Source organism: Gymnogyps californianus, chromosome 10 (genome assembly GCF_018139145.2).
Source record: "Gymnogyps californianus isolate 813 chromosome 10, ASM1813914v2, whole genome shotgun sequence".
Classification (NCBI taxonomy): Eukaryota; Metazoa; Chordata; class Aves; order Accipitriformes; family Cathartidae; genus Gymnogyps; species Gymnogyps californianus.
The window spans coordinates 1,128,477-1,260,000 of NC_059480.1; the positions used below are offsets into that span (position 1 = coordinate 1,128,477).

At 50.2% G+C, this 131,524-nt stretch overlaps 7 protein-coding genes and 1 long non-coding RNA gene across 14 annotated transcripts; 5 read left to right on the top strand and 3 right to left on the bottom strand.

Annotated features, from left to right (window-relative positions):
- Positions 1-6,232: 6,232 nt before the first annotated feature.
- TRA2B (transformer 2 beta homolog) lies at positions 6,233-27,611 on the bottom strand. Of its 2 annotated transcripts, XM_050902275.1 has the most exons (9): positions 27,566-27,611; positions 20,310-20,443; positions 16,049-16,211; positions 15,012-15,200; positions 13,605-13,720; positions 12,305-12,388; positions 8,428-8,490; positions 7,597-7,670; positions 6,233-6,653 (listed from the first exon to the last, which is right to left on the bottom strand). In XM_050902275.1, exons 1-9 carry the CDS (start codon positions 27,599-27,601, stop codon positions 6,643-6,645), a joined length of 870 nt encoding a protein of 289 aa, XP_050758232.1. In that variant the 5' UTR covers positions 27,602-27,611; the 3' UTR covers positions 6,233-6,642. The 2 variants fall into 2 exon arrangements, with proteins under 2 accessions (XP_050758232.1, XP_050758233.1); XM_050902276.1 differs by lacking the exon at positions 6,233-6,653 and having other exon boundaries at positions 7,589-7,670.
- Positions 27,612-36,995: 9,384 nt separating this feature from the next.
- Positions 36,996-43,001, top strand: CFAP410 (cilia and flagella associated protein 410). The gene is made up of 7 exons (XM_050902435.1): positions 36,996-37,072; positions 37,414-37,432; positions 38,168-38,214; positions 39,000-39,229; positions 39,869-40,040; positions 40,706-40,799; positions 41,907-43,001. Exons 1-7 carry the CDS (start codon positions 36,996-36,998, stop codon positions 42,030-42,032), a joined length of 765 nt encoding a protein of 254 aa, XP_050758392.1. The 3' UTR covers positions 42,033-43,001.
- Positions 43,002-45,860: 2,859 nt separating this feature from the next.
- Positions 45,861-55,391, bottom strand: PFKL (phosphofructokinase, liver type). 5 transcript variants are annotated; one of them, XM_050902310.1, is made up of 23 exons: positions 55,344-55,391; positions 52,578-52,647; positions 51,961-52,034; positions 51,784-51,861; positions 51,496-51,685; positions 51,115-51,280; positions 50,988-51,032; positions 50,786-50,894; positions 50,351-50,446; positions 50,178-50,270; positions 49,668-49,793; positions 49,487-49,551; positions 49,249-49,300; positions 49,008-49,172; positions 48,825-48,895; positions 48,620-48,707; positions 48,322-48,474; positions 47,978-48,142; positions 47,704-47,765; positions 47,228-47,339; positions 47,047-47,146; positions 46,811-46,916; positions 45,861-46,702 (listed from the first exon to the last, which is right to left on the bottom strand). In XM_050902310.1, exons 1-23 carry the CDS (start codon positions 55,389-55,391, stop codon positions 46,555-46,557), a joined length of 2,382 nt encoding a protein of 793 aa, XP_050758267.1. In that variant the 3' UTR covers positions 45,861-46,554. The 5 variants fall into 5 exon arrangements, with proteins under 5 accessions (XP_050758267.1, XP_050758269.1, XP_050758266.1 ...); XM_050902312.1 differs by lacking the exon at positions 48,322-48,474; XM_050902309.1 differs by lacking the exon at positions 55,344-55,391 and having other exon boundaries at positions 49,008-49,154; positions 49,237-49,300; positions 52,578-52,662.
- On the top strand, positions 53,592-56,213 carry PROCR (protein C receptor). Its single transcript, XM_050902314.1, has 4 exons — positions 53,592-53,661; positions 53,777-54,013; positions 55,285-55,551; positions 55,647-56,213. The coding sequence occupies exons 1-4, from the start codon at positions 53,592-53,594 to the stop codon at positions 55,757-55,759; spliced, it is 687 nt and encodes a 228-aa protein (XP_050758271.1). The 3' UTR covers positions 55,760-56,213.
- A 7,203-nt stretch (positions 56,214-63,416) lies between these two features.
- Positions 63,417-77,165, bottom strand: DNAJB11 (DnaJ heat shock protein family (Hsp40) member B11). The gene is made up of 10 exons (XM_050902322.1): positions 77,058-77,165; positions 76,735-76,891; positions 73,020-73,117; positions 71,763-71,895; positions 70,669-70,811; positions 70,030-70,112; positions 69,368-69,425; positions 68,681-68,792; positions 68,108-68,267; positions 63,417-63,820 (listed from the first exon to the last, which is right to left on the bottom strand). Exons 1-10 carry the CDS (start codon positions 77,123-77,125, stop codon positions 63,756-63,758), a joined length of 1,077 nt encoding a protein of 358 aa, XP_050758279.1. The 5' UTR covers positions 77,126-77,165; the 3' UTR covers positions 63,417-63,755.
- Positions 77,166-77,680: 515 nt separating this feature from the next.
- On the top strand, positions 77,681-86,613 carry TBCCD1 (TBCC domain containing 1). The gene is made up of 7 exons (XM_050902321.1): positions 77,681-78,028; positions 78,110-78,259; positions 79,990-80,356; positions 81,345-81,531; positions 81,682-82,179; positions 85,305-85,468; positions 86,078-86,613. Exons 1-6 carry the CDS (start codon positions 77,681-77,683, stop codon positions 85,432-85,434), a joined length of 1,680 nt encoding a protein of 559 aa, XP_050758278.1. The 3' UTR covers positions 85,435-85,468; positions 86,078-86,613.
- A 1,829-nt stretch (positions 86,614-88,442) lies between these two features.
- Positions 88,443-95,654, top strand: CRYGS (crystallin gamma S). Its single transcript, XM_050902749.1, is given in 4 exon segments — positions 88,443-88,463; positions 93,098-93,155; positions 93,158-93,339; positions 95,382-95,654. Coding segments are annotated over 4 exon segments (534 nt in total).
- Positions 95,655-116,865: 21,211 nt separating this feature from the next.
- Positions 116,866-118,634, top strand: LOC127020250 (uncharacterized). 2 transcript variants are annotated; one of them, XR_007767038.1, is made up of 3 exons: positions 116,866-116,934; positions 117,101-117,203; positions 117,510-118,634. It is a non-coding gene; the product is annotated as an uncharacterized LOC127020250 (long non-coding RNA). The 2 variants fall into 2 exon arrangements; XR_007767039.1 differs by lacking the exon at positions 117,101-117,203.
- Positions 118,635-131,524: the final 12,890 nt, after the last annotated feature.

The window sequence follows — 131,524 nt, forward strand, 5'->3', positions numbered from 1 at the left end:
TCGCTCAAGTCTTCTGCAGGAGCTGGATGTAACGTAGGAAGTCTCCTGCAATTACCTGCGTGATCTCATCCCTCCCGTCCCTGATTTTTGGCTTTGCAGAAGGAGCTCAACAACCTTCTTCAGATGTTTTCCCAACCCTATGGAGCTGGTACTTTCTTTCCCAGAGTTTTGGTGGACCGGTCTTGGTCCGGATGAGATGGTCGAGGGAAGTATGTGCTTTGGGGAGGAAGATTTAAGAGCACTGCTACAAAATAGCTGGCGAGGCAGCAACCACACAGGCAAAGCTCGGGTAAATGGTCCTAAAGGTGGTGTAGGACCCAGCAGGAAAGGGGAGTCTTCTTCTAAGGGCAGCCCTGCAGGTGGGATGTGCAGCAAGATCATTCCTCTCTGAAAAGAGACGCTGACGTGGAACGAGTCCGGGAGGTGGCGGCGAGACTGACAAAAAGAGCAAAAAATCGTGAGAGCGAGGGGAGGTTGAAGGAGGGTTTGTTGCGTCTGGAGGAGGACGAGCTACCGGGCTTGCGTGTGTGAAGGGCTGCCTTGAAAAGCCAGGAGGAATTAGGAAAAAAAAACCTGAGTGTGTGGTTGATCAGACACGGGAAGAGAAGGAGGTGGTGCCGTTCCTCGGCTGGAGGTTTTGGGAGGAGGTGGGACAATCCTCTGGGACTGCCGCATCCACCCTGGGGCTGGGGCTGGCCCGAGGGATTCCCGAGTCCTCTCCAAGCTCGGGATAAACGGGTTGGCCCACAACTCTCTTTTATCCTGAGCCTTTGGTAAGCCTGTCTTGGAGCAGGCGGGTTGAGATCAATGAGGATTCATCACCCTTTTCTGATGGACTGGTCTTACTGGGACCTGCGGTCAGGGCCACTGGTTGGGCTCCTCTTAACGGATGCTTTTTGGGGGGGGCTGGCTGGGGCTGCGTTGGGGCATCTGTGCGGGATCCTGCAGCTGGAGCATCCATCTCCGGAGGGTGTTGGGAACAGGACAGAGAAAGGGACAGCGCGGGGAGGGAGGATCCTGCCTCCAGCCAGCGGGAAGGACGTGGTGAAGCCATCACATTTCCATCACTAGAGGGGCTGTGGTGTGCTTGGCAGGGCTGGCAGCAAGGTGGACTTGGGGATGATCCCAAGGGAAATGTCCTCCATGAGCCGTCCCCCACTGTCACCAGGGATCAGAGAAGCGCGGGCATCCCCGCGGCTGGAGGGGATGCGAAAGCATCGGTGGGCGAGCGTAACATCTGGCTGTGGTCTGGCCAGATGTCTTGGTCAAACCCAGGTGGGCGAAGAGCGTGGCTTTTCTGCCAGCAAAGAAAATCACACGCCTGCTTTTTGCAGCCGAATACAGCAGGGTTATAGCTGCGGGTGCGTGCCTCAGGGGGTGGATAAACGGGCTACGCGGTGGGAGGAAAATTGGCTGGACCACCAACTCGCCGTGCTCCCCAGGGGCTGCATTAATCCGGCAGAAAAAGCCCAGCTACCTGGCTCAGGAGGAACCTGCCTCGTCTCTCAGACCTGCCCATTTCCCCTGAATCCTTAAGGATATTTTTCACTCATTCGTCACACAGGAGAAATCTCAGCAGAGCTTCGTCCCATCCCTGCCCCATCGGTTTCGGGGGCAAGATGGGATACAGCCGCTCGTCACTGCGCGGGCACGCACCTCTCACTGCAGAGGAGACTTTACAGGGCTCCCAAAAAAGCCCCAAATAAACCCTCCCCTACAAATTAACTCATGTCCTTTACAAAAGGACTTATTTTTTTTGTTTCTAACCCAGTTGCAGAGGTGACTTCGTGTGCCACAACGCGCTGCAGAGAGGGATCGGCGTGCGCTGGTGGAGCGGCTCTCGCCTGCCCTCCACCACCGCGTGCCAGGGACGAGGCACCACGAGACTGGAGCAGACCCGGAATTTAATTCTAACAGAGCGTTGATGAACTTTCTTGCACGTATCTTTTGGCTTTCAGAAACCTCCTGGCGATAAAACCGAGCAGCTGCTACGGAGATGAGGGAAGAGCGTCACGGAACTGGCTGCAGTCAGCAGTGCCGAGGACTAAAGCAGCCCACCTCGGTAGGGTGAGGTTATCCATCGGGAACGGCATAGTTGAGAAAATAAGGCGGAATTTGGCTGAAAAACGCTTCTGTACTTTTCAAGCCACGGGGGAATCGTTTTGCTCACCGTTTGCTAGGACACGAGTGAGAATCTACTAACTACTAACAGAATTTCAGAAGCTTTCAGGTCATCAGCCCTCAAGACTTGGGGATGCTGAGGTGCAAGGCATCTCTCACGGCAGGGTAATTGAATTAATAACTGGGTCTCTGTTAATTACACCTGTACAGGGGCCGAGCATGACTGGACAGAGACTGTCAGCGGTGATGTACCACGATAGCTCCTTCCCAACAGGCGAAACGTTTTGCTGACTCTCCTAAAGGTGATCTTGAAGGTGTGGATGTCTAGGACCAAGGTGATCGAGCACAGGCCAGGTGCCAGGGATGGGCACCCAAGAGAGCCCTACGGAGCTGTACCCATCGTACTGCAGCAGGAAAAAAGAGAGGGTCAGCCTCTCTCGGCTCTGAAAGCAGCTCTGTTGGGTCGGGAGTACCTGCCTTTTGTGCGATTGATTTGCTGGAGCCGAAAGGGGAACCACAAAATAAATTGCTTGAACTCAAATGAAGGAGTTGCTAGGGAAAAGAGGATTTTTAGGAACTCGGGAAGTTCAGCGGAGAGCTGAAAGCTGCTGCATTGCTTGTGCACGGGGTGCCAGGAGGGTCACAGCTCTCCATCCCCCGTGTTCAGCGCCGCACTGGACCCAGATGCTCTTAAGACCCAGTTTCAAGTTAATTTGTATTTGTAAGCCACCTTACAAGTTGATTTTAATAACGTTTTTCTGAATATACTAAAACCATGACTACCCCTGATGTATCAACCCTTGCGTGACGACACTCAGCAGCTCCCCTCGAGCTACGCCACCCCCCATGGGGACCCTCCTCGTGCCCAGGGGACCGGGGAGATGCTGCGGGGTTGGGCAGGGACCGGAGCATCTCTCGTGTCGGGAGATGCACGAACCGACCCAGAGGAAACTCCACCTGCACACACAGTGGGGAGAGACCAACGGCACAAAAATTGCCTGGTTTCCTTCCCCCCGCTCCGTGGTTTTAAAGTTTTCTGTTTGTCCTCCTCTCGACGAGCAAGCAGGTCACAGGAAAGGGCACGGCATTTCACATCCAGCCCAGCAGATGTTGCTTTCGCCGAGGATGCTTCCCTACCGCTGGTGGGATTTCTGCCGAAGTTCAGGGTACGCTTCTCTCCCCTCCCTCCCCCCCCCCAATGAATTTCTGCGTTACACGCTGGCAGAGCATCAGGACACCCAGCAGTGATTCAGCCGTGGTTTCGAAGACGTATCGCATACCACAGCAATCCGTCATTCCCGCGTAACAGGGCAACATTACACACGCCGGGGAGCATCTGACCGGGGGCTCTTTCTGGCCTGACCGAGCAGCTGGAGTGATTCAGCGGCAGGAAACACCCAGACAAAAGGCTCGCCCCGCTGCAAGGCTACGGCAGCGCCGGAGCTGCTATGTTCCCAAACCCTAGAAACAGCTTTAAAAGGGATTTTAGGGTGCACCTCGGCACGCTGCCTCCCACCGCCGCAACACCCTCCCTTTTCCTTTTGTACCCTTCGTGAAGGAAAAAGATTGCTTTCATCCGGGCCAGAGCACGGCTCCGCAGCTGATCCGAGCCTTACCAGAAGTACCAGGTATCGCCGTGCGGGGAAGGGGTGGGAGGATGCTCTTCTGGCAGCAACAAGCCATCAGATGAACTCAGCTGCCAGGAACTGCACCTCCAGTTGCGAAATCCTCATTTTATTAAAAATAGAGCAGCTTACCGGAGGACACACGTTCTTGACTCCGCGTTTGTCAGCTGCCGAGCGATTCAAAGGAAGGGTTAAGACCGCGACTAAGAAAACGCGGTCAAAAGAACGAAGAGACGGCCCGCTCTGCGAAGGAGAGAGGTCAGCTCCGGCTGGTGGGACTCCACCTGCCCAGGGAACACTCCTGCACCCGTCTGAACCACAGCCCCACCGAAACGCTCACACCGGGCAGGGAGCTGGCGCAGGGATTCGGGATGCTCTCGGCACAGGAGAGGCACTGCACGCTCCGGCGGAGGCATAAATGGGGGTACCAGCTCCGCCCTGCATGGGATGTTACTGCTGATGCAGTTAAAAATAATTACCGCTGAAATGCTCTTGGCCATTCCGGACAGTAAAAACAGATACGGATTTAAAAAAGATATTTAAAAACCTTCCTAAGATGCCTGGCGTACTGCTGTTAGCCATCATCCTCTCCAGGCAGCTGCAGCAGGTAGGGCTTTTTTTCTTCAGTCTCTTGCTTCGTGCGATTGCACAGAATTTGTCAAACTGCTTCCGAGAGCAAAAGGGGAAAGCGTTTGCTTCCCTCCATCAGTAGGGAACGTAATTTTTTTGAGTCCAGAAATGAGTATACCAGTATTTCTACACAAAACATATCCTCACTGTAAACGAACCTGGAAAGCTGAATGCATCTCTTCCAACACAAGATTAAAAAAATAATTAGATCATAGACCTAACTGCGTAGATTTACTGTGCAGTACGACAGAGATGCTACGTAGCATTTGCCCAAGAACTTTTAAATCCAATAATAGCTGAAAACCAAAATGAACGATTCTGTGCCGATTTTAAAAATGAGAAATGGACTTCAGCAGCACTTAACGAAGAACCTTAAGTGCAATTTCGCCTTCGTGGGACAGCAAGTCAGTGGTGGTTCCCAAAAGGAATGGGATGGAGCTCAAACAGCATGCGAGTGCCTGCCCTGGGATTAACCTCCGTTTTTTTTGTTAGGCTGACAGGACTATTAAGGTAGTTCCCACTGAATAAAAATTTGGGGGTAAACCAGGCTTATCACTTAAATCCCAACCTGCGACGGCTCTGGTGGCACTTCTCTTTATAGCCAAGCGCCATCACAGCGGCTCGCACAGCCTTATTTTAAAGTCTCTAACAGAAGGAACACCACAGGGACAGGCTCCTGATCGTTCCTCCTCCGGTGCGAGCTCTCGGAAGTCGCTGTACAAAAACCTTCGGCTCAGTAGCGCTTCAGAGAACCAAACCACGACAAGTGGGAGATGGCGCTCGGAAAGAAATCAACGTTATCTTACCGCATAAACCCACAGTTCCTAAACCTGCGGAATACTGTGCGCCATCCTGGTCCTTCCTTCCACCCCCCCTCCGAAAGAACAGACCAAGTTACTGAGAACTTCCACACAAAGATCCAACTTGATCTGAAAACCACAGCAAGACAAGAAATGACGGAGGCCGCCCATCAGAAACGGCGCAGAAATGGCTGGAGAGCCGCTGTCCGTTCCATTCCCATATGGGAACAGGGGAAACGGTCAAATAAAGGTCAAGAGGCTGCAGGTCCACAGGGTCCCGTCCCTGGAAAAAAAAAAAAAAAAAGTGCGGGAATTGCTATGCAGGGAAAAAAAAAAAAGTAGAGGAACTTCAAAAGCCGAGAGAACGGTGGCAGATGTAGCCTAGCATCTCGCTGCTCTTGTTTTCTAGTTCCTCCATGCTTGGTCACCGTTGGAGCTACGATACAAGGCTGAGGGAAGTTCCAGTCTGACAAAAAAGTGTTTTCAAATCTTGCACAGAATGTTCCTGTAAGTCCATGAATCTGAGTAGGCAGAATGGTACTATACTGGTAGGAAAGCATCATTTGAGAGTTATATTGCATTTTAACCGCACGTGCGGATCAAGATGTACTCTTTAAAAAGCAAGACAATCATCAGTGAAGAAATAAGAAAAATCAAAGTAGTCTAAATGTTATTTCAGTGCCTTCTCTACGTGTGTGGTTACCTACCTCCGCTGAAGCCCTCTCCTTACGTAAAGGTCTCCGTGTTACAGGCGGTAATCTGCTAACAGCTCGCCCGCCTCAAAGCTCAACAGCATTACCAAGAGTTTATTACAAGTCTTGCTCCGCGCGTACAGTGCTGCTGAATGACGTTTCTCGCTCCTGCTGCCGTACAATTTGCACGCGGACTTCTCTACGCGCTGGGTTTGCGTACCCGAAGGTATTACGTTTAGAGACCCAACTACCCAGCAACACAGAATTAGGGTGAATTTTACTTCTGGGCTTTAAACATTATTCCAGAATACATAGCGTAAGCGTCGTAGTCCCTTTTCAACCCAGAACTTATACTTGGCAAAAGTAAGTAGGAAAAGAAAAACCAAACTTCTTTTTATTTTATTTTTTCACTTTTTGAAAGCGTTTTACACAGGTTTTGATCTTCAGAATACCTTGGAATCAGTAGAAAAAACTAACTGAACAGTTTTGTCTTTACAATAGAAACCTTTCAGGAGTCAAAATTGAGACTAAAAAAATACATGCAAAACATACTCCTTTCAAAACACAACTGGAAACAAAGCACCAAACTACACAAATATGCAGAATGAAACAGCATTTAACATCACAGAAGTAGTCTTCATAAAAGGTGTAAAAGTCACCTATTCACTAGGCACTGTTCACTTGTTTAAACAGAAGAGACAATAAAAATATTGTCCACAAACTTGCAATTTCAACTCAAAGGCTGTAGCTAGAAATTCCTCTACACGTCATGCTTTAATAGCGACCTGAAAGAGAAAACAAAATATATACGCTATTAAGACTTCCAAGGATTGACAGATTTTTAAGAGTCCTGCCTACATTCACTGCCACCCCTCAAATCTGCGTCGAATTCGAGAGCCTTATGACTTGTCTGTGACAAAGCCCAGCAGTCAGTACCGTTCTGCCACCGAGTTCCTTTGTGCAGAAAACCCCCCAATTCCTGTCACATGCCCAGGGCTGACGTTTCAGCGCACAATGAGAATTCACGCTGTCCCCGTCCCCTCGGTGGCCAGCTTCCCTATGTATCAGTAAAGAGCAGCTACGCTTGTTTTCGTTCGGACACAAAGGGTAAACATGAGAACACAACTTACTCATTCACTCTGTATCCATTACAAAGGGAGTATGCTAGGAATGCTGTTGTGTTTTATTAACTTTCGGCCATCAAAATGCAGCTTTCTCTTCCATGCAAATAAGTAATTCGGGGAGGGGAAAAAAAAAAGCAGCACTGTCTGGACCCTCGGATGAAGTTAACCTCCTCTTTAACAAGTTATGTTGGGAAATTGAGTTTCAGTGTTAGAACATGCCGAGGCTTGGGAATTCTAAGTTACATTGGGAAATCTAGTTTCAGTGTTAGAACGTGCCGAGGCTTGGGAATTGGGCCTTGCTATCCTAGAGGTAACCAAACTGTCAACGTACTCCAAACTCCTGTTTTAACAGAGTTTCGGAGAAAGAAACGGTACCTCAAACTTTCTAACAAGTGGTATTATCTAGTTTATTTTTTTGCAAATTCAATATTTGCTCTGTCCTCAAGGTTGCCAGTTGCTCAATGAAACATTAAAGGGAACTGTGGTTCAAAAAAAAAAAAACCACACTGAAGTCAAACAGTCTTTACAGACACAAAAGCTCGAAAGAAGAAGTTCAGGCAAAGTGGAAATTTGCCTTCGACATGCGAGCTCTGAGACTACTTACGAGGTGAATAGGATCGAGATCTGGATCGAGACCTGTAGCCCCCTCGGCTGTAATACGGGGATGGGGACCTCCTCCTGTGAAAGAGGGCGAGAGAAACAATCCCTTCGTTAGAACCTGTGGCAGATGAGTGGCAGCAGCTTTTAGGTGGATACCAGGATGGGGTTAGAGGTATCAAGAGTGTACTTGGGAAAGCTAACGAGCACAGAAATAGCTGATCAACATTTCTACCAGATAACAAAGCAAAGATTTGAATTTTCTTAATACTCTTTTTATTACTGGGTCAGAGTAATATTACTTTGGACTAACAGAAAACAATATAAGCTCTCTTGCATTCACAATTTGACTACAAGCGATTTTAGTGTTTCAAGCCAGAAGCATCCCAAACAAGCAGTGTAAGCCAAATCACACCTTAACTTTTAATCTAAATTATTTGTTCTGAGATTAAGAGTTTATTTGACTAGCAGTCACTGGTAAAACCAACCCCACCCCCAAACCCCTCCAATCCAGGCACTCCCAAGTTTTGCATTTCCTTGCCTAGTTCCACTAATTTCCTAATTTAAAAAAAAAAATAAATGCCCAAACATGCAGGACATTAACTTCTTGGCATAAATCACAAGTTTTTCCTGCGCAAAGCTGCACTAACCTGTCCCTCTACTAACCTTTGAAATGAACTGCACTGCTCACTGAAGAGCTGCAAGTACTCAGCATCCACCCAGTTTCTGTTAATGTGTTTAAAGATATCCTAGGCTTGACTCATAGAATACTCAAAAAAAAATCCTGTATAAGAATATTTCCACTGTTGACCAGACACCGAAAGCTTTCCTATCATACCTGTAAAACTGATCCCTGTCTTGAACAGCTCTCCATCCTCCTCCACCACCGCCGCCACCTCCTCTGTGAATACAAAAGCAGAACGACTTTTGAAAATTGTAAAAATAAACAAAAAGTTCATTGTACAGGCAAAAAGCATCATCAAGCACAAGAAAACGATGTGAAGACAAGAACACATTGGTTCCTACACTGGATAATGCTGAATTACTTCATTATGTTCATTTTTATGTATTCCTGGAATGAGTTGGCTAAACTCGGTGTCAAGGAGCAGTTACAAAAGGACTCATGTTCCAGCTGACCAATACTGTATTTTACGATGTCATACTCTCCAACGAGCAGCAATTTAAGATCAGTACACAGCCTTCGCTTCTAAGACCATTTCTATTCTCAGATGCTTACCCACTCGAGGCAAGCAATTTTATATATTTTTTTTTTTTTTTTTTAAAGTAGCAAGATCAATTCACTGTCCTTAGGAAAAAGTTGATTCCAAGGTGGAGGCAGGGAAAAAACCCACACCCTTACATTTTAACACTTCACAATCATGTTTAAACAAGGGCATTTAAGAACTGTGGTACAACTTCTCCTTACATAGAAGCTGCCTAGAACTCAATACATTATAGCATTTAACAATATTAAGTGGTTGGGCTGGTACCTCCACAGATTTAGATACAGTGAAGCATTACCAGGAGGAGACTAAATCAAGTTTGGGTTATGGAACAGTCACTGCCACAGATGTCTCACAGCAGCTCAAAAAGGCTGTAAATCATACGAAGGACAAAGAACCCCCAAAACACCACACTTTCCACCAGCAGGTCTCATTTGTTAAGTCTTCTCCATTTGGTAGATAGCCAGTGTGCAAGTTGGGTTTTTTTTAAGGTTATTCTTCAGTTCACAGATACTTTTCCAGACAAGATCAAGCATCCCACAGCAATGAGGAGAAATTAAAGTTTTAACATGACAATTCCCATCTGAAATTTTATTTCCCTTAAAGCTTCATTGCACAGAGGGCAAGGAAGGGAAAAATGCAAAGTAATTGTTACCAATTGATTTTCTAAGGGTGGAGTACTAGTATGCAATGCTGTACTGCATCTTTAACAATTCTAACTTTCCCTTCCTCAAGGAAGCACTCCCAACGTACACAACGCTGTTGTTCTCTCCCCCTCAAGCGACCAATATCTGCAGGATGAGAAAGGAGGTATCTAACCTGGGCAGACCCTGGTATTTTTAAAGTAGCTACACACAAGCCATTTGTGGCTTACTTTCGCTCTTTCAATATCTGCTACGGAAAGACATGATAAAGGTACTGCAGTGAGCTTTAAAACATTGGGATGTGGGGTTTTTTTGTTGGGTTTTTTCTCCCCTTTTTTTTCTTTTAAAGATAGGAAATGGAAATCATCCTTGCTGGAACTCTCAATATTCTGAGTATTTCCACCCCAAAAGCTGTAGTTCACAACAGACACAGGATGGGAGAGCGCGTCAGAAGGTCAGAACATCGCCCAGCACGTGACTGCCTCAAAGAGCTGGACCGAAGCATGGCCATGAATTCCAATATGCTACACTCAGAGTAGTACACTAACTGAAGCAGTCCATCTTCTCACATCGCTTCTCACTAGTCTGCTCTTCCTCATCTAATGCATGTACTCTTCTTTACGGTCAGTCACTATCACAGTCTGCAACTATTCTCACTAGCACGCACCCAGAACTGACGTAATTACAACTTCTGATAACGTTTTACAAACGTCTGAGCCACTGCTCACTATCAGGAATGAAAGAGGTAACACTTAAGCACTGAAGACTTGGGATCATGCCATAATCTAAACAAGGAATAAATTACCTTTTAAGAACACACAAGCAACAAACAACAAATTTCAAGGACAACCAGTACACCCTGACTGACCCTTTATGAAAGAATAAGGAAATCTGTACTATGAAGAAGTTCAAGAAGACAGACCAATAGTGTAAAACTCTTACCAAAGACTGCATAGCCCCACATCTTTTACCAGTCTTTAGGCGCCTTTGCCATTTTGATAGGTTTACATCAGAACCCCATACAAAAAAATGGAAAGTAGGAGAAGCAAGCTAGAAGCACCACCTAACAGACTGCTTAGCAGGCTATGTTGCAAGCCTTTTCTGTTCCCCAACACTTTGGCGAGCTGCTTCAGTTAATTTACCCACTAGGTTTCAGTTAATTACTTTTAGTACATTACGCGAGACGAGGCTACGTTAACTATCCCAAGCAAGGTTTTGTACGTTGTGCTCTGAAACAAACTGGAAGTTTGGTCAAAGAGCCGTCTACCACATATGAAAGCGTACATACAAGTGCTGGCAAAGTGAAACCCAACACGTCTTGGTTCTTGTATGCCCAGTATCAACTTCAGATTTTAGCTGCTGCAGTTCTCCATAATGTTCAAACCACTGATGTTTCAAGAAAATGGACTGTTAGAGGCAGAGAAGTACCCTAATGACTGCTTCCCAGAAACGTGAGCAGGACACTTGTGTCTCCTGTGTTCACTGGGACGACGCAGAGCACCTTGATCCTCTCCCTGTCCCCAGCAGCACTGAAGTGTGCTAATTTAAGCACTGATTTAAGTGGCAACAGCAAGGCAGGGATGGGAGAAACAGACTGGAAGCAATGCCAACAGCCTGGGAAGGAGAAAAAGTGGCTGAAAGTAAGAGGAGGGGAAGGAGGAAATAGCTGCCCTCAGTCACTGACAATGACCGTACAGCTATCAATACAAGTATAAAGATATTTTCTTCTACGCCTAGAAAGCAACAGAAGAGTACACCGAAAGCTAAGATCACAGAATTTATTATTTCCTTTGTCTTAAGCTATAATGCGATAATGCAATTTGAATTCATGTATTTCCATGAATACACGGTTGCCATCAGGGAACAATCATAAATCCACCCATTGCGGATGCATTTAAGCTTTGCAAACCACTTAGGAAGTGCTACCATAGAATTCTGCAAATACAGGAACATTTGGTAACTGCAGACAGAAAAAATGAACTCTTATCTTTGCGTCCAACTTAATAGTGTCCCAGAAATTGTGAGGATTTCACAGGGGACAAGTCTTGTTGGCAGTCTTAATGGAAAACGCAGAAGACAAACTTGCTCTGTCACCAAAACCAATTACATACCAACCATGTTTTCAACAGATTTTGTATCAACTTTACTAGCCCTCTGACAATGTATATTGTCACCTGAATATTCACCTCTTTCAGCTAACTACTATGCTGTCGAACACAGAAGTTTAGACTGAAGACAGACAGAAATAGGAGGTGTGAGTCCTTCAAGTAAAACACACACATCCAACCCCACGGAGCGCGTTAAAAAAGCTTTTTTATGCAAATGTCCAATACAGAACAGGCGATGGTTCCAATCCCCAATTCCTTATTTTTGGTAACATTTGAGGTGCCATAATTATTAGTAGGGGGATACTGGTGACCACTGAAATTTCCCACTTTTTGTCTACTACACTATGCTCAAAAAGTAAGTTGGCACTGTAATACCAACTCAAATATTAGATCTGCACCTGTATTCCCACCATTTCAATGCTAACAGATGAACCAACAAAAGATTCTTTTAAAATGAGAGTACAGAGAACATACTTTGTTTTTCAAAACTTAATGCAGATTAAAAAAAATTATGCACTAACTCATGCCACAGGTTAAACATCACAAAATATTTCTCAATCTGATTTGTACTCAGCAGTCATTTTGGTAAAGATTTCATAGTAAGATTCCAGAATGACAGTGAGTGCAAAAATATTTTGGCATACATGTGTAGGATGAACTGCTTAACACTTATATAGGTAAATATGTAGATGAGAAAGCACAGTTTAAAAAGCAGTCGAATATTACAAATATTGCCTCACCTGTATGATCTGCTGTAATAGTCACGATCATCATACCCTCTATCATACCCTCTGTCATAGTAATCTCGCCGTCGTGAGCTGCCACTACAAGTAGTGAAAGAGAATTACATTTAATAAAATTAAACACATTAATATTGTTTGCAGTGCTTTTCAGCAGGCATACAGTCAGTTAAGTATACACCATTTTAACTGGGTTATATTATTACCTCAAGTCCTCACAATTGAGATGATTGTGAGCACTCCCTACTTTCCCAGTGCAGATGGGAACAGAACTACTTAAATAATTGCTTTTTGAAATGCTTGAACTTTAAGACAGCTACTTTCCTCCTTGGTCTGAAACCTCTTAACCTTTTGATATCACAGGCACATGAGGAATTCCATTCTGTGACAACTCTTCATTCACTTTTAACTCTCAGAAAGCCCCTTCTGGAAGAACTTTCCAATTCAAAAAAATAACCTGCAGTCTCAACACAACATCAACTACATAACCACCAGTACCATAAGTTGAAAGTCTTGGGGAAAACAACTGGGAAATGACTTGGGAAAACAATTTACATTCTTGGCAACTTTAAGTCAAAAGCGTACTCCGTGCATAGGGCAAACTGTGCCACACAGCTGCTCAATTAGTATTTGTTAATTCACTCTTGAAAACTTGAGCTTGCAAAAGACATTAGTATTTGAAGGTACATAGGACAACAACTTAAGATAATTTAGAAACTGTAAAAAAAAAATCTTACTGTAGACTTATTTAAATGTTTCGATAGCTCATGTCTGGGCTGCATAACTAAGGAACACAGGTTCCTGCTCACTGTAATCCAGGCTGACCCTAGATCAGTCACTGACAAGTGCTATATAAATTAACCCCTCCTATCTCAAATGCTGGAAAGATATGCATTAGTACTGATGGCTGTCCACATGCAGGTTTTGTTTTTTTTTTAAATTCTGAAGAGCCTCCTTTATCAGTTGAGTTTTTTAGTTTTCAGAAGCTTTACCAGATAACCACATCAGTGTTAGCACAGCTCTTAAGGAGATTTAAAAAAAAAACCCCAAAACCAAAACGTAATTAGGCATCAACAGTGATTTTTGTATTTCAGTTTCTAGGACTGAAACATCCACATAACGTACAGCACACAAGTCATAAGCAAGGAAACAGCTTTCAGAACAGTCCATTAATGCAAAAACCTGATGAAATAGGAAAAACACACAGACTCAGGTCTCTTAGAGGGGATACAGAATAAAACACAAGACAATTAATCCTATCCTGTACTGGTTTGGAAAAAAACCCACACAGGTAACTTACTAAGTGGGTCTTCCCATATAGATTCCAGGGGTAGGTGTGTGAGGTCTTTTTGTTATGGAGAAGTCTACCCGGATCCTTCTTCCATCCAGCTCCATTCCATTGGCACGTTCCTTTGCCTAAACAGAGTGATAAAATAGAATTAGCTGTAGGTATGAACTTTATTACCAACACAAGTTTCTAACCACTGCCTCAAGTATTAAAGAAGTCCTAAAATGGCTCAGTTAGGATGTACGTCTAAGTTTCACTTACGCCTTACACTTAACACCGAACACAAACTGTAAGACATTCTAGGCCACCTGGATATAAGCTTTAGTAACCACTTAAAATGCGACTTATATTGCATAAAAAGCCTGAAAGGAACATCATTTAACAATTGTTTCAGTACCTCTGTTTCTAACACGATTAAGAGGAACCTTTGAACATGCTTACGTAGGGAGATGTAACTACTCCAACATGCAACATGAAGCAAAGCATTTAGAAGTTAACAAAAGAGCACTGTTAAGTTTTTTTTCCTCCGATACACCCTCAAAACCTACCATAACCTTGAATATAGTAATATCTGAGTCATAAGTAAATCTGAAGTAAAAAAATCAAAACCATTGGTTTTTTTCTGCCAAGTAGCAGGACCTACATCCAAAGCTCCAACCTAACATGGAAGCCTTCATGCCAAATTTGGAAAAGACACTAGAGACTTTACGTAGTGGAATCTGTGCAGAATATAAGCCTAGTTACAGCCCATAAGCACACTGCTCTCCAAGGGCTGGCCTGAGTGTGGAATTCTATACCTGGCAAGTACAGAATTCCCTGTTCATTCTGTAGCGCTTGTAAACACAAATCCTGTAATTTGTTATATGGTATTGACACTGCTTCAGTTTACTGAATCCCTTAGGGTTTCCCATGGACATTTGCAGGCACCAGCAAGCCACGTACAGCCTGGCCTTTTATTTTCAGAAAAGATTCCCCCCCCACCACCCCTTTCAGACTGAAGCACTAGAAGTCAGCAGAATGCATGTTAGTGCTCCTACAGAGCGCTCTGAAATGGCCGTCTGGTCCACTCTGAACATGCCTGTTATTAAATACAGGATCACATGTGGAGTTAGGAAGGAACTCTCATCTCATAATTAAAACAGAGAGCCTGTGTTTCTTTTTCCTTGCTGGCATAGTTTGCGCTATGGCAAGCCTGAAGTTTCCTTTTGTGAATTACACAACAGCTCAGCCTGCACAGGGACCAGTATTCATGCCTCTCCACTCTCTCCTCTGGTACACAGTAGATATCTTTTGAACTAAGACTCTGACATTTATTATGAAGTGCCAAGTATTTTTTAGGCCCTGAGTTTCCCCAGGCTATATCCTGTTACAGAATATACATCCCAGCAACTATGCCATACATTCTATGCCCCAACCTACTTCCTTAGCATCCTCAACGTTTTCGAAGTACACAAATGCAAATCCTCTTGAACGCCGAGACTGCTGATCATAAACAATGGAAACATCAGCAATTGGACCATACTTGGAGAAAACTTCTCTCAGATCTCTTTCTGTGGTGTACAGACTCAATCCAAACACGCCAAGACAACAATTTGGGTCAGGATTTGCCTAAAGGAAGGGACAGATAGATATTAGAATAAAATTGCTTGTATTTGCAGTACAAGGTATTTCACAAGTTGTGACGGTCACAGCTTCAAGACAAAACACCAGAAAAAAGATACTGCCGAGATTCAGGTTGGGTTAACTTGCTAATAGACACTATGACAATCAAACCTACAGATACACAAGCCTCCTTTCACAAAAATATTTTGGATTGCTCGAGGTACTGTACAAACTACAGTTACAGCACATAATAGGTACTGAAGTTTTCCCTCCAAAGGCTAGCTGATGACCGTTGAATGTGGAGAGATATATACACACACAGAGGCCTGGATTACATCTTCATTTGTGGTAGTTATCTCTTTTTCCCCCTACTTTAGCACGAATCACACTGCGCTCAGCCACCTGAGCCTGTACAGCAGCTAAAAGCAAGCCAGTTTGCACGCTCGTTTAATAAAGACACCTCAAAACAGCTTTTAATGAAATGTTTTATTCTCCCAGGCTTTCTAATCAAGAAAAACACAAATGTTTCTCCCTCCTAATTCTAGCCCCATCCTTCGCTGCATACATTCGCTCATTTATTACAGCAGGTATACTGACAACAGCCTGCACTGGTAGCACTTCTAAAAGCATCTGTTAAAAAACAAACAAGACACCCCCACCCCACAATCCTAAGCAAACTTATGGAGAGCCATGGTTTATCAAAAGCCACATGACAGTTAACCTCAACAGTATCTTTTAAACAGACCTGAGCGGGAAGCAGAATGTTTTTCTGGAAAACTCCAATGAATTAATTCAGTGATTTCAGGATGTATTCAGGACTATGTATGAGTCATCTACTTCTATAACAGACATACCCTGTTTCCAATATGACGTCTGCGAGTAGACATGGGTGAATGGCTGTGACTGTGTCGTCGCCGATAATCCCGACTGTAAGACCTACTTCTGGATCTCCTATGAGAGCGGGAACGAGAGCGTGATCTTGTGTAGTGTCTACGGGAACTCCTCCTTGATCTAGATCTGAGGGAAAAAAAAAAAAAGAGGTACAGTGTTGGGTTTGTTTGGGTTTTTTAACTTTTCAAAAATATGTCAGATATTCACAAACAAAAAGCCCAAAGAGCCATTTTCTGAAAACCTGCAGGACCACACAATTCAGCTATAATCAATTTAGTCACTACTCTCAAGGACTGTGCACTAGATCTTTACAATTAGATTACTGTAGATGCTCTCAGAGCATTTCTACTGCAGAGCAGGAACCTCAACTTTCATTTTAGTTAGCTTTTAACTTTCTCTAACAAGGCTATCTTGGTTTGACACAGTATATGCTTAGAATATTCACAACATTTACAGTAGCATTTAAGTAAAAATAGCTGGGGTGGCTTTCTTTTAAAGACTTAACAGAAAAAGGGAACAGGAGTAAATATGACTTAACATAAAGAATGCACGATTGCAGAGGTGCACACTTCTGCTTATTCTAGCACTCAGAATAGCACTGCTTTCAGTGACACTGAAAAACAAATACACTTTTTTCACAGTGCATAATTACAAGCACAGAAGTCTGGCAAACGCCCCTGAAACAGAGCTTAACACAACTGAAGAAATTAAGCACTAGTAGGCTTATTTACCTTCTGTATTTCAACAGTTATTTAACATTAGCTGTTCATGAATGTTTACATGTTCACACTTCAAGTGTATTTAGGCAAAGGTGCAACTGCTCACTTAATTTCAGCCCAGGCCTCGTCAGAACAGGTCCAGAAATGTTTTCCGACAGCACTAGGTCTGTGGAGATGAGGTTCTGAAATACTTCAATTCCTTCTACTAAACCCTCAGCCCTCCCAACACAGACAATCTTAGCTGAAAAGCTGGGCAGACACTTAACTGGAATATTATGCCTGAGCTTGGCCTGCTCATGGCAATCACTGAATAATCTGCATTCCACACAATTACAAAGAAAATCGCTGCAAGGCTAAGAAGTGTCATAAACAGTTTAATATTCAAAGGCTCTTAGCCATAAATTGCTAATCTTCAGACTCTTGTTCGTGTCTTCAATGTCCTTCCTCTAGTTTGTGGAAGCCAAGGTAGTAAGTACTGACCGAGACCATAAGCTACGACCATCACTGCACAGCCGTGTTTCACAGTAACACCACCACTACACTGGCATGAATGAAGCTCTTAGCCTGAACCCGTTTTTACTCCTGAGCATTTAACAGCTTCTTCCACAGTCAGGATTTCTCACTAGGCAAGTGTCACCAGACAGCCAAACTGCACGATATACACACTGTACGTTACAGGCCTCCTTAAAGAAAATGCCTTCAACCTCATCAGAAGTGAGTCAGCTAAGTTCTGTCTTCCTCAACTTGAAACATGTATACATGTCCAGGAGAAATGACTTCAGCATGTCCCCTTACAGTACTTCTAACTATGTTTATAAAAAGAATAAATTATTTTTTGTAACAGAAAGTAAAAAAAAAAAAAGAGAGAACTTCCCTGAGGTGGGGAAGACAGTAAAGAAAGACAGAAATAATAATAAAACCCCAGAACTTCAACACATGCATACAGCCACATTTCAACTGCTGACATAGAAAAAAAAACTGAAGGCAAACACAGAACTGATGGTTCCAGGTAACAGAATGCACCCATTACACTGAACACGAGCTGGACACTTCTAAACCAGGCAATCCATTATGTGAAAGAACAAGGCTTATTTTAAATAGGCACTGCTTATATTGCTGCCTTAAGTGTCATACTGCCATTATTCTCCTTTGCTGCAAAGCCACCACAGCTGAAAATTCTATTCCTTCATTAAGAATTGTTTAGACTTCACAGAGTCAGCCAAAGATAACAAGCTTGCTATGCTGCTGCTGCAAACTTCAATAAAAGCAGATTTTTAAATCAAGTATATCCGCACCCCAACTGATAAATACACCAGGACACAAATTTGTTCCCAAATCAAAGTTTAATTTATAAAGCTGGTAACTCAAAAATACATTTGCAACAGAAACTATCAAGAAAGATGAAAAGTTCTCACAAGGTTATTTCTCTGTTAAGAGCCAGAGTTAGATGACCTGCTCATGATCACATCCAAACATGTGACGGCACTGAAGAGAGATGCAAGTATGTTTGTTCTAAATATGTGCCTTGACACAATTCTGCTAATGAACGCACTGACTCTGCAATATACTTCCAGTATTTCCAGCCATAGGCGTTTTCAAGACAGCTGTTAAATGCTCAGGAAGCCGTGGTAGTCGTAAGCTTCTGCTTTTGTTCATCAAAAAGTAAGTCAGTTGTCAGGGTATTATTTAAAGGGTGATTTCTTGTAAGAGTGAACGATTTGCCAGGTTTCTCGTAAATTCTAGATCTTCTATTTGCTTCTTCCAGCATTTTATACAATTTGTGATTGCATTCTTACACAGTATTATGGTTATTCTGCAAGTGAGAAACACGGTGCTTTAAAGAGTATGGAATCCCTAGGGGTTATGAATTAAGGTGCAGAAGGACACGCTGGGCTGGGTCCTGACTTGCTTGTTATTTTAAAATTAAAAGGTTCCCCAAAGGTGTTGTGCAGTCTCCATCCTCTGAGGTTTTCAAAACCCAACTGGATAAAGCCCTGAGAACGTGGTCTGAGCCCAGAGCTGACTCTGCCTTGAGCAGGATTTTGGACTGGACCCTTCCTGAGCTGTCCTGTGAATCTCTCACTACTAGCAATTCCAGAGGTCACTCTGATTTCATACTATATAAAGCGATATTACTCTACCAAGTATTTATTAATTTAATTTGACATATTTGCTTTTGCACTACAGGGACTGCCAAGTGCATGATTTGACACTTGTGACTATGCCTGAAGTACAGAGAAAAGACAAGCCCACTCCTCTGCTGTCAAAATTTCCCATGTATTTTCCTTCTCACAAAAGCCTTTCAAACTGATCACTTTGATCTTGCAAGGAGATCTAAACACAGTATTTGATAGTGTCTTCCATCATGGGTGATTGCTAACAGCACAGTATCTTCTAGTGTTGTCATCCTTCCTCCAGCCTGACCCCCAGGCTTTGGCAAGCCTAATTCATTGCTTATACACATAAGAAGCATATTGTGAACAGCTCAACTGGAAACCCCACTGCCAAAACCCACTTTTTTTTTTTAACCTGAATGCTTACGGATGAGTAAAGAAATTATCAACACATTCATTTCTGTAGTCAGCACTCAGCTGTCTAGACTGTTTAGAAAATTACATCATTCACCCATTTACAGGTTTTGTTGCCTCTATTCATTCTTTACTAAATATGTATCTCTTACAGGACACACCTGGTAAAGCCAATGTAAAGTGGCTAGCAGTGACATTTACAGTCTTATTTCTAGACTATCAGCATATTTTATGTCTCAGTTATGCCTGTTAACAGTTTCAAGAGGAATTCTGTCACTGCGCACAGCTTGTTTAGCAGACGAGTATAAGGATAGGTAATACAGTGCAAAAGGCATTTTCATAGCGTACATTTGTATTGCCACATAACAAATACAATAAGCAAGCTACTTTCTCCACAACTTTTTTTTGAGAGCTTGGAAAGCTGTCTAATCTTTAAAGCTTTCCAGCATGTTAATTTTCAAGTTAAATTAATATATATTTAAACAGTCAGACAGATGTCTGTTGAAATTCACATTTATCTCTGCTGCTTCTTTTTCACGGACTATACCGTTAACTACTCCAGAAACATCATTGCTTCCAGTGAGAAAACATAATACATTAATGTGACCTAAAATGGAAAATCTGCTGATGCACTTATTTCTTTTAATGCACAGAAAAACTAAGATCTAGAGTTCCTAATGCTTCACGCTCAGAAACTAGCCATTATCCTATGACTTAAAAGGCAGGCCACCTCCAAACTGTATCAGCAGAGATACAAGCCTACGTAGCCGACTACCTTTTAGAAAAAGCTGCAAAAAGATCTGACTTGATAGTTTAGCTTTTCAAATCCTGAAACCACACATGCCCCTTTGGATTCAATGTCCACAGATCACCAATTATCTCTGGAAACAGAACTGGGCTAAACTGGATTTTAGTTCACCTCTGACATAATCATCTGACTTGTGAAGAGGAGGAAGAGGTAAAAGAAGTAAACTCACCTGGATTCAGACCTGGATCTAGATTTTGACCTGGAACGCCTGGAATCCTCCTTAGATCGAGATCTTGCAGGGGTGTGCCTCCCCGACTTGCCAGACCCATGAGCACTTCCGCTTCTGGAAGCAGAACGGGATTCCTGCACGCAGATATTGAAAGCCTAATTTGTACACAATTTCTCGTTTACCTAAGGTCTGTAAACAAGCTCCAGTGAAATAAATGGTAAAAATTCATATCTATGTGTCCGGGCAGTTGGCATTAGAACTGCCTAGATTTTTAAGAAGGTTTTTTTTTTTTTTTTTCCCTGGTAGACACTTCTTTACCCTGCATATACTTTTGCTATTAAACAGATAATGCATGCATGTTTAGCAAAATATACAGGGACACATAAACAGACTAGTAATTACTTAGCGTAGTGCTTTCAGATTCCAGATTACTTCTTATCTTAACTTCATTTTTATTCCTTTTCTTCATTCTTCCGTTTCAAATTCTGACTTCTTTCATCTTCCCCACTTCACACAAATTGCTCAATATTCTACAAGTGGGACTTCTGGTCTGATAATTAGCATGCATTCACTTTCTTTTTTTTCAAATTTCAGCTTCACTTATTCCTGAGCTTCAAATAATTCTCATTTATAAAACTTGTCAAATGGCGACTTCCGCATTTTCCTTCTTCAACATTAACCTTAATAGAAAAAGAACAGGATGAAGAATATTTAAAAACTCCAGGATAAAATCTAGTGCCAAAACTGAAACTAGAAAAAAAAAATCTTTTGTGGACTTTTACTATATATGCAGTTCAAGAATTGAATCTACCAAATGCCCTACTATTTTATAAACAGATTCAGTCAATTCAGTTTAACTTAGTACTAAGTAACTGAATTCGCTATTTATGCCTGTATTTAATAGCAAATGCACAGTGGATCAACTGAGTATCTACTAATGAATTCTAGCATTAGGAAACTCAAAATACTTTGCACTGTCAGCCACATACTTAGACAAAATCAACAAGAAGTGACTTAAGTAAGGTCCCTACTGCGGCCAGAGACGACTAACTGATGTGCTTTTCGAATGCAGAAAGCACAATGCGGTTGGTCTCTCAATGACTTACAATTATGTTACTTTTGGGGACATTCTCGCAGCTTAGGCGGCCTAGTTTGAAGGTTTATGAGCACGCTCACACCTACTCTGCCCGCACAAGTGTGATTACATATGCGGGCTTCGTGCTTCCAAGTAAATCACCATTTTCCACCAACCGAAAATGCAATTCTGTGCAACACACTCAAACACCGTTCTGGAATAATACCCCATCTACTCTATTATTTACTTGTAATGTTCTTTGGTAATGACATAACCTAATTAGCATTTTCAACTTTTATATATACTTTTTTTTATCAGTATAATGCTTAATTTCAGTCACATGGCTTCAACACTTGGTTTGAACACACTAGAAAGTATTCTTTATTTCAAGATACTAGAGAAAATTTAAAATTCAGCAGCAGAATTCTATCTTTTCCTAAAAACGAACAATTCTAAATTTTGTGTCAATTCTGATCAAGAATGCTCACTAACAACACTGGAGTACCAGATTTTTCTCAAAAATCACTTGTTTTATCTTTGTAACATCTCTTAAACCTGAACATTCAACTTAATGGGCATTCTGTACTAAGCATTCAGAAATTCATTTGCTAACCCAAAATTTAATCGTACTTAAACCACTTCCATACAACTTAAAACAAAGTTTACCTATTTACAATTGCCTACCGAACAATACAGGGGGACGGGGGAAACGACGATGACGGGGGGGGGGGATGATGACACACAACTTGCAGGATAAAGCAGATTTTCAATTAATACCAAGAGCAACAGAAATAACGCAAAGTTGGTCAAGGCCATATTCTTCTCTGTCAAAATGTTTAAGGAGGTGTTTTAAACTACAGCCACCTCATATACTAACCCTGCAAAGGGCAGTGCAAATATTGAGAACTAATTTAAGTTCCAAATAACAAATTTAACCTAAACCCATTACTACCTTCAAAAGAAAGCAATCCATGGAGATGAGTTCTGAGTTAATGTATTAATTTAGCCATAAGAAGTCTTCAACTCTTTTTAAAAGAGTTAGACAAAGCAAGATTGAAGAAGGGCTAAAAACCAAAACTAAGGCTGTTCTTCAGTTGAGGAAAAATACTCCCATTCACAAAACATAACTCTCTTGACAGACTCAGGCTAGACAGAAGGAGCCATGTCCAAATCCAGGCGGTCTAATACAGAAAAGGACACAAGAAATGCACGATGGGAGGGAAGCAGCAGGGAGGGTCTTGCTCGTAAACATACCCCATACCCTTTTTAGAGTTTTTAGAAGTCAATAAGCTTTGAAGAAATCAGTAGAGAAATGGTATTAGCATAAGCAAATGACTGAAGTCTTCATCTACTTGATATATTTTTTTGGACGATCTTTGCTATATTATGTTAAGATTGATGTGGAAACTGGACACCTAGGATCTGAGAAGAAACTTAGGAAGAAAAAACCTTAAGACAACTGTATATCTAAATCAGAAAATTAAACAGCTGGCTTATTTTCATCCAGCTCCTTCGGACTTTACAGTATTTTCCAGTTTTTAAACATCCACATTTTGTTTCCAGATCATCCTTCTTCGAAACCTTTATCTTCAATCTACCACATTTTTACAGGATTATGCCACTTCTTTATTACTTCCAGCCTCAAAGGAATTCATTGCACCCCACCTGCTCCGGATATTACCAAGACTGGTAATAACCCCTAAAATTCCAAAGTTGTTACCCTCCCCACCCCAAGCCCCAGGAAATCCTCCCTACCCAAAATTTCGAGCACCAGGAGCCTACAGCACTCCAAACTTAGTTTATGCCCCATTATACTGACACCCATTGAGGATTCACACAAGCCACTCCCACAACTCACTTAAACTGGACAGTTTCTACTATCTGGTTTTGTTGTTCTTAATACATTTTCTTTTTCTACTTGTTGCTCTTTCGCTTTGTGAATTTTAAGGGTTTTTTTTAAATGCCAAAGCAGGCTCCTGCCATGACATGTGGAAGAAGAGAGAAGAAGAAACCACCTTCTTTATCCTACCTATATTCAAACAATGCTGGTAAGAAGATCAAGACTGGTGTTCACTATTAAATAACCATTTTTTTTCTAACCTTGAGTTCGTGAAGTGTGGATTTTAAAACCCACCAGATCCCTTGATCTTTACCAACAGTTCTTCCCCTTCATCAGGCATTACTGGAATTCAGGTAGAAGCCCTGAAGTCCAGGCTTGTGGTTTCCACATTATTCTTTCCATACTTTAAGCATATTAAAAACAATGTGTAATATTGTAGGGATGATATTTTTAACACCTCTAAGCACATTCATAAAGATGTATTACAGCCATCTACTCTATAAGCAGGGAATGTCACAACAGCAGGATCATTTTGGGGGCAGTAGATAGAAAAGGTTTCCACGGACAGAAGCGGCTATAAGGTACGTAAGTGAGGACCACGTGTTCTTCGCACTTCTGAGACCCAGTTTTTCCTCACGGGAATACAAGTTACAGATTTCAGTTAATAATGTAAGATACAGGCAAATAAAATTATTAGTATTTTTAAAATCCTAAATCCCTATAAACTTATGTATTTCCACTTGTTTTCCTAAAGAAAGGTGCAGCCTCACATTACACATTATCGAATCTGCAGTCAGATTTATTCAAGGTGTAATTGTGCTAACTTCCCATTCCTTCAACCTCTCTACTACTGAATTTAGCAATTGATCCAACAGAAAAATAACAGCTTTTGCCTCTCTTCCCCCTGAAGCACACAATCACCAGATCAGATCACTGCTGGGAGGGTGGGGGCGGCTGGGAATCCACTCAGAGGGAAAGCAGAATAACCCCCTTCCAAAACTGTTTCCAAACTCCACCAAAAAAAAGACAAGAATGTGTTTTGAAAAATCAAGCTAACAGATCATGAGCACAGAAGCCCAGCTTCCTCCCACCACCTCTGCCACTCACGCTGACCCTGTGGGCTCATTCAGTGCACCAAGCTGGCAGGAAGCTAACCCAGCAGCAAAAAGCAAACTATTTTCTGATAGCTTAGGGTACTGAATCAGCCCACCAAGAAGTCAGATCAAGTGCCAGCTGATGAAGGAGGAACACAGAGAATGACCTATCCTTTTGGTGGCATCAAGCTATCAGATTGTTTCTAACCTTCTCAAACGGCTTCCTTAGACCTTCTTCCACAACTTCATAATAAAATCAGCATTTTTGAAAATATATTTGTTAAGTACCTTGTACGTAGAGCTATAAATTGAGCAGTTATACCATTCAAGTTACTCTGAGAAAAAAACCAAACAAAAAAACCTGACTACCACCACATTAAACAGTTTCTGATCAGACAAATATCAAGTAATCAGTATTAACTCATTCACAGGATGAGACTCATTTTTTCCTTTAACTAGTCTTCTTTCCAACCCTTCCATGCCTGAATCACATGCACTTCAGTGAGCACAATTTCAATGAATGAAAACAAAATAAAAGTGACTTGGAAAAATGTGGCAACTATTACAGCATACTAACAGTATTTGAAGTATATTCCAGTATTTGAAATATTGGTAGCATTTAATAATTTATAGTCTCTTCAGTTAAAAAAGGTTTCCATTAATTCCACTATGGAGCATAAGCCATAAAAGAGAATTTGCCTGGGGATTTTTTTCTTTTTCTTTTTTTCGTTTTAAACTGTGACATAAGCCAGTTTAAGTTTGTGTTGCTGCTGAAACAGCAAGTCCCATTACTTGCGAAAACACCTGGTATTTCTTCTTCATCCCCAATGCTGACATTAGGACTCGTGGCTACACAATCAAGTCAAGCCTGCAAACCAATGCAGCTGGAAATGGAATCAGAAAAAAAAAAATTTCAGCTGATTTAATTCCCAGATCTGACTGACTATACAAACACTAGTACAAGGGAGAAAGCAGGAACACATTTTCAGGACCACAATTCTTGTTGGCAGCATGGACTTGGAACAGCTTAACAGACAGTTGTAAAGTCATATCCTAGATTATTTATCCAAACACTGTTTCTACTCTGCAGAGACTTTAGCACTTCCAGCTTGAAAAAGTAGAAAGCCATTGACTCCGTAAAATATAAGCCTTAAGTAATCAAACAAATATCATAAATAACACTGGCAATAGCATTACAAAAACCACTCCCTAATCTAGTCTGAAATAGCAGGCTTGTAGCTCTATGGTTTTATCTTTTAGTTTTACAAACACGTACATTGCATACAACTTACCTATTTACGATTAACAAAAGTTCACACATAACTCATTTAAAGCCTTGCTGAAGACTGCCTGGCACATGATTTGTATTTTTTTAACAAAAGTATAGAAAAGATAAAATAGAAAAGCGGGTGGGGCAGCTGTCCTATCATACCCTGCACAATTATGTTTCAAAAAGACTTTGCTATAAAGGTTTTAACATTTCCACTCATCCTGATTGAAAATACAATGTAGGTTATCCTGGCAAACTTTAATAAAGTTAGGCCATCATCTTAAACTGGTTTTCAGTCTGACTTGCACAATAGCAGTTAAATCAACTTTTTAAAAAACTAACACACAGAAATCCACCTTGAGCAAGTCAGAAGTAATACTCCCTTACTAAAAATATACCAGTTGTAAGAGTGACATGAAGACATGAATGAAAAGATAATACTGGGGGTGGTACAGGTCTATTCTTTAATCCCTGTCTTTCAGTGTTCATTTCCATCTAGCATTTTTAGCTTCCTGGAGACTGAATTTTTCTAACCTAACCTACCTTGAAGTAGAAACACTCACACTATTAAAGCTTATTATAGTGAATCTGAATAAGAAAAGGCCACATTCAAAGACAGACACTGCAACACGTTGCAATTTTGTGCTCAGAATTATGACATTCTCTAATTTTTTTTGCCACCTCCAGTGGAGGTTTAAAATTTAAACTACTTATCACCCCCACAACTCCCTCTGATGCTGCAATAAGTTAAAAAGTTACAGACTGGAAAAAAAAAAACTCAAAACACAATACTGACCCCTGCGCTGCACTTGTCTGTTGCAGTAAAAATTAAAGACCTCAACGGAGAACAAGAGTCATTCACTAAAGAAAAACCAACTATAGGTAATTGTATTGCAGATGTACATTACAAACGTGAAGCTTAGCAAGTCATCTACTGCGATATTAGTAAAATTCCATCCAGACACTAACGTCTTGCAGTAACTATGCAGTTTAAGAGAACATCTACTGCAGGTTTCACAAAGCAAGGATATTGCCTTAGCACTGCGAGCGTTCAGTATGAGGTTTAACCCTTCGCCTATTGCAATCACGTTTAAATTAAAAGACCAAGCCACCCGGATGCAAGGCTGCAACTACATCAAGAAGCAGAGTTAAGATTTTACAAGCAAGCGCGAGGAGCAGCAAATAAGAGCTCAAATTAGAAAATAATTCACCAAAAGTGAATTGCAATGCAGCTTTGGAGAGAGTGTAACAAAGGCTCAGACTACTACCGGCTCGGGATTTTCCTTCCCTACCCAGACGTTACTTAACAGGGCTGGGGGATGGAGGACGAGGTACCACGGCACCAGCCGAGACCGCCGCAGCCCGGCTGCGAGCTCGGAGGGGCCTGAAAGGCTGTGCGCTGCCAGCGCTGCTGCGGGAGGCACGGAGGAGCGGAGCCGGCCGCCCCCTGCCCGCCGGCGCCGCGGTGAGAGCTGGCAGCGGCCGCCCGGCTCCGCCACAGTCCGTGCCCCACCACGCTCCGGGCAGGGACGAGGGGGCCCCGCCACGGAGAGACACGCCGGCGGGGGCGCAGCGGCAGGGCCCGGGACACGCAGCCCCGCCGCCCTCGGCCATTTTGTCCCTCTCCGGCGCGCCCGGTCACCAGCCCAAGATGGCGCCGGGCAGACTCACCATGGAGCGCGCCGGCGGGCGGGCAGCTAGAGCGTCCCCGCCGCGCGCCCCCACCGCCTTCCCGTCCGGGCCAGCCGCCGTCTTCCCCCCCCCACGCCAAGCCCCGGCCCCGCCGGGCCTCCCGCGCGTCCGCCGGGGCCTCCTCACCCGCCGCGCCGCGGCGGCCCCTCCCGCGGCGTCTCCGCCACCCGCTCCGCCCAGGCCGCAGGACGGGGACACGGGGATGGCTGCGCCGCCCGGAGAGGGGCGGAGGGGGGGTGGGGGTGGGGGCCCGGCCGGGCAGCGCACTCAGGCTCCGTGTATTACCCGCTCGCCGTAGTTCTGCTCCCCGCTGTCGCTCATCGTCCCGCCGCACCGCTCCCCGCCGACCCGACCCGACCGTCCCCGGCGCCAGCGCTCCCCGCAGAGGAAGTGACGCGGCCCGCGCGCTCCCGCCAGGCCCCGCCCCCGCGCTGCCGGCCGTGAGGCGCCAGGCCCCGCCCCCTCCGCCCGGGAGGTGAAGGCCCCGCCCCCCGCCGCCGGCCCTGAGGTGAGGCCCCGGCCTCCGCCGCCGTGAGGTGGGAGGCCGTGGCTTTTGGCGGCGGTCGCCGATGGTCGCCGCCCCGGCTTGCCCCGGGCTCGGGAGCTGCTCGGTCCCGGGGGGTCACGGCCTGACGAGTGACCCCCTTCAGAGCCAGCTCCAATGGCGGGTGGAGATGGTGCTGCCCGCCCGGCCAGGGGAGGCTGCGGCCATGGCCAGGATCTCCTCTTTCCCCCCGGCCTCACCCTCCACAGGCCGCGCGGGTCGTGGAAACGGTTTATAAAAAATCACTGTGATTGCAAGGGTCTTTCTTGGAGGAGATGCCCAAGAGTTTTAAAGCATTAGTTTTGTGCAGGTCGGGATTGAAGACTGGGATATTTCTAAAATACCCACGTGAGGGCAGCATAGCATCACTGAACAGTCATTTTTGCTCAGTCCTTGAATAGTCATTTTTGGTCAGCCCTTGAATTCTTTCTTCATGAAACACGTACCACTGCGTCTGCGAGGAGCGACGCAAACACCTTTTTCTCCATCACAGGCACTCCGGCTGTCACTGACGGTTAGTCACATTTGTTTTATTTCACCCTGGCAAGACAAGCAGCACGAGAAAAGCACCGTGGTCTCCAAAGGGTCAACGTGGCTCCGACTGTGCAGGTATTAAACAAGGACACCCAAAGGGAACGGACCGCCATGACTTAAAATACGCCCCTTCCTTTTAAGCAAAATACCGACTTATTCAGTGCTCTTGAAACCACGGCACTGCGTGAGGGCTGAAGTCTGGAGACAGAAGGAGTCATCAAACCCGGTCGGCACATCCCAGTGCACCGGTTACCCCGCACACTGCCGCTGAAGGATGCAATCCCACTCCATGACAGCTCCCATAACCATCTGACACGCCAGCAGCAATTATTTTTCTTCCCTTAAATGCATTTTCTGTATAATGAGAGTTGGGACAATGCTCTGCACACCCCTGCGTTTGTGCTGTTGAACGAGTGGCGAGGCAGAGAGCGGAACAGCTCAGTACCTCTTTTAACTGTGGACTTTTTGCTGCCGAGGTTATTCCCAGCGCCATTTGCTACACAGAGTTAAGAGGTGGCAGCAATGTGCTCGAGCAGTAAAACTGAAAACGCCAGACAGCAAGCTGCCTGCAAACTGCAAAGCAAAGACAGCAATTTGACTGACAGCTTTAAACGTCGGCGAGCTCTGCTGTGTGGCGAGCGGCTCCAGCACTGCAGATTTCCAGGTGATGACTCCTGAAACGCCCAGGGGGGACTCCAGCTCCGTTTCTATTAGCTTTGACACTCATGAGAAGAGACAAGCTGGAGGCTGCTTGGCTGCCTTCCTTCTCCCTCCCAGCCCCAGAACACAAAGATGAATTTATCAACCAAAGAGGAAGATGAACAGTATTTTTGCAGCTTTCGCTGATTTAAAGATACCGCAGCTTTTTTTAATGCCGCTTTTCAGTGGTTTCATCTCAATGCTTTGCTGGCATTATAGCACAGTTAGTGATACACTGCACTGTACAAAGTCATAAACAAGGGTGGAAGGATGTAGTCACAGAAGGCACCACCATGTTTATTGAATCACTGAGAGTTCAAGCTCAGAAAAATCAGTTTTCCCTATATGCTGCTTGGAACAGAAGGGGGAGAAGGAGCATCCTGTACTGAAGGGGCAGGGAGAGACATCTGACACGAGCTGTCAAAGCTGGTTAATATTCAGGAGCATGACATCGAAGTTCTGGATAGTCTTTAGAAACCGTAACACTCACCTAAAATGTGCGGCAGAGAGTTTTGACTGAAAGCACCTGAACTCCTTTGGTTCGCTTTTGTTGCACAAAGTTTAACGGCCATTTGTTTTCCAGCCCTTGGTCTATATTTATAAAGTCAGGCAGTCCTCGACCCCTCTGAGAGGGTCCTGCGACTGTAAAAGCCAAATCTCTGCCCACAACACTCGCTGCAGAAGCAGGCATTGACCCGCAGGGTCTGCCCACCCCTCCTCAAGCTCTTCCCCTTCACCAGCGGGACCGAGGAGACACCACTGAGGATAAACCGGCTGGAGTTTGCTAGGAGCGAGGGCCTCTCGCAGCTCCCCTGTCCCGGTGGCGGCAGGCCCCCCGATGCTCCCGAAAATGCTCTGAGCAGGAGAACAGGGCGCGAAGGAAAAGGGACAGACGATCAGAGAGCGCTCTGATCCTTTCTATTCACATTTAAACTTGGCCAACCAAGAGCTACCGAAGCAAACCCACCTTGCGGCAAACGTCTGAGCCCGCTGTTCTTGGCCTCTGCGACAGTGACGCAGATGTGTGAGATGATCCCAAGGAGATTATCTCCCCGCTCCCAGAGGCACCCAGAGACGCAGCCCTTCCTTTCCCTTTGCGCGGGGAGCGCAACTGGATTTAAGAGATGTTTTCTGGTTTGCTTGGGCTGTTTCCAGCTTGCATTTCTACGACGTGAATATGCATTTGTGGGACACCTGACCGTGTTCTCCACAGCCGTATTCCTGTCAGATTTTATAAAAACCACTTGTGCAGTTAAAGTAGCAGTCTCACACATGCTATGTCATCTTCAGGTGCAACTCATGCCTCAGAAGAGGTGCCTCAAAATCTACAAAGAGCTCAGGTTGTGCACTCCAGTTTCAGAGCATGCTTAGACGTGACTCAGGTTCGAGCAGTGACTGTCCTCTCTGCGCTCATTTCCATCTGCTCTTTCAGCAGCCAGGTGAGCCGGTGCTCAGGGAAAAAGGTTATTATTCTTAGCAGGATCGGTTCTCCGATCCCCTCCCAGCGAAGAGCTGCACAAGTGCTTGGTCTGGCACGTTACTGGGTAGCACACAGCCAGGAAGAAGGGGCGCAGCAAGATGGTGGCGGGAGCTCACACCCACGCTGCCGCTGAAAAGCTGGTTGAGAAACTGGACCGTCGCCCTTGGCAGCAGAGCCGTCTAACGCCAGTTCACTAATTATCTGCGAGCTGGCTCGCTCCCTCATGTGGTTTCTGTGTGCTCTGGTAAGCATGTTGGCGTCCTGTGCAGGGCGGTGCGGGGGCAAGAAGAGGCGGAGGGGGAGCAGGGAGCTGTCAAGTTGCCTCTGCAGCTGCAGACATGTTGGAATCCGAGTGCGCCACTGAAACAAACATCTTTTCATAACTTTCAGAAGTGCGGATTTTTTCATAGGCTGCAATTCAGTAAGCAAATGCCAAAGAATTAGCAACCCCCGAGTGAGCATCGCTATGTGCCTTTTACATCATAAAGATCTATTTGTCAAAATAATAAGTTTTCCTCATCTCGCATTACTCATGGGAGTGGATTTTTCCTTTACTCAAATTACATATGATATCTGTTAGTCATTCGGAGCTGATCATAGGCGGTTCATCGTTCTTGCTCAGCAGCCTTAAACGGCACAGGATAAAAACCTTTCATTTTTCGACATGTTTTACAAGAGCTATTGCATTTGTACCGTGCCCAGCGTGTACAAATTCCATTAGCATGTAATTTGCTAATTTGATATGACAGCTGACCAGGAACAGAAAAATACTGAGAAAAACGTACCAAATATATCAGGTGGCTTTCATTCCATCAATCCTGAAAAGAAACTATGCTGGTGGATTTATTAAAAAATATTCAAATGCACTTGAAATCAGGAATTTAAGGAACTTCCACCTTTGTTTTTTCATTTTTTCCTTTGGTCTATTATCTGTTGAAAAAAAAATCTGAAAAATTAACACCAAAAGGTCGATCTTGATTAGCACGGATATGGCTAATGCAAACAGCGGCAGTCCAAACAACGCTGAGTCCACCTTACTGCAGCAGCAGTGGGACCTATGGATGGACTTTAGTACTTTGCCCAGCTGGGGAACAGCCGAAAGGTTACCAAGAGATGATTTTGAAGCAGCAAGAGCAGCCCAGTCTGCTCCAGAGACCCGAGCAGTGTTGGCATGAGCCACTCTGCTCCACTTGGGATCAATTTTGGGGATTATACGTAACTCCTGCTGCTGGACAGAGTGACAGTGCTGTTCTGGGAGCTATTACAGTAGCTCCTTGCCACAAAATGGTGTTTTCCGCTCAGGACTTTTCACTTACTCTTTGTTCCTAATCTTTAATCTGCACTTAAATGTTCTTAATCTTCACTTAAATGTTCTTAATCTTCACTTAATCTTTGTTCTTCCGTGACACTGACCTCCTAATGGGGGATGTGAGGAAGGAGCGGGATTGAGAGGTAAAACAACTGAGCTGCAAGGGACATTTCCCCTGCAAAGTGATGCCGTCCTTGCCAGATCTGGGTGGAGAAGACTGCTGGTTAAACTCCTTTTACCTCCTTGTACCTCCTTGTGCTCTTTTCAGATCCTTTTTAAAATGTAATTTAAAAAACTACCAGATTTGCCTCTTGGTTGTGACTTCAAAATGTAGAGTATTATGTGTGGCTGTAGTGCTGGTGCTGTAATCCACCCCCGTCTGCAATGATCCATAAACCCTTTTGGAGGATTTCTCTGCTTTTTTCCCTTTTCTCTCTTCCCCAATACCCGTTATTTTATTCACCCCCCTTGCAGAAAGTTGCCTGCAGTCAGTTCACTACAGCTCCTGCTGTGTTTTAGCTCCCTTTGCTCTGCTTCACTAATTCTGTGGGGTTTTTTCTTCAGAAAGGAGGAAGGCAAGAGGGAGCTTTCTGACCCACCTTGAGTCCAATGTTCTGCCCTTTTTGCATGGCTTTTTGCTCCCTTTATAAGGGAGGGACCTATCACCTTGCTCCCTTCAGGCTCCTTCCCATGAATCTCACAGCATCGCACGCTCTGCAGAAAGAAGCGTAATATTTTACTTTGATTATACGCAAATCAGCAAGATCCTAATTCCCATGTAAATGTATTCACGCGATGTGTACTATTGACAAAAGGAACTGATAATAACGGTCTCTGCAGAGCACTGTGAGCAGTGGAAATTGCTCCTTATTTTGGCAGTTCAGCTGTAACCAGTGACTAGCTCTGTCGACACGGCAGAGCACTAAAATCCGGACTGCAACAGCGCGGCGATGCTGCTGTGCCATTTCTATCGTGGTATAATGACAGCGTATAAAACAAAGGAAGTAAAGCCAACAGAGCTCCTGTGCAGGAGTGAAGAAGAGTCTGAAGAAAGAAGTCTTCCACGTACCTGGTGGCCTTTGCCTCTTCACACTTAATTTTGTAGTCTGCACAGTAAAGTGAATATTTGTTCTATGCAATTGGCTATGAGGACAGCAAGCTGCTCCGATGAGATTAGCTTTTAATAATATAGCAATTTGCTATATAAATAACTTGCAAGTTCTCGATTTAATGCTTTCTATGTTTTAGCTTGACATGATAGGGATGTAATTTTAAGCTATTGTTTATTGAAGCGGCCCAGTTTGATTTCCTTTTACTGTGGATGGCTGTGTTGAGAATTCATACTTGTTGGGATAGACGGGTCTTGGCTGTCGTGACATCCCTCATCCTGGCCCGATGACTGGACCTATGCGATGTCCCAAGGTGGCTTCAGGAGCGCTTGCTGTGGTGTCCATACAGCTCTCCAGTGAAACAGTGCTAGTGCTGGTGTGATCATATGGGAAAATCTCTGCAGGTAGAGATTGTAGGTAGCAGGAGCTTTCCTGGAAGTCCTCTCCAAAGCTCTTTTCCAGAATTTCTGCAGAAGCCCTTCTGTCAGCTTGGCACAGAGTGCCCCAGGGGTGCTCATCTCCTTCACTGCCTCTGGCAGTGTCTTGTAGACACTGGTGTTCCTCTTGGCTGGCTCTTCAGAGGGGCTGAAGAAGATGCTTCCCAAAGAGAAAACCGAGCCTCTGATGGAGCCTGCCTAGGTCTATGGTGACACTCCTGTCTCCATGATGACAAGATTTTTTTTATTAGCTCTGACCAAACCACGGTATTTCCTGCCAACATCTAAACAGTGATCCTATCTGGTGTTGCTGAGCCCGGAGCAGTGACAGTTGCACAGAGGGAATGTCCTGTGGGTGGAATAGCTGCTGGAGGGCTGCCATTAGGAGAGCATCCTCTGAACCACAACGTGGTCAAGCTTGCCGTGACGCTAAGTTACGTTGGAGCAGTTACAGGAACAACTTGCTGCCCAGAGACGGCTGCCAAGACATTTTCAAACAAGTGGGGCTTTCCCGAGCACACTCCCAGGAGCTGCCTTTCCCTGCCACGCACCATGCGGGAGGGGAGGGAGCAGAGCCCATCGCCAGGAGGGCTGACCACCTCTCTGGTGATACCAGGAGGATAAACCAGGTTCTCCGAATGCCTCCCCCAAATCCGTCCTGCTCCTTCTACGCCATTTAACAGCTCTTGCTAACCAGGAGGGTGCTTAATAGGGATCAGCTTCTGGGCTACATAAAAGTGGTGTCAGCAGATATCACTGTTGCAAGTGGGGTAGCACCAAGAGAGGTGGCTCTGGTTGCCCTCCCAGCTGCAGCAGTGAGGCTGCTTACTGCCAAAACTCAAGAGGAGGGTGTCCGTACGGGCACTGCCATCGGCGCAGGGATGTTAGCGAGTACCACCGTGGCCAACGGAGGAAGTAACCGCTGATAACCGTGACGGCAGACACCCTATGGGTGATGGTGGTGACGAGCATGAAAAGCGGTGTGGAGGTGCGACTGCTACCGGGGGCAGGTGCTGATCCTGACAGCAACGATGACACTCAGGATTACTACCAGCAGCACTTCTTGTCATCATCATCAGTGGCAGCTCCCAGCTCCTTCAAATTCCCTTTGCCGTGACTCACACACCGACAGCAATCCCATAGCACGTCCAGGAAAGGTTCGGTTTAGCAGCCAGGATGCTCAGGGGTTCAAAACACCTCTTTCTGAAGCTGCTGTGGGCATTGCGAGTAAGCCGTGAGACCCCGCGTGGAGGAATCACGGCTCACAGCAAAAGCTACTGAACAGAAATGAGAGCTTTTCTGAAATGAGAAAATACACATTTTCTGTATTGGATTACGTGAAAGAAATAGCTTTCCTGGACCTTCCACAAAGCAATTAAACAAGCGATAATAGGTTCATTATATAAAACACTGATATAGAGCTGGGAAGAGAACGTGTGGCTACCATGTAGTGCAGACCAAACTGAAGATACTCTAGATACGAGCCCAAGCGTATGAAGAGCTTTTTGCTCTCTTGCTCACATGGAGCTGAGAAGCGAGCACGACCCACCACCAGGAATTAATGGGCGAGTCGGACTTCATCACGGCTGAGTATGAGACAAGCTGAGAGCCTGGGGAGCTCGCGGTGGGGAGATTCAACCTCTGCACCGGAGCCTTGAAAGATCTGTTTGGTGACACTGCAGGGCTGCGAGCGGGAGGCGGACATGCCAGGGGTTGTAGGTGACTCTACGCAGCCTGACCGAGGCCATGTGGTCCCAGACCTCAGTGGTTCTTTTGTTCTTCTCTCCAGGCTGCTACCTTAATGCACTTTAGAAGCCTATATGCATTATTTAAGCTCTCTCCTTTTTAAAAGACCGGGGAGGAGGTTTGCCTGAGATTATTATTGATACTACTTGCAGTGTTAAACTGGGGATTAAAATCGATTTTATTTAATTAACCTGAATGAAACAATCTTTCGTGCACGTTTCCGTCGCAGGAGAGGTGTCAGAGTAGACAGAGGAGGATGTGTATGTTTAGACTGACTGAACTGTACTTTTGTCAGCGAGATGAGTATGAAAATCTCTCTGTGGCACCTAGAGAAGATTCCTTAATCTACTTAGCCTGTTTCAGGGACAGGCTTCAATGCTGACGGTGCAGCAAGGCATGGCTAGGGCTGGGATTGCGCAGCCAGGCAGTTGAAAGCGTGCTCGGGTGTTTCCATAGTCCACTGGAAGTGAAAGCAGCCTGGGATTTGGAGAACGAAAATACCGCAAAGCTGTGTACGTTGCTGTTCCTCTCGTGATGCTGAGGATTCGGATCCTGCAGCTGCCTTCACCGACACATGGCCCAAGCGGCCAAATCCCGTGTCTCAGCAGCCACCTCACGCCAGCTGGCCTGTGAACAGCTGCACACAGAGAAGTCAAGAACTCCAAAAATTGCTTCAACTGCCTCCAAGTGCTTGTAAATCCAGCCCGAGGTCCCGGCTAGCTGTCCATGGGTGTGACGGCAGCCCAGTGCTGAGAGACGGAAAGAAGAAAATGCAGAGGGATGATCTGCCTAACCTGCTTATCCCCCATTGTTCCTGAAAAGCGCAAGCCCATCGATCCCAATAAATGCATCTCTCGGCCCTTCGCTTATCCAGAAGTGTGGGAACAAGAAAGGTAGGGAGCTCGGTGCCACCCGTCTCCTCTCTCCGGCACAAGGCCATCACCACCACCACAACCGAGGGTTCAGTTCCAACGTATTTGAACCGCTGCACCAAAACACCAGCGTAGACAACTAAATAACCGCCAGCCTCCATCCTGCAGTTGTTTCTGTTGCTGAATAAGACAGAAACGTGCAGAAAAACATTGGGAAACTCTGCCTTAACCCCTTATTTTGGACTGTAAGTCTTTGCTAACCACACCGCTTCTCCAGGCCTTTTCGTTTCAGCTATCCCCGTTCAACCACGGAAGCCCCTCAAGGTACAAAATGGAGGCACATCACAGAAGTTCTACCCCAAGACGTGATGGAGGAGGACTGGCCTTGGGGTTCCTGGTGTCAGTGCAGTCAGCAGGGTTCCTGGTGTCAGTGCAGTCAGCAGTGCTACCTATATTTCTACATACAAGGCGGTGTAGAAATATGTATAAATATATATTTTATTTATGCACACTTCACATATATAGAGAGAGATATAGGGGTATATATACTCACGTGTAAAGTTAGATATATATCCATAAAGGTGTAGCTATATGTACGAAATTCTCTAATAAGATGTAATGAAATGAATAATAAATTTTACACGTAAATGTGAAGTAATTAAATAAAACTGCACCTCAGGGAGCTTCAGGGCACCCAGCCTGCTGCAGGCAAGACAGCTAAATTCAGGGTGGGCACAGCCCGAGCGGGAGACCCGGGGGGGCGGATGGCTGCTGCCGCCGGTCCCCGCCTCACGGCCTGCCCTCCCCGGGCGCCCTCCCGCCGAGTCCCCGGAGGCAGGCTGGGGAGATGAAGACCGGGGAATACCCCGTGGAGCTCCGGTGCCTGGGCCCGGCCCGGCCCGCCCCGGCCGGGAGGAGCCTGCGCGACCGGCGGGTCCCGCCCCTGGCGACGGCGGCGGCGGCGGCGCCGCGGCCCGGCCCGGCCATGAGGCTGACGCGGGCGGCCGTGCTAGCGAGGGCCAAGGCCGCCGCGCTCGATGGCGTCCGCCGCCTTAACTGCTGGTGGGCGCCGCGGGGAACGGCCCGGGCCCGGCGGGAGGTGGGGCGGGCGGCCGGGCTTGGGCAGGGGGGGGGGACGGGACGGGCAGGCCTGGGGCAGAGGCAGGGCTGAGGAGGGAGGGGGGGGGACGACGACTGGCGGGCCTGGGGCAGGGGGGGAGCAGGCAGGGATGGGGTACGGGGGAGCAGGCAGGCTTGGGAGCGGGGGACCGAGGAGGCCCGCGGTGGGCCGTGTCAGAGCAGCTTGCGTGGGCTGTGGAGGCCGGGCGTGGGGGCAGCGGGTGGGCGGCTGGGCCCTGCCGTGCTCCCAGTGACACCCCCCCCCTCCCGCTCTCCTCCCGCAGGGGCAGCCACCTGACGGATGTAAGTACGGCACAGCTCGCTCCCATCCTGCTCCCATCCATCTTGCCAGGACAAGCCAGCCAGGAGGGGCCCCGCAGCTCCCGGCTGCCATCGTCAAGTCCTAGCCTGCACATCCCGCAGTGCTGCCGGAGGGAAGCCTTAGCCTGGGCCGGCAACCGGAGCTGGGAGGGGATGGGGTTGACGGGGGCGATGAGGAAAGCGCAGGCCTGGGTTTGGGCTGGCCCGGTGCCAGCGAGCTGCAGTGCTTTTCAGGATTGATTAGCATCTCATACCAAAAAAAAAAAAAAGAGGTTGATGTTGTTTCCAGAGAGCGCTTGGAAAATTCCTCTCTGAGGCCCTGCATGGACCCCCGGAGAGCAGGACGCGGAGTCCTGCCTCATCTATTTAGGACTTAGGATGACATAGTCTCGTTAGGAGAGGGCTGTCTGGGGTAAGAGGGATCCTTTCCTGCGTGCGGTGGCTGGAAACTGGCACGGAGACTGCAGAGTTGCTGGAGCAGAAGAGTGACATGATGCTGGCTGGTGTCTGCGCTTCCACTCCTGGGCGGAGAGGGCCGAGGAGCTGCTGACTCTGCACTGACTGTGGCAGCACATCTCTCTGGTGGTGTTAAGCTTGGGTTAGACTGAAGCAAACCTAAATTCCTGTTCTTGCTTTTATCTTGCTTGTTTGTGATTTTATTTATTTATTTTTTTTTCTGGGAGTGCCAACTTGCTGTTTCTGTCTCTTCCTGCCCAGATATCGATATGCCGGGATTTGCCCAACATCGAGGTGATCACGTTCAGGTGAATGTCAGACTGCTGGCCTTGGAGAGGGCAGGGGAAATCGCCTCACGGGGCTGTGGCTTGGCCCTTGGTTTCTTACCACCTTTCTGTGGTTGTGTGTCTGAGCTGCCTTGCCTGATTTCTCAAGCGGCAGACATGCAGAAATGACTATTCTTCTGCTCGCTCCTCTGCACCTTTCCCTTTGCTACTTGAGAAAATAATCCCTGTTTTGAGAAGCGTTAAAACCTCTTAGGATTGTTGCTCCCTAAGTCCTATCCCACAGTTTGGATGCGGGTCTTCTGGGCCTCTGCCTGCGGCCAGTTTGCAGAATGCTTGTTGAAATGCTTCATGGATCTCACAGAGCTTTTCATTTTCATAAGCCTCCCCCTAAGACCCCCATCTTTCACCTGTCCTGGGGATCCTGCGGAGCCAATGCTGTCTGCAAATTTGAGCTTTTTAGCTTGGAAATCTTAGGTGGGTTCTCCTTCAGTGGGTCTAAGGAACTGCTACAGAAAAGGGTGCAAGCGTGACAGGTGCTTAGGGGAAGCAGAGGCTGTTTGTCGTCTTCAGCGGAGAGGAGAGCCTGCTTTTTTAATTCTTTCCTCTGCTTAAAAAGATGAAATGCTATAAGCCATGGGCCACTGAATGTCCCGTGCCGTGCTGTGCCGGGGTGAGGCTCCTCAGTGGAGCTGTTGCAGGAAAGGGGGCTGGAAAGCCGCTGTGCTACAGGAGCTGTGCTCCCACCTGAACGGTACGGCGAGGGAGGGATGGGCTCGCTGATCTCTGATCCTACGATCTCTCTTCAGTGTGAACGGCATCTCGGACCTCGAGCCGCTGAATCAGTGCCAGAATCTGAGTGAACTCTATCTGAGGAAGAACAACATTACAAGCCTAAATGAGCTCTTCTACCTCAAAAACCTACCCCGGCTGAGGGTGCTGTGGCTGTCTGAAAATCCCTGTTGTGGGTCGGACCCCCACCGCTACCGAATGACGGTGCTGCGTAACCTACCCGGCCTGCAGAAGCTTGATAACCAAGGTGGGTGTTCGCAGGTAAACGAACAGCCCCAAGCCATGAGCAGGGTGAACTGGAAACCAGTGACGTGTTGGTTCCTCTCTTTAAGGTGTCCTTTGACTCTTCCTTGAGTCGGGATGTGCTGGAGGTTGAGCGTCCCCTCTGCAAGATCCACTGCTTCTAAACTGTTTCCTCCTTTCCCTTTCCTGCATTTCCAGAGTTAACACTGAGAGCGCCTCATTATAGCTGAGATGGTACCACTAATTAGTGGTTTTTTAGAGCTCTCTCCTTTGCTGTGGCAAAACAAAGATTCTGTAATTGGATCTGCTGTCGTAAAAAAAAAAAAAAAGAGCAGCTTTTCCGTCCGGTAGCAGTAATTTGGTGGCTTTTGGAGCCTTCTCCAGAGACAAGAAATGGCAAAGCGTGTTTGCATCCCTCCCTGATATCTTTCCCACTTTGAGAGACTGGTGGCAGCTGCCGGCATTCTCCTGTGTGGGTTTTAGTGCAGGAGGAGGATGAAAGCAAAAGGCCAGTACGAAGGACAATTTTTGGACCAAACCCCTGCGGTATAGCTCTGCAGGAGCAGTATATGCCCTGTTACAGATGCTGTCTTCCTGGGCTGCTGGAGTTCATTGCAGCAGGCTTTTGTTTTGGCTTTTGCAGCTGTGACAGAGGAAGAACTGTCCCAGGCCCTGGTTGATGGCGAGGAGATCACGGCCCCACCAGCTAGGAGGAACGTGGAGAACGGCTGCCCCGAGTCCACTGAATCCAGTGCTGCTGAATCCACAACAGAGACCGAGAGTGAGCTGCTGAACTTCAGTCTGGAGGAGACAAAGTGAGGGCTTACTTGTGAGCTGTTAGGATTTCTGGGCTGAACTCGCGTGTAGCATGAAAGGACCCTGCCAGCCAACCCTGATATTCCATGGGCCAGGCCTGCAGCTGGTGCAGATTCCCGTTGTTCCAGTTACCGTGGTGGAGCTGTGCTGGTGTAATAGCACTTGTGGGTCTGGTTCTGTATCTGCAAAACAGGCTCTTCTGTAGGTGGGTACTTCCTCTCAAGCGTGTCAGCTGCATGTGCAGACAGAGATGGATCCTCTCTGAAGTGTGAGCTCCAATCCATTCCTGCTTAGCTCTGCTTCTGCGACACGCTTTGGCGCATGTCAGCGCTGCGGCACGTGGCGTTCAAGTGCAGTGTTACACGGTCTGCAGTCCCAGCTAGCGTCGGGCGTGGGAATCTGTCGTCCCAGGTGGGGCTGCGAGCAGATTCCTTGTGGCAGAGTGCTCGTGTACATTTTATAGCTGTGAGGCTCTTGCTACAGGTGGGAGTTTTGCTTGGGGTGTTGTGGTCTGTAGGCAGTGGTGGTGTGTGAATAGATGTGCCTTGAGTCCTTCAGCTAGATACTTCTTGCATGGTTGCCCACGATTAGAAAGGATTGGCCTGGCAGAGTAAGTTTCTCCCACCTGGTTGTAATAACATTTGCTCTTCCTCCCCTTCTTTAGCAAAATTCGAGAGGAGCTTGGTATGAAGCCTCTTCCCAGGGATAAGTTTTCCTCCTTTTCACTTCGAGAGACAGACTGCAACCGAAAGAAGAGAGTGAGTATCTTTAAAGACCAAATTGCTTTTCATCTTTAAGACGTCATGCAATGTAAAGAAAGCCCGATGGAGTTTGCCCTCTCGATCTGTCTGCACACGAGCTCATGTGTGTCTCTTCACTGTGGTTGTGCTAAGAACAAGTGGTAGTTGGGCAGCGGCTGAAATGCAGCCGGCAGGCTGTTGGCCTGGCGGAAAGGAGACTGCTGAATTGAAAGCTTAGGTGGTTCCTCAGCGCCCTCCATGGTGTAGCCTTGGCTGAACCTCATGGATCTTGGCTGTTCAGCTGAGAATTGCCGTCTGCTGGGCTCAGTGCCATCGCTTCAGTCGGCACGGAGAGGCCAGAGTGAGGTCTAGACCACGTTCTGCCTCATTCTGATATTAGTTGCCTGCGGTCTCTCTTTTGTTCATGTTTTAAGCATACTTGAGTGTATTGCTTTGCAGCAGCATGAGTACTGCCTGGCGTTCGGGAAAAGAAAACATTAAAGAAGGGGAAATGGCCACAGATTGCAGCTGGGGAGGTTCAGGTTGGATGTTAGGAAAAAGATTTTCCCTAGGAGGACAGTTATTTCGAGAGGCTGTGGAATCTCTCCGTGGAGTTTTTCAAGACATGGTTTGACACAGCCATGGCGTGGTGTTGGCAGTAGACCTGCGTCAGTGGGAGGGTTGGGCTGGGGACCTTCGAGGGTTCCTTCCAGCTCGTACTTTCGCAATTCTACCAGCTCTTCTTATTCCTCAGATCAGAGGGTTCCTGTCCTTTCCCATCCTACCCGTGGCCACGCTGGAGAGAGAGGGCAGCTGCTCTTGAATGCGCCTTTCCTTACAGAAGCCAGATGGGAGGGTGGCCAGGAGCCAGAGGCGTGTGGGCAGTCTGTGCGGGACTGGGTGAACGGGTTTGTCCTGCGTTCTGGTTAGCCATCTGCAGTCTCTGCCCATGTTTGCCCCGAGGGATTGGTGGTTCTGTCCCTGTAGCTGCAGGTGGCTGTTGCAAACCGCTGCCGGTGGTGGTGGTGGAGTTCCTAGAAAGAGCAGTTCTTTGAAAATGAAGTGTCCTTTTCCGGGCTGGCTTTAACATGCTTGCATAAAGCAGTGTCTGTTTCATCCCGACAGAACAATGTCCTGAATGCCATCCTGCTTCTCATGAAGGAACTGGATGCGGAGGGTCTGGAGATCATCCAGCAGACGGTGGGGAGGAGGCTCCAGGCCTTTCGGAAGAAGGAGCTGCAGGAGGAGTGACATGCCCATGACAAACCTCCCTGGAGCACCAGCCAGCCCCGGACCCGCAGCGCCGTTCTGCCCTCACACGCCTGGCCGCAGCCAAAGCCTCGACGTTTCCTGCTGTGCTTCCCCTGCGGAGGGGCTGGGACGGGGTGCTGCTGGCTGCCCCTGTAGCTCCTGACATCGCTCCTGGCTGTGCACATCACGCTGGGGCTGGCAGCGCCTGACCTGGCTCTCGGGAGCTTTCCTGCTTGCGTAGCAGGCTCCTTTAACGTTTGTATCTCGTGTCGCTGGGGCTGTTTGATGGGAGCTGCAGGCGAATCAGCAAAGCAAAAGTGAGCAGGGCTGCAGCGAGAGGTGCTGCTGGGCTGTGCGATCGAAGGGGGCTGGCAAAGCCTGGTGACGGCTAGAAAGGTCACTGCTTGTCGGTGGCTCGCTGTCAGACTAACCCTCGGCTAGCCTCTGTTTGCGCATAGCAGGCTCTGAAGGCAGTTTCTACCACAAAGATTTGTTTTTGTGAAGTCTGTCGGGGAGATGCTGCCTGCAATGATCACCAAGAACTGGCTGGTGCCGATTGTGAAGGTCAATGTCAAATTCTTAATTTATCTTCAGCTCCTGACTTCTTCGGGTCCTCGTTAGCGCATGCAACATCTGACTTGGCGGTCAGGCGGCCCAAAGAAAAGCTCGGTGCAGCCTAGGTGAAACAGAAATTATTCTCTCCCAGATCCTGAACGCTCAGCTGTACTCTCACCCCCACATGCCCCTGCAGGCATTAGAGCAGCTTAAGAAAACTTAACGTCAGAGTAAAAAGCCCCTGTGCGTTTTGCAGTTAGGAGAAAACAAGCCAAGCGTTACTGTCTGGTTTGCACAGGCATCGGGGAGGCGTTTCTCTTTAACTGAAAAAGCCACATTTACTGAGATTTTACAGAGCCGTTAAATACGAACTAAAACGTTGTGACATACCAAATAAAACCAACTATCCCTCTAGGACGTGTAAGTTGTGGCTGGGGTTCAGCAAACATAGCGAGAACAACTGACTCTGGGCATTGCTCCATTACATCTGGTTCACGGCTTGCATTGTTAGCCCTGCGGAGCAGGAGGAGGGCTGTGGGCCCCTGCGCCTTCCCGCTTCACTGGACCCGTGAAATGGCTCACCCATCTCTGACGCCGGTTGATAACTGCACCGAGCTGCTGCAGGGGCTGCTTTTCAAAGGCACTTGGCTATTTGGGAACCTTCTTGCAGCCACAAGTCCACACCGAGCGCAGGAAGCCAAAGGGATGGTGAGCAAAGCTCGCTTGCTTGTGCGGAGGTGCGCAGCCTGCCCGGGCAGGAGGATGGCCCCTGAGACACAGGACACGAGCGCTCCGTGCTGCTCAGCTGCAGACCCTGGCGCCGCACAGGGCAGCGTGGCCTTTCCATGTCCCCCCCCTCCCTGTTTGTACGGGTGTCCGAGCCCTCGCATGCCAGGTCGTGCTGCCGGCGTGGAACACTCCTCGGGAATGGTGACGGCCTTGTGTCTACAACCTTTACTTGACCTTGGTGGGAGGGGGCACGCTTTGACCCTCATCGTTTGGGTGAAGATTGCTGATGCCTTTAACTCCTCAAATGACCTAGTTCTTGCCTTTTGCATTAAACCCAGCTGCATTTAAATGGCCAGCGTGATTTATAATGTACGCAGACTTCCCCTGACAGCCAGGGCCCGAGAGACTTACCCATCTCCTTGTTTGCATCTTGCCCTTGCGCTGAGGGCAAGTCCTCTCCCAGGCTGTCTCCGCAGCCTGCTCGGTGGCAGAAGTCGCTCCTGTCCACGTCGCGTGGGTGGGAATGGGAGCTGCCGTTTGGGCGGGCCAGACCCTCCAGCTTTGCTGGGAGGCGAGCGATCAAAGCAAGCGTCATCGTTTGTCATCGGGGCTCAGTTTGTGGTGAAGGTGGTTAATGGAGTGATCGCCTTGGCCTGAGGCTGCTCTGGCACGGTTCCTCCCCTCTCCGCTGGAGAAGTTGGGCTGTTAATCCCTGACGGCACGACCGTCCCCGAGCAGAGCTTGCCGCCTACGTGCCGCGCTTGTCATACTTGGCCGGTGCCGGTGTTCCCGCTGCCAGGCAAGCTGCCCTTGATGTTCCCGGCTACTCTTTGCAGGGTGACCCCACAGCATCCTGCTCGCTCTCGGCACAGCCCCGGAGGGGGAGGCTGGCCCCTTCGGCTCATGCCTCTTCACTCCAGGGACCTGGCAGCTTGCCTTTTCGCTGGAAGATGCTGGCTGCTTTTTGCTCTGCCCTCTCTTTGGGGACAGGGGGGGAGAAGCCGGGGCTGGGCTGGATGTGCCGGGGAGCCTGGCTGCACAGTCACTGCGTCCCCCTCCTGCTCATCCTGGCAGGGCACGGCGTGCTTGCCCGCCACAGGCTCTGCCTGTCCGTCGGAATTTGGCACTCCAGGCTTTTTTTTTGGGGGTGGAAATGAGGTGTTAGGGCTGCGGTGTCCCCGTGTCCCCAAGTGCATCCAAATGTGCAGCTGGGACACCCCCTTCCCCATTCACACCCCAAAACCCGGCTGCTGGAGGACTGCGGTGCTGTGCCAGCCCCTCCGCCCCGGTGCCCTGCCTGCTGCCAAGCGCACCAGGCTGGAGAAAACGCGTGCTGGAGAGGAGCCGAACGCCCCGGGCCTGCCAGCTGCGCCCGGGCACGAGGCTCCACCTGGGCTACGGCACAACCGCGGGGCTTTTCGGCGTGACCCGCTTTCGCCCTGACCTGCCTCAGCGCGGATATCGAGCGGCGAGGGCAGACATTTCCCGGTCATGGAAAACGCCAGCGGCTGCCTGCCCGCCGGCGCGGATCCAGTGCGACTCGCGTTCGAAGCATCCTCCTCGGGGACTCTCGGAGGCCGACGGTGAGTCGGGCGTGCGGGACCCCCCGCAACGTGGGGGTCCGTGGCTGATGGGGTGGGTCTCGCTTGGGAGCTTGTTGGGGATCCTCGAAAGCGGCACGTGGGACGGTGGAAGAGCCTGTTTCCCCCCACCACCACCACTGCCGCCTTCCCAGTGTTGGGATGAGCAGGCAGGTCTCTGCCTGGGGGTCCCCAGAGCAGATCCTCGCTCAGGACGAACAGCGATGCTGCCTCCAGCAGCAAGGAAAACATTATTTCTCCGTGCGTCCAGCTCTGGCAGGGAAGATACAATAATTACCATCTTCCTCCAGAGCCTAAAACAAGTAACGTGGCCAGCTAGGGGAAAAGCACTGAAATCAAGGGGGACTTGTCACTTGGGGGACAACTCCACGGGGAGGAAAAAAAATAACTGCGTGTTTGACCCAAAAGACCGTGATGCGTCCTCGTGCTGGCGACATCCCGGAGGCTGGAGCCGTCAGCCGAAGGCCCCAGGAGGAAAGCGGCCTGGGAAAGGGGCTACGCGCAGCCGTCTGGCATCAGCCGAGCGTGGCAGAGCTCAGCCAAGCCCGAGCGCTGCGGGTGGGAGCCGGCACGCTTGGCAGCCGCCCTGAGAAACTGCCTTAACAAACAAACACGTCGCCTCGATAAATCACTTCTGCGCTTTCTTTGAAGGTGGGAACCAAAACAAGGGAGGAGCAATTTTCCTTCGGGATTGCAAAGTCTGCCCGCAGAAGGATGCTGACCTTGTACCCACCGTGGCCCGGCCAGGGAGGGGCCGCCCGCAATCCCACTCTCCCAGGTTTTGAGGACGCCCAAAGCAGGGAAACATCCTGGCATGGCATTAATCCGGCTCCGGCAAACCGTCTGACTTTGCACATCGCCATCCTAACCCCAGGTCTGCCCCCCCATTCCTCCCCGCGGGGACTCGGCACGCAATGATCACTCTCTGGCGAGGCAGGTTTGGCTCCAGCAGGTTTTATCTCTAGAGGAGAGCAGCGCCGCAAACGGTAAAAGATTTGGGGGGGGTCACAGAGCAGCGGTGAGATGACAGGCACAGCCCCGTCGGCGGCACCCGGGGCCGCGCGGTGACGGTCGCAGCCAAGCGTCATGCAAGGTGGCCGGGGAAGAGGGGCTTGCCAGGACCGGTGCTCTGCGCTGAGCCCTCGAGACATCCCACCGGGCAAATGCCACGGGAGGACGGAGCTTTACCAGGGCTCACGGGGCAGCCGAAAGCCCCCGGGACCAGCCCCTACCCGCTCCGCAACGGCACCGCATCCTCCTCAGCTCCCTTCACGCACGCAGGGCGGGCGACTAAAAGCAGCAGTTGGCTCAGGCGGTCAAGCCACTAAATAAGGAATCAAGATTCCCATCATTAAATAATAGGAATAAACTATTAAGGGATGATTAAAGGTCTGGGCTTTGCAGCTGGGCTCTAGCAACACCTCTTTGCTGCATCTGCACAGGGACCAGACCCTGGACCAGCGATTTGAGGCAGGATTGTGCTGTTTTGGGAGCCGGGACCAGGCTCTGCCTGCTTTAAGGGGTCGGTGGCAAAGCTCCAGGGCTACTGAGAACAGGAGGGGCCCGGTGCTCCCCGAGCAGCGCGTGGGGATGGAGAGGACGCGGAGGCGGGAGGGCTACGGCTCGGGCTGGCGGGACTAGAAGCCCTTCTCGATGCTGAGCGTGCGGCGGGTGACGTGCTCCATCTTCCCCGAGATATACTCGGTCAGGCTGATCTGGTAGTTGGCGAGCATCTTCAGCATCAGCCGTAGGTTCAGCCACCACTGCTCCTGGGGCAACCTGTGCCTGTGCAGGGGGGGGACGGACGTGGCTCTCAAGCGACCCTGGGGATGACCCGGGAAGGTCCCCTCCTGGGACCTGGTGAACCGCTGGGGCACGGGGACAGGGACTTACTCAAAATCAGTGACTTTCTTGAGCTCCGTCACAGGGCTGAAGGCCACCACCTTCTTCCTGAGCCCGATCACGCAGGCAGAGTCGCCCGAGTTAGCAAACACGCGCCCTGGGAGGGGGACACAGCTGACCATGGCCACCTCGCTGGGGGCTGAGTGGCCAAGCCCGGAGCAGCAGGGGCTGCCCGGTGCCACCAGCCTCCCCCCACCCCACCACGGGACCCCCAGCCCTCGGCTCACCCTTGCGGTAGACCTCCTGCAGCTTCTCCGACATCCACAGCACTGCCTTCACTCCCAGCTTGGTCCCGTAGTTGCGGTCAAAGGGGGTCGGGGCTCCCCCCTGGGGACAGAGTAATGGCGATTTTCAAGCCCGCCCGGCTCTTGGGGACAACGGTGGCCCATGTGGCCCTGTCCCCTGTACCTGCTGGAGGTGGCCCAGGACATTAATCCTGCAGTCAAAGATGCCTTTGCCCTCGGAGGAGTAGAGGTTGTAGAGGAACTCGGTGGTGTAGTGTTCGTGGCACTTCTCGTTGCTGGGGAAGCAGAGGGAAGGGAGTCGGGGGGCTGCTCCTTAATCTGGCATCCCCACGGCGTCCCCTCCATGCTCCCCTAAACACCTTTTTTTTGCTGTTTTCTTCTCCCTGAGGCCCAGAGCCCCAGCCCATCTCCCCAGCAGGACCCCGAGGCCGGGGTGGGGATGACAGCGGAGGCATCCAGCGCCCAACCGTCCCCCTAGCCGAGCGCGGCATCCCCGGGCAGGATGCCCTGCGCCCACCGTGCCGAACCCCGCTGTGCCCGGGGACCCTCTGCGGCCACGGGAAGGGCTCAGCTCCGGCCTTCGCTCCCTGCCACGGGCCTGGGCTTTTCAGCGAGCGGCCCCAGGGGTCCCCAACTCACCGCAGCACCAGCCCTCTCTGGATATCCGTCTTCATTTTGTCGGTCAAGTGCTCCACATTGGCCTGCAAGATGAACGTCAGGATGCCGGCAGCCATCCTGGGTCCCTCTGGTCCTCTCGTTCAGACCCAAGCGCCACTAACATCAACCCAGCGGCTTCATGGGGCTTGGCCGTGTTCCTCCAAATCCTGCCCTGCCCCGGAGCCCTCCCTTTCCCGGTTTTCCTTCTTATTTTACCCAAACGATGCTGCCAGAAAGCAGCTCCTGCCCCGCTCACCTTCAGGTCGTGGATGGTGAAGGGATCTTCGTAGACGTAGGCGGCGTCGGCACCCACCGCGATGCCGGTGACGGTCGACAGGTACCCGCAGTAGCCCCCCATCGTCTCCACGATGAAGACGCGGCGCTTGGTGCCCGAGGCCGACTGCTTGATGCGGTCACAACTCTGCGCCGGGAGAAGGGGGAAGAGGGGATCACACCAGGAAAACCCATCACACCAGGAAAACCCATCTTCGCTGCCCGGGATGGGATGCTGGGTCATTCCCACACGTTATCCCCAAAACACGATGGGACCTGGCGGAGCGGGATGACCCCGTGAGCTGGCCCCACCGTCCTGTCCCTCACCTCCATGGCCGCGTTGACGGCCGTGTCTGAGCCCAGGCTGAAGTCAGTCCCGGGCACGTTGTTGCTGATGGTGGCGGGGATGACGCACATGATGATGCAGAGCTCCTCGTACTGCCCGCGGGCCTCCACCAGCTGCAGCACCCCCTCGTACGCCTGCAAACGACCGAAGGCTGGGGAGATGCCGGCCCTGGGGCTGGATCCGCATCCCAAAAGGGATGGTCCAGGGTGCCGGCACCGCCTGGGATGCCAACAGCCCACCCTGGCCCCCACCGAAACAGGGCTGAGGGTTCCCTCGCACCTCAAACCCCCCGATGACCAGCAGCCCCTGGATGTTGAATTTCCGCACGTTCTCCACAATCTTTTCCATGCAGGTCTTGGGCAGCGTCCTGCGGTGGGGAAGGGGAGAAGAGACCACGGGGTGAGGACAGGGGGTCCCTGCAATCCCCGGGGACAGCGGCATCCCCTCCGCTACATCCCTCGCCCACCCCCAGGGCTGTGCTTACCTCTTGGTGCCCAGCATGGACCCACCGCGTCCCAGCCAGCCCGCCACGTCGTGCCAGCCCACCTCGCGGATCTGCAAGCAGCAGCGCTCGGTTTTGGGGTGGGGGAGCACCCCACTACCCCCTCCAAGCCCAAACCCATCCCCCTGGGAAACCCACGGCACCCAGGCTCACCGTCCCCCTTACCTGCCCCTTGGACAAGCCCTCGAAGCCGTCGCTCACCACGTAGACGGTATGTCCCTGGCAGATGCCGATCCGCACGGCCGACCGGACGGCAGCGTTCATGCCGGCGGCGGGGGCACCCACATTCAGGATGGCCAGGCTGAAGGGGCTCTGCGGGGATGGGGACGGCTCATCGGTGCGTGTCCCCAAGGCGGGAAGACGGTGTCCCCTGCCGCTCCCCATCCCTCCTCACCTTCTCCTGCGCCGGCTTCTGGTGCGCCAGCAGCTTGTAGATGTTCCAGTTGTTCTCAAAGCTCCTGCAAGGACAAGGCGGCGTGGCCCCGAGGCGCGCCTGGACCCCAGGGTTGGGGGGGACGGGGGGGGAATGCCCTCCCTGGCTGCAGGAGCCGCTGGTTTCCCCCGGGGAGAAGCCCCCATCCCAGCACATCCTTTTGGCCACTCCATAGGGATGTCTCCCCCCATCCCGGTCCCCGGCTCCTCACCTCCCACGGAGCTGGATGGCCTCCTCAAACCTCTTCTCATCCATGGCCTTCTGCACATCCTTTGTCTTGACGGGGGGAGAGACGCAGCACCGTGACACCCACGCTTGCGGGGAGGGGAGCGGGACCCCCACCCAGCGGGCTGGCGTGCCCGATTCCCCCCCCCCCCCACCTCGGTACTCACCACCTGGACGCACTCCATGAGCGGCAGCCGCACCGACTGGTTCCCCGAGAGGCTCACCACGCAGGCGGGGGTGTCCGGCGTGGCCTCCAGCAGCGCCATCACCGCCTCCATCCCCATCTTGCTGCTCTGCAAAGGGAAAGGGGCACCCACCGCCCCCCTGACACCGGGGCCACCCGTGCCAACCGGGCGGGATGCTCCCCTGGGCTCGCACGGGGATGCTCCCCACGGGCTTGGAAACCACGCGGCTCCTTGCACGCCTGATTTACAGCCAGAGAGCCGCTGGTTTTCTTTAAAAACCCGTGAAATTGGCAGCAAACGAAGGGAAACGGGCGCATCGCTCTGCCCGGCACTGCGGGGCCGAGCCCGCGGGGACCGTCTGAGCCTCATCCCAGCTGGCAAGTCCTTTGCAACGGGCAGAGGGAAGGCAGGAGCGGGGTTCCCCAGCTGCCTGCTCCTCTCTGCAGGGTGACACCCTCCGCCCCCGGCCCCGGCCCCCCCCTCAAGACCTACCAGCACGCGGTCAAAGGCCGACGGGGTCCCTCCGCGCTGCACGTGGCCGAGGACGGTGACCCGCGTGTCGAAGCCCAAGCGTTGCACCACCAGCTGCAAAGAAGAGAGGACGTCACGCCGGGGACCCGCCGGCTACCGCGGGTGCCGGAGCGAGCGCCAGAGCGAGCGCTTACGTCCTTCACGTAGTTGGAGGAGATGGGTTTGCCGCTGCGGTCGATGGCACCCTCGGCGATGATGATGATGTTGAGCCGCGACCCTCTGCTCCGCGTCTGGCACGAGGGGAGGAAAAGAGCCGCTGTTTTGGCTTAGCCAAAACTCACCGGCGGCCAAGTCCGAGCATCCTTCCCCCCTCGCCGGTTGCTGCCTGGGGGGGGGGGGTGGCTCAGGTTCTGGGCGGCCGAGCCTCCGGGCCAGCGCTGCCCCTGGCACGCGAGGGCTGGATTTGCGCTCGGCTGAGTGCCCCGTTTCACAGGGACAATGGCGGGAGCTCCCGAAGCTTCGCAGGGGCCGGGCACCGGCCGCGGGGCTCAGCCCGGGTCCCTGCGGGGGACTCTCCGGGGAGAAAAGGGGGACAGGATCATAGGAACACCCCCCCCCCCTGCCCTCACCTCCCCGAGCCTCTCGCACATGAGGTCCTCCCAGCCGTCCTCCGGAGGGGATTCGGGGATGAAGAGCCAGTCGGCACCCGAGGCCAAGCCGGACACCAGCGCCAGGTACCTGGGGGGGACACGGCGGTGGCAGCACCGGCACCGGTCCCGAAACGCGGCATCCCGTCCCACCGATGGGCTTCCCCCCCCCGCGGGGGCTTACCCGCAGTGGCGGCCCATCACCTCCAGCACGAACGTCCGCTGGTGGCTGCAAGGACACGAGTGGGAGGAGAAGGAGGGTGGGTGCGATGCCCAGGGGTGGTCCAGCCCCCAGCCCCCAGCCCCCTCACCTCTGCGCCGTGGTGGTGATGGCGTCGATGACCTCCATGATGCGGTGCAGCGCCGAGTCGGTGCCGATGGTCATGTCGGTGCCGCAGAAGTCGTTGTCGATGGAGCCCACCAGCCCCACGATGTTCAGGCGGCAGTTCTCCCGCGCCACCTCCTCACTGATCTGCCCTGTTGGGGGGGGGGAACGGGACACCGCCGTGCCACCGGTTATTTTAGGGTGCTCCCATTCCCCCCTCCCAGCATCGGGCCGGATCCTGCAGAGCAGCGGAGGAGCCCAGCCCTCGCTGGGGGTCATAGCGATGGGGTGGACCTCTGGATCTCAACACCCCTTGAATGCTTTCACTCTACCAGTGAAAGTGGGGGGGCGGGGGGGTATCACCCACCGTCTCGGACGAGCTCCTCCAGCAGCCCGCCCCACTCGGAGCGGAAGATGTCGGCGCCCGTCAGGCTGCCGTCCCCGCCGATGACGCAGAGGTTGGTGATGCCGTGCTCCACCAAGTTACGGGCGGCCCGCAGCCGGCCCGCGCGGGTGGTGAAGGCTTTGCAGCGGGCGCTGCCGATCACCGTCCCGCCCTGGAGAGATAAGGGGGGGGGGGAACAGAGCTCGTCATGCAGATTTTGGGGGGTGGGGGGGGATTTGGGGGTCCCATGGCCCCACCGGTGATCCTCACCAGCTGGATGATGTTGGAGACGCTGAGCCAGTTGGCTTGCTTGATGTTGTCTCCCCCCTCTACCAGCCCCTCGTAGCCCTGTGGAGAAGCGGGGGGCGGAGGTGAGGGGTACCCCGGCACGGGGAGGGGTCAGTTACCCCCCACCTGTGATGGGGGGGTGGGTGGGTGTACCCCAACCTCATAGATGAGGAAGACTTTGGCTCCCACGTATATTCCCATGCGGGTGACAGCGCGGACGGCGGCGTTCATCCCTGGAAAGGCGAGACGTGAGCCGGGGCGGCCCCGAGGGACCCTGCGCCCCATAGGGGACCGGATCCTATAGGTGACTCTGAGGCGTCCCCTCGAGTAGGGGGTACCCACGCAGGCAGAGACCGGGGAAACTCGGTGCACGGGTGGGAGCTGCAGATGAGCAACTGCCCGAGAGCAAGACGTATTAGAAACAGCTGCTTATCCTCGGGTGGGGGGCACCCCACGGTGGGGCTTCCCCCGTAGGGCCCGTGACCTCCCACGGAGGGTGCTCCGCGGGGGGGGGGGGGGGGGGGTGGGAATGGGGAAGCACCGCGGGTGGGACGCACCGACCCTTCCCCCGTGGGGGGAACACGGCGGGGGGGGGGGGGGGGTGTGTCCCCCCTCCCCGCTCTCCCGCCCTGGGCGCCCGGGGAGAAGCGTGGGCCGCGTCCCCGCTGCGCGCCCCGAGGCCCCGCGGGGCCCGGCGGACACGGACACGCAGCCCCCACGGGGCGGGGGCGGGACCGGGGCCGAGCTGCTCCCCCCCCCGCCCCGCCGGGCCCCACCTTGCGCGTCTCCGCCGCTGGTGAGGACGGCGATGGCCATGCCGGCCCCCGCCATCCGCAGCCGCTCCAGCTCCGCCGCCGCCATCGCTGCGCTCCCGGCACCGGCGCCGCCGGCCACGCCCCCGCGGAGACACGCCCCGCCGCCGGCCACGCCCCCCTCCCGGTGAGACCACGCCCCTCCCCGCCCGCTTGGCCACGCCTTCCCCGCAGTCGTGGCGCGCCATACTGTGCCATACCGTGCCATACCGTGCCGTGGGGAGCGGTGCGGTGCCGGTACGTGCCGCCCCGGGCTGTGCCCCGCTGTGGCAGCGGGACGAGCTGGATAGTTTAATAGAAACTTCATATTTTTAAAATTTTAATCTGTAATTATTTTAGGTGTGATTAAAAAGCAAAGATACGGAGCGAGCCCAGGCAGGGCTTCCTCGGTCCCAAGCCCCCCGCCCAGCCCATTGCGGGGGCAGTGGGGATGCCACATCCCGAGGGTCGCATCCTTCCAGGGATGGGGGTCCCATTAACACCGGCGCTTGCCGGGACCACCGGCGCTGGATATCCACCCCGGGGTCCCGATGGGTGCAGTGTGGTGCTGGCGAGGCTGCTCCCCTCCATCCCTCCCTTCTCCCCCTGGCGCGGTCCCGCACCGCTGTGTCCCCTCTGGCCTCCCACATCACCCAGAGGGAGCGAGGACGGCGCCCCAGCCCAGCCAACGGATGGGGAAACTGAGGCAGGCACTGGCTACTCGCTCCCCGCCGGCTGGAGCGGTGCCGTTACAGTCCCGCAGGCCCGAGGGTGAGCTCGGAGCCTCATCCCGCATCACCATCCCTGAGTGCTGCAGGGCCCGGCACCCCTGGCATGTCCGGCAGGGAAGGGGTGCGGGTGGCTCGGGCTAAGGAAATGGGAGAGACCTGGCCGGACTCCCACTCTCCTCCTCCCGCAGCTCCACCTCCCCGGTCCCGCTTAACTCCCCGCCAGGCTGGCCGTGGGGCCACCATTCCCGTCCCCATCCCTGTCCCCGCGATGCTCCGCTTGCTGCTGCTCTGCGGGGCCCTGGGCTGCGGGCGGACCAGGCGGGTAAGGCAAGGACACGGTGGCGGTGGGGTTGGAGAGACTTGGGGTTGGCATGGGGAGGGGGGGGGACGACAACGATGCCCGGCTTACGGGGAGGGGACGAGGCGGTGGGTGATGTCCAGCGTCTCTCGTAGCCCCGCTCACCTTTACCATGCTGCAATGGACCCGCGTCTCCAAAGGCAGCTCCGTCTTCTGGGGGAACGCCAGCCTGGATGGGCAGCTCAGCCATCTCCTGGAGGGGCTTAATGTCACCCAGGTGCTGCCGCTGGAGCCCCCGGACGCCTGGGCCAGGCGGCAGCAGGACGTGACCACCTACCTGCTCTACTTCAGCCAGCTGGTGAAGCTCTTCAGCAAGGAGAGGCCCATCAACTGTGAGTGGTACCCCGGGGGGGCACAGGGATGGGTCCCACTGGGGAAGGGGACACCCCCCCCTCGTCCCTTGCACTGCCTGGGCACGGGGAAGGGTCTCCAGGGACAGCTGGGAATAGGGACGGGGACACGGCCACGTGGGCAAAAGGAACCCTTCTGCAGAGCTGGGAATTTCTTACCCGGAGCCCACCTTGGGAATAAGGTGATGCTCAACCTCCTGCTGCCCCTCGGGAAAAGGGCTGGGGGCTGCAGCTTGGGGGGATGGTGAGGTGTAGGCACCCTGCCTGCACCCTGCCTGCACCCCGCCTGCATCCCGCCTGCACCCTGCCTGCATCCCGCCTGCACCCCGCCTGCATCCTGTCTGCACTCTGTCTGCACCCCGCCTGCATCCTGTCTGCACTCTGTCTGCACCCTGCCTGCACCCCACCTGTACCCTGCCTTCATCTCACCTGCACCCTGCCTGCACCCTGCCTGCATCCCACCTGCACCCCGCCTGCATCCTGTCTGCACTCTGTCTGCACCCTGCCTGCACCCCGCCTGCATCCCGCCTGCACCCTGCCTGCATCCCACCTGCACCCCGCCTGCACCCCGCCTGCACTCTGTCTGCACCCTGCCTGCACCCCACCTGTACCCTGCCTTCATCCCACCTGCACCCTGCCTGCATCCTGTCTGCACTCTGTCTGCACCCTGCCTCCACCCCACCTGCACCCTGCCTGCACCCCGCCTGCACCCCGCAGCCTTTGCGGGAGGCGCGGGATGCTGACGGCGATGGTTTCGTGTTCCTGCCTGCATCGCTCCGCAAGCCCGCGTTACCTCGGATGTTCCTGCCCGGGGTGTGTTTTACCTTTGTTTTCTTTCTTACCCCCAAACCAGTTTTGCCCCAGCTCTGCGTTTCTTTACCTGCCCCTTGGGGAGCACTCTCTCACTCCAGGGTCACTGGCGCGAGCCCCACGCCTCCCCTCGCCCCACGCTCTCTGTGCCGCATCCTTCCACGAGAGCGATGAATAGCTCGCTCTGCGCCAAAAACCCTCCTGTCTCTATAAAACCGAAGCTGTGCTGTACGCAGATAAGGAAGGGAAAAATAAGCCCGGCCGCCCGGCCGTTGGAAAAGTCGCCGCTGCAGCTAAACCGAGCGAAAACAAAGCTGTGGGTGGGTCGGGTGGCGCGCGGCTGAGGTCTCGCAAACTCGGTGCACAGCTTGATGCTGGTGATGGCAATGGGCTGCCGAGGGTGGGAGCGTGCTGAGCCTGAGCTCTTCTCTCTGTCCCCACAGACACCCAGAGCCTGTGCTGCCGCCTGGGCTGCCGCCTCTTCCCCAACGGCACGGCCCACAGCTTCTACGAGGTGACCCTCAACGGGACGGCTTTCCTCAGCTTCCATGTCCCCAATGCCACCTGGGAGCGGCGCTGGCCCGGCAGGGACGTGGTGGCCACCTTTGCCGAAAGGGAGCTGATGAAGTACCCCAAGACCACCCAGGACCTCCAGCATTTCCTCAACACCACCTGCGTCGGCATCCTGCAGGCTCAGAGCGCCGGGACGGGTCCGTGCCGGGGCTGGGGTGGGGTGGGGGGGACACACGGTGGCACGGTGGGGGTGACCCCAGTCGTCACCTCCATCCACTCTCGCCTCTTGCAGGAAAACAGAGCAGCCGGTCACACGCCCCGCTGGTGCTGGGCCTGATCCTGGGGACCCTCGCCTTGCTGGGCATGGCCGTGGGGATCTTCTTGTGCACGGGAGGGAGCTGCTAGCGGAGCCGGCAGCCGTCCCACATCACCCCGTGGAGGCAGGGGACGGACCCATCGTCACCTCGTGGAGGCAGGGACCAAGCCCGTGCCCCGCAAGGGATGCATCTCCCCAGCGCCACGGCCTTCGCTCCCAAAGGACACCGGCGGCTTCCCTGCCTGGTCCCAGCTGGGCTGACACCCCCAGCAGCAGCACCCTGCCCCGGGGACGGTCCCCATGCCGGGCTGGCGCGATGCGCTGAGACTTAACGCAGAAATACGCTTGGCACGGATGGCAAAAACTGGGGAAGAGTGGTGGTGGCGGGGGGGGGAAGTAGCAGGAGAAACAGCCAAGAAACGGTTAAAAGGATGGCATCGAAACCCTCATTTATCCCCGTTCCAGTGGGGACAAATGCCCGGGAGGGAGGATGTCACACCTTTGTGGCACTGCTTCGAGATGTCCTGTAATAAAACCGCCCATCAGCTCTCACGGCGCGTTTGGTTGCTCTCATTTCCCCCCAGCAGCAGGGACGTGGGGCCGCAGATCCATCACGGGGAGCGGGGCGGGGGGGGGGGGGGCCGCGGTTGGCCGTGCTGGGTGGGCTCGTCGGCGTTGCCAGCCCCTGTGTCGGACCCCGGGCCGTGCACTGAATTTGCAAGGCCTCTGGAGAGAGGCTGGTGGGGTTTGCGCTTGCTGAGCTCACTTCAATCTGCCCGCGGCTTTGGTTTGACTCAATGAAGTCCTTTCGCCAACGGCCGTTATTTTTCATTTCCTCGTCTTTGTGTGAGACGCCGAGGTCGAGCACAGGCCGCGGTAACGCCACGGTTTTTCTCGGCAGATGAACGCCTTCACCACTCTCCCGTAAGGATGCGGCCCAGAGGGATACGGGAACGTGGGGAGGCCGGGCGAGGGGCAGGGCAGGCGCGGGGCGATGCCCGGGGGGGGGACCCCAAGGCGAGAAACCGCTCCCCAAGGACCAGCTAAAGAAATGCAGAGCTGTATTACTAGTACATGCATTCGTGGCTTCGTTTTCCTTTTCTGCAACCTAGATCCGACCGAAAAAGTGCTCTTTGACCACTCAGGCTTCAGTTATATTAATAATAAATTCTTGGCTGCGTTTCCCTTTCGCCCGTAGCAAGATTTTGAGCGCGACACCCCTCTTGGCTCCGCTGCCCCGAGGGCAGGAAGGGCTGGGGATGAGCCAGGAGCTGGCTTGGGCCACCGAAAGAGGGGACAGCAAAGGAGCAAGGAGCTTTCCCGGATTAAATTCCAGCTCATTCCTTTCTAAATACTCTTCCCTGCGGCTCAAAGCAAGAAAGAAAGGGTGGGCAGGGGGGAAGAGAGGAAAAGAGATGCAGGACAGAAAGGGGATGGGAAGATGACATAGTGGTTGTCCTTAAGGAGGGATGGAGGAGGAGGTCTCCAAAGACCACATCTCATCACCCTGGCTGCCGGCCACCCCCCGAGCAGCCCCCGGGGCAGGGGCTGAGGCGCTCCCCACCCTTCAGCGGGCTCCTTCGCAAAAGGGAAATGGCAGCCAAGAGGCCGGAGGATCCAAAACGACGAGGCTGAGGCACGTGAACGTCACCGCTCGGCCTCTAAAGAAGCGCCCTTGGCGGGAGCTCTGCTGCGGGCCGAGCACTGCGTGTCCCCGCCGCGGGCATCAGGGGACACGAGGCCGATGTTGAAGGTCAAACGGGGTAGGTTTGCTCCCCACGAAGGGATAAAAACACTTGTAGCCAGCTTCCAGCTGCGAGGAATCCCTTGCATTCGCAGCTCGGCTTTGGTTTTTGGACTTGGGGCTGCCTGCACGTGGAGGCAGATGTTGCACCGTGGTCCCAAGACCCGGAGTGATTCTCATGCCAAGTCCCCCCGCCCTGGGCTGCAGCTCCTCGCTCCAGCTGGGAGGGTAGAGCGTGGATCCCGCGGGAGAGCGATGCCGCGAGGCTGCGACGGTGCCGTCGGACACGGGCTGGCAGCAGGGACGGCACCCGGGACAGACCTGAGTGGGAGAAACTGGGGAGGTCTGGAACAACAGGGCTTGTTTTGCTTTTTGCTTCTGAAATGCGTCATCTTTTGGACAGATGAGGAAGTGTCCACTTTAAAAAACTCTGGAAAAGAATTTTTCCTGCCTCCAGGCCCCCCATGCATGTCAGTCGCAGCAGGAGAGCGCTCCAGAAAGGATCCGACTTCGCTGCTGGGCTCTTGCATCTCCGCCAGCGATCACAAGGGGATGGGGCAGCACCCAGCAGCGGGGATCCCTCCGAAACCGCAGGATCCCAAGAAACAGCTTCATCCCAAACTGTGCCCGTGGGCAACGCACCCAAAGCTGCCACCCCCCCCCGTCCCAGGGCCACCTCCCTGGTGGTGACCAGCACCAGCACCCGACACGGTGGCCAAGAACAGAGGGGTTACGGCAATAGCATCCACCCCCAGCACATCGTAACCCCAAAATTTCTTTTCCTCATCCCAAAACCCCAAACTGCCTGATCGTGGGGCCACCAACGCCCGGCCCGGTGCAGCATGCGGGGGACACGTGGCCAGGCTGCCGCAGCCCGCGAGCTGGGCTCCCTCCCCACCACCGCTCCAACATGTACCACCTTCTCCAGCAACTGGTAGCCACATCCGCGGCCGATCCTCTCCCAAACGTGGCTGTTCTGCCCTTGATCACAGCTCGGGACAGGCGCCAACGTTTAACCGTGTATCCTGTCAACCCCAGGCTGTTTTTAATTTCCTCCTTGGGGTTTTGGTTTTTGGTTTTTTTTTTTTGCTTTCTGCAAGAAGGTGAACAGACCCGCACGCAGACCTTTAGAGGCTTTAACCAACCTCCCTACGCAGCATCTCCCCCAAAGGAAACCATCCCGGTCATCCGCACCGATCGCCGCGTGAGGCTTCGCTTCCCATGCGCCGCGTTGTTTCCATCGCTCAGCTCTGCTATCGCTGGCTTGGATAAGGGTCGAGATAAAACGCTCGGCCTTGAACCTCGTTCCAGTAAGACAACGCCAATGTGCTAGGAACCACTTTTCCCCTTCGCCCACGTCCCACGGGTGCTCCAGATGGGGTGGGCATGTTCCCCTCCTGCCTAGCAGGGACACGCGGCCCCCCCCACCCCACCCCGCTGCCTTTCGGATATCAGCTCCCGCCGCAAGGTCCGGCATCCCCGGCTGTGTCCTTTGGGAGCCTCCGGCCACCCGCACAGCATCGTTGGCTCCATGCCCCGGCCGGCAGCCGCAGTGCCTTGCCCGGCTCTAGGGGCAAAGGGCCAGACGGCTCCAGGAGCTGCCCAAAGCCACAGCGATGGGCTTCTGTGCCTGCTCGGGTGGGGAATGGGCGCAGATTAGGGCTGACGGTATCAGTGCTTCTCAGGAAAATAGGTAGCACTGGATTTAAGCCTGGAAGGAAGGCGGCATTATCCTTGGAAACACCCCTGACGCACTCGGTGCCTGCGCTGGTGTCATCATCGCTTTTCTGGACTAAACAAGCTCTGTTCTTCTGAATTCCCCCCCAGAGGTCACATTGTCACAGCCCCAGATGTTTTCGTTTCTGGCATCACCAGCTTTGGGACATCCTTTTTAACCCCGGGGACTGCACTGGGGTGAGGGGATTTGCAACACGTGCAGCCTCAGGCCAGCCCGCCCCGAGCAAGGGATGCTTTTTTCTTTTTGGGCACCATAGTTTCAAGGGTGGAGGCTGTTGGGTATCTGCTTTCTAGCAGCCTCCTGCTCCCGCACGAGAGCGGGCAGGTCCCTGGAAATATTTAACAGGAGAGGAAAGGGCTGTGCTGGTTGAGTCCCTCCTCGTAGGGCGTACGGGTGCCCAGGACCCATCACTGCCCTCTTCCCTTTCCTCTCACCTCCCAGGGCAGCATGCCTGACCAAGCCAGAGGAAACAGGAGGAGAAAGCTGGCTGCTGGCCACAGTCAACACCGAGCAGGGTTACGTGGCAGTTGGGATGAAGGGAGGCTTCTAGGCAGCGGGATACCACCAGTCCCACCACACCTCCCACCCTGCTGTCCCCTCCCTGGGCAAACCGTCCCTTGCAAGATGCTCCACCACTGCTCCTGCAACGCCGCTCATCAGCCCGACGGCACCGGAGCAGAGATTGGAGCTGCCATCTAGAAATCACGTTAAAGACTCCGGCAAAGAATCCTTGCTTCACCTTCCCTTCCCAGCCAGAGGCCCCCGGGGTCTTCAGACATTTGAGCAGATATATGCAGGAACGTTGCAAACCTATGTGTCTTCAGAGCAATTTTCTCCTGGCACCAGTCACTTCCCCCCTCCTATCTCCACTGCCTATCTCTCAGCAGCAGAAAAGTTTAGATATAGGTAAGTACTTTAAAATAACAAGCTCTTTGGGAAAAAAACCAAACAAACCCCAAGCCTGCCTGCACTGTACTTGCAGAGAAGTTTCCACGGAGGAGAAACCGCTGTTTGGGAACGCTTTCACCCCCTGCCCGGACTCGGGGAGGAGGGGATGCTCTTTCTTGCTGTGGCAAGAAATAAAACAGCGGTGGCCCTCGGGAACAACCCAGCCCCTTGGGCCAGACTGCTCCCCCGGGACCCACAAAGCTCCTGGGCGCAGCCCCAGAACTTCCAACGTTCGGTCTGGGATGGGCAACGTGGCTTTAGATGGAGCAAGCCCAGACTGTGGAGGGATAGGAGAAGCGGACAAGGTGGCTAGGGCACGGTGCTTTCTGGAAAAACCAGATCTGAATCCTGTTTTCACCCCCCGTCATCTACCTGCTACGGAGTCCTCACCCCATCTACTCCTTCACCGCTCCTGGGATGGGAGGGATCCAACCAAAGGGTGGTAACGTAGCGCTGACGGAGGCGATGATGCCTTAAAGCCAGCCTGCGGTGAGGCCCCGGAGGAACACCCACGCAACGTCTGGAAGTGATCAAAACCATTCACTTCAGAAATCAATCAGGAGCCCGTTTTAGCCAGGCAAGGACCGCGTGCTTGTTTAGAAACACCCCCTTCTCAAAAGGCAGGGACTTCTAGAAACGTGTTTCAAGAACAAGCGTGTCGCTAGAAGAACTGAACCTAAACCCTCAACGATCCTTGACTTGTGCAAGGGTTTAGGGTAAAAGGGGACCAAGAAATCAGTGTTTTTTTTTTTTTTTTTTTTTTAATTATTTGATCCAATTTGGAAACAACAGCATTGCTTAGAAGGGGCTGGAAATTAAGACTGTGCATTACAGGATTCCCAGCTCAGAGGTCTGCACCTTCAGGATGCTTGCTTGGTCCCAAACCAAGAGACGGCAACATGAACATCTAAGCCTCCTAAAAAGCATTTATATGATGATAAAGGAGTCCATGCGCGCTACGACTCCCTCACACCAGCTAAATGTTACTGAAACAGGGGACACGGGATGTCACCGACACCGAACAGCTTCCACATCCCCCTGGCCTGACACGCAGGGGCCCCTCGGAGGACAAATACCTCCCCACGAGCCTAGAAGCAGCACAACTTTCCTCAGGCAAGCAGATCAAAACCAAACCAAGTGGAAATGTGTTTGAACCAGACCCTGGCAAGCACGAGCATCCGCTGCTGCCTGCGGAGAAAGCATGGAAACCCTGGAAGCTTTGTCTGAAGGTGGGAAAGGCGGAGAACCCCAGCTCTGCGCACACCCCAGGGCAGGGGGGGAAAGGAAGGTGGAAGGAAAGAGGGTTGCTCGGTATGATTTGGGGGCTTTCTCTTCTGTTTTTCTTCTCACCCTTGTAAAAGCTGGGGCTTTGCAGCTATTGTTGCTGTTTTACATAGCACTGGCCTCTCAGAGTACAGACCCACAATAAAAAAAGACAAACCACAGGAAGGAAAAGAATTAGCATGGAAAGGAAAGGCAGCGGCAGCAGGAAGAAGTACTCATGCCCAAAATAAATGCACTGCCTGCTGCTGGGGGTGCAGGTAGGAAAGGTTACACCACCTCCTCCTGTGGAGAGTTGAGACTTTGGTGTGAAGTCCCAGCTTTTTGGCTTTATTGCTACAGACGAGCACCGCCAGCACGGTCCTGTGCCAGCGGAATAGGAAGGCAGAAAGGCAATCATCAAACGGACCCTCGAGGGGCCGAGATAACAGGAACCAGCCCCGTGCACAGGGGTAGCGGAAGGAGAGTTTCTTTGCAATCCGAGGTTTCTTAGAAATCCAAGCTAAGGGGGGAAGCGGGGGCAGAGCTGCCTACAGACACCTGGCAAGAGCTGGTCATCAAATGGGCAGACACTCGAGGTAGCAGCCTCCGCTGGGATTAACGGCTTACACTTAGGGATTTTGAGGAAGATGAGCATTGAGACCAAGGGTTTGGCATCCCAGGTTTGTCTCGCCCTCCTCAGCTGTTCCTGAAGCCCCCGCTTCGCTCTGCCAAGGCAAACGTACAAAGGATCCAACAGGAAACCTTCCCGGTGCTGCTGCTTCCGCTGCGTCAGCTCCCGCTGGAGTTTTGAGGGTTGGGTGGGACATTGCTAGACCAAGGGCAGCACGCAAGGGCTGGGCCAGAGCTGCTCTCCACCTCGACGAGCTCAGATGTGAGCTACTTAGAGTTTACAATGAAGAACAAAAACAACAAAACACAAAACAAAAAAAAAACCAACCCCAAACTACCTTGAGTCTCCTGCTGCTGCTCCCCAGCAAACATTTCTGTGTAGAAAAAAAAAAACCCAACAGATCCCATCCACTTCCCAGGCAGGGGATGAGGTATACGGCAGCAGCTGTAAGGATCCCACTTTATAGCCCGGAGAAAAGGAGCAGAACACCGTCCTACACCAACAACTGACTCATTTCTCTTGCTGCCTACATCCCTGTCACAGTGAAGCACAAGTCTGACTGACAGGCACCTTGGAGAAATTGTTTAGCTACCACTCCTGAAGAACACGTGGAGATGAGAGTCTCTGATGGGGGCGATTAAAAGAGCAGCATCTTCACGACAAGAGACCAGAGCAGCACAGGTACCTCCCTGCCAGGTTACCAGGCCCTCGGTTCAAATAAAGCAGCTACAGAGCTTTTGCTGGTATTAGCAGCCGTAGTTTCACCCTTTATGGCAGCTCACAGCTTAGATCACTGAAGGGATCGTTCCTTGTTAGCCCACCGACTTGTAGCTGTCCCAGGATAAGGGCTGCTGAAATATATAACCAGGTAGTTTTTGCCATTCCAACTCAAACACCTTTATTTCTGTGCTGTTAGCTTCACCCGTCCTCACAGAGGACGGAGTGCAGGAGGTAAGTGAACTTTTCCAGACAAGCTGTTGGTTACATTTGGGGGCAATGAGGAAGAACCAAGGCCACGAGGAACCATTCCCGTTATTTTCCAAAATCCCACCGTGGAAGCCTGAGGAGTCTTTGCTAAGCTGTTGTGACTTCAAATTTAAAACCAAGCATTAACTTCTGGGACAAGAGGACTACCTGGTAGTGAAGAGAGTCCACAGGAGCCTTAAGAGACTCTTTCCCCCTGCTTTCCCAACCGTATGTGGGGCCTAACGTAGCCCGTGAAGGCTCTCCTGCCAGTCCACTCCCAACAGCACCGGTACTCCTGCCCCAGAAACACAGGCTCTGAAGGAATACCGCACTCTGGACTCAGAGGGGAAGGGGAGGAAGGGCTAGAATTAAAAAAAAAACAACCAAACTTAAAACAGAAACTCGGAAGACACTGACACAAAGGACATAAAAAGCAGGAGAAGCTATGAAAATATGTTGAGATGGTCAAGAAAAGTCACATCAAAATATATTTAAAAACCAGAAATTCCAATCTGCGTGGAATTTAAAACTCCTTTCCCCACCTTTTTTTTCCTGCTCAAGGAGTCTCTTTGTTGTTCCAGGACGTGGAACATGATAGGCAGCACCAGTTATGTCCTGAAAAGGGTAGTATTTCCCCCCAACTCGTCTGAGCACTTCCACCATTTACAACGAAAAAATTACATATACCTCAGCAATTGCCCCACCCTCCCTCGTTTCCATTCTACGGTGGGCAGGAGAAAAGACTGCAAACAGATCTGACTTTTCATTTTCAGTTAAGTCCAATTTTTCCACACATCAATATCCCTGCAATCCGTTGTACACCTTCTGCACCGATCCTTGTTTCAACAACTGTTTGAGACCTGCAAGAGAAAGGAAAGCGTTACCGCACAGCACAGCCAGGAGGAGGACTCCGCATTTGTTGTTCCTGCTGCGTTTACACATCTGGCTCGTAGGCCCCGTGGCACCGGCCTTTCAAGGCTGAGCCCACGTATCCAAATAATGCAAACGCCGGTACTCTGAGGGCATCACTTAAAAAAAAAAAAAAAGGAAAAATCCCCCCAAATCCAGTGGTGCAACAGCTTTACTCCTGCTCCTTCAGAATTCCTACAAGGAGAAACGGGACTGAGGTTAGGGATGCTGTAACAGTGCTTTCATGCGCTCTCGGGACCACACCAGGCCAGTGGTTCCAGGGAGAAAGCCTCTTTTGCTACAAACTCAAAGCCCAGCGCACCACCTCAAGATCCTCACAGCTCTGTAAGGGATAAAGCTGAGCCCGAGCTGCTTTGCTGTTGAAGTTGACAACAATTTTGTCATCTTAAGTACAAACGCAACAACAAACAACTTACTATTTCCAGAGTCTTAATTCATCTAGCTCGTCTCCCCAGGCTCCTCTACAGCCCAAGAGAAATCTGCTAGCAGTAAGCTCGGGAGGGCTATGTTTGGGTCCTTCTGGACTTGCCAGCTACAGAAACCCACGTGAGTAATTAGAAAGCAGAGGTTTTCACACTGGTATGTGGTGCCTGGGGACACCACTGTCCACTAGTAGTAGTCCCCAAAGGCAAGTAAGAGGAGCAAACTTGTTATCTGTGGGCTTAAGTATTCTACTGAAGGCCTGAAAATCTTAAAGTTTTTTTTTTTTGAAGCCCACTGTTTCACAAAGGAGTCTAGATGACTTCTCAAATACCATCTTCCCCACCCCTGAAAGCCCATTCATAAAACATTTCAAAGAACTGACTGCTCTGAGGTCCTGTCAGTATCAAATTCTTATCAGAGCAGGATAAGAGTAGAGTGAGTCAGCCCTTAAAACCATAATAGCTCGTCTCCTGGGGTCAGGATGTTCAGGGAAGGACTGGCAGGTCTTCACTGCTACTTAAAGGGCAAGTCCGCACAAAACAGAGGAAGCAGACTGGCAAGAACGGATGCGTCACACTGTTTTTCCAGAGATAATCGGAGGGGACTCCCTCTTTAAAGTCAGCCTGGTCACACACTGCCAGGACTCCCACTGCCCTGGCCATGAGGCCCCTCAGGGCATGACAGCATCTCTGCTCTGACCACCACCCAGAAACCATTGAGCCTGAGGAAGGGCTCTCAGGACCCAAAACAGAGAGGAAAACTCCCCACACCATGGGTAACTTTCAAATAATTAAAAACCCCTAAAGCTAAACTGCTATAATTCTGCTGTTGGATGTCCCCAACCCAGCATCAGTCTTGCAACAAAGCACACAACCAGCCGGCTTGCACCTCAGCATTCCAGAAGACAGGACTGCAGTCCTGCCTCAGATCAGCTTGCTCTGCTGCTCCACTGAAGCCAGAGTCATGGTGTCATACTGTACGTGATTGTACAACAGGTACGACTAGGCTGCCTAGAAAATACCGCCACAGTTGTTAACTTTAAGTGAGGTACACAGGCATGGAGAGGGAGGATCAGTAATTAGATCAACCGATTTATTTGTACAGAAAAAACACCCCCAACCTTTCAGGCATGCAAGTCCTTCTTCAGGAAATTCAGCTAAAAAGGAGTATGTCTCCCTGCAAACCTTGTCCTGCTTGTCTACCCTTATGGCTACCAATACTACTGTCCTTTAAGATGGGCGATTTGATGCGTAAGGGTCCCAGTAGCTCTGTTAAAATACTGGAGAACTGTCCTGGAAGTAGTAACTGGAAGCGAGATGGCTCTCTGCCAGGCAAGAACTATTCATGCTGCTTGCTTGCCGGCCAGAGAATCCTGAACTCTTCCACATTCAGAAACATCCTTAACAGCAGGGGAAAGCGAGCCCCTGTACAGAAGCTGCCAGTCATTAAGGATAGGTCATTCTCCAAAGTGCAAGGTAAGTTCACTTCCCCTCCACAGCCAAAGGAGGCTCAAAGCCAGGATGTGCAGTTCTTTGAAAGGAAGGACTTAGCTGGAGAAAGGTGTGCTCCCGTAACCCTGAAAAAAGCAGGATTAGCACCATTCCCGCACCTTGTTTCTTGCTAGCTAGCTCTAGGCAGCTGCCTGCTGGCCTGAAGGATACCCTCATTAGCACACAGGATATTTCAACACATATCGGATGTTCAGTCAGGAATTCCAGCCAGGAATCCTGACATTTGGTGCTACTGCATCTCAGGCATTTTTTACTAGAGCCAGCTTCGAGATTTTTCCGACACCACCACCATGTGACAGGTTACAAACACAACCTGGGCACTTCGCTGCCCGCTGTTGCTCTCTGAGCACTCCAGAGTTAAAGCATGGGATCCAAAGCTCCAAAACAGACAATAAGCACGTGTCAGCAGAGATGAACGAGAGAGGTGTCAAAGAGAAAGTCACCTCTGATCAACAGGCAATAAATTCCCTGATGTCACACTGGCAGGAAAGAAAGCATATTATTTCTCTGACTCTAAAGCTTAGACCGACCGGAGTGGTGCTCTCGGAGTCAGAGTATCTTCTGACTGCCCCAGGAGCTGTACATACAGTTACGAGATAAGAAATTAGGACCACCGCCAACAATAAGAAAAAAGGGATGTTTTGAATTCTGAAGCCTACAGTCTTCCTTTGAATGTGTACACTGAACTGCTGCCACACAACATGAATAGACCTATTCCCTCATAAAACTCCTCAAATCACTGGATGTTTGGAGATATTCTAGCACACAGAAATGCATCTGACTGCCTACTCAGTCACCTTCCCCTGGGAAGTGAGGAATTGCTTTAGGAGGGAGTGAAACACCCAAAGGCCTCGTGCCTGAACACACTCATGCCAGTACCATCGCGTCTCTGTTCCCGGGATATCCATAAAGATGTGCGAGCAATTTTGACAAACATGGAGGCTTCTGTCACTGCTCCTTGCCCAGTCTCTTCTAAACTGCCAAGAGCAACAGCTGAACTAACCTCACGTCTGTTCGAGAGGTGCTGTTGCCTTATGCAGCTTCAAGAAGGGCAGCAGAGCCTGGAATGAGACTTCACACCGATGCGGTCACTGCGCTCCACAGCCCTCACTGGGCACAACACGCTTACAACAAGCGGGAAAGCACAGGGGTCAAAACACAGAACAGGTTCCCTCGAAGCACAGCCCAGAAACACAAGGACCTCACAGCCCAAACAGCCGCAGGAAGAGCCACAGAACAGCAGCCAACCCTGGAGCTGCAGCTACCAACCGGGCTCCAAGTGGTAGCTAGCACAGCGTCATCAACGCAGCATTAAATGCTGTAGGGCTAAGAAAAGCCCACTCGGGGCTTGGCTTCCCTCTACAAACCTGAAAAGTCCACGAAAGCCACGCATTTGCCTCATTCCACCAGGACAGCTGCCAGAATCCACTAAAAGGGCACCTTCAGAAGAAGAAAGTATGATAGCCCTGACCAGCAGGAAGAAGTTCTGGGGATAGGGATTTTCTGACGAGCTGCACTGCTACATGCCAGGAACTTTGCTGCCCCGTAGCAGAGGATGGGGCCTTGATGCCTACTCTGATGCCTCGTGCAGAGCAGCAGAACCTACTGCAGAGGCTGCTGAAGCAAAGAGGAATTTTCAGCTAGGAGTATAGTATTTACCCTCCCGTCAATTTTAGGATTTCTACATGGTTCATCAAGTTTCCATTTGAGCACTGAAGCTGAGAAGCAGATCTCTCCTACAAAATATCGGCATTGCACCGTTCTTCCCTACAAGGCCACAAAGCACTTAGGGTAGAAGGAGATGTAGAGAGGAACAATCCTTCTCCTGATGCTGCATGACACTGTTTACCCTTGACAGCAGAGGGATTTTCACAAGTCTTGCCTCCAAGAAAGTGGAAACAGGGGCTGGAAAACCGCTCGTGATCCCATTCCAGCAAAGACAAAGCAGACAGAGGCTAAGCCCAGTAAGTCTTCCAGTTCAGACAGATGGCCAGTTACAAAACAAAGCACCTGCAAACTTACCAAGTGCTACAACCCAGCAGCGGCACATCCCAACCTAATCTGGTTCCCTACAACCCCAGCAGCCAAGCTCACTTGCTTCAAAGGGAAATGGAAGTTAATCACAGGGCACCTGCCAACTGTGATATGTTGTACAAGGGGCAGAGGGAAAGGAGAGCCCCTCCTGACCGCTACAGGCCACTGGTTCAGTTGTGCCAGCTTCTTATCAGCTTTGGCAAGAGCTCCGTGCAGCCCGTTGCCATGACAGAGCTTTAAAACACGCACCTTCCCGCTGCTCATTTGTCAGTTGCTCTTTCGGGAACTCCACATCAAATGTTATTATTAGTGAGCCTTTGATATTATTGTTATCAAAATTTGGAAGACCTTCTCCTTTCTTCCACAGTTTGGCCCCGGGTTTCGTAATTTTATCCCGAGCAACGTGAACCTAGGGACAAAAGAAATTTCAGAATGTTACTAGTGTTCTATGCGTGTACCCCAGTACTCCAACGCCCTTTCCAACGCACTGGAAAGCTTCAACTGATATTGATTCCTTGCCAGAGTCAGTGATATTCAAGGGGTCCAGGCAGTATTACTGCCAGGACATGTACCAGAAGTAACACCACACTCAGCAACTGCTGTGACAGCCTGGAATCGAGACCCACACTGTGCACCCCTTGTACAGGGCTTGTTTTGGCTCCATGGGAAGCCTGGAAGGTTCTAGCAGAGGGGCTACCGTATACAGCCAGCGGCTGCACAGACCCTGAGCAAGCTAACACCCTGAGCAAGCTAACCCTCAGCACAGGAGAGCTGCAGTTAAATTTTGTTTACACACAGCAAGCAAGCAAACCGTTGCCTCACCTTGTGCCCATCCAAGTGGGCAATATCCATTTCAAAGCCTGTAAGTGCCTCGACCAGCGAGATTGTCACGTTTGTATACAAGTCATCTCCTCTTCTTTCAAAGACTGGGTGCCTGTGGAAATAAAAGACATCACTGGAACTTTTCTCCTTCCCCATAGGGGAAACGGTCCTCTAGCTTCCCCGCCCCCCATTTGTGAGTTTGGAGAAGTCACAAATCAGAGAGGAAGGGACGAATGAATGAAATTTAGCTTTATTTTCCTGCATGAGGTACATACTACTGAATAACCTTTCTATTTCTAGGGCAATGAGTGGTGAGGCGTGTCAAGAAGTTGTGACTCACACAATTTTCTTAGTAGTGCGCTTCCTTATAATCGGGAGATAGTGTGTTTACGGAAAAAGGAGATATTTCATGTGATTCACACAGGAGCTACTAATGCATGCCAGAATTCAAGCCAAACGAAATAGAAGTGGAATTATCACAGCATCTTAACAGCGGTGAATCCAACTACTCTAGCATCATCAGGGTTGAACATCCTGCACAGCCCTGAATACCAGACCCCTGCCTGCACCAACTCTGCTGAAGGGCAAGCTACATGCTAGCCAAGCAGGCAACACTGGCCAGAAAGTTGCTTGCAAGCTTCCTTTACAGCAATCAGAAAGAGTGGCCTAACTGGGCCAGTTACTTACTTAAGAACTTTTATTCGGAAGCGCAAATCACCTGGCTCCCCATCCACGTGGGGTTCACCTGTGAAAGAGAAAGAAAAGCTCTGTTTAAAGGAGCTAGTTAGTAACAACTGAAGAAACAAGCAGCATGTTAAACACAATAGAGATCTGCAGCTCACGTGTTAAAGGAAAAACACAACTATTTGATCTTTACATGACTAAAACCCTGCTTACGCATATCTGTTATTAAAGAGCCTAGGACTTTGAGTATTGCCTCAATGAGCTCATACCTCTCTGCTGTTGTGAAAGACTTGCCTGCATGTTAATGATGTCCTTTATTGGTTGAAGGACTTCATCTCCTTGGGCAGAGGGGATTCCCTCACATACTCAAGCCTGGAACAGATGCTGCTACTCAAAAGTTATCTGAAACATCAGATTTAGAGCTTTTTTTTTTGTGCATGCCCCTAGTACCAGCAAAGGGAGCGGAACTCAGTGTTATCCAGACTTAGCAAAGAGTATGCTCCCGGATTTCAGCAGCATGCAGAGCACGCAGCACTTAAATCCACACGTGCCGATCAGTTACCCAAAGCAGGGCTTGGACACTTTCACTGCCACGAAGACCAGCCTTGCATCACGGAAAAGAAGCAAGTCAAAGCTGAGCAGCAGGGCAGTGCCCATATACGTACCTTCACCAATGAAGGGATACTCCATACCATCCCTCACACCTGGCTCTATCTCCACTTCTAGTGTTCGCTCCTCATTTACAAGCCTGCGAGGAGGGAAGAGCAAGCACGCACTAAGTTTTCAGCAGTAGGTGGTAGCACCTACTTATGTTACCGGGATAATGAGAAAAGCCCCACAAGTTAACACATACTCTCTCCTTGCTCACATCTAACACCGGAGGGTGAGTGCTGCCTTTCTTGTGTGCTGATACTCATCTAGTAGAGAAGGCAAAGTTAAGCTCCTAAACGCACAGTCAGCATCTGGATGAGTGACTGCACCGCAGTATTCCACGTCCAACTGTTCCCTGCTGGAAACTGTGGGCTTCCCTGACTTTGTTTATTCAGATTTAGTTGTGGAACATCCACTGCAGTATGACTGATTGCTCAAGGAATAAGAGGCTGAAAGAGCCAATTGGGGAGCTCTAGATCTAACAGAGCTGGCCATCTCTACTGTAAGAAAAAAGCCTGGCTCCTTGGAAATGAGAAACCTGTGTTAAGTTTTTCCAAATTCCCCAGGTCTTACCGGTAGTACAGACACTTTCCTCCATCTAGTGGTAGGTTTTGAATAAACATCCATATAGCAGTAAAAAGCATAAAACTCACTTGACATTTGGACATTCATCACAAACAACTTCTTGAGTCATCTGGAAACGTCCAGGACCTAACTGGGTGGTCCTCATCTCCTGCCGGCAATTGCATTTCCGTTTGCCAGGTGCCTGTCTTGCCACTGGCTTGTTCCTGACAACCTGCACGGAAGAGGAAGGGGTTGATACCAGCACACAGGCCAGCGCTCCTGGGTCTCCGCAAGGGTCTGGATTTCTCAAAACAGCCTGAACATAATTTGGTTTTGTGTGCTGCCTCCACAGTAGCTCCAAATGGCCTCAGCAAAACATTCTGACAGCAGTTTTCACCTTGCGTCTCTTGCTGATCACACATTAAACACCAGAAAAAAAACTCTCTCTGGCACCACTATTACCATTTCCTTTCTTTTTCCTGCACACCTTTCTAAATAGGCAAGGTAACACTAGGATGAAACACCTCACACTTTGGTTATGATAGCTTCCTTGTCCCACGCAACGGGCAAATTATTTGGAGTTCCCCATTTACCCAGATACTCACAACAAACTCAATCAATGCAAATTCTAACATGCAGAATAGCAGGGATTGTCAGCACCAGAAATGTAGCTTGCTTAAAAAAAAAATTAAAAGGCCACCATACATTTGCCGAGTATGTAATCCAGAAATTTGCAGTGACATGTTTGGCCATATAAAGAGGCTATGAAAAATCCTCCACGTGGTTTTGCAAGAATAGCAAGATGAATTTGAGGCTTATGAGCGGGCCCTCAAATATCACTGAATTCTAGAGAGAGACCACTTACACCTTTTCCAACTGGGCTACTGCAATAAAAGCGCTACAGCTAGTCACTGACAGCCAATAAGCAAGCTATTACCACCAGAAGCATCCCTTTCTAGAGAAATTGCCGATGGCAAAGATGAATAAATGTATCGTTTCTTCAGTTAACTACTAGCAAATAGCATCACAACATCCTCCACTGTCACTGCCAGATACTGAGAAAATGAGCATCTATTTTAGTTCTATTGTTTGGGAGAAGATATTATTCTGAGCAGCGGCCAGGCCAGGCATCTCAAACCTGAGAACACACTGGAGAGACCGACAGGCAAGCAGTCAAACTTACTTCTACGAAGTTTCCCGAATACACCTCCTCCAGTGTAACCTCCAGGTCCACGATGATGTCGCTTCCTCGGGGAATGTTCCTGTCTTGTTGGCGAGGGTTACCTCCAAACATGAATCCAAAGTCCCCAAAGAAGCTGGAGTAAAGCACATCAGTTAGTTCAGGAAGGAATTCTGATTAAACGAGGCTTTGATGAAGAGAGCCACCCAAGGCAGCGGCACCGTGCTGCTTGGCAAATGCTTCTAGGCCCCTAGAGAACAGCTTCCTCACAGTACAAAAGCACCATAGTAAATCCAGATACCTCTTTTTGCTCCTCCAGGACACAAGCTAATGCCTTCAAACAAAGCGGTCACTTTGTAAAAGTTCTCTGTACTAAAGAAAACAAGTTTTGGAGCAGGAGTTGAACACCAACACCTCAAAATCTGAAGACTGCCTAAGGGAAGTCCTCTCCGTACTGCACCGTTGCTCAGCTACCATCACCACAAGGTGCAAACTCTCAGTAGCGCTCCATCTCCGGCACTGCAAGTCAATGCTAGCAGGTTGGTTTTCAGTAGTTTGAGGACAAGGGGGATGAGAAAAAACTTCCTAGCAAGTCTGCATATTTTTCCTCAAAACAGACCAGCAGACGGCACGAGTTCTCACCCAGAAGGATTACATGAGACGAGCAACTTCAGGAATTGTTTTAGTAAATTTGTGCCTCGCAGAACCAAAGGGGCCTTAAACAAACAGAAAATCAGGTTCTGCCTGAGCAACATGCAAGTGCCTTCAGATTTTAACGATCCAAATTCTACCGTTGCTCTGATATGCAGTGTAAGTCACTACAGCATTACTTTGCAAACGAAAAAGTGACCCCCAATGTGCACACGTGAACTGTGACAACAGGTTAAACATCAATCCCATACCAGATAACACCAGAAAGTTCCTACATGCGTAATGCAGCTGCAGCACCTTACAAATCACCCACACTGGCGACGCAGCTTCCCAAGTGAGCAAGAGCTGCCCATGTGGGAAGTCACCACTGGTTCCTACTCACTGCTCTTGAAGCAAGGACTGATGCGAGACAGACAACTGAAAACTGCACATGGGATATCCACTGTAAACATATTTCTTCAAATTCTCAACTGTCACTTCAGATCAGTGCCTCCAGACTGGGTAAAAGATCTTAACATAGAATTTGCCCAGGTCAAACGTGTGCACGAGCATCACAAATTTAGAGCACCAACTGTAGAATAGCCTAAAGCGGCAAAAAAATCTCCTTACTGTGAGAAGATGTCTCCATGGGAGCTCTGGTGCCCATCCTTCAATCCCTCCTCACCATACGCATCGTACTGCTTCCTCTTCTCCTCATCTGACAGGACCTGGCAGAGGGATGCAAGCAGACAAGACATTCACCCACAGCTAAGCCGAGTTATTTAAACAAGGCTTTGAGAAGAAGCTCACCAGTACTCTTCACTGGGGGACAAGCAGCAATGCTTTACATTACAGAAGCACTGGCTAGAACTTGCTTGCTGCATTGGACTAGAAAAGTTAAACATTTATCAGCCAAACCCATAAAAAGCACAGTTAGTTTATTAAAACAGCAGAAGCAACACAGAAAATATAAATAATACTGAGTTTATCTTAAGGATTAAAAAAAGAATCAGAAGGAATTATTCAAATCAGTTCCTACAAAGCAAGACACTCTGAAAAAAAATAATAAATCACACAATACCACCCCGTTTCTCAGTTTGTTCCTCAAGCACGCGGAATGTGTATTTCTCCAGCTGCTATTTCGTAACAATTAGCAATGATGGCAAGTTTGCTTACCAAGCTGAACCTGCCAAATGTGGTAACTCCGCACCAGTCTGAATACTGGCCCTCATCCCTAAGGGCAGCAAAAGTTAGAAGTAACTCCAGTACTGAGGCAGAAGAACATATCCCGACACACATGACTTTCAAGACTGTAAAGCTTCAATTTTAATTCTTAAGTATTGATCTTTGCTCTTTCCTCCCCCAGAGATCCAGAAGTTTCCAGTCACATCTAGTCTTCCTTCCCCTTCCTCCCCTGTTGATCATATTTGGGAAGGTTAAAATTGCCAGGTTAGCTTTCAGAAGGCTAGAGAGGAGTGGAAACAGGTGGAGAAGCTGGCTAAACAACGAAAGCCAGCCTGAAATTGTAACCAATGATAAATGCTAGCAACAGTGGAAAAAAACCAACCCAACAGTGACTTTACTAGCTTCATCTGATAGGTAAGAGTTCAACTCCCCCTTTGTCACTTCAGATTTTGCATTAAAACACACATTTCCTCAAACTGGGATAAGCTTTCCATTTTGTGATCTCTTGGTGTCAGAGCAAAATTCTTCCAGTAGAGTACTGCACAGTACTGACGATACCACGAGCAATAAGAAAGGAATTAAGAACGCAAAGTATTCGCCTTTCCATACATTTTCCTTCTTTCTACAGGCTGTTGGAGAACACAGCTCCAAGAACACAATTTCAAGTACTGTGAAGAGAGTTTGTGTTTGTTACGTTGCCTTGCAAGCAGAGAGTTTGTGTTTGTTACGTTGCCTTGCAAGCAAAGCAACTACAGTGGACAAGCTCAGGGGAAAAAAAAAAACCAAACCCCATGGAAACTCCACCCCCAAACCATCCTGAAACTAATGACTATACATAGAGGAGTCTCAGTTCCCTCACATGGGATCAGTCTCCTTTCTAATTAAAACAAATGTGTTCAGACCACACAGCTGCAGGGTGGAAATCACTTAGGCTATTAACATGAAGGAGATCAAGTAGTTTAATTAACCTACTTTCCCCACAATTTTTTTTGGAAGACTGTGCTGTAGGTAGTCAGCTAGCCAAACCCTGAGCAGCGGTACTACTAACAGAGGCCGTTGCTTTATGGCAAAAAGCATCCTGGTTTAGGTTGTAAGGGAACCATAATTCTAGCTCCCTTTTGCCCAAAACAATCAAATCAACACACTGCATCTCGTAGCTAGTTTAGCAGAAGGATTTGCAAGCTGTACTGGCTAAACAAAGAGACAGAGACCTTGCAGGACATCAAAACGTTACTTCTTCCAAACCTATTTTAAAAAACCGTGTACGTCAATACTGGATTTCAACATTCTGATGCATCTCTCTCCAGCAAGAAGCACACGAATGAAGACTTTGAAGGGAGGTTTCCTAGTTTAATTTTCACCAGCACCCAGCGAGAGCACGTTGCATTCGTATTGTCTGTGTCAGCACCAGAACTCCACACTTTATGTTGAATAAGGACGCTGCTGTGCTTCAATAATACCCTGGTTAGGGGGAGGCAGACTCAGTCACTGCTCATAAAAGTTAATATTCAGCTACTCTTGCCACCACATCCCCTGCTGATTTGATCTTACAACCATTTTCTCCCCAATGTTTTTAATAGAAAGAGTACGCTCAATTGTTACTATGGCAAAGACTTAGATAAACTGGGACTCGGGGAAGAGGTAGAGAAATGCTTCCCGTGCATAAAGTACCGTCAAATGTGACAGATTCCCAACTCACAGAAACGACACCAAGCTCACCGCTTCGAAGTAAACCGCACGCGTCACTCTTCAGATGCTGAAAGTGACAGGTAACAAATACTTTTTTCCACAAAAAAATTCTTCACGTGCACTGGTTTCCCTGTGACAGGTCAGCCAATTTATTTAAGAGTTAATAAGTCTGAAGTAAAAAGAGGCGCCAGCTCCAATACAAAAATAAAGTTAGTGTGTTTTCTTTCTGACCAGAGAGGAACGCATTCAAGCTGTTTCTCTCACTTCCTCATTCATTTTATATTTGCATATCTGAAGAGCAGAGGAGCATCAGGGATGGAAGCAGGAGCCACGCTACAGCTGCGGGCTGAGCGGCACCACCAGACTGCGGCAGGCACGAAAACCCTTTCCTTTGGAAGCTCAACTGCTCAGAGAGGACACAAACCTCCCACCCAAACAGCCCACCAGTGCAGGCAAGCTCCTGGTGGAACCACTGCTACGAATTCTTGCTGGTCAACACCATCTTCCTCGAGGGCCCTCTGCTCCATGGGGGACGGCAGGAGCAGATGGAAACCAACAGTGACAGAAGGGAGACAAGAAGGACAGAGAACGCAGAAGAAACGGATCCTATCACCCTGCCTAAATTGCGTTAGCATGTATGTACGTGGCAGAGAAAGTAGGCTTTGACCTAAACTATCTGGCTAATACAATAACCTATATGCGATTTATATAATGCCCTGTGCTATTACTGTCAGGTATCATTTGTATGCTACTATATTACCATGGAAACAACAGGAATCCTCATGCGTATGTGACCCACAATTATTTTTCCCACCTGAATGTCTTCTAAAAGGCAGGCCAGCCACTTTTTATCTCTTATCAGCTCAGACTTACTCACAGCCAGGCCCTATACATACGCACACTTGTTCCTGGGCCAATACTTATTGCTGATGCAGCTTTATTTCTTCCTCAAAGAACTATTAATAAATACCAAATAACCTTAACTTGCTGCCTTCACTTTCTTCTGGCTGAGGGAGCTAAGGTCTTTTACTGTCCTCCGACAGAAGGAGCTCTCCAATCAACCTGGCAGCCTCTCTACCTTTGTTTTTTATTTGGCAGAATGTCTGAAGTTTGATACAGTAATAGGGCGAGGATGGATTGCACCCACACCTTATAGAAAGGCCTTTACATTTCCTAGAAGCCCTCCTTCTTTGTTCCCCTGAATGTTATAGGATGAAGCCTCACGAGACTACTTGTTGGCCAAGCTCAGCTTCATGGCCCCAGCATGTTTTACCACGAACCCCGTCCACCCTTCACAGTGTGGGAAGGGCTGGGAGGACTTAAGGTTCTCCGAGTTCTTTACAACAGGGTGCACAACTTCACCCCTCTCCTTCCTCAGCAGCTACACCCTGCCCTACACCGCAGGTAGTGGGGCCGCTCAGCAGCACCCACAGATGGGCACGGGGGGGGAACCCACGGCCCCCGGCCTCACCTCGTAGGCAGCCCCCAGGTCCTGGAACTTCTCCTGCGCCCGGGGGTCGTCGGGGTTCCTGTCGGGATGGAGCTGCAGCGCCAGTTTCCGGTAGGCCTTCTTGATGTCCTTGATGGAGGCACCGCGGGACACCCCTAGGATCTTGTAGAAGTCTCTCCTACCGGGGGTGAGAGAGAGGGGAAGGGAGCGGGGACCCGTCAGCGCCGCGGCCGCCCAGCCGGGGTGGGGAGAGCCAGGCCCGGCGCTGAGGCGAGGCGGGGGGGGGGGGGGGGGGGGGGGGGAACACAGGACACAGGCCCGGCGGCGCGGCCCGGCTCACTCACCCGGCGGCGGCCTCCCCGCAGAGGCAGAGCAGCAGGAGGCAGAGGCGGCCGAGCCAGCCGGGGGCCATGGCGCGGTGGCCGGGCCTGCCCGGGGGGCGGCGGGGAGAGGGAGCGGCGCTCTCCGGACGGGTCCGCAGCGCCGCAGCCGCCCGCCCCGGCCCGGCCACCATTAGACGGTGAAAGCGGGGGCCCGGTGACGGCCGCCGGCCAATGGGAGCGCGGCGCAGCCCCGCGCGCTGCGTGCCGCCGGCCTATCGGCTGCGCACACTTCACCACCTGCTCGACGCCGCCGGCCAATCGCCTGCCAGGACGTCGGCGCTGAGCCCGTCGGCCCAATCACGGCTCAGGGCGTCACGCCGCGCCCTGCCCTATCGCCCCTCTAGGCCGCACGGAAGTCTGAGCTCGCCCGGCGGCAGCCAATCAGAGGGCGTGTCGTTTATTCCCGCCTCCGCGCTGGCTCGAGCAGCCAATCGAAACCGGCTTCTCGGGAAAGGGGGCGGACCTGCCCGGCCCAGGCGGAGTCCTCCACGGTGTGAGGGAAGGGCCGTCTCTTTGGTCCGCGCGGCCGCCGCTCTGCGCGGCGCCTCGGCGGGCACCGGAAGCGGGCGGCGGCGGCGGTCGCCATGGAGGCGGCGGCGGCGGCGGGCCCGGTGCGGCTGTGGGTGAAGACGGAGCCGTTCCTGGTGGGGGCCCTGCCCGTCCCGCCGCCCGCCCGCCTCGGTCCCCACTACCTGCGGAAGATGGCGGCCTACGCCCGGGCGCGGGCGGCCGAGGGCTGCTTCCCGCGGCTGTCGTGGCCCCGCTGGCGGCACATCGCCTGCGGGAAGCTGCAGCTGGGCCGCGGCCTGGCCTGGCTCTACTTCGAGCTCTTCCACAGCCTCCTCCAGCGGGACCCGCCGCGCCGCCTCGAGTGGGCCGAGGCCGAGGCGGCCTGCGCCAACGCCGACGAGCTGGAGCGGGAACGGAGCAAGGCAGGAACCCCATCCCGAGCCGGGCGGGCGCGGGGAGAGCCCAGCCCATCCTAACGCCTCTTTTTCTCCCTTCTTGGCTAGCTCTCGGTAGACACTCTGCAGTTCCTGCTCTTCCTCTACGTCCAGCAGGTGAACAAGGTTTCCCTGCGAAGGTCTCTGATCGGGGAGGAATGGCCCAGCCCCAGGACCAAGTCTCCCAGCCTGACCGGAAAATCCGCCAGCGAGAATAAGGTATTTGTGGCTGTGGGATTCTCCTTGCGCGGCCGTGTGGGGAAACTGCAAAGACCTGCCTTGAGGTGGGTTGAGAAGCGGCCGGTTTGTTCCTGGGAGGGTGTAACCCTGCCTGCCGTAAAGTCTACGCTGGAGTCAAATTGGCGATACTTCGCTCAATAGTGAATGAATTGGTGTATTCTCTGCAGCTTTACCAGCAACAGTTGTCCGTGGGAATTTCCTAGAGTCTGAGACCAACTGTGAAAGTTCTCTCAGAGTCTTGGCAATTCCCCTTTTAAGAAGCAACTGCCTCTTTGCTTTTTCTGTTAGCCGAACGGGAAGCTTTTCTTATGTTGGAGGCTGCTTTCCCGTGATCCGCTGTAGGGTATTAGGATGCCAGGATGGTCCCTAGCATTATGTTATATTTCAGAGAGGGGAGCTGGTTGGTCAGCTGTAGATCAACCGTGTGGGAATGCTAATGTTTCCTTTTCAAATACTATCAAGAATGTATCGGGTGCAGCTTGTGGGCTGCTCTGTATTTAAGAGTGAATTACAGATTGGCAACATCATTATAAAGGCCAGCTGCAAAGCTCGGTGGATTTCTGTCATGACTGTGATGCTGCAGGCTGTATGAGCTAGTGAAACGGAGCTTGGGACAAGCTGGAATAATTAAAAATAGGAACTGGGTAGCTTTATACCGAAAGATTGAACACATGAAGAAAGAAATGGGAGGAACTGACACAGGGCTGTGGGTTGAGTGGCCTCGGAGCATCCAGTGTTATTTAAAAGCTGATGTTTTCTTTTAACCGTAGCCATTACATAAAACTCTGGAAGGAAGGAGGTGCGTCTTGGCTGCCCTTGCACCCCTCCCAGAGGTTTTGGTCCCGACAGGATTGGGGCTGTCTCCGCTGGTGTTACTTTTCTCTGTGCGATCGGGCGAGACTCCCCCAGCTTCAGCGATGCCTGATGTGAACCGTGTCCCCTTTTGAAACGGTGTAGCGAGGCTTGTCCAGCGCGAGAGGGTCTCCGTCACAGTGCGGGGATCTCCAGCCGCTGGACAAGACGCTCGCAGCTGCTTGTTAAGCCCTTTTGGCTACGGCCCTCGCGGATGGCGAGGACGACGTGTGATCACAGCCGTGTGTTGCTTGTTCTGCAGTTCGCAGGCCAGCAAAGCTTGTCTTTATTAAGGTCTGTCATAATTCTAGTCGTCTTTTTTTTTTTTTTTTGGTCTGGAGCCCTTTAGAATTTGAACTAATGCTTCTTTCAGAGGTCGTTTGGTTTATTGGTCCGCTCACTGTGAAGAAATGACCCTCTGCTTTTTTCCCCGCAGCGCCTCGGAGGGCGGCACTGAATCATATCTGAAGGTCTGGAACAGATGCAGCGATTTTCCAATAGAACAGTTGCAAGACCTTGACTGTCAGTTATTGATTTGTTTCCTACCTTCAATTGCCAGCAGCAGCTGGCCGCATTTGTGCGGGAAGGATTGTAGGAGAGTCTGTTTCTGCTTTCTAGAATGAAATATTTGGTACTTGGAGTGAGAATGACGTGTTTTTTTCTTTTTGGGGGGAGGTTGCTTTCTGCGTTTTGGAAGAGCAGAGCAGCAGAAGCAGTGAGCAGGAGAGAGCACCGCGTTTGACTCGCTTTCCCTCTTTTAGAACGCGTGTAAGCAAGGGCGCATTGTATAATGTCAGTGGAGCTTGTCAGCTCTGTGAGAACTCACCTCCTTCTTCTGTGTTTTTCTGCCCGCCAAGAACTGGAACGATCAGGACCACCGCGCCTTTGTGCAGAGCCACCTCTCGGATATGCTGGAACTGCTGCTGGAGCCGGAGCAGCTCACTGCCTCCTCCCATTCCACCCACAGTAGCCTGGTGTCCTACGAAGCCGTCTGTGCCCTCAGCTTTCTTATTGAAGGGACCGTGAACAAATCCAGGACGGTCCATCCTCTGCACGAGCTTGCCCTCTGGCAGCCCTGTCACGGGCAGAACGGCTACTCAAAGGTCTCCAGAGCCTTCTCTTTCCCCAAGCTAGAGAGCTGGCTGCGGTCTTGCCTGACAACAAACCCTTTTGGAATGACTGCCTGCCTCAAGTCCGGGAAGAAACTCGCGTGGGCACAGCAAGGTAGCTACAGGCCTTGCCTTTATTTGTAGAAATAACTTTCCAGTCTCAGCTCCTCTTGCTGACCAGGGATCTGGCAGTGGCGTGGGGGCTTGCCTCCTTTTCCTCCTACTATCAGTGGAGATGGGGAAAGTGACAGCTTAGAGGCGAGTCTGGAGGGCTAGAGGGTGCTGCGTGACATCTGTGTGTATTTTTCCGGTCCTTGGATCGCTTTTGTGAGTAAACATTGATGACTTTTATTGTCAAAGGCCCCTCCGAGTGAGGTCAGTGTTACTACCCTCATTATTCAAGTACAGCTGGGCCCAGAGAATAGATAATGTGATGTGTTTGTGGCCGAGCTGAGAACTGGTCTAGGTTTCCTTGTCTTGAATCGCGGCCCCTCGCCTGCAGGGATGTAGCAGTGGAGCCAAGGCACCTTCCACCATAGGAGAAAAAAAATTCCGATTAACATTTTGTTTCTCTGACTGCACAATCGTAAGAGCGGCAGCGCGTTTGGCAGGACAGGGAGGTTGCTCAAGGATTGTACTGTAGAGGGAGCATTTCACTGTCTTTAAAACGTACAGTTCCTGCTTTCAACGTGAAACTTGCCGTAAGGATCTTCCTGCCAAGCTAAGTCTTGTGTTCGGGAACAGGCTTCTGGAAATGGAGATGCCTAGGTCAGGGCTGCCGGTAGCTTGTGGGAGGCTTTGGCTGCCCCTGAATAATCTTAAAGTGGTTTTGATCTTTCAATGTGCCCCGACTTCTGGAGCTTCCGACTGCTACGTGCTGCTGACCTGCCTGGTAGGCATCGGTGGATGGTATGACTGGTGCCTGAAGTGATGCAGTTTTTGAAGTTTTGGGCTGATTATTTTCTTGAGGGATTGCTGAGCGATGTGGACAGTGAACCATCATGTCTGTGTCTCTGTAGGAATCACGTATAGCCTTTCTGTGCTTTTTTTTTTTTTTTTTTTTTTTGGTAATTTTAAATGCGTTGGTGAACTTTCTTTTGCAGTTGAAGGAACAACCAGGAGAGCAAAGATTGCCTGCAAAACTCGTGCGGTGCCTGAGGTGTTCCCCATGGTGATAATGAGCCAGGTGTACAAGCAGACGCTGGCCAAGAGCTCGGACACCCTGGTTGGGGCTCACGTAAGAATTCATCGCTGCAACGAGTCCTTCATTTATCTCCTCTCTCCTCTCCGGTGAGTTTTTGTTCCCCTGGGACACAGCTAGATGTCTTTTCAGCAAGTTTGTTCAAGCGCTAAGTTCTTGTTAGATGGACTAAGCAGTGAAAAAGTCCCGGTTTTGCTCTTTCCTGCTCACCGTGTCCTCGCTTTCTTGTTCTTTCGCAGATCTGTGACCATTGAGAAGTGCCGGAATAGCACTTTTGTCCTTGGCCCCGTGCAGGCGTCTGTTCACGTCCACAGCTGTGACAACGTCAAGGTCATTGTGGTTTGCCATCGTTTGTCCCTTTCTTCCACCGCTGGCTGTACTTTTTACATTCTCACGCCTACCCAGCCTCTCATCCTCTCGGGGAACCAAGGAGTCAGCTTTGCCCCTTTCCACACCCATTATCCGATGCTTGAAGACCACATGGCTCAGGTGGGCTTGGCCACTCTGCCAAACTACTGGGACAGCCCCATGCTGGTGTGCAAGGAGAGCGGTGACACGAGTGTCTTCCGCCTCCTGCCGCCCTCGGACTTCTACACCTTCGTGATTCCTTTTGAGATGGAAGGAGACACCACGGAGACGCCGGGTGGGCTTCCCCATGCGTATCAGAAGGCGCTGAGTCAGCGAGAGCAGAAGGTACAGATCTGGCAGAAAACTGTGAAGGAGGCAGGCCTGACCAAGTGAGTGCTGCATCCGAACAGGAACGTGTGAGCTGCGGTGCAGCTCGGCTCAGGCATACAAAGAGAAGGTTCATTTGATGTGGTTCAACAAAAATGCTTTAATAATGGGTTGATTTGCACGAGCCGTGTCTTGCATGCCGTTTCTAGAGCATTAGTAATTAGCAATCTTGGGATCCTGGTCTTTGGTATTATTATAGTGAGAAGAATAATGCCCACAATCGTAACTCTGAAGGAGGTGCTTTGTCACGATTGCATTTTCTGAGCTTGCAAGACTCAAGGAAAAGCATGCCTAGATGCTGTTGAGGGCTGAGGTGAGGGATCCACCCTGGCAGTAAGAGTTTACAGCTGATCTCACGCTGGGTACTGTCTCTCTGCTGTCTCTGTTCTGCTTCCAGTGTCGCATGCTGCCATGGGTGAGGTCTGGGTACGTACCCTGAACAACAGCTCGACTCATTCTTGGCCTGCAGCTGGTTGGTGGTCGCTCTTAGCCCAACCTTTACATTGAGATTGAAGCTTTAAATTACTGTCCCATCTGTCGTTGAGGTGAGCTAAGAATGTGCATGTGGACCATTACAGTAGATCACCTCGTGGACAGTAGCTTTTAAAGTCCTCTTCATCAGATCGCATCGAATCCTCTGCCCAGCTTTCCCTGTGCTAGCTAGGCCTGTCCTAGCCCATCTCATGCACTGACGCGCGTCTCTCTGCTTTCTCACCACCTGTTGTGGAGTTCTGAAAAAGTGCAGCTTGCTTCCTTTGTCAGCGTGCTTTCTTCTGCAGCCAGCCAGATCAGGCAAGGGTACAAATCTCTGCCGACTTCAGTTTAGCTGCTTTTGTCTTTCTGTGAACCGTTTTGATGCAGCAACCTGAAGGACCTGGCTTCCTTTGCAAATACAGAGTGGGGATAGAAACCCAGATATTCAATTGTAAAGACCTGAAGAGATGAGAGCAAGTTTTGTTCCCTAAGCTGTACTTAAGCTGTATAGATTTTCTTTCTGTTCTGTGCTCAGTCGATGACTTGTAACGGGCGTATAACTAGGTGCTGATAAGCAGTGATCTTGGAGGGTTTTATCCTGTGGGGAACACAGGATATGAAAACCTCCCCTTGGGTCAAACTGTCAACGCTTCCCATCATACCAGGCTGAGGAGTTCTAGTCCATTTGATCGTTCATTGTTTTGGAGGAGCTCCCTCCGCTTCCCTTGTTCCTTTCTGAAATCCAGGTGCCTCTGTGCTGAGCGTGGAGTAGCCTGCGGTTTGAAAGAGCTCTAGACTGGGAGAGAGAAAGGATTCTGGGGCAGGATTTTGCTACAGGCGGAGGGTGGCTGAGCAGTAGTGACCCAGTAGTGGTGACAGAGGTGTAAAAACCTTCAAAACTCTCAGCCCTGAGTCTTCAAGGGCAGCAGAGAGGAAAGTTATAACTTCAGCCCTTGTGCTAGGGTCATCCGTTGTGTCTATCAGCCTCATCTAAGGTGCTTCCCCCTCCAGCTCTTGTCCTCCCAGGGCTGCTGCTTCTCACCCCAGGGTTTTTTGAAGGTGTTTGGCCTGTCAAAATCTTACCGTTAAAGAAATGTGACGTAATATGGATGATGTGCTTAGATTTAACGTCCTCTACAGCAGTCACAGGAGGCAAGAGCTCACTACTGGAGTGGCTTATTTCATAAAAGGGGGAAAACTGTGCCAAGTTTAGAAGCTTGCTGAAAAGAAACTGGGCAGCTGACAGTGTAAAATGTCTCTGTCTCCTGCAGGCAGGGAAACAACTAGGGAGACAACTAGGAAGCTTAGAGCAAACAGGATATCAGACTTGTAGAAAGAAAAAAGCTGCCGTGCTTGAACGGGGAGGTGAAAGAGAATGTTAGAAATAAGAAGACATCTTTCAAGAAGTTGAAGTTGTCTGAATGAGGAAAGTGGGGCAAAAAAAGAATGTAAATCCTGCCAGGCTGAAAGTAAAACCCCCGTAAGACAGGACCAATAAGACAGCTTGAGGAACAACTGGCAAAAGCATAAAATCCTGTTTATTCATTTTCCGAGCATATCAGACAGAAAGTCTTTCAGGGTCAGTAGCGGATCAAGGTATATAAAAAGCACTTGGAGAAGATAAAACTGTAAGGGAAGAAAGAAGTGACTGCCTTTGTGTTCACGTTCACTGGGGAGGAATTGAGGTTAGTTTCTGGCCTAGAACCCTGCTTTCTGGGGAATGTCTGAAACGGAAGGGATAGTGCAAAGAAGAGCCTTTAACTTGAAGAAAGGGTCTGGGTACACCGAGCCTCTCTGAAGCCGGGTGGCACAAAAATGAATCGGGCTGGTTTGCTGCTTTTCCCAGTACGGGATGGGATCAGCACATCAAATTAGGAATGGGTTCAAAGCAAAACCACATAAAATCTCCACAGGATATTGAAAATGTTCATGTTTTACTTGGATTCAGAAAGGAATTGTGTAAGCTCATAGAAAAAAAAAAAGTCCAGCAGGAGCTACTCGACACCCATGCCACCTTTGGCTTAAGCAATTCCGGAGCTGAGCTGATCCCAGATGGCTGGGATGCTGTTCTGGAGAAATACTGCCCTGAGCCTGTGCTGCTCTTGGGCATCTGACCGGTGCCGGAGACAGAGCCTGAGCTAAGTGGTATACCCTGTTATTGCCCGTCTTACCAAAACCACCCCAGAAGTTATTTAGCAGTAACGGGAATTGTTTGAGGAGTGTTGTTTATAGGTGCATTTTTTTCCTGATCTCCATCCTCTCTCTTTCAGATGCTGTCAGAACCGAATTTTGTGTCTTTAGTGCTTGAACGCTGGTTACTAATCTTCTTTTTCTCCCTTTTCAGACAATTTTTAATCTGTGCTCTAAGAGTAAAGCGGAGGCAGCCCTGTGGAGCAGGATTGCTGTGCTAGTGGGATCGGGAAGTTTGCGTGACTTCTCTAACTCCACCAAGTTCTGCCTTTGGGGTTCATTACAGTCATATTCACTTGGTAAAAACCTCCTCTTCCTGGTACAGACAGTTCAGGAACGAAGCCCAGCTCTTAGCTGATCTATATGGAGGCTTGTTTTGGTTTTGAAGGTGAGGTTAGAAGTATAAGACTATAAATAAATGTGACCTTTACATAATTCCCTGCTGGTCTTCTTTTGGTTACAGGGATCAGAGGAAACAGTTCCAGATACTGGTAGAAAACAAATTCTATGAATGGCTGGTTCAGACAGGGAACCGTCAGCAGCTGGATAGCCTTGTTCCTCCTGCAGTAGGCTCCAAGCAGGCAGCAGGATAGCATCGTGTTCCTGTGCAGCAAAAGGAAAGGAAGGGTGAGTAGAGGGCCTGTTTCTCTTGGCTCTTCTCTATCCAGAAGAATTGTCCCATGTTGATGTGCACAGCCTAGGCAGAGGTAGAAGAAGTAGGAGGCTGTTCAGTGGACATTCTCCCAAGAGCCTTGCATTTAATTTTAGTTCTTATTTTGCAGTCAAAACCTCTTTTTGATTTGAATCTGTTCCCTGGGTACTTGGCACCTCCCTCGTTCTCTGCAGGAGTTCTCTTTGATTTGTTGGGGACATCTGTGTGCGTCTGTAAAGGCAGATAGGCATATCGTATATAATCTGATGTAAAAACTTATTCGAATAGCTGCTCTTGCAAAGAGGCTGTGCGTATTAATGTCTGTACTTACCTGTCTCACTTTTTGCTTAAGAGAATCGAGTGAGACTTCAAATAATTCTTACTTTGTAGTGTCTTTCTCTTCCCAAGTAGAAGTGGTTTAGGAGCTGGAGGCAAGCCCTTATCGTGATTTTCTGCCATTGCATGTTTCAAACCATTAGAAAGTTGTTTGGTTTGGTTTTTTTTTTCCCCTTTTCTTTAGTCTTTGAGTTGCTTTTTCTTTGCTAGCGTTGGGAGTAAAATTTGCTCCTCTTATTTTGTTACAGAGTTCTGGGAACAGGCAGCCGTACACTGAAAACAGTTCTCGTTAAGACTTTGCAACCGTCCTGCTTGAACACACTTGATGGGGATCTGATGCCCAGCCTCAGTGTGGATCGGACTGTCCGTCCGCTTTAGGATTTCTAATCGCTGCCGCTTTCCCAGGAGTGTGCTGTAACTATTCTGTTGGTAACTGAGAAAGTGCGTGTCACTAGAGGATGATGAAGTACGCCTCGTTGCAGATCCTTTAGTGGGGAGGCTGTCGGCATGGTTAGCGTCCGTGGCGTGCAAGCAGCCAGCGAAGGAGCTGGTGCAGAGCTGGACGCAGGGCCCTGGCCGTCGCCTGCGTCTTTATGGTACGAGCCAGCTGCGCTGTTTTTATAAATGTGAAAAAGAAATGTTTGATTTTTTTAATGAATGAAATGCAATGGATTTTTTTATGTGAAGATGGCACTTAAGCGATGTGATTTTATGGAATTAACTTTCTTATACGTTTGCATTGTTTTGACAAATGTCAATAAAACAGAGTTCTCAGATAAGCCTGGCACATGTCCTAGGGAAAGGGTTTCACCTCTGCAGCGGGTGTTAGAGGGACACAACATCTTTACTGCTTAGTGAAATGTGAACCCGTCAGCTGAGAGGAAAGCGCGAATTTATTAACAGCCATTGAGTTGAAGGTTTTGAAGGCTGCCCTAGCACAGCATTTTAATACAAACACTCTTTCCTACCTTTAATACTTCTTGTAAAGAGTATCAACTTGAATGAGTACCATTCTCATGTGCGAGTGGAACCTGTCTTGGGGAGACGTGCTCGTAGCTGAGCACCTAAATAAGCTAGGCAAAGTAGGCAAAGGCGTTGCATGCCCGACCGAAGGCAGCAGCTTTATGTGCCTTCTGAAGAGCTATCCAAGCTGAGAGCGAGAGGAAGGCAGGGGCATTTAGTGCTCTGGTGTACACAGCTGTTGTGATGCTGGAATTTTGCTCTTGGCTCCTGGGGAGGCAGGTGATGCAATGCAAGGTTAGTTTATTATATTTAACCGACATTTAAAGGAGGGATGTGCAAAGTGACTGCAGTGGAGCTTTGAGATGTCCTAGTGAACCTACTGGGTTGTCTTTTGATAGGACCTGGATTGTGGTTGAACTCTGATCTTCATAAGACAGCATTTGAATTAAAAAAAAAATAAAAAAAAAATCCAAGTGGCCTCACAGCTTTCTAGCAGTAAGAGCTGTAAGCACCAGCACTGGGTGATTCAAGACGCCTAAAATGGGAAGAGGACGAGATGCTGCTGAGCATGTCTGCCTCAGGCTGCCATATCTGACTGCATTTAGCAGAGCTGCGGCAGTGGACATGGGGTGGCACGCAGAGCTGCTGTTGCGAGACTGCTTGTCCTGACGGATTTGAAATAGGCTCTGCGTGTTTCAGGCAACTGCTGTGCCAAATTCGTTTCCCTTTGTTTCCCTAAGCCTTTGGGCTGGTGCAGTGAATAGCTGCAGAGGTGTTTTTTCATAACGCGCTGGCGGGGAGGTGTGGGTGTACATAAGCCAGGAATCCTCGCCCTCCCTGCTCAGTGGGCCAGAGTGTGGCGAAAAGAAAAAGTCCTTTGCTCAAAGCTCAGACAGCGGTGTAAGAGTTTTGAGTTGAATTTGTGATGCTAGCAGATACGGTCAGAAATTTGGGCATCATTCTTTACTGTTTGATGGGTGAAATCACTTACGTTGGGGCTGTGTGGCCAGACATACTTCTTTTCCTCTGTCGGGCACCATTTGGAGCAATATAGCTGAAGCTTGAGGGTATGCTGGAAAAATACGCAGCCTCTTCGCTGCGCAGATGTTTCCATTGGGAGCTTTTGAAGCAGAGCCTCCACGCAGAGGCTGGTCTTTGCGAGCCCGTGGTGTCTGCCCTGAGCACGTGTTGACCGTTTCCTAGCTGCATCCTTCGCTGCATGGGAACGTTCTCTGATAAATGCTGGGTCTCTTCCTTGCAAATGAGGATGGGCCTTTTAGAGCTGACGAGGATGCTTTCTTGTTTCACATGCTCGAAAGGGAGAGAGCAGCCAAATTGCCCCCCGTCCTCCAGGACTTGGCAGGGGGTTGCGTGTTTTGAGTGCCTTTGGCAGAGTTTTGGTGTTCTGACTCAGCAAATGGTAACAAAGGGAGGATGGCCAAGCCTTCCTTTATTCCATAATCCTGTTTGCTTTTCTGGAAATCGGCTATAGCCTCAGAATCACTGACTCAATTTTTGGATCCTATTCTCATGACAAAGCGGCTGTCTGGTTTAAAACAAGCCCATTATAAAAAGGGCATCTCGGATCCAGGCTGCTTGTAACAGCTTCTGACGTTCCTCCAGCACTGGGGAGCTTGGCCGGAACGGAAAATGTCCAGAGCTGGAACCAAGGTAAGTTTATTCGCAGCCTATTCGTGATTGTGGCTAAGAGTACAGAATTTATCAGCGATAAGTCGTGGAGAAACTTTGGTTTCTTTGTTCTGCTGACAGCTTCCCCCTCTGTCGGTGTGTCGGCAAGAGGAGATGCTTCAAATCCCTCCTCAAATGGAGGGAAGCTGAAGCTGAGCCCTCCCTAGTCTTTTCCCAGATCTTGGCTGTTTCCTCTAGGTGTGGCTCTGCGAGAGGATGGAGTGGAACCCAGTGACTGGTGAGGGGATATTTTAAAATGCACCAGGACCCGATGCCTTGTAAATTGAAGGTGGAGGCTGCTGTGCCAGCAGCGAATGTGACGGGCTGCATTTGGAGAGCAGAGTCTCGTGGAAGGCTTCCTTGGGAGGACCTGAATCCCGACGCCAGCAGCAGCCGCCGCATCCCCCTTCCATGGTGGAGCAAAGGGTGTGCTGCCACAGAATGACGCCTGAATGATGACCGTAGCACCGAAGGCGATAGCATCCCCCGAGAGATGCGAACCGGCCTCGTGATTTGGTGGAATCGGCAGAGATGAATTTAAACTGGAGAAGGAGGTAGATCAGAAAGCTCAACTTCAGCTAGGGTGACGTGCGTCAGATGGGGATCCAGCTCGAATGCTGCGTTCTTCAGTCTTGAAGTTGGCAGAGCTGAGCGGGTCGGTCACGCAGGTCTTGTTGCGGGGTTGGGACTGGGCAGGGGTAAACAGCTGGGAAAGGAGGGAGAGAGCTTTGGGCTAGCGGCCAGTTTCTCCTGTGAAATGTTAAAGAACTGTTAAGAGGCTGTGGACAGACGTACATCTTTCCATTGTATGAGTTTTGCTTTTGGGTTAGATTCCTTTTAACCCGTGGAGACTGTAAGACCCGAGGAGGCAGAGGGCTCAGAAACAGAGTGGTTTTGTAGGCACTGGCCGATGCTATGGAAGATCTGGATTCAGGCTCTGCTTCCCCGCTCCTTTCGTCTGTCATCTTGGCTCAAAGTGATTTGGCTATTTCTGAGCAGTCTTTAGAAACCGAGGATGGTGTGCTGCTTGCTTCTAACCCGGTGGCTGTCCGATTGCAGTGGTACGGTCGTTATGTACCCGTGCGTAAAGAAGGCGCTGAGGAGACGTAACTGATTCACGCTCGAGTCTCCTGTCTGCTCGAAGAGACTTAAACACACACTGCCTTTAGCCCTGCTGAAAGCCACGTCCCCTGTGAGCGTGCTACAGGGAATTCGTTGGTTATGTGCTGCTGTGGTGCAGCAAAATGTCCAAGGGGAGTTAAGTCAGTGAAAGAGTTGCGAATCTCATCTTTTCTCTATGCCGTGCTCTTGCTTAGCACATTCCAGGGAGAAGAAAAGGGCAAAGGAGAGAATTAAACACTATTTTTCATAACCCCTGCCCTAGAAAGGGGTCACTGCCCCCATGCTGCTTACTTAGAAGGCAGTGGGCACTACTAGTTAGTGTTTACAGTTATTGTTTATGAGTTTCCTTCTAACAGAGCTGCTGTTGGGAAGAAATATGATAACTGCTGTGAGGTGGCCAAGGGAGTAAGAGTTTTACGGTCCCGTAAGGAAGATCTGCTGTGGCAAATCTGTTATCTGCCAGGTAAGCCCCAAAAAAGCAAAGTTTGGGCAGTGAGCAGTTAACGGGTTCATGCTGTAAGCAGAGCAACTTGGCGGCTTTACCGAAGGAAGGCGATTTGCGTCGGAGTAAGATGCAACTGAAACGAACCGACGAATCTGGAATTGAAATCTGTAATTCACCTGTCATTACCCTGCGGGTGAAAGACGTCAGTCTGGTCTGTTTGTGCCTGAATCATTGGAGGAAAGCTGAGAAGCGCCGAGTGTGAAGGTCTGAAATGAATTGAGGGTACGTGCACAGGGCTGTGGTGGAGAACGGGTGGGCAGGAGCCCTCTCCTTAAGTCTTCCTATAAATGGTCTAGGAATAAAACAACGAACGACACTTTTGGTTGGTCACTGTTCCGTGGGAATGGCCATACCCTTAACGTGCTCTCGGATTTCTTTGGCTTTGTGGCTTTATAAGTACAGAGAAAATACCCTCCCAGGAGCACCAGGTAGCTTTGCCAAATTGAAGTTCAGTTGTGTTAGGCTGGGTGGGGAAGGAACGTCAAATGAGCTTTTCTTTTCTGTCACAAAATTAAAGGCCAACTTAACCAACGTCACGCACGGTTGCTGTGGTAGGGCATCGCGAGAGGAGCTGGTTCTGCTGGATGCCAGCCACAAAACCAAGTCAGCTCATGCGGAGCCAGGACCGGAGGTGATGGATACCCGTTCCTTTCCCACTGCCAGTCGCCCTGCTGTGAGGCAGGAGGAGGCATCCCTCTGCCCGGGCAGGGTGCTGCCTGCACGGAGACCAGACCTGTGGTCTTATAGACGTTGGGCAGAGCTCATCACCGACCGTGCTGGACGCTCACTGCGTGGACGGGTGTGGGACTGCAGATCAGAAGGGAGTGAGGTTGAAGAGAGGGAGAGCTCATCAGCTGTCCCCGTGGAGGGTCATGGCTGAGCGGCGAAGAGATGCATCCCTGCGTACCACCCTGCGGAGGGTGTTACGGGGATGCTGTGGCTTCCTTGACCACCGGCTTCAAGAAGAGGATTACTGGTGGTGAGTGACTGCCTTTTATTCACTTGCTGGAAAGATGGTAGTGATCTCCCAACTCTCCATTGCACTGAAGATGGGAAGCGCTTGCTCAGGAGGGAGAAACGTGGGGACAGGTTGCTTTGTACGTGCCGACTGCTTCGTAATGGGAGATTAGTCTCTTGAAAGTAAGAGGAAAAAGTGAGGGAAATAACACTGTCCTAATAAAGGTCTACTAACAGGCTGCAAGATCAAGGACATAAATCCTCTGGCATGATTAGTCCGACTCCCCATATGCCTGGTTGTGCTGGTGGGACACGCTGTCCAACCACCTCTAGGAAAACAGTGACTAACTTATTTTTTAATATAAAGTGAGTGGAAAAAAAAATAGTAAGCGGGTTGTCCTGGATTTGAATCTGTCTCCTGTCTTGAAACTGTGACAATGAACAGTGTTTTTAACAGCAGTGATGTTAGATCAATACCAGTAGCCAAAGCACCATAGGTGAAGTACAACCAGCTAGGAGCAACAGATGATCGTGTATCTTAACGCTCAAGCTATGGAAAAACTGGGAAAAATGGATTACGGAGTACTGCATGTTAGATGTTTAAATCACTTGTGGCCAGAAAAATTCTCTCCAGAGCATCTGGGGGAATTGGCTGAGGCCATCTCAGATGCTACCAAGTAACCCAGCAGCATGTATGGGGCTGATGCCATACTGGAAGGCTGGAGAAGGTGAAATGCCGCCTTGAGTATGCACTGCATTGGATCAACCAACTTGCACATCGGTCGGTTCAGTGCAAGGCTCTAGAAGACACTGGAGTAAGTAATCAAACTCCTGTTAAGGTGGAAGACGGGCTGGTGGTTGGGTGCAGCTGAAAGGGATCGGCTGAGACCGATTCACGTCCAACTAATGTAATTTTTTGGCGTGGTCTGGCATCACAGTATCATAAGCAGGCAAGGGATATAGTCAGACACGATGGTTTGGGAACCCTTATTGCGAAGAGCAGCTCTTGATGAATAATTGTCATCTGGAAGGATCTAAAAATGGGGCTGTAGAAAGGAGCGGTCTGGGTGTAGGGCTTGGCAATATTTCCATGAAGGGTTTTTTGAAGAAAGCATGCGTCGCCTCTCCAGGGCTGGCTGGGTTGGTGATACCTCGGGCAAGAGGAATGGGATTTGCTCACCAGCTCTCGAGATCATTTCGAAACAGGTTGTGATCAAGCAGGGAAAAAGTGTCCCTAAGCGAAGTGCTCTGCACTCAGCTGCCTGGCTGTAGAGCAGCTCTTGGGAAAGAAATGCGGTGATGGATCGGAAATTTGTCAGTCGTATCGCAAACTTGCAGCAACCAAAGCAGAAGAAGCCAACTGCAAACGCAGTCCTCGGATGTCCGAAGAACTGTGCTATCTACGACGTACGTGGAGCGCTCCTTTAGTTTTTCTTGGCACTGGTGTAAAGCTTGTGTGATGTCCAGCTTTTGGCATTGACTTTTGAGAGAGTAAGCTGTGGACCGTTAGAGTGGGAACAAGGAGAACGATCGCAGGGCTAGAAGACATGACCCAGGAGGAAAGAGACCTCACCACCCCCTTATCAGTAAAGGTCTAACTGCAAACGCTCGGTAAGCCAATGTAAACAAAATGCTGCTTAGTACGGTCCATTGACTACTTATGGCTCCCTTGGCCATAATTTAGTAACTACTGATGTAGGGAAGGTGGGAGGGAAATGTATTAATAGTGTTTCGCTGCAAAGAGGACAGGGACTTCACCAAGGGAGCTTTGGAATGGATTGGGAGAGAACTAGGTGCTGGGAAGGGCAAGACATTGGTGGTAGCTGGAGGCGCTGAGGCCAGACTGGTGAATCGGCTGCCAGGGTTAGTTGAGATGCAGCTGATCCTGCTCAACTTGGGCTTGATGACTTTTTGACATCTCGAGGGCTCTGTTTTCAGATATTTCACGTCGTGATGCGGCTAGAATATGGATGCAGGCATGTGCTGGGGGACAAGGAACCTCCCTGCTTTCCTTCCTCTGCTTGTGTTTCAGGTCACCTTCTATGAAGACAAGAATTTCCTAGGCCGTTGCTACGAGTGCGACAGCGACTGCCCGATTTTCACACCTACCTGAGCCGCTGCAACTCCATCCGTGTGGATGGGGGCACCTGGGTGGCCTATGAGAGGCCCAACTTTTCCGGGAACATGTACGTTCTGAAGCACGGGGAGTATCCTGACTACCACCACTGGATGGGCCTCAACGACCGCCTCGGCTCCTGCAAAGCCGTCCAGATAGTAAGTGTGACCTCTTCCCAAGGGACATTTTAATTTACACACCTATCATTAAAGGGTTTCAGCGTGCTTGTGGGTGGCCCCCATCTTCCTGGGGACCCGTGGGAGCTCCCTTGGAGAGGACGGCTATAGGGGGTTTGCTCCTGCAGTCCTGCTCCGGGAATGGCAAGGTGTTTGGTGAGTGGAGAAGGTAAATCTCTTCTACTCTTGACTGCAATGAGAAAAAGCAGATCCCTTTGAGTGCTTTGTAGGTGAGTTTCCATAGGAACAGCAGCGTAGTTTTATCTGCACGTATTCCTCTAGGGACTTCAGTGTCCGGGCAGGTTGCTCTGAGGTTTGTCTCTCACCTTCCCTCCATGGTGTGCTGCCAACTGATCCAAATCTGATGGTGGGTGCAAGGCTTGTAACGGTGAGATATAGATTTTGCAGGAGCACTCGGAACGAGGGGCAGTTTGTTTGCCTCTCTGGCAAGCCAGGGCTCCTTTCTGATACAGGGAACTGAACCTCAGTATCACCAAGCCCCTCTGGGCATGGGAAGAACAGCCCCAGGAGCAGACCTGGAGTAACCAGGAGTGGGAGGGATGCCTGAAGCCCTCCTTGGGCATGCTTGGACCAGCCCGGTGTCTCCTGGTATTAGGAGAGCACAGGGCAACGCGTGTCTCCCCGCTGCAGCGCAGGAACTGTGCTCGTCCCCTCCTGACTGATGATGGGGAGACGCTTCTGCAGCCTCCGGCAGCCCCCATCCTTCTACCAGCAGGAGACAGGATAAATGTAGTTTGACAGCGAGCAGCGTTTACACCCTGTGGAAGCGCTGGGAGGGAGAAAGGAACAGAGGGAACGATCCCTTTGGGAAGCCGATGGGGAGAAGCACCCTTTAAGCCTGGCAGGGATGGGAGTGTGGATGGGGTACGGATTGGGGTTGAGACGCTGAGTGCTGCTGCTTGCTGTGTTTTTGCCAGCAGCGGGGCAGACATCGGTGGGGATCTGTGCAACGCTGACTTGAATAGCACAGCCATGGATTCCCGTTGCGTGGAGCAGGTCTCACAGCTGAGAAGGGGTTTTGCTTTTATGTCTGGAGGTCTAACGCCACTTTGAGCCTGTTCTGGATTTGAGCTAGGTCTAAATCCCTTTGCCTAGGGCAGGGAGAGTTTCCAGCCAGTTCAGAGCACTGATCTGGTGTAAGGGATGGAGCCAAATACACGTGGGAGATGTAACAGCGACGCAGCTTCCTCCATCAGGATGAAATGCGGAGGCTTTATCCTGCATGTCCACCTGGTGCCTGGCTTCCCCTCCTGCGCTTGGGGAGGTTGCCCGGGGACCCGTCGCTCTGACCAGGCGGGTCAGAGCACCCCGGAGAAGCCGCAGCGGCGGCACACGGATCCGAGAGACCCCGCAGAGCTCGGCTGGGGCTGGCAACGAGAGCGGGCTCGGGCGGACGGGGGAGGCGGGGGAAGACGGTGTCCAGGCAGCTGCAGATTAAAACTGCCGCAGTGCCTTCGGGCAACGCAGCGCTTCAAATCACAGTGGAAAATACCGGCGCTGTGTTTGCCTGTAATACAACCCGGCTGGGGTCACCAGCTCATTAAACTCCTCGTTGCCCGGAGGAGCAGGGAGTGGAGGGGGTCCGTCTCTCCTTCTGATGCTCACGCGGAGTGGCTGAAGGGTTCAAGGCAGCAGCGGGACGGGCAGGCTGCCTGGGATAAGGAGCCCAGCACTTGCTGACTTGGCCTCATCCCTCCCTGCAGCCTTCCTCCCTGCGAAACTGGGGCTGTCGTGGGGGTTTGAGCTGAAACTGCTCTGCTCCGGCTCGGTGCTTTTTGTTCTCTTTGCGCGGGATGCTCGGTCAAGAGTTACCCCGCTGCGCTTTTGGGGGCTGACGTGAGCCGTTCAGCCCTGTCCTGGTGTGCTGGGGGGGGGGCTGGTTTGTACCTGATCTGAGTCTGACCGTGCCTCAGCTCTGCTCCCAGCCGCTGGCGACCGTCAGAGCCGGGGACGTGTCGGTGCCTCCCTCCAGTGCTCTGCCATTTTCTCTCCCCTTTTTCTAGCCAAGTGGAGGCCAGGGCCACATCCAGGTATTTGAGAAGGGAGATTTTGGCGGGCAGATGTTCGAAGCCACCGAAGACTGCCCTTCCGTCATGGAGGAGTGCCACATGCGTGAGGTCCACGCGTGCAGAGTGCTGGAGGGCGTCTGGGTTTTCTACGAGCATCCCAACTACCGGGGCCGGCAGTACCTGCTGCCCAAGGGGGAATACCGCAAACCCGTGGAGTGGGGAGCGGCGAGCCCCGCTGTCCAGTCCTTCCGCAGCATCGCCGAGTGAGGCAGCCCATTGACTGGGCTGCCGGAGGCCGCCAATAAAGCAACTGAGTCGCTCAGCTCGGCCTGTCCTGCTTATTCCTGGGATCTGCGTGCAAGTTATCCTGCCCCGGGGAAGCCGGCGTGGAGCTGAGCCTTTTCTAAGCAAAACACCCTCCGCCAGCCCCGACTGCCTCCGTCTCCGCTGCCATCTCCTTCCTCCAGGCTGGCCCCATCCCCTCCCCTCTATCCCACTGCCTCTTTCCAAGGGAAAGCCGGAGCTTGTGCTCCAGCATTTGGCCAGTCCAGTGGAGCAGTGGGACCACCCGTCCCCGGTTCTCCAGTTTTTGGTGCTGGCTGTGGGTGGCTCAGTCTGGCATGACCCTGCGGAGTCCCCGCTTGCTGTGTTGCTGCTCCGTGGTGGCTTGGGAGAAGGGGCTGCTGGTGGCTGGGGAGAAGGGATGAGGTTTGCATCCACGCTACGTGCAGCCGGACCCCCTCAGGGAGCCTGAGCAGGCAGCAGATGTCCTGTTGCTGGAGGAGCAATGTCCCTCTCGTGATGCACGGAGCAATGGGACCGGGGGGAAAGTGGAGATGAGAGGCAAGGATCCCAGAGCGGGCAGGAGGGAGACGGCCGCAATCTCCATGGGGGATGCTGGGGACACCGGCAGCCCAGCGTGTGGGGTGCAGGATGCCCCTTGTAGGTGTGAGACAAGGGGTCCGGCTGCTTAAAATGAGGCTAAGCACCGCATCAAGCTGGGCAGCTGGAACGGGAAGAAGAGGCTGGATGCGGACAGAGACGGTGAGCGCCTCTGAAAGCTGCCCTGGGACGGGAGGTTTGCTGCTGAACGATCTTAAAGGGCAGGAAGAGGTCCCCAGGCACCTGAGATGTGCAGGGAGCAGAGGGGGCCGTCGGGCTCCCAGTCAGCCCAGTTTGCCGTCAGCTGGAGCACCCCATTTTGCCCAGTGCTGCTAGATGTCAGGCTGCGCCCGTGCCGCGGCCGCATGCCCACGCGCAGCCTCCCGCACAGGAATAACCGACGTCCGCTGCGCAGGGCACTCTCCTCCCGGGCACCCCGGGGACCCGCAGCCTGTTTGCATATCGAGCCAAGGGGCCTTGGGATAATGACGCTGGATGTAGAAGCAGAGCCCTTCTAGCCATGCTCCGCGGTCTCTTCCCGGTTGATGTATGAGGTTATTACGGAGCAGGGAAGGCAGGTTAAGTGATGCTTGTCAAGCTACGGTGCTGCGACCTCCCGGGAACGCAGCCGCCGGCGCGGAGTGGGAAGAGGTTGCCGAGAGGGGCAGCTCCGGCCCCGTGGACTTCCCCCAGCACAAAGGTGGGCTGAAGAGAGTTGCCTTCCTCCTCCTCCTCCTCCTGCCATGACCCTGCAGTTCACCCCTCCCCAACCTTAGCCCCCTGGGCTGTTTCAGCCCTTTGCTGCAAAGGGTGATGCATCTTCTTGACCAACTTCTGTCCCACCTTGCCTTTCTCCTCCGTCACCTCTCCATCCCAGGTCAGCAGGATGCAGACGATTCGGCATTACGCTTGGGTCTCGATGCCTTTTTCCCCAAAATATTTCTCCAGGACCAACCAGCCCTGTCAGCACCCAGCTCCAGCTCCCCTTTTCCCCCTGGCTCCTGGCAAAGCTCTCCAAGCGCCTCCGAGGGCTGCCGGCTCCTGCCTGTGCAAGGCACTGGCTCGAGCATGGCCTGGCCGCCGTTTTTTGCGGGGAGCCTGTTGCCATCTCCATTTTGGAAGGAAAATCTCCTGCAGGTGGGCGTACTCTGGCCAGTGCCTTTCCAACCGTCTCCCACCCTAATTTTGGGGAATGTCTGCCTGGGCAGTGTGCTTCCCTGGTCTACGTCCCCTGCGGTGGGATTTGTCCCACCCTGCAGCGGGTAGGTTTGCGGTGCTGCATCCCCGTTGCTGCTGGCGTACGTCCACCCCGGAGCACTGGAGGAACCAGACCTGGTTCTGGTTTGCCCTTACGGTAACATTTCCTCCCCGCGTCCTTCCCTTACATCGCTCGATCTGCCCACTGCGAAAACGCAATTATCCCAACTCTTTTCCCCCCCTCCTCCTCCGGCTGGCTCTTGCCCTCTGGTGAATATTACATCGTGCCCTGAACGTTGGCAACCAACACGAATAACAATAAAATAGGCTAGTTGGGTGGGGTGGGTTTTTTTTATTATTTTTTTATTTTATTATTATTCTATATTACTTTTTCCATCGGGGGCTCCCTTGTCACGGCTGCACGCAGAGCAGAGCGCGTATGGATATGAGCGGCGGCGAGAGCGAGCGGGGAGCGCAGGCGATCCGAACCCAGCCTGCTGATGCCGTTTTTTGCTTGACAGCTAATTTCCATTTTTCAGTATCAGGGGGTCTGCTCCGGTAATTGGCATGCAGATTGTGTCTGATGGGCCTGTTAGACACGAGAAAAGACTCTGCTAGTTAGAATAAGCCAACCCCAGGCTGATGGATGGGGTGTAAGGAGGTCATTGCGAGAGAGAATATACAGATGCCCGCGCGCGCGAGCGCACACCTACGAAATTTCACATTTCGTGCCCTCCCCCCGCTCCTACTTTCTTTATCCGGCAAACTCTAATCTATCATATTTCATTGAGACAAATCCTGCTCCATTTCTCTCTCTTTCCTTTTTCCCTTAAAGGGAAATGTGATGGAACCTGCTCCTGGATTTAATAAGAAGATGGTGGGGCGTAGCAGGAATTAAAGCGGTGCCATGCTTCGTTAGCAGCTGGGGATCACATGGAGCTGGCCCAGATGTTAATTACACTTTGGGAATTAATTGGTATAAGGTGTTCCTCTCCTCTATCATCTGTAATCCGGCGGGTGTGCAAGGACTTCTGGAAGTGGAGACCGCCGGGCGGGCGTCTGTCTCCCCTCCTCAGCCCGTCTGGCGCTGGCCATGACCGAGGGACACAGGCTGGCTTTGAAATCTTGAAGCCACCTTCATTCCCATCCTCTCGGTGCCCAAAGACCCGCTGCTATTTGTCCCTCTTTTCCTCCCTGTGCCGCTCTTCTCCAAACTTTTTCTCCAGCTGCTGGGGAGAAGCAGGTCCAGGTGGGACTGGGGAACGGTGGGAGGTGGCACCGCTTTGAAGGAGGAAAGACTGTCCCCCTCGAAGCTGGCTGTCCCCCTCGAAGCTGGCTGTCCCCAGGGGACCCCAGGACACCCTCTACGAGGGCTGGTGAGATGGTAGCTTCCCTTTCTCCTGCTCCCCGACCCATCCTTGCTGGCCCATCCTTTCCCTCCAGCTCTGGGTGCAGACCCGCGCTGTTCCCCGCGCCGCACGGGAGAGCCTCAGTCTGCCCCTGCAGCACCTCTCTGCTGCTGAAATCCCCCCAGTTCTCGAAGGAAAATGATCTCCAGTTTCTTCCCTCCCCTTTTCCACCTTGGATTCGGCCCGCTGAAATGCAAAAGCTGCTAAAAAGCTGGGCAGGGGGGCTTTTTGCCAGAGGACAGAAATGATATGCTTAGAAATGAAGAATATTCCTCTGAATACTGCCAATTTGTTCCTTTTCTGAGCTGGCTGGTGGTGGCTCAGCGTGAGGCACGGTTATCTCTGCGACAGAGCATCACATCTTCAGGTTTCCGCCTGGGCTGGGAGAGATTGCTGCACGGCCCCAGTGGGACGCTCACGCTCAGTTTTGCCCCCCCCCAAATTGCTCCCAGGCCCTAATGGTGCAAGTTTGCTGGCACCACAGCCGCAGCAGGGGCTTGGCCGGAGCTCTCACCACGTCACCATGACACGATCAGCCCACGGTCCTGTGTTTGCCCTCCTCTTCCAGGCTTTCCAGCGGCAACGCTCCCAGGTTGCAGCAGAAATCCTCCTTGCTGCGTGCTGCGGGCACAGCCTGAGCTTTCGTGCTGCCCACAGCGATCCTCAGGGTTTTGCGGGTCTTCTCTTGGCGTTGCCGACGCTCTTCGGTCTCGAGGCATCAGCAGCTTGATGCACCTTTCTTCTGCTAGCGAAGGTCATTAACGAACGAGACCCAGCAGCGTCCCTTCAGGGCAACGCTTCATTGCCATTTGGTTCCCTCGGAGCCCTGCCGCTTTGGATCCTGCACTTCCCGCCATCTCCTCACTGAAACCAAAGGCCCTGTAGGTTCAGCCACTGCCTTAGACCATTCCCAGGCAGTCACTGAAGGTCCTCACCAGCGATTACAGCACGTTTTGCCAGTGCAGCCCTTCCAGATATCCTCTTTTCCTCTGCTTTATATGCAAACCGCCCTATGCATCCCTTGTTGACACCAACTGAAATGCAAAGGTTGCACGGAGCAAAGCGTTTCAGGAGGCGACGCTCAAGACTAGCTCTCTCCGTCCTGCTTTGAGCTTGTGGGTATAGTCCGGCCCGGCTCTGGGCGCACAGAGCTTTCGAGCTGTGCACAAGTAGGTGCAACAGCAGAGGCGAGCTGCTTCGTATCTCACACGTGGCTGTGTACCCACACGCATGTCCCGGAGACCCCTCCGGTGTCTGCTCACCGTCACGCACGTCCTCTCGGCCAGACGTGCCGGCTGTGCACCGGGCCGGCCGTGTCCACGAGCGGGTGCGCAGTGCCGCGGGCGAGAGTCGCATCTCTGGGACCGCGCGAGCGGTGAGGAGGGATCGCTGCTGCGGGGAGGCGCTGGCACCCCAACCTGGGGCTCTGCGGCTCCCCTAAAATTGCAGAGGGAGACGGAGGGGAGAAGGCAACTGCCCAGAGGATCAGCCTTCCCTTTGACAGTCCCCAGCAGAGGGCAATAGAAGCAAATGGAAGAGACAAGACCTTGCAAGTGATGTGCAAGAGGAGCGGTTTTGAAGCCAGAGCGACCTGCAAGCAGAGCGACGTCCGAGCAGAGCGATGCGCAAACGGGAGCGATGTGCAAGAGGGGGCAATGTGCAGACGGAGGGATGTGCAGTGGGAGCAGCGTTTGAGGGGGGCTTGAGAAGGAGGTCGAAGCAAGCCAGAGCAATTCAAGGATATTTTGGTAGGAGTTAAAGGAAAACAATGCTTTCATAGGTCCAAAATTGATTGCTTTGGGTTTGGATGGAGAAGGAAGGGGAGATATTTAACCCTTTTGTTTAAACTTTCTTGATTTTAGGTCAGTTTTTATGTGAAAAGTGCTGCCGTGACAGGCATGGCTGAGCACCTCCAGTGAACGCTGCTGGAAGGAAAGGCTCTGAGAGTTCCCAGCGCCGATTATATTCCACCCGGCCAATCTGTGTGACTAAGCTGACCTCAATTTCTGGCTCTCTTTCCGGATGCCCTTGGTCTCTTGGAGAGCAAATTCTACCATAGCCACACGTGCCCGGAGACTTTGGGTGCTGACCTCCGCCCTGGCCGGAGGGATGTGCTGGGCTGGGGCTGGCGCTGCTCGCAGGCTCCCTTCTGCCCTGCAAAGGGAAAACCGCAGGGGCTGCGGCGGGGAAGCAGCAGGGAAGAGGCGGGCAGAGCATCCCTTCCACCTCCCCGCTGCTGGACCAGCTCGGGCGAGAGCCTCTGCCCCGCTCCATTACTGCTCCCTGCGTGCTCCTGCCTGGTTTGGCAGGTATTCGCATCCTGCTTGCAGGTTTCCTACATATGGTTTTTCAGCTTTTTTTTGTCCCAAACTGCTTGGAATTACACAGGGAGGTTTTAGCAAGGAAAGGTTTCCATGGCAGGAGCGTGATCCTACAGATGCCCTCCCAGCCAGGACAAGACATCTGCACAGACGCCGCAGGGAAGTCTTTCCTGGTAGTATTCCCACTTGGGTGCAGAGCCGAGACCTGGTCTTTTTTTGGGGAAAAAATGCAATTATTTGAAAAAGAAGGGCAAAATCCATGTGGCAGGGAGCTGGGAGTGCCAGGGAGCAGCACCCTGCCCGAATGCAGGGTGCCCAGGAGGGCCGCCCACCCCAGCAAGCAGCTGGGGAGGTTATTTGGGCAGAGACCCACACCATGGTGCTGCTGCTGCTGCCGTGCGGGGCCGGGGGCAAAGCCTTGGGGAAAAGGACATTTTTGGGGGAGTCTGGGGGAGACCTTTTGTTGAGATGCTGCTGCTTGGAGAGGGCACAACCGGACTCTAGCCCTAAAGGAGAAGAACGAAGGGGCTCCACCACCTTTGCTCCGCGGAGCCCCCCGATCCGCCTCATTAAAGCCCTCCTTGCTGAGACGAGCAAGGCGCAATCTCCCCATCTCGGCGTTATCTCCCCATCTGCCTCCTCTCCTGCCACACTTCCAGATGCTCCTTATCTCCTCTCACCTTCCCCAGAAACCCGGCGTGCTTCTCCCGCTCCCCCGGCTGGAGGCAGAGGCGGCTGCCCGCGCCGAGACTCTCTACCTGTGATCTCCCCGGCTCTTATCTGCCGCCGGGAGTTTTGATTCAGCCCCTGTCTCAAAGTCAAACGGATTTCTGGCAGGGCGAGCACGGCGAAGGTCGGCGGCGGGGAGGCAGGCAGGGACCGCGCTCTCCCCCTCCGCCCCGCTCGAGCCAATTCTCCAGGTAGCGCCTATCCCCCTTTATTCTCCAACATTATCAATTACATTTGGATTATTATTACTCATTCAAGCCAAAGTGAGTCGCAGACAGCTATTTCCTAATGGGGAAATGTTACAGGCAACTTATTAACGAACAATGCGTCATTAAGGGGGGAGAGCTTCAAAGGCTCATAAATGCATTTCAAAGGACACAATGCGAGTGGAGCCTGCAATCGCATATCTGGGGGACATGGGCAAAATTTGTAACAAGGAATATACTGGGCCCAATGTAATTAACTAATTCTCGATCAAAGGGGTTTTAGAACTGAATGGTCAGGGAATTCAATTATGGGTTTCCTAATGAACCACTGTGTGTCAAGGCAGGGGGATGTTTTCTCCTGCAAAAGCAGGGCTGAGGATCAGGACTAGGATTTCCAGGGAGGTTTGGGGAGAGAAGCGCCAGAAAACCTCATCCGGGGCGGATTTGGCGCAGGGGGGGACAGAGCGATGCACCGCAGAGGGAGGCACCGTCCGGGTCCCCCGTGACGACTGTCTGTCCCGGAGATGGCCCACGTGGTGGGACGTCTTCACCCTGCATCTGATTTTTGGCCGACCGACAGCTCTTTTGAAGGCAAGGCTGGTGGAAGGGGCTGGGGGAGGCAGGTCCCTGGCCCGGCTGCCCTGGGGCTGGCACTGCCTGATGCCCTCCCTGGAAAACCTGGGCAATGGAGGTTTCCTCCTCTGCCGCCTGAATCCAGCCTCCCGTAAAAATAACGTCGTTCTCCGTTTATGAAAGGAGCATCTTCTACTCCTCCACTAGTTTCTCTTATTATAGAAAGTTGGTTTGCTCACTTTACAAAGGGAAATGTATTATGAATTTTCCCTTCATTCTCCTCCTTTTTTTTCCCGCGTTTAACAACCGATTTGTGTGTTGCATGAAAGTTACACAGTTCTTTAGATGCATTTGCTATTTTATTTTCTTTCATTCAAAAATATGTCAGTAATCTTTTTGTTAACATGAAAGATAAAGGATTAGTAATGCAAGATGCAGTTTTCTTGTAACCTTCTTGAAAGCAGACTATAGTTTCTTATCTGGCTCTAACATTCATTTTCCTGAAATGAAAAAAAAAAAAAAAAAGAAAGACTTCTTAAAATGAAATAAACTATATTCGATTCAGACGAGCAGCGCTAGCAAAGAAATTTATTGCAGCTGGCAGAATGGAGCGGCTGCACCGAAGTCCCTCTGTCGCAGCAGTGAGTACCTTTCCAAGAAAATAGCATCCACGCGCGTACACGTGCCTGCCCGGAAAACACTGCTGCGAAGAGAAAGCACCGTGACCAAGCCTTGATACCACAACATATCCCCAGATGCGCCTGTCCGGTTGACTCCAGCAGCTGTGACGCTTGCCTCGGGGACATCCAGGAGCAGGACCCTGCTGGCATGTCCCAAGCCGGAGACGGGCCACCCATTTTCTGGGCTTGATGCTCGTTGCAGATGTGCGGCAGCGGGCAGATGCGCGGCAGCGGGCAGATGTCCGGCAGTGAGCTGCCTGCCCGCTACCGGCTGTGTGCACCACCGCATCCCTTCTGGGTTTGGCCCCGAAGCGCTTGTGAACTGCGGCATCTTTTGGGGCTACAACGGCGCTGGGTGTCCTGCAAGCCCTGGAGACCACAGAGGCCAAGAAGGAGGAAATTGGTGGGTTTTTACGTGCTGCTGATCCCTTGAGAAAGGTTTCAAATGGAGCCATACATTTGAAGGAAGGTTTTCTCTGCCAGCAGTTCACGAGTCTGGCAGGTCGCTGTGGTGGTCACAAGCGCAGCCCCACACCGTCTGATGGGCCGTGGAGCATCGCAGGGTGCGACACGTGCGGGCAGTGCCCACCGCAGCCTCCTCCCGCTGATGATCCGAGGCACGGTGCTCTAGCTAGTGCTTGCAAGCAGAGCTACGGTATAAAGTCACTCTTTGGCCTCTTCTGGGCTGTCTCTGCCATCCCCGTTAGACTCCAGCAATTTCCATCTCAGCATCTTCTGCTCACGGCTCGTGAGCAAACAGGGTTTTGCAGCACTGCCGGCTCCTGGTTACTTATTTGAGCGACGTTGGGTCTCCAGGAGGTCCCACCTTGCGATGCCCCGTCTGTCTTGGCTGAGAGCTTCCTCTCCTCCCTGCCAGCCGGGGACAGGAGCTCCTGCTTTGGGCTGTGCAAGCTGGTGATGGCAGGCAGGGAGGAAAGGACGCAGAAAAACACCAGGGAGGGGAAATGAGAGATGGGGGACAGTGCGAGGGGCTACCAGGGACCAGCAGGTCTTTGAGCATCGCCTGCCGAAGCAAACAACTTAAACTTGACGGAGTTGATTTCTTTGTAGGCGCAGAAAACGAAAGCAAAGACAAGGTGAGCAGGGGCTGGTTTTCACAGCACCGAAATCTGCCGGTCAAAAAAACCACTGCGGCAATAGCAGAAGGGGGATGCGGTAACCCCAGGAGGAGAGGTGGTCCAGGCGAGCGTGCTGGGATGCCCCTGCCCACCCTGCCGCCGCGCCGGCTGCCCTCTTCCACCAGCCTGACAGCTCCACAAGGGTTAAATCATTATATAAAATGCCGGATTTCTATGGCAATTAGCTAATGGGTCCTCAGGATGTAAAACAAAGTGCTTTTCCCCAGTCAGGTGGATTTGGTTAATACTGAGTTAGCATAATAAGGAGCCGGCGTTTACAACTTTGTTTATGACCTCATTTGCGGGGAATACTTTGTTTTGCTCCGGAGAAACTTGATATTTTCTACTGCTGATGGAAACGGTGTCGCACACAACGTGGATTGCATTCTGCTCCCTTTGCAGGGCTTAACAATTAAAAAAAAGAAAAAAGAGGAGCGTCATCTTTCGGGCTGAAATCTTCGCCTTTAGTGTTTAATGGGTCTCTTGTCCTGTGCTAACAGATCCATGGTTTCATTTGAGGAAAAGTGGGTTTTCATATCAAAGGAGCTCCCCCTCACTGACCCAGCCTTCCCTTCCCCCCTCTCTGCCCCAGCACACACGCTATTTTAATATTTCATATATTTCATAAGCTTTTATGCCTCTAAAAGAGAAGTGAATTTGTGGAGAGTTGAGCTCTCCAGAGCTGTACTTCAGAGCTGGGAAGTAATTCAGGGTGAAGCCTGTATTAATCTCAGGTGAGAGAGATATTTAAATTCAGGCTACCAGTGTGAATATAAAATGGGGATCTCTTTACAAAAATTTCAAATTGTAATATGCAAAGCTTAAAGAAAAGAAACCCCAAGGGAACAGCTTTCTTCTAGAACATTTTGTTCCAACTATCATCTCTTTACCTTTATTTTTTTATTTAAAAACCCTCCCTTTGCCATTTTGTATTTTTAAATTAAATCTTTCAGTTTTTAAAATGAAATTCTTTATTGCTGGGAGATGGTGGCAGGGTGGGGGGAAAGGGGGGAGAGGAATGTAGGTGCCTGGCTGTGAAAAATGGTGCATGGGCCCAAATTTTAGCTGGAGCAGAAGGAAGAGGGAGCAGAAGGGAGAGAAAGCCCTGCCTGGTTGGCTCCTTGTGTCCCCAGGAACGGGGGGCCGCTTGCCACCTCCCCACTTGGGGGATGCTGCCTGCACCCCGCTTTCGGGGCAGCTGCCAGGGAGGAGAGGAGCCAAAATCTCTGCTTGGAGGGAGGGGGAGAGGCAGCGCGACGATGTCCTTGCCGTCCTCCTCCGACGGCCCCCGGGGCAGCACTGGGCTGAGCTGGTCCTTCACCATCAGCGCCTGGCGCACGTTCAGCCTTCTCCTTCTATGTAGGTAGAATTTTAGTATCGATTTGCGATCCTAGGCAGCAGACCATTTATTTGTGTGCGTTTCGGTAGGGGCAAGGGGATCAGCTTGCAGATGTCTGTGCCCGGCGTGTTGAGCAGCGTAACTTAAACGCCGTGGTACCACTCCTGGGAGAGCCCCGTATTTGCATCCGTGGCAAAATCCTCAGGCTGCAACCAGCTCCCAGGTCAGGAGAAATGGTGACAGATGACATGCTATTATCAGCTCTGTCAATTAATTAAATTATACATTATGCTTATGAGGGTGATATACTGAGCCACTGTAGATTAAGCGTCTCAATTAAGTCTTTAATTTAGATTTAATAAGTAAGTTATTATATGTTAATAAAAGATCAATTAGTTGTTAAAAGAGCATTGATCCAGGTACAATAAGTGTGTCAGGGAGACATCAAGCTGACATTGAAGAGACTGGGAGATCGCGTGCACAACACGTGTACAATTAGGTTTTTAATATAGTCAAACTGGAGCGGAGACGGAGGCATCTAGTTGGCACTCAACCGTGGGTTTGGGATACAGCACCATGCTGCGAAACCTGGCTGTCCCCGGGCTGTGAGGGCTGGGACAGCCAGGTCGGACCCAATCCTTTGGTCTCAGTGAGAGCAAGCGTTTCTCCTCGGTGGGATGACCCCAAGGAAGGAGCTTCCGTCAAAATCGGAAAAGAGGTTATCTCCAAAAGAGCTGGTTTTACTGCTTGCTCCTATGTAAACTGTGCACGGCGGTGGCTTTCCAGGCGCCCGATGCACCTCCCGCCAGCACCCCCTTCCTCCGTGATCCCCGGCTGAGCCCGCTCATTCCCACGGGGAAATTTTGGGTGAGCGCGGGGACCGGTCGGGAGCCTGCGGCTGGGCTTCCAGGGGGAGGGGAGGGAAGCGCTGGGCTCCGGCGGAGCCAAGATTTCAGCTGAATATGGATGACATCATTATACGGGTGATCCTTTCAGCAACAGCGAGCCGGGTTTTAAAGTAGCGACCTACAGCATACAAATGATGGGTTTAAAGGAAATAAAAAAAGAGATGATTTGAATAGCATACATTTATAGAAGAAAAGCCTTCCCCCCCCTCCCCGCCCCCGCCTTCCATTTCTAATATCTTTTTACGGGGCAGGCGCTGTGCATTCGAAAAGAAATTAAAACATTCCTCCTAAATACACTCCAGGCAGTAACAATGGCAAAGTTAAGAAGGTTACGAGACTTAGTTGTCCCAGCAACATGTCATCAAGTTGAAATGAGCAGGAAACACAGATAAGGTAAGAAAGAGGAGGGGGGAGGAGAAGAATAAAACCACAGGAGGAAAAATGCCAAGAGATTGAGAAAGAAAAGGGAAACCCCTTTTTATTTGCTGTTTCGTTAGGATGAATCTGATTTTATAGTCTCTAAAAGAGGCTAAAATATAATCTCCTTTTGTGTAATGTGCATGTTAGGAAAATGTGTCATCAGCAATTCTTCTGTACACTACAGCAATATTCAAAAAATTAGCAGGGATATTCAAGTCGAGCTACAAAGAAAAACAAACAGAAGACTCACATTTCAAGCCCGAGCTGGCATTTAAGAACGTTTTCAACTTTTTATTAACCTTTTTGATTGTCCCTTATGGTTTCTCTCCGCCGCAGCAGAAGCGCTCTGAGTTTCAAAAGGAAGACAAAGCACGCGAGAGAAAGAGGTTTGAAATGCAGCTCTATCTGCCTAGCAAGCCCAGGGCTCTCTCGACTCTTCCGGCATGGCAGGTTTTTGTGCTCGGCGCTGTACGTGGGCCCAGGGAGAAAGCACGCTTGCCTTGTGCGGTGCAGCGCCTGGCAGAGGACGGAGAAGTGGTGAACAAAGAGAAATGAGAGGCTCATCTGAGCCATGAAAGCAAATCTGGCCGGTCAAACATAGGCTAGTTATCCTTATCCAAGGCACCAGCCCAGTGCTAAGGCTGTATGGCGCGTCAACACCAGTTTGCTTCCATTTTACAGGGGCAAACACAAGCGTCACGGGAGTCTACGGCCTTTGGTGGACATCCCTCCAAAGCCTTGGGGGTTTGCATGGTGCTCACCAGTGCACCAGGACACTCCCGTGTCCTTCACATGTACGTGGGTTTTGGGGTGCCCCAGAAGGACACGTGTCCGGTCGTTGACTTCACGTTGGCATCTCCCCCTGATGTTGAGGTTTGATCCCTGGCTAGAGTCACTAGGCAAAACTTTAATTACAACAGGAATTAATCAATCAAGCAAGAGCTCAGCCTCATCTGCGGTTGCTGCAGGAGACTCGGGGGCTGCTGAGAAGCAGGCTACTCCCCAAACAGAGGGCACTGGCGTGGTTGGCAGCTAGTTCAGTTACAAGGGGATATTGATACTGGAAGAAACGAGGCTGAACTGGGAGAAACTTAAGCTGACTGTCAGTAACCAGTTTCCAGATTCCGAGAGCGAGGAGGCTGCCGAGGAGCCCCTCTACCAGCGCACCGAGCACAGCATCCCCCAGACTGAACCCTACCTGGAGAGGAGCTAGTTTTATGCTGAGATCAGCGAGTGATGAAGAGGATTAAACACTAGCATTGTCCGTGCTGTGGGGGAATGGACTTCATGGTCCCAAAGAGCTTTTCTAGTTATATGTCCCTAAATGTCGATTGAGGAACCCAATTTTATGCACTACTTTTAAAAATCTTGATCCAGGCATTTTTTTGTGTGCGTACCTCCAAACTCATGACACCCCTTAAGTCCCTCAGCTACATTTTAAAACCTCAGCAGCATGTCTTAGCGTGCTCCTGGCTGAGATATTTTTGGTGCTTGTACGTTACATGCAACCACCCGAAATTATTCTGCTCTCTGATAAAAATCTCTCCTCTCCTTCCCACCCTTTTCTTCCACAAAAATATTTATTTGTTGTGCTTTCTTTTTAATTGTCTCTTGCTGGGGCTTATTGTTGTGGATTATATTTTAAAGCGAGGATTGATTTAGTTAATTGATGGAGAGCTTTGCCTGTGAGAATTTCATAATCCTTGCTATTTTATCTTTGCAATAATTGCTCTGTTTGTGATTATTTCAAAGGACTAAGAAAAAGCAGACAACAAGAAAACAAGCTCATCCACTCCTATTTTGCAGCTTCTCCAGGCACCTGGGTGGGCTCCTCCTCCACAAGATGTTCTCCGTGCGGCAGCTCAGCGAACACAACCAGGCAATGCATGGGGTGAGATGCTGGGGAAGGGGGAGGACCTGGCGCCCCGGGGCAGGCGAAGCTCTGTCATGAAGATCACTTAGGGGCTCCGTGGCATGGTGACACCGAGGACTGAAGGCCATCCTTCTGGGGGAGAACGGGGAATAGCCACCAAGGAGACCTCAGGACCCTGCAGCCATGTGTATAGCCATGCTTGGCCAAGGATGGTGCCATTGTATAATTGCACCTGGGTGAAGGGCAGTGAAAGAGATGCATCCCTTCACACCGCCTTGCTGCCGGGGTGACATTGTCACAACATCACATGTCCATGCAACAAGGGCAAGGGCCTGCCCCACGCGTCCGTACCGTTTCTGGACAGAAAGGGAAAAGGCTTGATCCTGCCCATGCAAAGGCAAGTGCGATGGTGCTGTTGAAAAACTGCCTTTTTGGTAAAAAGGGTATCATTTGTGTCCTTCTGGCGTTGGGCCAGCTGTGAATCCCCGTGGGCTTAGATCTGATGGAGAGGATGACGGCGACGAGCCACATGAGGACACTGGAGGCAAAGCCGTGCTTGTGTTTGCTGCGGGACTTTGGACGTGAGGCCATGTCGGTGTTTGCCGTGGGACGTCAGGCGTGAGGCCGCGCTCGGCGTTCGCCGTGGGACGCTGGACGTGAGGCCGCGCTGATGCTTGCCACGGGATGTTGGATGTGAGGCCAAACCGGAGCTCGCATCGAGCGTGAAACCACACTGGTGTTTGCCGTGGGATGCCGGACATGAGGCCACACCGGTGTTTGCCGTGGGACGCTGGACATGAGGCCACGCCGGCGTTTGCCGTGGGACGCCGGACACGCAGCCACGCTGCTGTTGTTTGCCAGCTGGCCGCTGGAGGCTGCTGCTGCCTTTGCAGTCACCGGCAGCTGCCTGCAATCCCTGAGCACCCACCGGCAGCTGCCTGCAATCCCTGAGCACCCACCGGGAGCTCTGCCCAGCAAGCACAGGGGGACGTGAGGGACGGTGGGGGCTGCCTGGGCCTCCTCCAGCAGCCCAGGGCTGAGCGGGGCCGGGAAGCATCCTCCCTTGTCTTTCTTTCCTTCATAGGAAGGAAGGCAACAGGTTGGGAAGGGATCCTAGGGTGGGAGAGGGGTCTCCGTGCCACACTTTGAAGAAGCAGGACGGTCTTCTAACTTATCGGTGCCCAGGTGTGTTTTTATAAGAAATACAGACTTTTCAATGCTCTCTGTATATTTTCTTAGATCTAGAAGCTGTTAAAGAAGGGTCACAGCCCTGGTATTATAGACATCCCTGATCTAATGCCAGGGCCCTGAGTGCACTAATACACCTTAACTGCCCTGAGCAGGCTCACCTGGGACCCTGGCCACCACACCCTGCTGCCCATAGGCTCAGGAGCTCTATTTAAGCCCAGACCTGAGCATTTGCTCCTGGCTTGGACTGTGCTGTAGGTGTGCTTGTCTCCAGTCTTGCCTCTCTCCTGGGTAGGTCTTGAATGTATGTTGTATTTAGCTTGTTTCTGCTCCACCTTCTGAGGGTGCTCTACGGATGGGCTTTGGAGCTGGTCCATCCCTTTGTTGTTTCAGGGCTGTTGATGGACCCTGTTGCCAGCACTTGACTCTGTGGTGCTGAGGGACTGTGCCTTGGTGGGTGAGGGCATTGCCTGTGCTGGGGTCACCCTTGGCACCCAGCTCATCCCACCTTGCACAGCAGTACTGCTATCTGCTGCGCAGTACTAGGTATAACCTGATTGTGGCTACCATGCTGCATGCAGCTTGCTGCTGGGGAACCTGGTTTTCCTTCAACCTAAGAAGCTCCCGCTACTTCGAAGTTCATGGGTGAGGAAGATAATTGAGATAGGGCACACTCTGTAAGCTACTAGATAGAAAGCTTGGGTGTGAAGCAAACTCCAAGCTGGACATCCAGCATGGAGAGACCTGACTTCTCCTGGGGACATGGCTTCACTCATGCTTCCATGTTCCCGCTGCTTTCTATGCATGCATCATGCAAAAGCTGATGCTTCTGGTAACATCCCACTAGCCTCCGGCCTTAAACCTGCTCTGTCTGTGAGAGGTCAAAACACATTCTAATGTGTGTTCCTAAAAATTTGACAGTGACCAAAAGTGTGCTGAGACTTGTTCAAGGTTGTGCCTAACAGTCAGGCCACTGTAATCAGAAAAAGGCGGTGCCCATGGGGATCACAGGTCATCTGGGCTCCCTGCTGTTGTCTGGAGAAGCAAGAAAGGAATGATGTGCTGGTTTTCAAGAGTTGCTATGGATGTGGTGAGCGCAGAGCAAGCAAATCATAAAAATCACATCATAATTGTTTCAGACATAGAGGACACGAAGTCCTGAAAAGATTATATAGCTTGTGAGGGTGCTGGTAATTTGCATTTGTCTGCTTGACTGTTGGGATAATGTTTTCCCCGATGGGCTGGGAGGGACAATCTCGCTGAAAGATATCAGTGCATGCTAAGTCTAAGGAAAACACTTCTGTAATTCTCCAACTGCTATAACCTGGGTTTTGGTGATTTCCTTTGAATCAGTCCTCTGGGCTTTTTTGCCTGTTATAATTTGATCAGGCCCTTGGAATACATGGGAAAACTCCTTAAATTACACAGGTCTCATGTCTCACAACAAAATGCCTTCAGCGTATGGAGTCTGCCAAGCTTTCAGCAATTGCAGGTGATGTTTCTCACCTTCTCCTAAGTGTCCCGATGGTCCTCTCGATCTCAGCCTCTCTGCATCATCTTGGTTTGGTTTGTACACAGCTCCTTCATCTGTCCCTCATCACCTTGTCTGCACCTGGTAGTGGTGGGTATGTGGTTGCTGGGTGTATGCTCAGCGGCAGTGAGCAGCAGGGAAGCAGGAGGGGGGCAGTGGGATTTGGGGTCTCTCCCAGCCCCTCTGCGAGGCAGAACCGTGCAGGGATTGAGAGCTCAGGGCACAGGAGGGGGCCTTCATCAGTCTGAGTAGACTGGATTAGCTCCTAGCAATACTTACTGGGTCAGCCCCCTCCTGCTGCTGCTTCGTATACGTGTTCCTGGTGCTAAATCCGGGGAAGCAAAGTCTGGTGATGTGGCTGCAGGAATGGAGCTCAGCTTGATCAGCTCCTAAGCCCAGTTGCTGAAGTCCTGTGTTTTTCCTAAACCTGTAAGGGCTGGAATTGCTCAAGACACTCCTGAGTTTAAGACCTGCCTAACACCTGGGCAGCTGTGCATTAACATCAGCTGCTCTACCAGGAAGAAAGTAGTATCAGGCTTATCTTTGGGCCCTAATCCTTAGGATCACCTCCATCAATGAAAGTAATGTTAGCACCAGGGAAATAGGTTGAGTCAACTGTCAGGCACAGGTCCTACAGCTCTGCATGAGAGGTGACTAATAAACATGGCTCTAGCAAAGAAAACTGGGTTTTGCTTAATGTACTAGGATGCCTCAGTCCCGAGTTTTGTCAACATGCCTTAGGAATCAACCTCAGAAAAGCAGGCCTGTGGGTACTGAAGGTAAGGGTGGAAATGGGTGCTGCCATGCTGCAGTGTAGAGGCTGAATTTGGGAGAAAAGGAGATTTTTTTTTTTTTTAATTGAGAGGGATGGTATTTGAAGAGAGAGGGATGCTTTGGAGTGTAAATCCACAGGGCAAGTGGGAGAACAGCTAGTAAGAAACCTGAGGGTCTGAGGCCACGCTCTTGACACAGGTTACAGCTAGGGATAGTTGGATGTTTCCTCTTCAGCTACTCAACTAGTAGGTCCCACTCAATGGATGGAGGTCTCCAAGGTCATTGATTGCAGTCCCTCCCACTCAACTGCGGATGGATCCCAGAGGTATTTAGTTCACCATGGCCTCTCTCATGTCCCCTAGATGCAAACTTGTTTCCAATACCTGTAGCAAATAGATGATGTCCTCAGGCCTCTGTGCACTGATGGTGATCTCCTGAACTTCTGGCTTTGCTCCCAGACTTGGAGGTGACCAGGGAGGGACTTCATGAATAAAAATAAAATAGGCTGCTGGAATCTGTGCTGAGAAAGACTAATCATGACAGAGAAGTAGTGGAGGCTCATGCAGTAGCTCTGCCAACGTCATGAGAGACTCACTCCTTCCAGCATCTCTCTGGCAATATACCATAACAGAACCACTCCCAGTAAGAAAAACCTGGCATTTGAGGCAGCTTCTTTTCTGGCAGAGCAGAGTTGGTTTTTTTTTTCCCCTCAGTGGGAGAAATTTATATGCAAAATGATGGATACAATTGACTCCCTGCCTTTAGGCATCTAAGGTAATAGCTAAAAGAGATGGAGAACACAGAAGGCAGCAAGCGTGGAGAGCTGTGGTTGGCTAAGGTGAGACACAGCACTGCAGAAGCAGATTTACAACAACTTTCTGTTCCCAGAGGCAGAGAAGTCTGGGGTCTCTACGAGGGGCATCAGATGACCCTAGTAAGGAACGGATCACAATGGGCAGAAGGACGTGTTTCTCTGTGCAGCATATATTTAAGCTGCCGGCTTTGTTAGTGCTGGATGATCATCCAATGGGTGTGCTGGGTCTTCTGGATAAATTCCTGGGCTACCTTTGCAAGCTGCTGTCCTGTTTGATCCAAATGCTAAGCAGGCATGACATGGCACGAATGGATGGTCCCTACTTGGTCCCAGTAGTATTTTGAGTGTCCTAGAGCCGCAAAGACCTTTTGGCTTGGAACATAAAGGGGAAAAATGCAATGCATTTCCTGGAAATGCCTTGCTGTGCTAAAGGTTAGTCTCTGATTCCACTCTTTGTATGCAGAACTTGCTCCTGGGAGTCCTTAATGTTTGTGCTGCTTCATCTTCCTGGGGTTTGCATCTGGCACTTACGGCGTGAGCCGTTTCCCGAGACCCTCAAGCATTTGGGCAGCTGGTTACGGCACGTTTGCATCCGCTGCCTGCCCGCATATTCCTCCTTCATGGGCAAGCGGTAGGGGCACTCTACAAATGATGGAGACAGGAACGCCGCTGTTTGGAAGCGGCAGCGCTGGGGGAAGAAACTGTCCTTCCTTTTGTCCAGGGAGGCAGCCCCTCTGATCACAATCTATTTTTGTATGCTGGGGAAGGAGGGAAATATCATTAAAGACCTTGCTATCGGGAATGGCTGGATGTCTCATTAGAGTGGGCAAAATGACTCGTTTCCTCTCTGCAGGTTTTTTTTTTTCCCAGGAACTCCATGGAGGGAAGGAGTTCATTTAAAAACAAATATACGTACCAGCGTGCCTGCAGGGCACACTGTTTCAGCACAGGGCTTCTATCCCAGCACCCAGGGAAGAGCTCAGCGGTGGTTTCTGAAAGGGAAACCTAGTAGGTGTTTGGCTTTGGATCTGGCTGTTGCTTCATTTGCCTTGTCTCAAATCATGCAAGTGCTGAACGGGGACGGATGGGTCTCCTCTGCTGGAAATCATGTGTTGTAGAAAGAAAGAGGGGAGGAAGAGCTAAAGTGAGGGGGCTGAAACTGCCCTCCCACCACCCTACCTGCACACACAGTGTGCACGCACGCACACTTGCACACGCAATCACAGCAGTAGTACTGTACTCCTGCCAACAGAAACTTAGAGAGGAGGGAGAGACAGCGAGAGACAGCAAGCATACTTATCAAGTGGCTTGGACCGTAGCCGATTTGAAATATTACTAACCTTGCATTTTCAAATTTGATGCACAACAACCAAGATGCTAATACTTTCCTTAGTTTAGAAAAAAAAATCCTTTCACCCATCTCTTCTAGCCGAAGATTAGGAGAGAAGCTTTAAGAAGATTTAAAAAAAAAAAAATCAACTTCTGAGCAGCGGAAAAAATGGTTTGTGATTCAGGGGCTCCGGGCAATTCATCATGGAAATTGGGTTTCTTAGCCGACATCATGTGAATCCTTTCGGCCCTGTCAACTTTTTAATACATTACATTGAGAATGTAAATCGTGTTGGTGAGGGGGAAAGAAGAGGGGAAAAAAAAAAGAGAAAAAAGAGAGCTTCTTCATTTTGAGTTTAGAGGGGAGGCAGCTTGAGGCCTGTAATTCATATTAACTAAATAATAATACTAAAAAAAACCCCCCTCTAAATATACAGATATGTATGTACACCTAGGGAGGGAGGGGGGAGGGAAGTGAACGAGACAGACCAAAATTGAAATAATTTTATCCTTTTGAAAGGTGAGTATTTGAAAGGGGCTTGTTATGGATTTATTTTTATTTTCTTTATTTTTTTTTAATTTGGGTTTATTTTATCCCTTTCTCTGCTTGAGCTAGTTCTTCCATCAAAGAGAAGAGCAAAATGAATGTTTTGGAGGTAGAGGAAGATGGAGGAAACAGAAAAGGGGAAAAACTGCAATAACAGTCTGGGATCTTTTCTGAGTTTGGCTGTTTTCTTTGCTCGCGTGCTGTATTCTGGTGATCTAGATTAACTCTTCAGTGGCCAGTGAAAGCTAATGCCAACTTGTGCGTTGACATCTTACAGGGCATGAAGGTAAAGCACTGGAAGGAGAGCCTGCAGGTAGTGCTGTGAGGTTTCTGAGACCAGGCTGCGTGTACTTTGAAGCATGAACCTTGCAGTGCGTTTGCTCTCTGAAGGCGTCCTTCCGGAGGTTCAGTACGAGCTCTAGGCAGCACAAAGGCTCTGCCTAAACCCCGGGATAGGGCTTAGCCGCTGTACGGGCTCACAGCTAGCTGGGCAGTGGGGAATCTTCACCAGGCATGTTCTTGTTATAGCTGGTTGCTTCCCCTGTGCCTTGAAATACTCTTAGCATTAGAAAAGTAGGAGTGATTCTCATCTAGAAGAGGCAGGGAAAACAGAGCATCTGACCTTACAGGGGTGCCATCTTTATTTTTTTTTTTCTCACTGGATGATGCAAAATGGTGATTGAGACATATTTTATACCAGTCATAAAATAATTCAGGTTGGAAGGGACTTCAGCAGGTGTCTACACTGATGTCCTGCTCAGAGCTTGGCAGGCTTCCACATCCAAAACCTCTGTGCGTGGGCAACTCTGGAAGAAGGTGGTGAAACAAAACTGTGAAAGCAGTCACCTCAAGAAGGATAATAGCAAATAGGACAAAGAATCGATTGGTTTCAACACAAGTTATGAGAATCTAGAAGGTTCCTTCGATACCCTCAGAGAGGGGAAAATGGCTGGAAGTGGGAATTGTAGCTAGAATACATCTAGAAAGATCAGGAAAACAAGCTTATTTGCTCTACTGGAGACTTCTTGGAAAGCATCTGAAAGGTTTAAACCACTCTTAGAAAAGCCACACCAATGCTCCCACCCTGAAATGCATTTGTCAGTTTGGATGCCTGCCACAGGCAGAAGATGGTGGGAAATAAAAAGTTCAGACAGCCCCTAAAACAATTATAGAGGCTGGGGAAAACAATGCAGCTGGATAGAGTGTCTGGGTCTGCTTTCCTTTGAGGAGGGCAATAAGAAAGGTGTCCAAAATATCAGCTGGTACAGATAAAGGCGATCTGGAGCACAAGAGACAAAGGCATGGCTGGTGGATCTGATAGCAGCTTCGAGCTGATAACACAATGTATTTTGCTCTGCGAAGCAACACAAGTGGGGTGTTTGACTGTACCACCAGGTACCGGTATGGCACATGTGGCACAAAACATGTATGTTTTTCAGGCAGATTCAGCATCCAAGTAATGCGTAATCAAACTGCTCCCTGGGGAGCCTGCCTTTAAATAGGGCTGTTAGTGACTAGTTAGGACATGGGTGTGTTTTAACCAGCTAAGTTCAACTCGTTCCAGCTCACCACATCTAACAGTTCATCTCTTCCCCCTTTGCATTTCAGCTATAACAGGAGCAAGAGAGTGCGCTCTCCGCTTCTCCCATGGGAGAACTGGTTTATCACCTTCCTTGCTCAGCATCTGCGTAAGTCCTGAAATACTGATGTAAAGCTGAACGTGTTCCCTTTACCGAGAAATGTGATTTATGAAATGCAATTTAACTCTATTTAAATAGTGCCCTAAAAATCAAATATAAATTCTGAACACTTCTATTAGGGTTAAGAATCCTCAGTTTTATTCCCTTTTTGCAGTGCTAGGATCAGGTGCTGCTCCTCACTCCACGATTGTAGCTCAGATTTGTAACATAACTGACAGCAAACGGTGATCCCTCCATTTTCCTAGAGACATTTGCAGGTAAATTTGTGGATACACGCATGTAGACTATGCAGCTATGCAAATCTGGGGGGTTGATATCAATAATGCACAAGGAAGAGGTTGGGTGAAGGTGCTTCACGCAGTTGTTGTTATTTTTATGCACAAGAATATTCCTGAGTACTGCATGTGATTTTACTGAATACTAGACTATAGTCAAGCAGCTGATATCATCAAGGTATTATTTAGCTGGTGTCTGAAGTTGAGTACAGCATTTCCAGAGGGGTTTTCTGGGCCTGGTGTCCTTCAGAAATAATTAATTTCCCTTTTTTTTTTTCCTGTTTGCAGACCTGTACTTCTCCACAGCTGCAGTTCTGCTCTTGGAAAACAGCCCTTCTCCTGTCTCACTCCCATTTGGGCACTGCACTCAGGCCCAGAACCTAATCCTGGATGTCTCTAACTCCTGCTAAGGACCTGGTCTGCCCCACCTTTAAAAGGCTCCAGAAGGGTGAAATCAACCCTCTGTGGGAGCAGACCCAAAAATATTGGAGTAGATGGGAATTTTGTTGATGGGATCACCTCTGAGAGTCTGGAGAAATGATTTGCAGCCTTCCTCTGTGTGGGTCAGAAGGGACAAATCTCAGCAACCAAGAAGCTCTCTGGCAGATTCAGGCTTGACCTGCAAGTGGTGAAGGTTGTGTGCAACTCTCCACTCAACCTCAGACACATCTTCACCACCTCCTGCTGAACCTGGCTGCATGCCTCTAGCCTAAACACCCCTGTGCAGCGATCTTCCAGCCATCTTCCAGACCTTTGGCATCCTCACAGATGAAGGCACTTGTTCCCAGGTCACTTCTAGGAAAGCTTTAGGCAGGCTGCTTGTTTTTCCCCCCCACCCAGTGCTTCAATCCTTAATCGCCACCTGCTTAGATCTTGGAAATGAATTGTTGAGGCTGTCAGGACTGTACAGCACATAATCAAGTGCAGACATGTACATATATACATATATATGTGGGCCGGCTTATGTTGTGATGCTGTAGTACAGCTTAATTAGGACATCATTCAGACATCTGGGACTATGCCTAAGCTGGAGATTTTTCTTTTTTTTTTTGGTTTTCTCATTTAGGTTTTAGTCAGATTCCCAAGTGAAATAAACAAAAGGCTAATTGCTTTTGGATTTTAATTACCACTGCAATACCTGGGCTTATTTATGAATTGTGTTTTATAGGTGGCTAAAGGACACCACTAGCAAATGACAGATTCTCAGCTGACAACAGCAGTGTTTAAACCAAAGTAATTCTTTGCAGTGGGATCCAAAGGACAGCACGCACATTCATTTGTTAAACTCCTAATTTTTTTTGTTGTAGAATGTAACTTCAAGACTTGGCTGACTCTTAAACATGATATAATTAAGCATGCCTGAAAATGTGTTTAAAAAAAAAAGACAAAAGTAGAAGCACTTTATAATCCAGAGTGTTAAGTCTCTTCAAAATTCCTTGAATAGTTACTTTTCTGCTTTAGTTCAGGGGTGGCACAGCACACTCCTAATATGTGATCCCCAAGTGACTCTTCACACACAATGACTCACTCAATTACTACAGCTCTTTGGTTCATATCTAGTTATCTTTAATGCCTTGATCCATATATGCTTCTGTATGCCTCCTACTTTGCCAGGTGAGTTATTCCACTGATTTTTAAGAGTATAAAATGCTAGGCAAATCCTCATTCTACATCCACTTATTAATCCTAAAAATATTTGACATCCTTTTTCTATCCATCTGTATTTTCTTGTTTGTGATGTCGTGGTTGAACAATTGCAGGAGAAAAATTACTTTCTTAAAATGTTCCTAAACTTTCTCTTTGACAAGTTAGAAACTCTAGATTTCTATTTCCATTGGTGGTCAAAGGAAATCAGAGCAGGGAGATATTTTTGAGAAAGCCAGATAATGTACTCCAAGTGTATTTATTACAAATATCTCAGTTTGGGAGTAATGTTGAGTCTTAAATAGCTTTTCCTATAGTGAGCCTTGCAAACCTGTAAAGTAAGGAAAACAAGGAACCTCAGCTGACGGACTTTGAAGTTTGTACTTCAGATTGAGAAGAAATGAGAGGTGAAGAAGTGAGCTCAGAGTTATGTGAGCCATCAAATCCTGACAGCCCTTGGGCAGAAGTGGAGTGTGGATTTGATAGGATTTCTGATGTTTTGAACATGTAGGTGGGAGGTTTGTGGAAGGACAAAGCATCTTCTGGGTTGAGACCTTCTTGGAGGTATCCCCACAGGTAAGCTAGTTATGATTTTTAAAGGGTTTAAGGTTCATCTGTAGGGAATTCAGAAGAAAGGGTCATATAAATTTGAAGCATGGTGGTTGCTTTCAGCAGAAATCTAAAAGAAAGTCTTGCGGACCACTTGTTCTTAGAGATTGCAGTATGTAATACTCAAAATTAAACTATGTGTCTCTTCAGAGATCCTGTGCCGAGCGTGTGCCTGGGACAAGCTAAATGATTCATCACCTGGTTTTATTTCAAGACTGGCAACAAGTGTACACTTAGGCACGTTCAAATAAGTGCATTTGCTCGCACTGTTGTGCAGCTCCATGATTTATGTCCAGCTGGTGCCGTGCTCCTTCAGCCAATCACTTTGGCTCTTTGATGGAGTCCTTAGAAATCTCCCTCCTCTTTGTTGCCTTCTCTGTGGTTGTCCCAGAAAAGGGGACAAACTTTTGGTTGTCCCAGTCTTCTGGTTTTGGGCCAGAAGGACCATGCCTGACACCAGCGTCTCTGCTAACTCAAGCAATATATGCATTTAAGGACAGAAAACAAGACGTGTGGGATGGCTTCCAGCCTTTCTCCTCCACTGGAGCAAGGGTTGTTGCTCTGGGAGCTGCCTCCATAGTAGCTAGGCAGCAATGGCTTCCTCCATGGCATCAGGTTGGCCTGGGGCTTGTGGGCACCATGGGCCTCCCCTCAGCTGCGAGCTGGCCATCATCTTCTCACCCCTGTGGGGACAAGATGTCCGCTAGTGACCTGCGACTGTGGTGGGCTCCTTGTGTCCCATCATGGGGAGAGGGTGCTGTGGCAGGTCCCGCTGCCATCAACCAGACACGGTGGGGAAACCTACTCTGCAAAGGTGGCCAGTTGTGTCCTGCTGGTTTTATTTTTCTGCTGAAACTCACCATATACCAGCCCCCACGATGATAACGTTGGCTCTGAGGGAGGGGGGGATTTGCATTTTGCCAGGATTATTAGGGTTGGGTGGGATTTATTATTGTTGCTTCGCTTTTATATTGTGGATGTGACCCAAAGGCTGTGGTTGGGCTTGGCTCTGCTGTGACAGGGAGCGTGTGAGGGAAATGGCGGCACCGCCTGTGGTGTTCATGGCCTAAACCGGGGATAAGGCAGAACAGCAGGCTGGGCATGGGGTGTGCCGTCACTGGGCTACTCCTTTACCAAAGTGTGGGCACTGATGAGCCAACAAGTGACACTGGTCATGATTAACCTCTGCCCAGCTGCAGTCAGGCTGCCCTGTGCCTCGTGAGTGCTTTGGGGGAAAGATGAGAGTCCTACAAGCCACCGGGGCCCTTCATTTGACTTTTGGCTTTTAGCTTGCACTGGGTCATGTTTTCACCTGGCGGGTTTTAGTAGCAAAAAAAAGACAGCCTTGTCTCTAAAATGTCTCTCTCCATCTCTTCTCCCCCTGCAGCTGTCCCTGAGAGCATCCCTCATCTATCCTAGTGCTCATCAGCAATGGCGGCGTGACCCACCACGTCCCGTCACAAAGCCTGGCAGGGGATGGCATAAGTCACACATTACTACGTGATGGCATAATTAACGTGTGGTGGGGCTTATTCCTTTGGAAAAATGGCTCATTTTATAACCTCAGTTGCTGGATTCTTTCTGACCGAGGGAAATGTGAGAGCTGGACCAATTTGTGTTGAGTGGATGAACTCTGAGACTAAAATGCATGATGACCCTTGAAATGAAGAGTCTTTGATAAGCAGGTATGATTGAGTGGGCTGTTCTGGAGCTATGCACTAAACCGAGAAAGAAAACCACTGAGCTTTCTGGTGATGGAAAAATTACGTGACTGTATTAGTGCTTCTTAATTAAATTGCATGAAAACAGAAAGCAGAATTTCAAGGTTTAAGGACAAAATGAAACATCAACTATTTTTAATATATTAGGAAAAAATGTTGAAAAATTGTTTTTCTTTGAGGATTTAACTCAACAAGGCTGGAGCTTGTTCTGAGGCAGAATTAGAATAAATTTTGAAATGTTGAAAACTTCACTGAAACAAGTTTTTCAGCTTTCAGCAGAGCCTGAATGGAGCTTAAAAGGATGTAAGTTTTATTTGAGAAGACAAAAATAAGCTTGTTGCTAACAATAGAGATGTAATACGCTTACAGTGTTCTTATACTTGCAATGTATATGCTGGTAGGAGCCAGTGAGATCTTTTGCTTGTACAACCATCTCAGTTGGTCTACTAAAAATTATATCTCAAAGCTTTTCTTATAGAACAGTAGGAATTTTTAACAAAAAGGAAACATTGCTGTGGGGAAAAAAGTCTCCCCTAAAAACTGCTCAGTGAAATCATAACTTTCAGTTAAGAAAAAGAAAAAAATCTTTGAGTGGGAATGCTGGAACCTACTCGGTTACTACTGCAGACCATTCCAATTGGAGAGAAAAAATGGTTTTATAAAATTAATCTAGGCCATATGAACTGATAAAATGCACTGATATTTCCAAAATGGTAAGTAGCAATGCGCTGTAACCAATGCTATGTATCACATCAGTGCAGTATGTTTGGATCGTGGTCTTTGAATTTTTTTTTTTCTTATTCATAGCATGGAAAAAAATCAGATTTTGTAGACAATCAGGGCTGATGGTATGACAAGTAGAGATGCAGAGAGATCCCCGACACAGCTATCTGAATCCGGATCTGGTAAGCTGACACAAATCAAACAACACACGTTTCAATGCCACCGAATGCAAGGTCAAATATTTAGAAACAAAAGATGTAGGAAGCACTGATGGGCTATAGGAGGTTATAATCTAGTCATATCCTGGCAGCAGTGAATTTGAAGAGATTTTTGTGTTATTGTAAATAAGCAGCTGAATGTCTCCTTCCTTTTGTTGTCCTGAGGCACGGAGGGTTTTGTGACACCTGGCGTACTGATTTGGAGCAAATAAATGATATTACCTCCAGTAATGGCGCTGGGAAGATCGTTATTGAAAGGCAGCATTCAGTTTTGGTCTTCACGCTCTAAGGGGTGGGGGTGGGGGGGGCACAAGTACATCGAAAAGCTGGGGGTTCAGCAAACACCTACACACAGAGACGTAGTAATTGGCGTGTTCAGGCTACCAAAAGAAAGCTTTAGAGGGTGATTTGGCTGTGGTATCTCAATGTCAACACCTGCATCTGGTACTAAAGGGGTCTTTGCTCTAATAGACCCATCACTTCTCACCAAACTCTTATAACAGAGTGCTCATAAGATGAGCACTTGATTGGACTTAAGTGTGATAAACTCCAAAGGAAAATAAGATGCTGACAGGGAGAGCAACTAACTGCTGGAACAGCCTCTCATGAAGAGCAGTGAATCTGTCCTGACTGCTTGCCTCTTAATTCACTAAATGGCTTTCTGAAAGGTTCACTCCAGTTCAACCACTGCTATGGAACAGGCTCCGGGTGTCTTAAGAAGATGGAACTCCTTCTGTTGCTGTACCTGGGAGGTGAACCTCTGTGACGCTCATGGCCAGAGCAGCCTTCTCCAGCCTCAGCTCCCACTCATTTCGGTGTAATGTATTCAGACACAAATCTGCGCTCCTCTTCACAAACACCTTTGGCACAGGCGCTTCCCTGAAACTGGTAAGGATAATCTCATGAAGACACTGTGATTTAATGCAAAATTATTTACCAGATCTGAGGCCCACCAGAATTCCTGGGTGAAAGATGCCCCCATTGCATTTTAAAATGTATATGACACAAGTGGGCTGTAATCCTTGACTGGCCCTGAGAGTGTGAACACCAAGAACCCTGGGTTCCTTATCTGGATTTAAAACTTGGTCTCCAGCCAGGAGAAGATAATACATCCAGCTGCAGGAATTCCTACTCTTCCAATGCTGGTTTTATACTCATTGTGCCTCAGCCTGACATGCTGGCTTTGAGACAAGTGTTTTAAGTTCTTTTTATAAAAATGAAGGGGTTTGCTGCGTTTGGGATGAATCCTGCTTAAGATAATAAAAGCAGATTTCACTTTCTGAACGTAATCAATAGGTCTCTTCCTGGCAGCCAGAGCAGACTGTATCCACAAGCTGGTGCAAGGAGCTCTCGGCTGTGATAAAATAGGCACCAGTGCAGCAACGCGTGAAAGGTGGTAAGACCGAGGCATCTATGTACAATAACACCTTGCTAGCGCTTTCTTTACAATTCTTTCATTCCCATTTTCCCCTCACTTGTCTCCTCTTTTACATTTATTTCAATTTTCCTCTTCCTGCTTCTCTCTTCCATTCTTGTCTTCCCCTCTGTCTATTCTGTCTTGCCTGTATCAGCCTTTCTTGCCACAAATCAAACCTATTAGGAGCTCCAAAGGGATTCTTGCCAATGGCCTCCCTTTGTGAACTCTCTGGCTTTTTTTTTTTTTTAATCTGCAGTGTTCCACATTATATTGCCATTGATTTAATAGACCACCATGAATTTTACTACCTGTCAAACAACAGCACAATTATTTTGAATTCTATTGTGGCAGAGCTTGACACCCAGCTCCGGATCACTTTACACTTTTCACCCTGGCTAAAGTTCACTTGACAATTCAGGATAGTACTATGTGTGATTGTAGGATGGCATTTTGTGTCGTTGTTTCAATTTGGCATTTTGGGGATTGACTGAATTGGCAGTTGATGGAGAAAGACTCCCACCTACTTGAATCTGGAAATGACACGTGGAATGCGGAAGCTATTACAGGGTGTTAAAAACCCAAACCAATTCCCTTCTTCCCTCTCGCTGCTCCCAGCTCTGAATAAATAAGATGGGAAGAACACTCATCTTTACTGTCGGTTCATTGTTCATGGGCTGATCCTGAAAACTTCCCAAGCAGGATGCCGAGAGTCCTCTCTCACTGGGCTTTAATGGGATGCTCTGTACTGACCAGCAAAGAGGCTAGATGCATGTGCCTGGAGACACATTCCCCGTGGACAGGTAAAAATTGTAATGTACTTTGAGAGCTGAGGTTGGCTCTCACCAGTGTGCAGCAGATTTCTTACACAGAATGAGTGGATTACATCTGCATTAAAATAAAGAAAAGATAAGTTAATTCAGGATGAATCAGCCCTTTGTATCCCTTTTTAAAGAGCTCTTTCTATCCTCTTGCATGACCAGGATAAATTGTTTTTCAGATGACGGGAATAACAGATTGAGTCTGCGTTGTTCTAGGGCTGTACACATGCAGAAAAAGACTCCGACAACTCTTATGTACCCCATGAATATATTTCAAGATAGCAACAGGTTCCTTGGTGGAAAGTGTGGATACAGAAGAACTAAAAGACTTGCCCAAGGTCACAGTGTGAGTCTGAGTTGAGCCTGGGACCTGTTCTCCAGTGTCTTAAAGTTTTATTCCAAGCATTTTCCTTAAGAGGTTTTTCTTCCCCTGCTGAGCATGGTCCTTCCCCCAACGAAATGTTCTCCCTGGGGTCTGAAGCAGGTGAGTTTGGATAGTGAGTACAGAAAGCTATTTTGGTAACCATGATTGGTTATGGGAATAGTAAGCAGCGCGGCTTTTCCTCTTACGCAGCTTCCTCTTTTCCAAGAGAGCTCCCGGTTGAGTTAAAGGTGTAACGTCAATGTGTGAGGATGCTCACCCACCCTTCCCCATCTCTGAGTTAGGGCTTTGGGAGAGGTTTGTTCCATCTGTCCTCTGCAGAGTGAGACCCACTATGCACACATGTAATTCGCCCATAAAAGAGCTGCTGGCCCTTGGGCATGAGTTGGGAGCTGCCTTGAGCCCACCGAGAGCAAGTGGCCATGCTGGGCTCCTCAACCCTTCCAAGTTCAAGCCAACCTACTCTTGCTTTGGTCTGAGAGAGAAGGCTAGCCCCACTTGACAAGTAATACAATGACCATATAGATTAGAGAGCAGAGAGAATATGCTTCTGGATCTCCTTGGCCTTGCAGTAGAGAAGGTCCTTGTCCCCTTTCAGGAAGCTGGTGGGATGGTACAGACATCTCACTGGACTCCATCACGCATGGGGCACAGATTTGTCCTGCTGGGGAAGCTTTTTGGCTCAGGGTGGGGAATTCATGGACTGCATAAATCTCCCAGGGAAGTTAGATGCAGGACGTGGTGGCTCTGCAGTGTATGTGCTGAGGCCCTGGCAGACCAGGCAGAGGTAGGGCTGTGCTTTATGGCATGGGCAGAAGCGGGATTGGGCCCAGGTGCCTCTGCCTCCCTTGCAAACACAGAGCTATGATAAAGTTTAAAAAGGCCAGGGTCCTCCTCCCCAGCGTTGTGACAAATATGCATTGTGTTCTGTTTTGGAGATCCCAGTCAGACAGAATAATTAGGTGGCAACACAATTTATTGCCTGCAGCCCTATAAAGCTCAGGAAGCACTCTTTCAGCCCTCAGCTGGTATTTAATCAACGGATCATAACTTTTATTAAGCCTAAATGCAATGCTTCTGAGATACTAAATTTAAAGTGTGCCTGGAAACCAGGGCCATTTTTTGTTTGATTTACATGTCACAGCATCATGCAAACTGGGAATAGGATGACAAGGAGCCTGGATTACAGTCTTCTCCCTGAGGATGCTTCAGAGACTTTTGTCCTGCCGTGAGACCTCTGATACATAACCAGGTACCAGGACGGCGGGAGGTGGGTCGGAGCCCTTGAGGCCCCGGCTGCTGTTACAGATTAAGAAAGGGTGGGTGAGTCACAGTGCCCGAGATCGGTTCAGTGCAAGCGCTATGTGTTGTGACAGTGGCTTCAGCTGCATATCAAGGAGCACCGCTGAGTCCTTGCAGAGATGTCTTCTACAGCACAGGCAGGGAAAAATGCTTACAACCTTCCCAGGAAGTAAATTCCTGCCTCTGAAATGCTGTATCCATACACTGAGCTCTCCTGGGCATCCCATAACACCTCCCTTGGGGCATTTGGACACCACCTTTGCTCTCCCCCATACTGGTCCAGTCTCCCCAGTCCTTCTAGAAGAGGACTGCTCCCCTAAGTCCTTTGTATCTGCCAATGGGCAGGCAAGCCCTGCTCGTATCCCCTTGCTGAGCTGCTGAGGTGGGCAACCAGAAAGAAATTCCAGTGGCCTCCAGGTGCCAAACGCCCAGAACGAGTGGTTGCAGGCCTGCTTAGCCAATTTGTGCCCAAACCGCACCAAATTCTGCATTGGCCAAACAAAGCTCTGTAACCAGCGTTGCAGCTGCCTGCCATAGGCTTCCCTGGGCTGAGCGATGGGACACCCATTTCCAGTTGCGATGGGTGGGGAGGGTGAGGGAGTGAGAATCATGCCCTGGTTTCTGAATCTACAAGAAGACTCCCAGGCCAGCCTACCAGCGCCGCCTTAGATTTGACAGGAACTCAAAAACTTTGCCAAATGTTGGAGACTGGCTTAAAATGCTAAAGACAGCATTTAAGACCCATGGAAATTCTAAAACAAGGGTGTTATTAAAGTGGAATTAAGGACAAAAGAGTTGCTAATGTCTGCAAGAAAAGGGAGAATAAGAACATTTGGGTTTTAAATAGTATTAGAATATTAGCTGAAATCTAGAAATAAAGTTTATCTGTAAAACATTGTATCTGAGAAGGTTTCAATTCACGGATGAGATACTACCTTGGTTTCGGGCATCTCAAACACATTCTCTTGTGCTGGGGCCGTGCCGGAGCTGGGAGGGCAGGGTGGTGTGTGTGTGCAACACAGGCTGTCACAGCAGGATCGGCTAGTAACTTGTTCTCAATCTTTGGCATGTATGACCAGGTATTTGCAAAATGTGCTTTGCCCCATCTCCCCAATACTGGAGTGATTATTTGAGAATACACAACCTGTTGCCTCTTGTCTGAAATCCCATCCCCGCTGTCTGCTGCAGCCAACACAGTAGCGGGTGTCAGTCAGTCAGGGATTGTCCATTAGTATAAATAACAAGAACCACTGAAACTGCAAGAGCCAGGATTAAAAACCAACATAAATAACTTTTGGAAAGAGTATGAATCCTCGTGCTTCAAGGGAAAGACCAGTTTCTGTATATTAGGGGTTGGGAGGATATTGCCCTCTGGACAAGTGTGGATTTCTATGGCAAACACTAAGCTGCCAAAATGTTTGGATTGATATTGTCATTCTTTCTTCCACAGTGGTCTTGAGTTGATGGTTTTAGAGCTGGTTAAAACTCTGGAATCGACAAAATATTCTGAGAAAGAAGGGTTTTTGCCAAAACTGATTTCTTCTTTTTTCACGGGAAATGCTATCTGCAGGGATATCTTCCTGGGCTGGTGTCATTGCACTGAGCTGGGGCTGGAGGTATGGGGGGTGGAAAAGAAGTGGAAGAAAGTAGAAAAGATGAAGAAAATGACTCACTGAAAGTTTGAAAAAAATTTTTTCCCCCAAATCCAAGTGAGAATAGGAAACTTTCAAAAGGATAAATGCTCCGTTTTGAATAGTGAATTGTTAACCATTGTTAAACTTTGTTATTGCCTGGCTGGTTTCTAAACCATAGGTGTGGAAGGCATAGAGAAACTATATTTTTCCTCTTAAATTATAACCATTTTAAAAACACTGGTTTTCCTACTTCTCACTACTTTCCGAATGTGAGTTAGTTATGTTTCTGCACTTATCAAAGACTTTCTTTCTCTTTGTTTTTTTTTTTAACACTCACGTAGTGATAAAATTAGGAACTTTAACAGGATAAAGTTGTGTTCTAGGCTTGCATAGGGGCTGATTGCCTGACATACAGGTCTGGTCCTTGGTCATAATTGTGTTTATAAGGCACAGTGGAGAGTGGCTGTTGGTCCCAGCATATTGCCATGGCCAGCAGATCAAGAGAAGGGGATATCCCTTGTGAGGCCATGTCTGCAATACTGTGTGCAGTTTGGGGCCCCCAGTACAAAAGATGCTGACAAACTGGAGCAAGTCTGGCGGAGGCCAACAAGATGGTTGTGGGGCTGGAGCTCAGGACTGCTGGGGGAGTCCCAATGGGGAGAGGATGAGGGTGCTAGGACAGGGAGCAGAGAGCTGGGACAATTTTCATCTTTGGAGATATTCACCACTTGACATTTTCCTCTTTGAGGTTCTTACAGATGGTTAGAGCTCCAACATGTCTTCGCTGATTTACGTGGCTGTGTGCACCAGGGCCTCTGGGCTGCAGGTTGCTGAATGGCACGGCTAGCAGAGACTCGGTTAAAGCCTCGACCAGAGCCATTGAACTCAATGGAGTTAACTTCCAATGTTTGGTGCTCCACACTTTACACGTGAATCTGGAGACACCTGGCAGCTGAAAAAGCTGTGAAGAACCAGACAGAAACCATTTCAGCACTGGGCAGAGCTCTCTGCCAGAGCCTTTCAGAGGGAGAGTAGTTGTCACGTGCAGATAGTAGCAAAATTTTTGATGGGGCTGTTGAAATTTGTGTATGCGTGGAAGAATTTTTTGCGTCTGAAGCACCCCTGTTGTAAAGCTGCCTGTCTCCACTGGGAAACTGTGGAGCAAAGAGAGACTGTCTTGTTTATCCTTTCTGTGTTCGTTGCAGACTACATAAAGGTGCAAGAGACTCACTCGCTGCTGGTCACAAGGGACTAAGGTATTGTCTTATATGTAAGACTAAGATACAGTTCTCCCTCTGCCTGGGGGAGGCTAGAGATGGAAGGAAACCAAAGCAGCCCTGAGGCTCATCTAAAATACTCAACGGAGTGGCTCACCTCTGGCTTAAGCAGAAGAAGATCTGTACCTGGAGGCAAACAGGCAATGTAAGGTCATCTCTGCACCTCGTGGCTGTCTTCTAGCCGGTTGGGAAGTCTTTCCTGGTAAATATCACTGGCAAATGCTCTTGTCATTAAATACATTTGTTAGCACATGGATGATTCTGAAACTAAGCTATAATTATTGGTGGAGCTGGCAGTGGTGCCTATAATTAAGGTTGCCAGACATTTCCCATTAAAAGATTCTGTTTTCCAGTGCTACGTCCTTGCCAACATGTAACCATTCAGGCTGAAATTTTCAGTTGCAGGCCGTTGGCTCCGGCTGGTTTTTGTGTATGTGAATAAGTGTGTGTGTGAGAAAGCAGGAGTAAAATATAGTTTAACCAGATCCAAGAGTGTGATACAGGGAAAAGGCATTGTTTTATAGTTAAGGGAAAAAGAATTCTGACACCCACATTGTTGAGAAAGTCTGGCACTTTCATGCTTTATTTTTATTTTCACAGGGACTTGAAATTTGGCTTTGACAGATCTAGGATTTTTTTCTCCTTCAGACTCCCCTTCCCGGATTTGGCCAAGTCGGATGAGTCTGCAGATCTGCTGTCAACGTGAGAAGAGAAGGTTTGCCCTGAAGTTTGTCTTGAGCTTGTGCAGCCCGGGGCTTCAGGAAGGAAGCAGGGTTTCCTCCTTCCCCGAGCAGGTTAGCAGCCTGTTGTGTGGTTTGGCCCTGGAATAACGAGAATGCAGCTTGGATTTCCTATACCCTACGTGTTTCTCCAGCTGGCTGTCACACACTAGGAAGGCAATCACACATGCACTGATTGTGTGGGGATAAGGGCTTTCTGCCATGATGGGCAGAGGTAGAAGTGGAATACAGACTAGATCGTACAAGGAGATGGATGGGGAAAGGGCGACGGTCTATACAGTGAGGTGGGTAAATCCTTGGAAGGTCTTACGGCTTCCGTTCTGCTCATCCAGACTGGAGGGTCTGCAGGACCAGGCCATAGTCCTGCGTGCCCACATCTCCTCCTCACCTGAGATCAGAAGTGGGTTGAGGCGAGAGTCCTGAGAGCAGGAACTACTTTGGGGAACATCGTTAGAAGCATCATTTTTACCCTGGCTCCAAGGCTTCCAGTTAAAGCTGGGGAAATCTTCCCTCTGTCTTTTATTTCCCAAAGCACATCAAGTCATGTCAAATTTGCTGAGTAGTTTTGGCTGTAATGTCAAAAATTAGTTCCAGCTAGAATACTTTGTTTAGGTGTGTTGTTTTTGTTTAGCTCTGCAAACAAAACCACCTCACTGGAAATAATTGTTTTTGTAGTCAGTGCAGGGCTTGAATGCTGTGCAGGCAGAGAGGCCTGAGGCCGCCTATTATGCAGCTAAAACTCAGAAGAATATTGAAGAGCTGCTGATTGAAGGGCCGCTGCCGTGTGCACTGGGTAAGGCAGGGATCCTCTGGAAAAAACAATTTGAATCTAACTCAGGAGCACCAGGTATATGAAGAGGGGAGAGGAAATAAAGTTTTATGAGCATCTCTAATTCTTTAGAGCATTAATTTGTCCAGTCTTCACATTGTTTATGCGCGTAATCCTACCTATGCCACTATCTATCTGTATGGAGATTTATGCTGGTAGGTAGTTACAGGATGTTTGAAAGTTCCCTGATCACTGGAATGGTAGAGTAAGGGAAACACCTTCAATGCATGTAGGCTCGTAGCTCTTTTGACTTCAGTGAAGTTACTCAGATTTATATCAGCTTAAGATCTGGCTGTGTTTGTTTGTCTTTTCTCTAATTACATAATAGGCTCTAAAAAAGCAATTTGATTGACAGTGATTTTTGCTTTTCCTTTTTATTAATTTGTCTGGTCTGTTGCTTTTCTTTGGCAAATTTAAATTGGAGATAAATTTCAAACGGCACTGTTTACAGTTCCTATCCCCGGTTCCTATCTGAGATATTTCAGAGAGGTTCATGAATGAAAATGGTGGTGTACATTTGATTACAATAGGCTGCCCATTCCAGACCCAGTAGTATTAGAAAAAACCCCCATATTCAAATTTTGAAAACGGCAGTCTTTGTACCTTTCCGGGGCAAGCTTTGCAGCCTTTCTTAGAAAAGATGCTGAGAAAAAGCAATTTGCCTTTAACGAGTCAGGATACCAATCTCAGTCAAGATACAATGAAGCAGGCTAAAGAAAAATTGCAAAGTGACTTTACAACTGAATTTGCTAGTCCTGTTTCCATAATTATTTACAAGTACAACATCTGATATTGCAATGCATTTGTCTCACTTGTTTTCCTAATTGCACTGACGTCAGCAGTTATTCCTAGCTATTGGAGCCCTGCAAGGAGCCAGTGCCCAGGAACTTCTCCCGTTCTCCTCCACTTGAAGTACCTTCCCTCCTTCATCCTGAAAAGCAACTTCACTTTTACACAGGAACCTGTAGAAGTGAGCTGAATAACGTGCA

Coding starts and splice junctions, on each gene's coding strand:
- TRA2B (XM_050902275.1), bottom strand. CDS start 27,601: ATGAGCGACAGCGGGGAGCAGAACTACGGCGAGCGG. Junction 12,389..13,604: donor TATATGGGAAGACCCACTTA/GTAAGTTACCTG, acceptor CACTACTTGTAG/TGGCAGCTCACGACGGCGAG. Junction 8,491..12,304: donor TATTACAGCAGATCATACAG/GTGAGGCAATAT, acceptor TTGTATTCACAG/AGGAGGTGGCGGCGGTGGTG.
- CFAP410 (XM_050902435.1), top strand. CDS start 36,996: ATGAGGCTGACGCGGGCGGCCGTGCTAGCGAGGGCCAAGGCCGCCGCG. Junction 38,215..38,999: donor ATCGAGGTGATCACGTTCAG/GTGAATGTCAGA, acceptor ATCTCTCTTCAG/TGTGAACGGCATCTCGGACC. Junction 39,230..39,868: donor GCAGAAGCTTGATAACCAAG/GTGGGTGTTCGC, acceptor TGGCTTTTGCAG/CTGTGACAGAGGAAGAACTG.
- PROCR (XM_050902314.1), top strand. CDS start 53,592: ATGCTCCGCTTGCTGCTGCTCTGCGGGGCCCTGGGCTGCGGGCGGACC. Junction 53,662..53,776: donor GCGGGTAAGGCAAGGACACG/GTGGCGGTGGGG, acceptor CGTCTCTCGTAG/CCCCGCTCACCTTTACCATG. Junction 54,014..55,284: donor CAAGGAGAGGCCCATCAACT/GTGAGTGGTACC, acceptor CTGTCCCCACAG/ACACCCAGAGCCTGTGCTGC.
- PFKL (XM_050902310.1), bottom strand. CDS start 55,391: ATGGAAGCTGAGGAAAGCCGTCCCGTTGAGGGTCACCTCGTAGAAGCT. Junction 50,271..50,350: donor CCTCCAACTACGTGAAGGAC/GTAAGCGCTCGC, acceptor TCTTCTTTGCAG/CTGGTGGTGCAACGCTTGGG. Junction 47,766..47,977: donor TCACCATCCACGACCTGAAG/GTGAGCGGGGCA, acceptor TTCATCTTGCAG/GCCAATGTGGAGCACTTGAC.
- DNAJB11 (XM_050902322.1), bottom strand. CDS start 77,125: ATGGCCCCCGGCTGGCTCGGCCGCCTCTGCCTCCTGCTGCTCTGCCTC. Junction 71,896..73,019: donor CATGGAGACATCTTCTCACA/GTAAGGAGATTT, acceptor GCTTTACTCCAG/CTTCTTTGGGGACTTTGGAT. Junction 69,426..70,029: donor GTATCCCTTCATTGGTGAAG/GTACGTATATGG, acceptor TCTCTTTCACAG/GTGAACCCCACGTGGATGGG.
- TBCCD1 (XM_050902321.1), top strand. CDS start 77,681: ATGGAGGCGGCGGCGGCGGCGGGCCCGGTGCGGCTGTGGGTGAAGACG. Junction 78,260..79,989: donor AATCCGCCAGCGAGAATAAG/GTATTTGTGGCT, acceptor CTGCCCGCCAAG/AACTGGAACGATCAGGACCA. Junction 80,357..81,344: donor ACTCGCGTGGGCACAGCAAG/GTAGCTACAGGC, acceptor TTTCTTTTGCAG/TTGAAGGAACAACCAGGAGA.